General features: G+C 37.3%; 5 protein-coding genes and 1 non-coding gene across 8 annotated transcripts in view; 3 read left to right on the forward strand and 3 right to left on the reverse strand.

Annotated features, from left to right (window-relative positions):
- Positions 1–791: 791 nt before the first annotated feature.
- LOC139978801 (uncharacterized) lies at positions 792–6168 on the reverse strand. The gene is made up of 4 exons (XM_071989302.1): positions 5770–6168; positions 4799–4970; positions 3646–4272; positions 792–2762 (listed from the first exon to the last, which is right to left on the reverse strand). The coding sequence occupies exons 1-4, from the start codon at positions 5883–5885 to the stop codon at positions 2181–2183; spliced, it is 1497 nt and encodes a 498-aa protein (XP_071845403.1). The 5' UTR covers positions 5886–6168; the 3' UTR covers positions 792–2180.
- Positions 6169–7923: 1755 nt separating this feature from the next.
- Positions 7924–16424, forward strand: LOC139978808 (protein FAM151A-like). The gene is made up of 4 exons (XM_071989317.1): positions 7924–8164; positions 12565–12687; positions 13196–14093; positions 14666–16424. The coding sequence occupies exons 1-4, from the start codon at positions 8119–8121 to the stop codon at positions 15192–15194; spliced, it is 1596 nt and encodes a 531-aa protein (XP_071845418.1). The 5' UTR covers positions 7924–8118; the 3' UTR covers positions 15195–16424.
- Positions 16425–18528: 2104 nt separating this feature from the next.
- On the reverse strand, positions 18529–36229 carry LOC139979156 (DNA polymerase kappa-like). 3 transcript variants are annotated; one of them, XM_071989864.1, is made up of 14 exons: positions 35967–35982; positions 35906–35924; positions 34840–34919; positions 33342–33507; positions 32365–32476; positions 31409–31561; positions 30391–30985; positions 29410–29534; positions 28597–28763; positions 27028–27157; positions 25255–25426; positions 24221–24628; positions 23659–23707; positions 18529–22519 (listed from the first exon to the last, which is right to left on the reverse strand). In XM_071989864.1, exons 3-14 carry the CDS (start codon positions 34913–34915, stop codon positions 22423–22425), a joined length of 2250 nt encoding a protein of 749 aa, XP_071845965.1. In that variant the 5' UTR covers positions 34916–34919; positions 35906–35924; positions 35967–35982; the 3' UTR covers positions 18529–22422. The 3 variants fall into 3 exon arrangements, with proteins under 3 accessions (XP_071845965.1, XP_071845966.1, XP_071845964.1); XM_071989865.1 differs by lacking the exons at positions 35906–35924; positions 35967–35982 and adding an exon at positions 36072–36229 and having other exon boundaries at positions 34840–34921; XM_071989863.1 differs by lacking the exons at positions 35906–35924; positions 35967–35982 and adding an exon at positions 36065–36229.
- A 203-nt stretch (positions 36230–36432) lies between these two features.
- On the forward strand, positions 36433–85864 carry LOC139979155 (regulator of nonsense transcripts 1-like). Its single transcript, XM_071989862.1, has 22 exons — positions 36433–36779; positions 39647–39789; positions 42634–42723; positions 43862–44071; positions 45273–45485; positions 47557–47726; positions 48308–48409; positions 49130–49238; positions 50432–50639; positions 51369–51439; positions 52841–52988; positions 53955–54086; positions 55730–55873; positions 56448–56661; positions 60074–60191; positions 63743–64042; positions 66101–66275; positions 67450–67543; positions 75092–75334; positions 75813–75874; positions 77488–77634; positions 78825–85864. Exons 1-22 carry the CDS (start codon positions 36588–36590, stop codon positions 78927–78929), a joined length of 3390 nt encoding a protein of 1129 aa, XP_071845963.1. The 5' UTR covers positions 36433–36587; the 3' UTR covers positions 78930–85864.
- A 4016-nt stretch (positions 85865–89880) lies between these two features.
- On the reverse strand, positions 89881–89952 carry Trnay-aua (transfer RNA tyrosine (anticodon AUA)). The gene has a single exon. It is a non-coding gene; the product is annotated as a tRNA-Tyr (tRNA).
- Positions 89953–115912: 25960 nt separating this feature from the next.
- The window catches only part of LOC139978656 (gonadotropin-releasing hormone receptor-like), a 50715-nt gene continuing 45273 nt past the window's right edge, over positions 115913–121354 (forward strand). Inside the window, exon 1 of the mRNA XM_071989035.1 lies at positions 115913–116084. The gene's annotated coding sequence lies outside the window, so the exon portion shown is untranslated. The remainder of the gene's footprint in view (positions 116085–121354) is intronic.

Consider the following 121354-nt stretch of genomic DNA (forward strand, 5'->3'; position numbering starts at 1 on the left):
ATATTCACTGTTTACTACTTATTGTTGACATAGCCTAGGTATTATATGGTAGACAACTGCCAAAGATATGTATGACATGTATGAATCCGTATCAGTGGCGTAAGAAGGTACTTTTGGGTGGGGGGGGGGGGGCTGAAGACTGATGGCCAGCCTGGGGGAGGGATTAAGGGGAGGGGGTGTCCCCCTCCCCCTTTGGAATTTTTTGCATTTCCAGGTGGCCTCAAATGCAATTTGGTGCAATATAGCACACTTCAACACCCACTCCATTTTGTAAACTTAATTTTGTATTTTCACCTGGCCTTAGATGCAATTTGGTGCTCCAAATGAGATTTTTTTCTCATTTGGAAATGAAAAAGGGGTTTTCTGACTTGCGAACCGGGGGGCGGAATGATACTTCCGCCCCTCCACATTTTTCACTGGGGGGGCTGGCGCCCCCCCCCCAGCCCCCGGTTCCTACGCCCTTGATCCGTATAACAAAGTAACAACCATATAAACAACGTCTTGCTCAATCATCGGTTGAAATCATTGTGTTTCGGTCTCTATCTATATTATATATGTTTTAGTTTCAATCGGATACAACTTTTTTTCAGACCTATATACGTAGAGGGTAATTCTATAATTAATGAGGAGTCAAAATTATGATCCAGTTTTGTGGGGTTCCTTGTATAATGTGTTATGTACTGTAGTTTGCTACATGTAGAGTGCTAATGGAGGCTTACTGTATTGTATGACCTACCATACGACCGTGATGGAACATACATATTGCAATAATGAAATAAATAGTCAGTGTGTTTTCAAATTTGTAGCAAAATTTATTTCTGACTGAGGGTACAATACTCGTGTCCTGTAACTTGTCAGTGAAGGTTTATGTACACATAATGGCGCTACTATACAAATGAAAATGGGGCCAGTGGGTACAGTTGTCTGCACTGCAGGGGAGGTGCTGGTCTGGCTACGGCCTTGTCTATAACTTGGGTCCACCCTGAGAAACTTGTGTTGTGAGTTGAATTATAGGTGAATCTACTGTAGCCTACCATACAGAGTACGTAACTTTTAGACCAATTCAAGTCTACTTAGCATCATACATAAAACTTTGCTGTTTATTAACTCTTTGCAATTAGAATATCAAATACGTAGAAAACTTAGTAATGGGGAATAAATTGAATTTATATGGTAAATGTATACAAACACACGCTTCACTGAACAAGCCACATGCATGTGGCACAATTATACAACATATATAATCCAAAATAAATAAGCAAAACTCTTTTTCAAGTTTATAAATAAGTATAGTAATAAAGAGGGCAATGCAACTTAGAACATGGGAATTTAACGGTACCTGTTTATAATGAGCGATGCAGGGCCAGATGAACCTACATAGGCTGATATATAAGGCTATATAGCTTTGACATATTACTTTGTTTTAAAGCCCTACATTTTTTCCCTCTTCAATTTTGAAGTGCAAAATATAGTATCAAACTGATATTTTTTAACAACTAACTGAAACATCGCGAGCCAGAAATTTTGCAAATGTTGAAAATAAATGATTAAAATCTGCCATAAGAGACCTTAAGACTAATTTTAACTTCGCTTTTGTACCCAAATCTTCGATTGAATTCAACGTCTGAGCGAAAGTTTAAGCTTTTCATCGCCTTTAGATTTAGATCATCTGTTCGCTTAATCCGGGCCTGGCGATAAATGTCGGATTATCCGATCGTAATCTCACGGATAAATATCGGACTCCATCCCCTTATCCGTACATCAAAGTCGCATCCACACACCGCATTTATGTTGGTATTGGTGGACATGTTCACATTACATTGATATATGCCTCTTATTACGTATTATTTCTCATATGCACAAACTAATCAATTCACGTATTCAGCCGTCGTCGCAACACCCAGACTTATCTTAATTCGGACGGAACCAAAAAAAAAACTTGAATCTTGAACACTTCATATAGTTCAAAGTCATCAGCATTGCTTCAAAAAGTTACGTTGATAACTTGTACAATTATGCTTAATATTTTTTTATTTTCAAAGCAGTTTCCTTAAAAGGGACAACGTTCCTTCACAAATTGAGTGAGTGAGCATTATTCGAATTTTTGTACGGTTGTACATTTGTTAACAATAATGAGTCCAAAGGGCTTCCTGCAATAAGTGTCAGAATATAGCAATAAGCTAGTATTGATCAATCTCTATAGTAACACCATCTTCATCGATTTCTCCTTCGTACTTCTCCTCTACAGCCATATCCTCTATATCTAAATCATCAATAACTTGTTTACTTCTTGCGTCCATTTTCTTTAGTTTTATTCCTCTCTTCCTTCCACCACACGACGGATCAGAAGTCCTGCTATCAGTTTTTATAGGTTTAAAATGCCCTTCAATAGGGATATTCAGTGTTGCCGCAGACTCTGATGACATTTGTAACCTGACGGCGTTCCATGGAGCGCCTTTGATTACCAGAACCTTCTCATCTGCTGGATTGACCATCGCTCTAACCTTTCTTGGGTTAATGCCACCAGGCAAAGGAATCTTCCTCTCAAATTCCTTTTCAAAACAATTCTCTTCACAATTACATCTATGAAGCCCTTTCACATGAATGTTATTATTCTGAAGTGTAATTTCAATATCTGTAGGATGATAGCCTCCGATTTCGATTCTCTTTATTTCTATAGGAGATGGAGTGTGCGGCGTACGTGGCCCGGTATCTGCATGTCCAGGATGATAATTACCGTTGTAGTAATTCCCATCGGGTTCCTGTAAAGACATCAATTTTATCAGTGGAAATTCAAACGTTACTGACTTGGATGATTCGGTCAGGGAACTTAAACTCTGATGCAATCAAATTCAAATAAAATGGGTGGCGTATTTTAATTTTTTAGTGTTGTTGGGGAAAAGGTGGGAGAAGGGAGGAGGCGGCTTACGTTTTACGAAAAAGATGCACACAGTGATTAACATCAACACAAATTAAAGGGTGCGAAGACTCGCGCAAAAAGGAACGCCTAATGCCGATAATCTGACCCAGTTTCGAATGAGGTGTAACAGAAGTTTTAGACACCACCATCTATCCCAGAAAATACACACACAGCTTGCTACCGTCGGTAATTAGACACTAGTGTACAATCAGTACATACAGCTGCGGTCAATACCCACAGCACAGTGTATAAACGATACAGCGATGGATATCTCAGGTCCAGCTAAAGATAACAAGGTATCACGTTTCATTACTGTCTGCATTTTGTAGCGACACGAACAAAAGGTCACTTGCAAGCAACAGAAAGTTAACTTTTCCAGATGGCCGCACACGGTTTGGGGCGAGTCTTCAATGCCTTTAATGGGAATACAGCACGCGGGACTGAAGTTATGATTTCTGTCTGGTGTAACCGGAAATGACGTAATGTTCAGGCAGTGTATATATTTGATAACTTTTCATTTCCGAGTGGTCGGAATGTTCGCTACAAACATTTGAACATTAAGAACGCATTTCATTGGCACAGCTGGTAATAAAATAAAACAGTTATATATTATATATACGGTCAGACCTAGAAAGTTGAATACCGCCGCCCTATTTAATTTTTCTCTTTTTCTTTCTGATAAATTCTCTGTCAGGATGTTATGTGGACGTTTTGCAGTTACCTACCTTGTTTTGCCCTGGGTCCCGTTGACGCCTAGACGGCCCTCTCTGACGATCGCTCTGTTGATTTGGTGCTGTGTCCCTAACGTGTCCCTGTTCATGGCCATTATTCTGTTGCTTTGAGGTTGTACCCCTAGCAGGCTCCCTGTGATGGTTGTTTTGTCGATTTGAGGTTGTTCCCCTAGCAGGCTCCCTGTTATGATTGTTTTGTTGACTTGAGGTTGTGCCGCTTACATGCTCCATCTGAGGGTTGTTGTAACGTTGATCTGACGCTGTATCCCGTGCAGGTTCCCTTTGACGGTTGATCCGTTGATTAGGGGTTGTGTCTTGACTAACATGCTCCCTCTGAAAACGGTTGCCCGTATTAGTCTCCCTCTGACGGTTTATCGGTTGATTCGATGCTGTGTCCCTAACCGGCTCCATCTGACGTGTGTTGTGATATTGCTTTGAGGCAGTTCCTCTGCCCATACCATTACCGATAGTGTAAGTATTTTTAGAGGTTTCAGTTGGTCCGTTCGATCGATGATGTATGCTAGTCTGCTGACTGGATTGACCGAATTGAGGATTTCTAATGTCTTTGTTCGTTGACATCGCACCATCCCTCTTCTCACACCGTATGGTATCGTCCAAACTCTAGAACGAGAAGAGTTAGAATTATTTGAAAACTCGTCATATGCTGTGAAAGGTCCGCGTCAGCTAGGCCGATGCGATTTTAGGCATAGTAAAACCACGTACATTTATTTTGAAACCTGTTTAAACGTTTAATCTACACGTACAATCGTCAAGAAGTATGGAATGATCAAAATCAAAGCATTATTGGTAGGCCTAATTCTGGATTCGATCACTCCACCCCGGTTGGTGAATGAGAGGGGGGTCATTATTTTGGTGCCATCACTTTCGTGGCGGCAACCAATGGTTGCACTAAATATACTATGGGCGAACGGTTTAGTATTAGCCTTTTCTTTGACAGACTGCATAATTAAGGAAAAGGTGAGAATAGAGGGGGTGAGGCAAGTGGAAAGGAAAGGCTCTAATACCTGCCAAGACGACCTGAGAGGGTGGTGAGGTCCCAGGAAAAATTGTAACCTTATATACCTTGCTATCAGTTTTACACTGTTCTTTCTATATATATAGGCTTGTTATATTCAGTTCAACACACCTCGTGTCCACCTCGACCCAGTAATAACCTTTGCTGAAGTGGTTTCCATAGTCTATTGCGTGGAACAAATCCGTACCCAGAAGTCATTGACAACGACGGTCTTTGTATCATTGTTTGGAACGGAGAAGCATCGAGAAGCAGAGAATGATAGGAAAATGGACTCCATAATTGTCTGTAATGTAAATAAACAAAAACAGTGCAACCGATGACTAACGGATACGAATCGATTAATTAATTAATTAATTAATCGATTAATTAATAAAGTCATGTGTGTATTCGTATTCATATATATATATATATATATATATATATATATATATATTTATATATATATATATATTTATATATATATATATATATATATATATATATATATAAACATTTTAAAGATCTGCTTATTGGATCCAATAATAGCACGCTATACCTAGGAAAGTTTTGTGACTACATAATCGACCTGCATGCCACAGTCGTAAATCGACCTCAGGCTGTCCAATTAGCCTGCGTAGCTTCTTAACATCATTATAGGCTCTTTGTGTAAACACTGTGTGGAAATATTTTCATGCCTACAGTGTAGTTTATCATACAGCGTTCACACAGACCCTCATACAAGAAGAAAAATATGTGGCAGGCGTTCAGACTAATTGGAAAAAAGAGGTCATTTTACGACCTAGGCAGGTCGATTACGTAATCTCAATATGATAGCTTGCTATAGTTGGGGTCTTTACAGCAGACCTTTAAACAAAGTGGGAAATGGTGTATCTTTCTTTAAGCATTTTAATGCAAGCATCCCATCCACCCCACCACATCCCACATACAGGTATGGTTATATATTCGATAAGTTTGGTCAGATAGAAAATCTTGTTTTCAGTTCGAATGAGTTTCTTGTAAGATATGTTTACTACAGATCATGTTAGTCAATGGTAAATCAATTTATACACTTTTCACTAAGTGAAACAAACAAAAACACTCACCGATGAAATCCTCTCCCAGTTGGGAGAGACTGCAATAACTGTCCATGTGCTCCGGGTGACGTCAATATGACACAGAGGATGAACGATATCATTATTTTGGAGTAACTGAATTCCATAGTGTCGAGGTTAAAAAGATGAAATGTTCAGTCCAATAAGACCAGCAAAAGTAAACTGTTTCCCCTTAAATGTATTAAATATACAAGCTCCAAGTGGTGCAGTTATTATTGGTTAACAACAAAAATGTAAACGAATATCGTATCCACGCTGTAGGTAGTATTATGAAGGTACGCTTGAGGCTATTCGAAAGGACGTCTGATATTGAAGTTAATTGTAAATAAAAACTAAACTTAAAAACCTGTTCGTTTTATAGATTTCTGTGGCTCCAATTACCTATGCAACAGTTACACGTGTCCATATTTTATTATAAAACGTCAGCTTAACAATTGTAAATCTGCAGAGACTTTCGTCATCTTTCATAAAGCAGACGACCTGTGTATTTATACACTCTTCTCGATGATTCAAGTAGTCCCGCGAAGATTCCACTGACAACACACAATGACGTCACGATCTAAACAACAGACAATGACGTCACGATGTGACGCAACAAGTCAGCTAAATTACAGTATTTAGTGTGCAATACAACGTGTACACACGGAGTGTAGGGATCATGTAGTTAGCTTGGTGTTATTGACAACACACAATATATGGGCGGCCATTTGGGCAAAAAATACAACGATGAAACAGACAAACAGACAACAACAAAAAAAGATAAAAAGGAACAAGTATAAGAATGTAGCGCATTACAGATAGACTGAAGGGATATAGAGATGAAACATTCTAAACAAGAAAAGATCAAATAAACAGACCAAAATGAAGAAAATTGACAAGATCATACAGCTAGACTGAATTTTTGGAATTTCAACAAGACTAAAAGAGAAGAACAAATATAAAGATGGAAAAAACGAATAGATAAGAATCTAAAGAGAACATCGATTTGCTAACACAATCTCCACACAGTGATAGACCGAATATAAAGCTCGATAAACCATTGACAAGCCGTTTTACTTTTTATTCGATATTTGATGATATCAATAATTATTTGGTGATATCAGCAATTATTTAATGATATCAACAATTAATTAATGATATCATAAAATCATTTGATGATATCAACAACAACAAAAGAAAAAAAAAGATCATCGTCATCGTCATCTTCATCACGTCATCATCATCATCATCATCATCATCATCATCATCATCATCATCATCATCATCATCATCATCATCATCATCATCATCATCATCATCATCATCATCATCATCATCATCATCATCATCATCATCATCATCATCATCATCATCATCATCATCATCATCTTCACATTCACGTTCACATACACATACCCGTACACACACATGTTCACATACACGTTCACGTGCACGTGCACATTCACATGTTCATGTTCATATTCATCATCATATCCATGTTCACATTCATGTTCATATTCATATATTGATATATATATATATATTCATATATGAATTCGCATTCGCATTCGTATTCGTATTCATATTCATATTCAGAACCAGAATCAGAATCAGCCCCACTGCTCTGGGAATGCATCATTCATCTTTTTATATCTTGGTTTCTCTATCATACAACGAATTCACCGAACACAAAGACATTTCGTTATCACGTACAGTCCTGAAATGCATACTCTGCATTGCTAGATTATTCATTATTTCGTATACTTGGAAAGGCGCGGATCCAGGGAGCGGGAATGGGGAGGGTATCTGGGTGGGGGGGGGGGGTGACACACCCCTTTTCAACTTCAACATAAAATAAATTCGCATTCGTATTCGTATTCATATTCATATTCATATTCAGAACCAGAATCAGAATCAGAATCAGTCCCACTGCTCTGGGAATGCTATCGCAAGACTTTCCAGTAACCTAATTTTCTGAATATAGCCTATACGTGTATGGTACCAGTTGAAAATCCTTCAGTCTTTACTGAATTATCTCGTAATACCAAGTGATGCTCCTTGTTTTGCTTGATTTGATATTGATAAAAGTTACAGAAGCCTAAATCTAAACTGGGACATCCATAGCATGGACATTGGACTTGCAGCATTTACACGAACAGGCCTATCTCAGCTGTATTATTTGTATAAGGACACAACAGATTTCATGCATGCAAATCCTGTTGTGTATATCAATCGCAGTTTCTGCTGGCATTCCTCATCTGAAGAATTGCCATTGCTCAATTTCAACGTACAACTTCAGTGAACGAGGGACATGAACTGGACGCTCTTTCTTTAATCTACTTCATGGCATGATCCAACAATATGTTTTCAGTGGTACTTTTAACTTTATTCCTGTCAAGTTTTGCAGGTAAAGTTGACATTTCATCATTCATCTTTTTATATCTTGGTTTCTCTATCATACAACGAATTCACCGAACACAGAGACATTTCGTTATCACGTTTAGTGCTCAAATGCGTACTCTACATTGCTAGATTATTCCTTATTTCGTATGTTTGGAAAGGCGAGGATCCAGGGGGCGGGAATGGGGAGGGTATCTGGGAGGAGTGGGGGCCCCTTTTCAACTTCAACATAAAATTAAAAAAGTAGTTATATAGATACAACTGGACCTCATTATAGACCAAATGTATATAAATATATAAATATGCACCATTTCAAGTCTGACATTTTCAATTTTATGGCGAAGGACCTGCTGTTTGCATATATATATATTCGTTTAATACATATTTTGGAAAAAACATAAATTTGTAAACATAAATATTTTTGGTTAAAAATATATATTAAAACAAAATATACATTTGTAAAAATATTCATATTTAAATTATATCAAAATTTGAAAAAGACCTAGAAAGTACCTTTCGCTGGATTGCAACGGATGTACATGAACTGTCTGAGGCTGATGTCTGTCCATTGGCAGGATCGCCAATCTTTACTTGTTTCTATTGGTTTTGTTTGCTTGTTTGTACTTGATTTAATATCTTGATGAATGTTGTTCGAATCTACCTTCATACATAGTTTAGAAATATAAAAAAATATAAAATTGTAACCATATATAGTTTGATTAAAATATATGTTTAAAACAAAATATATATTCGTAATAATATACATAAAAATATACAATTTCACAAAGATCTATGCTTTGACAAAAATATATTTGTTACTAAAATATATATTTTTACGATATATTAAACAAACTAAATATTTGTAAAAATATACATATTTACAAAAATATACAATTTTAGAAAACCTATACTTAGGTAAGATAAAGATATATTTTACTGAAAAATTTAATGTTACGAATAAATATATTTAACAAACTCGTATCAATATATCAATATATATATATATCAATATAAATATAAATATCAATATATATATATATATGTATATATATATATATATATATATATATATATATCATACAATATATATCATATATATATATATATATATATATATATATATATATATAATATGAACCATATACATATCATATATAAATAAACTCAAAAACCGTAACTGTTAGTTTAATATACAGGCAAAGATTTAAATCAGGGCTAGCGGACCGTGTATACCCACAGAATTAATATACGAACGTTCGCATATATACTGTTATGAATTAGAATACGTAACCAGCCATTTAGATATATGAAAGTCTACTTAATTTATCATATAGGCAATGTCATAAATGTTCCTTTTGAATCTTGCGAAAATTCATATTAGAAATGTGTCTTCCGTGAATTGCTTTCCCACATAGTAGTAATGCTTGTAAGAAAGTATCTTTCGCTGGATAGCAACGGATGTACATGAACTGCCTGAGGCTGATGTCTGACCATTGGCAGGATCGCCAATCTTTACTTGTTTCTATTGGTTTTGTTTGTACGTGTTTTAATGTATTGATGAATGTTGTTGTTAGAATCGACCCTGCTTATACTGTCTGTTCGTGCTAACATATGTGACTTTAAACATGCTAACATATGGGATTTAGTACAGGCTAAAATATATATGGGAGCTGTTTGTATAACTAACTGTGGCTAACACTAACAGTTTGGAATAGTACAGCCAGGGAGTATCTATAACAACTCCCTTGTACAGCTAACATACGGAACAGTACTGCTAACACGTGTAAAGTATCAGAGATTGAAAGGTTTCAGTCTGGGTCCCTATAGCATGTCAATCCAGTTTTGAGAATCCAGATGTAAGGCTTGTGATTTTACACTTGAGGGTCGACTTTGTAACCTCCTTGCAGATTTGAGACCGTTAATCCAAGATGTGAAGTTTCTGATAATTCGAGAACATTCTTCTGAACATAGTAGTTGTGCAGAGCATTATTATTTGTCGTTGTGTTAGTGTTAGTATAAGTTAAGTAGTAGTGAAACTGCAGAATTTCTTGACGTTATCATGTCCCTTGGGGGTGATCCTCTTAGTGTAACATCATCTTCATATAGAGCTGGTGGGAGCAGCTCGATATTCATAAGGTCCGTTACTCATAAAGTTCATTGGTCGTAAGGTTCGTTAGTCATAAGGTTCATTGTTCATAAGGTTCGTTATCCATAATTATAGAAAAAACGGTTCCTTAGTCATGAGGTTCGTTATTCATAATTGGAAAAAAAGGTTCGTTATTCATAATTGAAAAAAAAGGTTCGTTTTTCATAATGGGAAAAAGGTTGGTTATTAATAATTGAAAAAAAGGTTCGTTATTCATAATTGAAAAGAAAGTTCGTTTTTCATAATTGGCAAAAAAGGTTCGTTATTCATAATCTTCTAAAAATAAGGTTCACTATTCATAATCGCGGGGTCGTCACGCCCCAGTGCCCCTGCATCCCATTGCCCAAAAGTTGAGGTACCCACTGGCAGTTTCGAGGTGCGCGTGGCCAGGGGAAAAGGGGGTCACTTGCGGCCCAGACGTGGGCTTAAGGTTAACGACGGGTTAAAGTACGGCTATCGCATGAATAATTTGCCGACTAGTCACAGCTGCAGCATGAACCATTTGCCCACAGGAGAAATGGGTAAAATATTACCTTTTTTGAAGGGGGGGGAAGGGGAGGGAGGAGGGGGAGGGTCGCTCCGCCCTGCTTTTTGTTGTTGCTATTATTACTGTATGAATACTGGATCTTTTTCCGATTATGAAAACGGACCTTTTTTGCTATTATGAATATCGAACCTTTTTTCCGATTATGAATAACGGACTTTTTTTGCTATTATGAATATCGAACCTTTTTTCTGATTATGAGTAACGGAACTTTTTTGCTATTATGAATATCGAAGCTTTTTTCCGATTACGAATAACGGACCTTATGAACAATGATCCCTTTTTATTATGAATAACGAACCATTTTTCCGATTATGGATAACGAACCTTTTTTTCGAAATAATGCACGTTATGAATAACCAACCTTATAAAAAATGACCCTTATGACTAATGGTCCTTATGAATATCGGGCTGACCCCGAGCTGGTAATGCTTTCTGTGTCACCCAGCTCACAAAGTATGGAACGCCAGTCGAAGAAACGTCATTGACGGTATCAATGTTCTTCTTGCAACAAGCAGTTGCCGTTAGCTACTCGTACAGGAAGTTCGAAACCGTAACCACCGATTGTGTTATTTCATCACATAGCGGTTTAATCACATAGTGGTTTAATGACATACGGTAGCGGTTTAATCACGTAGCGGTTTTTACAACTAGGCCTAAGAATTAAAAAAAATTATTACGCATTATTCATGTGTTACTGAAACTTTGACTGGTTGCAACACATTGTGTATTATATAGTTATAGAAAAATGACTAATTTCCCACTAAAAAACTATTATTTTTTCGATACAAATTGTTTATCAATAAAATGTGTTCATTTGATTGTTCAGGCTTAATAGAAATGAATATTCCGTCTTTAGCTCAGCTGGGTTTCCAAGGCAACGAAGCGCATCCCATTGGAATTGCTTTTATCTATCTTTCCGTGTGTTCACTTTATACAGTTGAATGAGTATTACACACATAGCACTTGATCAATATTCATCAATTTAGTTGTACAAGTTATAGTCCTTTGATTAGGGATCCATTAGAGTTCACATAACAAAAATAAGTCCAATGTCATATGTCAAGGGCGCCTTTAAAACATGGCATCTATATATATTAAAAAAAAAAACTCTTTTCCCTTATCCAACTAATCTGATCCGGATGAAAGATTATGTCAATGGTCATTGATGAGTAGAACAAAAGTGATACACGGGTAAGGACATCAAAGGACATTGAAGTTTATAACGTGTCTTAATGTGAACATATTAGTTAGTTGATATTAGTTGATATTAGCATTTCTTCATTGCTCACCGCAGTCATCAGATGGTAGAGGGGGGAAAAAGAAAGTATTTAGAAATATGAGGTCAAAGGTCACATGAATTAATTGCGACCTGCATTTTTTCTATACATATAGAGACTCGCGCTGAGCAATGGCAAGGGACGAAATAACTGGGTTCGCATAGCAATTTGCTACCCAAGAATTGCCAGTTGCTAATCAATATTACTTTTGATTAGCAAAAGATGCAGTACCTGCTAATGCTAATTGCTATTTCCAAGAATTGTCGAGCAGTTATTGCTAATCAATTCTCTAAAAGTATTTCGTCCCTTGAATGGGAGCAAATGCGGAAATACTACAGAAGGATAGTTCAGAGGTCATCTTGGGCACGTAATATATGAAAACTTGAAATAGTTTCGACAACGTACGACTGATGAGGTGTATATCATTATCTTTCCAGGAGCGGCTACCAATACTTTGGACAACTTGCTTGACTTCTTCCCGTCATCCCAAGGCGATGGATTGAACATAATCTGGGCACATGGCGTCAACAGCCATGAAGAGTTGGATAAAAGTTTGAGTGGTAAGAAATTCAGACCGACGGAGACAATATCCAGTCTCTGTATCTCAGTTTCTTTCCATATTTTCAAGTTGTAATTAAACGTTTACCCTTGCTATAGTATAAACTATACCGGTATTAAGTATAATTTTACTTCATTCATTAGCCACGACATTTGCAAATGTTTCCTCTGTGTTGTAAAATCAAGGCAAAAAAAGTATATCACAAAGTATAGAACAAAGCATGGTACAAAATATATCCCAAAGTATATTTGGTATTTGCGGAAGCCACGTGTTTCTGTTTATGTTATTTGGTATCACCGATCGATGTAACATTTGTCAGTGAAACTATAAGCAACAAAAGAAAGTCGATGGAGGATGGAGACGGGCGCTTGAATGCTCTCAAAGAAAGAGTGACCAAGAAGGTAGCATAAAAAACTGATTACGGTTGTGAGATCCTGATTGTAGGCATGATCTGGTATTGACTTTATCATGAGGAAGTTGTAATAACACTCTATTCTTTTCGTCTATAGATGATACCATGATGTTGGAAACAGACATCATTTTACGGGGCATCGGGACGGAAAACCCAACGGATATACCGGTCAACGCTCACCCTCCAGCAACTGACAGTGACCTACTGGTGCTGGACTTTGTTAATGAAACAACATTGACGTCTGGAAAAGGAATGAAGTTGGACTTTAAATATCTAGAGGCAGTCGGACCGACAATGGAAATAGTTCTGAATCTGACCGATCAGATCAAATGTCCCCTCTGGATCAATGCAGACATCGTTAAAGGTCCCAACTCACCGAAGGACCCGATATCCCCGGTTGAATTCATAGAGACTGCTAATAGCTACTTTGACCAGACTGTCATGTCTCTTGGTTTTACCACCGGCTGGGGTCCTCTGCAGACCGAGGACCTCTATACTTGGACCATGATCTTTGATATTCTTCAGTATACATATCCCTTAGATCCGCAACCAGTCACGTATCCCATTCGTGCCATATGGTGTGTTCGCTCCTGGTCAAAGTTCACTTGGTTGTTAGGGTTACGGGATTCGTTCTCCATTACAGTTTGGTCCGGGTCGTCTGATCCAGTCAATGTGCAGGGATTGGTCAGCTTGCGTAGCCATGGTGATATTAGCAGGATCTACTATGACTTGCCCGATACACTACGAGACAGATTCTTGGAAGCGATAGAGGACGGTACACCGGAACCGGATGTAAAACCACCCTCAGATTGGCAGAGTGATCTATGGCAAAGCTTTAATGCTGACCAGAATAATTTTGTCTTCCTTAGCACTGAAAGTGCGGGAATATCTGGCGGCGGAGACCGTTCAGGGTATATACAGTCAAAGGAAGAATTCACGGCTGAACGTGGCGTAACAAACGTAAATGTTCACGGTACCGTACAGTTTGTAGACAGGTAGGCCCCGCAATATTAGATAAACCCTTAATGTTGCCACTCGGGGAGGGGGGGGGGTAGGTTGTCAATTTTGCTCTTCTATGTGCAGCTCTGATCCCCCCCACCCACTCCCGCAGCCCTCAACATAACTGCCGGTAAGAAATTATAACATTGCCCTTTTGCCCCATAAAATGCGTCTATCGCACTTTAATTCCAACCATCGAGATTTAGGATTTTTGATCAGACAGATTGAAATCCTCCATCATCGTTTGATATGCTGGCTACTCTTTTCGACCCCCCCCCTCCCCCAATACCCTAATAATAAACGGGACATGGCATAAGAACCAATATGTAACTGTAGTATTTATACTACTACATTTAATTCCATCGCGCCTATAGCAGTGCACTATTACTGTTTATTCTCATTCAGAGCTACTCAGAGTGTATAGGCATTGCATGACTTGAGGTATGAAGTTAAACGGTTGATAAACAAACTCAGAAAGAGAACAAGAACGGGCAGTTAAAAAAAGTATTCAATATTATATATAAATAAAAACTGTTTTTCTCTTCTTTTTTTTTCTCGTCTGATTCAGGTACGATGAAGCATCGAACGATGCACGATTTGATGTTTATATACGCTCCGATGAAATAAATCCCGATGATTCTGACATCTATGAAGAATGGTACTCAATTAATGGCGTTAGACTTCAAGTCGGCCGGGACGGAGAAGTATTCCTTGGAGGTGATCAAGATGCGGGGGGCATAAAGATTTTGACATGTAAGCTACCCTCAGCAGAGTGCTATTCTTTCGAAATAGTCGATAAAGGAGAAAATGGACCAATCGAATCGACCGTTACTGTCGTTAGTTGTAGCGATGCTTTGGAACCCGACGAAAATGACGGAAGGAATTGCAGTCTATCTCTTACTACTGACGAGCTGTTAAACTTGTCAGACCAGTCGTTTGTTATAGTTTCCAAAGTTGACGGATCAGGAGATGTAATAATCGAAAACTTAGCTATATTTAATTCTGAAGCCGAAGATCCAGGTCGAGGGCAAGGTATTATGTACACAATTTCAGTATTGTTGTTGTCCATATTAGGCTCCATTTTTGGTACACAATGAGTGCATCATGCCATGGAACATTTTCGACGTACATACACTATAATATGTGCTAATTATACGTGCTAATTATACAACGGGTGTCGTACTCATTGACATTCACACTAAATTCGTCACATCCCAAGGCCGCTAAAGCATAGACAAAGCATAGACAAAAGTTGTGATAATAGATAGCTAATTCAATTGAATTGTTTCGGCTAATATGTCACATTCAAATATAGCCTATCCACCATGACCTTTAATATGTTAAGGTAGCAAAGGTCGAAATTAAGCACAGCAATCAGTCATTCCCATCCACAACCCTGGTTTACCCAGGAATTTTCTGAACGCCTTAAATTGCGTTCAGTAATCCAATTTTTTTGACTATCAGTATAGTTTATTTTATCCTCTTCAACGTCCGGCGAGCATAAAAAAGAATGATGACTGAACACAAGCCTAAGAAAGTCACCTCAATAGGTCCATTTAGGACTATTTTTCGACATTTGTTAACTTTTCAGGCGGATGTACACTACTCTAATTGTGGTATTGTACATACATATATTATACTTAATGTGTTGGATATCATATCCAGATGACAATTTCCCCCCCCCCCCAAAAAACCTGATTAATTATATAGTACTAGGATACACGCTATATTATGAAACTGAAAGATCAGCATGAATTTCTTTTTAAGACCGGAAGACATTATGACTGTCGACTAATGAAAAAAATACACCTTTGTTTTAGGGTGTTATTATATCTTAATATTTGACAATAATGTCAACATTTGTCTGTTTGTAGTTTTGAAGCCAAATACTCATGATGAGCAAAGTATATTGTACACATTGTCTATAGGCCTGACGAGATAGGGGAAGGGATCAATGTAGGAGACGTGATAGGGTCCGGGCCTAGCTGGGATCAAATGCAGGTGCCCTGGAAGACAAGAAGGGGCCGGGGAAATTGGGGATACACGAAGTATGCCAAAAGGGGGCCCTGTGATGTTATTGTCCCCGGGTTCCGACCAGGCTGTCTAAGCTTCTGCTTATCAGTAATATTGCTGTCCATTCACTTTTTGGAAACATTACCACCGTACCTGGTTTAATACCGTACATGGTTTAATACCGGTATGTAGGCCCAAATATTTCAACAATTGTAAAGAGAGAATTTGTTGGTACATGCAAATCAGTATCTATGCAAAATAAAAGTAAGTATAGGCTAAAGTTTTGCACTTGATGAAATAAATTGATTAACTAAAATTATTAGTAGTTGTGTCGTTATTATATCTGTGTATAGTGTTTTGATCACGTGTGGCAGAAGAGGATTCAATCTGGAGGGGCACAAACATCGAGTGTTAGATGGTCCAGGTGATTTCGATTCGAGGGCACATAACCATGAAGTTATTCAAAATAAACTCTCCAACAAAATGGATTCTGCGCACTCCGTATCACAATGATTCCATAGTTGAAGGTTTACCAGCCACGAAGGGCACATTTAATTATTCTTATTATTTTTTTTTTGCAACAAAAGGGCTGCAGCCTTTTTATTTATATAACGAAAGGACACATTTTACCAATACGAAATTTGTTATAGAGTACTTTTAATTAGCCCCCAAAAAAGCAAAGCATTTGTCATTTATCAAAAGGAGCATTTTGAAGTTTTACTATAATGATGGTGTTTTCGTGCTTGTGTAGCCCGTGGATATAGACAGAATTATATTTTTAAGAGATATGACTCAATGCGTGATGTGGTAAAATATTCTGTGATAGGCCAGATATTACATGATATTGTCATAATTAGCACCAAAGACACACAACGGCATACCAGCAATAATTGTTTCCTCTCTAGAACATATATAGTTGACAAGTAAACTGATTTACCGTTTAGATTACATATATAACTAGAGACAAACATACCGTACAAGTAACGTAAACACCTCCCCTGAACAGTATATACATATCCCACATAGAATTGATGTTCGGTTACGGTATTGGATATCATAACCAGCTTTCATAGTATGAAGGAGGAGCATTTTTTTTTATGAAATAATGAAAATGAAACTTCCATTCAGCAAGATAGCGTATAAACAGTAAAGGTATAGGTCGAAATATAAATGGAGGTAAACTCTACAGCTCCAAAGCATGTCAGGTTTAAACTTCGCATGCTTTGAAAACCAGAATGCAAAAATGCATTGTGGTTTCGATGATGTAGCATGAGCAGTTTTCTACATAAATCTGACGTAATGTGTAGTAAGGGGTGTACATGTTTATAATGCTTTTACGATTTAACCTGTTGTCCCAATATGACCTTTTACTTCCACCAAAATCAATAGGCTTCTTTGTTACTCAATATTTCACACCTTCATACCAAGGACGAGATCTGCCCAAGCTTCCAATATTGGGGTGTCATATTTACAAGGTTTTCACAATTTGACCCCTGGTAACCCCAAATTACCTTTGACCTAAACAAGCTTTTTTTTACACAATGTTGTCCTCCTATGAGGTCAGCCCAAGCTTCTGGTATTGAGATATCGTGTTTACAAGGTTTTCACAATTTGAACCCTGGTGACCCCAAATGACCTTTGACCTCCACTAGGAACAATAAGATTCTTGTACTTAATGTGGTACTTCTACACATCAAATATGAAATTGGTCTGACATTCCCTTTTTGAGATATCGTGTTTACTAGTTGGGCGTCACAAACGCACTCACACACACATACGCAATCATGACTGCATAGGTTTACGATATTGATGGGAACCAAAAACTTATACTTTTCGAAATAAACAACGAGTTAATCCCATGAATTTCTCATCTGTGTGTGAATAAGCCTTGCACAGAGGTCCTTTCTTCCGCACAGTAGGAGCGTTTTTGGTAGTAATGGAATTTTCAAGCTATTTTAGATACCAAAATAAACCCTACGAATTTCAGAGAAAATCTTTATAAGGGAGGAGGGGGGATAGGCAGAATTGTGATGCATATTTATCTAACTTCTCTTACTCACAAGAAAACTAGTTTCTGTATTGCATTTGTGTTCAGATGTGGGGTAGAGATGGGTGCATGGTTGGGGGACAATAAATTTGACTTGATTGGGTTGGGGGAGGGTTGGGGGAGATGAGAGGGGTAACCCAGATGACTTACATTTTTACATCTGTTTGAGTTAATGACAAACATCTGCACAACCATTTAAACAACAATAAACAATTTAAACAATAAACTAAAAAAAAGAATAACAACAACAACAAGAAAAAACAACAATAAACTGAAAATACCATTGTTCTCTTCTTGCATTTTATTCAAAATTCTGAGTAGATCAGCTTTTGCTCTTTTGTTTTCTTTTTTTTTTGTAATATTTTTTATCGTTTTGCTGTGTAGGTTAACTTTTCTGGATAACATACGGCTCTGTCTCAGATATGACATTGCAGAATAGAAAGAAGACACTAATAATACACAGGGATATTTCAGTTCTAAGAAAATAAAAAAAGTACAACATATGTGTTCTAACTTATGAATTGAGACAGATCATACTATATAGAATACCGCCATCAATTTGAGGTAACGTTTTTGAGAGGTCATTATCAGTTTTCAATCTTCCAGCGAGAATATCGAATACTTAGCTAGTCTTATCAAGTTTAATTGTTCTTTGCTCTCTATTTGTGTCACACAAAAGAATCAGCATGTCAAATTCCTTCTAAAAAATCTGGCAAAATATCACCATCAATGTGTAAAATATATAAGCAATTATTGCTCTTTAACATTCAGAAAGTAATATTTATGAGGGAAAGTCCAATGATTTTGAACATTGCCATATCCGCAGTAACTATTGTAATACTGTTTCTGTTTATAAATGTTACATCTTTTTACATAATGAACCTTTCCATCACCAGTTATGTAATTATTAATGCCCTCTTGATACTTAAACACCTAGTTGGAACAATTCTTTTCTATACTGTACTGTCATGTCCCGCTTCAGAGCACTTGTATTGTCAGTATGAGTAGGTATGAATATCATGTTTCTATCAGATAAAAGGTCAGGAACTGTTTGTACTGTCAATATGAGTGCTTTGAAGCATGATATGGGAGGACAGTTTGGAGAGGTATTAGCATTACAAAACTGTCCCAACTGGCTGCACTTTAACACTTCCAACATGAATATTCACACATTTGCATTTTACAAACAAAATAATTTCTCGCATAGTCATAAACATTTTTTTAAAAAGAAAACCCTTTAAAATTGTTAGCAATGGATTGAAAAGCTGAATAACAAGTCTGGGGTTGATGTCAGTCTTTGGAGGCTTGTAGAGTCCAGTAAACTCAAAAGACTTACTTTCAAAATTAATAATACAGAACATACAAGTCAAAAACATAGCCACATGCATTAGGAAAATAAGTCGGCAAACTGTCTGTTGGCATTTCAGATAGAAGATGGTAATTTGTTGGTCACATGTATATGTTGCTGTACTAGTAATCATACTGCTGTACTCATAAACATCTTGCAGTTCTGGTAATCATACTGCTGTAATCATGTTGCTGTACTAGTAATCATACTACTGTACTCATAACCATGTTGCAGTACTCGTAATCATACTGCTGTGCACATAAACATGTTGCAGTACTAGTAATCATACTGCTGAACTCATAATAATGTTGCAGTACTCGTAATCATACTGCTGTGCACATAAACATGTTGCAGTACTAGTAATCATACTGCTGTGCACATAAACATGTTGCAGTACTTGTAATCATACTGCTGTACTCATAAACATGTTGCAGTACTTGTAATCATACTGCTGTACTCATAAACATCTTGCAGTTCTGGTAATCATACTGCTGTAATCATGTTGCTGTACTAGTAATCATACTACTGTACTCATAACCATGTTGCAGTACTCATAATCATACTGCTGTGCACATAAACATGTTGCAGTACTAGTAATCATACTGCTGAACTCATAATAATGTTGCAGTACTCGTAATCATACTGCTGTGCACATAAACATGTTGCAGTACTCGTAATCATACTGCTGTACTCATGATCATGTTGCAGTACTCGTAATCATACTGCTGTACTCATAAACATGTTGCAGTACTCGTAATCATAATGCTGTACTCATAAACATGTTGCAGTACTTGTAATCATACTGCTGTACTCATAAACATGTTGCAGTACTCGTAATCATACTGCTGTACTCATAAACATGTTGCAGTACTCGTAATCATAATGCTGTGCACATAAACATGTTGCAGTACTAGTAATCATACTACTGTACTCATAAACATGTTGCAGTACTTGTAATCATAATGCTGTTATCATGATCATGTTGCAGTACTCGTAATCATACTGCTGTACTCATAAACATGTTGCAGTACTCGTAATCATAATGCTGTAATCATAATAATATTGCTTTTCTCCTAATCATACTGCTGTAATTATAATCATGTTCTTGTACTAGTAATCATAATGCTGTACTTATAAGTATTTCTTGTTCTTGTAAACATACCATTGGAATCATTCTTCAAGATCGGTTACCCGTATAATGCAGATATCAAAACTTAAGAATCCATCAAAAGTTGTCTAGAATGATTTCAAGTATCTTGATAAACACTTCTATTCCCTCTTATCATGTTTCAGGGAGAAGTTTATTATTTGAATTTTTGTATAGCAATTTTGACATTTAGGAATATATTTGTTCATTATTAATTATTGAAAATATTGTCACAATCTTAAAAAAAATCCATATAACTATTTGAATTTGTATATCAATAAAACCATGTTGAATAAGTTTGGTATGTGATAAGTTTGGTATGTGATACTCCAAGAAATATCTTTCCAACCATATTTCCTTTTATTTCTCTACTTTTCGATTGTCATCCATTGTCCAACAAATTATGTTGAAGCTATTTGAAATTTTTAGTTGGAGATCTGTAACACTGGTGATTAATTACTATCATCAAACGGACGAAGCAAGTTTTATGATTTATAAACTTGGCATGAAATATGGTATATGCTGTCAAAAATTCAAAATACAAGAAATATTATTGCCAAATGCAAAATGGTGGGAAACCCACTATCATTGAGAAAATTGCAATGATATCATCAAATAAGAATTGAACAATTGAAAAATTGTACCCATGCTCTGGCTGCCTGGATAAAGGTGGTGGCATTTTCAAGAAATGACGCTTATTCAATCGGGAGGTTCCGGTTTTCGATACCCGGATGGGTAGTAGTTAGGTGTTTTTTTTATCAAAGAGCAATCTATGGTTTTCCCATCTGAAATGACTTTCTAACTGAAAAAGATTCCAAATTTGAGTTATAGTGCTGAATTGGAAGCCACCCGATGTGTAAGTTGTAATCCATAAACCCATGCAGGTTTCTCCCACATTTGTGGTCGCTTAAGCTTCGTAAAAATGACTGCTGATTATTATTTTTATTAATATTATTAACATAGTTCAGACTGATTTTGAAAAGGATTGACAAACCACCTAAAATTCTAAATTAATTTTTTGTGGAAAGATGATTAACAACTGAAATTGTTTTAACACCAAATCAGAAAATCTGATCTTGAAGGAAAATGGAAATGTTTTGTTCGTTCATGTCTCTCTGATCGATGGCTTATGTGATTGCATAATTGTTATCATACCCGTTATATCTGTTAACATCCAAACATACTGACTAACATACAGATATTTACGTCCATTGATTAAACTGCTTAAAGAAACTAACCCAGATATTAAATTCCAGTTACATATTTTGCCAGCTCCTGTCTGGTGTGATGGCTGAATTGAGGATGTAGAAGATATGAACAGTAATAAACAAAATATTATCATGACTGATGTTTTGTTTGAAAAATGCTACAAATAAACTTGATAAAGCACACATATTTAATTCTTATCATGCCCAGTGCCGAATAAATGGTTTCAAACTATTACCCTTAATTAAAGCAATTACTAAACTTGGTTAAGGCATTTTTCTTCTTGTACGAATGTCGCACAGCTAGGAAAAAATTTGTCCCCAAATCTTGACGATTGACACAGACTGCCAGTGACTTCACTGGATCAGTTTAAAAAGAAAATTCAGCTGTCAATAAAATCAAATGAAAGTAAACTTTAAAGACTATTTACATTTTATAAAAGACAAGGTTCTTTTTATCCTTCCGGAAATGAAAGCCATTGCAATAACATGATATTTACATTGTCCAAATATTCCATAAAAAAAGAAGAAGAAGAAGAATATGCAAGGAATGGTGAAGATCCCATTAAGAATGCTTTGTAAAGAACTTATCCAATGTTGGGAACTTTCCTGAGCCTTTGGTCTTCAGTTTCTTTCTTTTTGATGAGGAACTATTTGATGCCCTGTGGGTATAAATGAGCACAGAGAGAGAGATGCTATTAATATCCAAATACAATCATAACAAGAAAAACCAACAGCAATTATAAATGCTAATAAGAAAAGAATTTATCATGCGCACCTATCCTCTTTGCAGAGCGCTGTTGGTGCAAAGAAAAATAAAGATAAAAATAAAGATAAAGAGAAAAAACCAATACATAGGTAACAAAATAGAACCATCACGAATGGTCGTTATAAAGTATAACAGCTTTGAATTTCTTCTCAGCCTGCTTAAGAGAGGTAATTTATTCCAATTACAAGATGTGTGCAACATCAGAAACAGATCCCCCACCCCCTGAAGAAATCCTGATTTGGTCTCTTAGGAGTGACAGATTACAACAAGATTTAGTGAAAGAGTTTTAAAGAATTGATTAAATACTTGAGCTCAATGAAACGTCACTGACGATCGAATAACATTACTATATCATAAGCAAGTGACAAACGCAAGACCCAATGAGTGCAGCAGTATGATATTGTCAACGAAATATGAAAGAAGAAATAAATTGTAAATGCTATATCTGCATCCGTATGACTAACATACACTCCCTAGTGACTATCTACTTCCTATTAGTTGTTGTTTTTCTGTAAAGGCAACAATCCACAATCACTTCTGTACCATGTGACCAAGGATCACAGACATCAAAGGTTCGTCGAAATTGCCAGTATTGTGGTGCTGTTAATGGTAAAGCATTGGACTTGTATTACCCAAGGGACTGCTTTATATCTGATTCTAGCCTCCCACCCCCCCCCCTCTCCAAATTGTTTGCTTTTTCGATAAAAACTAGAAACTCATTGGTCAAAAATTAAAAGTAAGAAAACATAAGAAAAAGAAAGCTGCAAATTGGATCACATTAATTTAGTGAAAAGGAATTATTCAGAAATCATAAACTGAGATCAAAGAGGGAGAGATATTTTCGCAGTTTCTTCATCGAAAAAGGCTCTGGATACTAAAAATCACTCAAGAAAGAAAGACAAAGTGAAGAAGAAAAACAAAAGAGGACAAACGACTTAAATTTGAACAAAGAACAGAACATTATCAACCATCCTATCTTCTGTTTGTTTTAAAGCTTTCATCAAAGCTAAAATTATGGAGATTTTAACTGACCTTTTCAATGGCGTCAAACTTTCCGAAGATGATGTTGTTGGTTCCTGACCTGGTAACAAAATATCACAATAATTGTAACATCATCACATCTAAACAGGTAAACATATCCCAACTAATGCATCATGATTCTCTAAGTCACAGACATCACAGATAGTGAAAAGGTGTTTACACTCTTTGATGAAAAAAGGAGGTTAGTGAGTATGAACTTATTGAAACATTGCGACATACTAAATGGAAAAAGTTTGTAAATAGTGTACAGCATTGTTCCATACCAATCATCGGGGGGGGGGGGGGGGGGGGGGATATTTTTCTTTCGCAAAGTAGTACAGTCAATATCTGCATTGGGCATGGCACATTTACGCTGTGGTGGGAGGTGGAGGGGGGGAGTGGGGGTTGCACAGGGCACCCTTACACATAGGGGGGCAAATGAGATACTGTAATCCATTGATCATGGGAACCTATTACGGTTATCTCAGTGTCCAAAAGCAACATAAGTCAGAACAACTGCAGGAAGTCCATATTTGGGAGTAAATAAAACTGGATGATTTGATAAGTGACTCACTCGCAGCCTGAGTTTTGAGCAGCGATGATATGGCTCCTTTGTTCAAGCAGATGTCCACGTGCTGGTTGAATTCTTCCAAATTCTTGTAAACGTTCTCCCTGCTGCAGATGGGGCATGTATACTTGTGGCTTGCTGCAGACGCAATGCTCTCCATAAGATCTGTTCCTCTGGTCTCCTGATCGATAGATTCCCTAGAGTCTTCGTCTACGATGATTTCATCCTCCTGGTCATCGACAGTCGGGGGCTCCTCTTCCTGCTCCTTCGCAGGTTCTCTTGGTACTGCGGGTGTGCTCTCCTGACGCAGCTTCCGTTTGGAAGGAGAGGACTTCTTCATGAACGACATCAGCGATTTCTGTCTTTGATCGCCTTGAACTTCCTCCTCTGACAAGAAAGCTGATAGCCTGACACCTAACGAAAAAACAAAAAAGTATTCAATGGACAATGGTGTCTTTAAATAGGCAGCTTGGGCAATGTTCATAGAAGAAAAACCTGTAAGTACAGTTGAGCGAAAACTGTTAATTTGTTGCATAGGTGTCATAATGGATCATGGCTGGAATCCTTCACAGATTCTATCATCATTTGAGCTGAACCAAACCACTTAGCCAAACCTTAGCCTACCACAACACATGTATGAAAGCCTAGCCTAATTTGCATATATATATAGCATGAGTGAGGATACTCTTTGAAACTTTTTTTTTTACCTTAAGAGTCCTGCTATAAGGCAGCATTTTAATGTTGTATTTATTTGATCTGGTGGTAACATACAAGACCAATTTAAGGAATGATAAAGTACTTAACTTGATAATTTCTTTACTAAATTCCACCAAAGTTGCATCAGTAATGGTGCAATAGAGGAAAAATGTTTGCAAATTTAACAAAACAAAACATAACATTAAACCTGTGAGACAGAAAATTTGTTTCCCTTCATCAGATTACCCTTAAAGTTGGACTTTAATATAGTTTACGTACTTGGTTTATTTGGAAAGCGCACTTTTGTAAGATTCTATACATGTAAAACTGCAAGAAAATAATACCCATGAGCCTGAGGGACAGAGGTCGCGGTGAACAAGCCCTGATTTCTGTCTGCAGAAGTTCTCTGGCCACAGCAAATATCTCTTGGCTGGTACTTATACCACTCATCAGGCTCTGAGATCTGTTCTTCACTTCAAAATCCACTGTTTTGACTTTCACTGTGATGTGTTTGCCCTAAAAGAAAATGTCAATAGACTCAATAATTAACATAAACAGAAGGAAAACCATCTTAATTTCTTAAAGTGGGTCTAGGTGTTCACATATACTTTAACTGTGATGTGTTTGCCCTAAGACAAAATTGCAATAGACTCATAAAAAATATATATATATATATATATATATATATATATATATATATATATATATGTATATATATATATATATATATATATATATATATATATATATATATATATATATATATATATATATGTATATATATATATATATATATATATATATATATATATATATATATATATATATGTATATATATATATATATGTATATATATATATATATATATATGTATATATATATATATATATATATATATATATATATATATATATGCATACAATCAGCGTCCATGGCCTAGTTGGTTACGGTGTATGTAGATATATATATATAAAGAAGGAAAATCTTCTTAATACGTGAGAGTAGGTGTTCACATATACTTTGTACAGATTCTGTACCTTTCGGGTTGATTTATTATAGCTGTTTTATACACTTCCATACTTACAATGCAGTTCTTTAGCTTGACTAATTGAGTTTCATGTCAAACTAATGAAGAAAAATGCCCCAAAATTTTGCCCAATAATTACCCATTTACTTTGTATGTGTGTGATATGAAAAACTACCTGAGTGAAGGAAATCATTAAAATCAATGAGAAATGATAAATATACACACAAACTTATCTACCAGCAAGAGTCTGCAGGAAGCATAGCGCAAAAATATTGACCAATTGGTAGATTGGAATGAAATAGGTGAAATGAGACATGAAGTAAAACAATATCTGAAAAGACTCTCTAATTTGAAAAGATTCCAAATTTGAGTTAAAATGTTGAATTGGAAGCCACCTGACGTGTAAGTTGTAATCCATAAGCCCTTGCGGGTTTCTCCCACATCTGTGGTCGCTTAAGCGTCGTTAAAAATAACTGCTGATTATTATTATTATTATATATATTTTTATTTCTAGCCGAAAATTTTGGGTTTCCAAAATAAGGTTTATTATGTCTGAAAGTGACAAGAACAATTAGATACAAGTAAATCTAATGAACATGCACTTAACCATCTTATGAGGTCACATAGAGTTTGAACTTGTATCTTGAATGTTATAACTAATGTTTACAGTCTGCACTGCAGACAAGTTTATTTCCAATGTGTAAAGGATTTTCCAAGTATTTTCCATGCAGCTAGCCTCGCAGCCAGGAATTCTGAGTCGTAGGGGCACCAACGATTTGAGAAGGAGCACTAGCAATTTATAAAGAGGTCCACAATTAATACTGAATCCTGTAACTTGTGACATTCTTTATGCCTCAGCGTGGTACAGATGTAGGGAAGGGGGAGGGGGGAGGGGGAACAGTCGTCCTAGTTGCATGTCCTTTAACTGATTTATGAAACCATGCTCAGCAACTACCTCAAAATGCACAACATTAAAAACTAAATGAATCAAAAAATAGTAGAATAATATGAGACAACAAATGTAAACTCCTCTCCTTTATCCATATTTTTATAAGCAAATATCTTAATATGAATAACGGCCGATCCATACCTTGAGACCTTTCTTTTCCACCTGTTTAGCAAGTGAATCACAAAGATCCTGACATATCCTGAACAAATCCTCCGGCTTACTCTTATCGCGAAACGTTCGCTCTGTGCTCATACTCTTACGTTCATCGCCCCTGTAAAACGTCAAACCAAAAGTGATCATAAGCCACATCTTTAGCAGTTTGATGCCTGAATAAAGCTTAATTTTACATAATATGAGCATAAAATTTGCGCACGATTCTGTTGTGCATAAAAGGTAAAAGATTTTTGGATAATTTATGGAATGTTGAACTTTGCAACGTCATCTTTTTCTGTGTTTCAGTTTGCAAATATAAGTTTGAACTGCAGTACCAGTGCAGGAAAACTCTTAGAGTAGAATTTTCAATCGAGTGGGGCTTAAAAGAAAGTTATATTGTACCACAGTGTCAAGGGTTAAATTGTTCTCTCTATGATTCTCACTGTATCAAATCTGAATTATGATTTCAAATTACTATGAATAATTTGAAAGACTATGCTGTGCGTAGTTAATTAGTTGAATTGCAGTAACAGCACTGAGGAATAACAACATCCAATTCCATGCTTGACCTTCATAAAATAGGCATACTGATTCATTTGTACATGGTAAAATAAGAATCCTATTGGGTTTTCTCTTGATAAAATGTCACTGGAGGTCAACAGAGGTCAAAGTCTGAAAACGCAAATGACCAGGAATAGCTGGGTGCTTTTTGGAATTCACAAGAGAGAATTTGAAAGAAATAGAAAAAGTGCATAAACCATTAAGCAGTATTAAAATGCATCCAGTTATGACACATTCACCAAAATGAAAAAAGCTTAAATAAATATGTAAAATTTTGTTCATTAGATAGGAAGTAGAAGAAAATTGGTGGGTTTGGGCATCCAGTGCATTATGTATGCCCAAGGCTCAATAAATGTGGGAGGGTACAATGTGGTCTGTGCATAATGCATGCCTAAGGCTCAATAATTGTGGGAGGGTACAATGTGGTCTGTGTATAATGCATGCCCAATTAAGGCTCAATAATTGTGGGAGGGTACAATGTGGTCTGCCAGTACAGGGCAGGTTTATTACATCATATAAATCTTATTTCTCTCATCTTATTTTTGCAATTCAATATACCTTAAGAATTATTGTCTGTATCATTTACACTGCAGTTCTGTTTTATATATCAAACTCTCTTGCAAATGTAATTTCAAATACTACTTTTTGAAACATAGAGTTGAAAAAAAGATCTAAACAGACTTGTAATTAACGTCAAGGAACTTTATCAGTTTTATTCGCTTTACTTAGGTGCAAAGAATAACACCATCGTTATAATGCACAACTGCAGCTCTCTCCATTTCCTGTGTGAAAAATTCAAACCCTCTTTTATCAAGAATTGGTTGCATGGGAAACCATGCGTGCAGTATTAAGTACTTTTGTAAATGCGTATATTTTATACACATCTTCCAAAACTACTGGGACAACTTGTTCTCACTTTTCGGGATGCCATATACTTTTTATAATATTACTAAAATGTTATCAGATGTGTTCTTCTTTCATTAATTTTGTTTTTACCTGCCAACATCTGTTGATCCAAGTCCAAGTGATATCTTGATGAAGTGGTTGAACGAGATAGAGGGAAATATCTTGTAGAGCAAAGCTCTGTTCTCGTAGAGATCTGAACAGGTATTCACCCCAACAGCGCTTAAAACCCTCTCCATTACCTTACCGATCCCAGAGATCTAGGAAAGAGGGTCAAAACAGACTGCTAAAATAAATAGATATATATATATATATATATATATATATATATATATATATATGTCATACATACATTTATATATATATATATATATATAGATATATATATCGATATAATAATAAAATAATAATAATAATAATAGACAGTTCTTATATAGCGCAACTTACAATAAAGTCTCGCCGCGTTGTATATATATATATATATATATCTATATATATATATCTATATATATATATAGATATATATATATATATATATATATATATATATATATATATATATAAATATATATACATACATATATATATATACATATATATATACATACATACATATATATATATATATATATATATATATATATATAAATGCCTTGGTAAGTACAGCTGTTACTCGGAGTTTCACGCCCTTAGGGTGGCGATCGTCAGACATCATCAGACAACAATATATATATATATATATGTAATATATATATATGTGAAAAAGAATGAATGAATGAAAAACAGACTGGGAATTAGTGACATACTATGGAATTCAAGTCATGAAACAGATACCAACTAAGCTATCCAGTCTCCTTCCATCTCAGTAAACACTTGTATAAAACAAACTATTAACCCTCAGCATACCTTTCTAACTGGTAATTTGGAGATAAAATCCAAAACTTCTTCTTTGGTTGGCTGTATCCTAAACTGTCCATTGGGCTTGTTCATATCAGAGGCAATCTTAGCAAGCATACAATTAGGGGCAATTCCTGGCAACAAAAACAAAAAAACAATTATCAAGTGATTGCATGGCAAGGTTCTAGCACAAACATGGAATTACATTTTAATTATGAGTATCACACAAGAGAATATTCCGATGCAAGAAGTTATCGGATTAATATGGCTTTTCATCTTTAACTCATACAGACTTTGACATCCACAGAAATGTTGCTGGACACAGAAATTAGATCCCAATAAACAGTTATTATCTTATATTTTGACTTACCTTCCTTCAGGCCTCAGAATTCAGGTTTTTTTACTGGCTAAATGCCAGTGGAATTCACCGATTGCCGGTAGACAAAATGGCACTTTCATTAATCTACCAGTAGACATTATGAACATAAACAGTAAGGTAACAATCACCAGTCAATAAACTTACATGACCTGAGTATGTATCATAAAGCCCTGCGATACTGAAAATATTATTGAGCTGCTAGCTCCCATAAGTCTGTACAGTATATTAAAACTGATGTATGCTGTAAATCAGGAAAATGCTACTAAAAACTTAACAGACAGTTGATTTTTAAAGCACCTGCAAATTTGACTGTGACCAAAATTGTGAAATTATAGGCCTGATCTTGTTTTACCCCCCCCCCCCAAAGAAAAAACATGGGTCCTTATAAAAACCATGCAACCAACATGAAGTTAAAACATTACATACTTTTTCAATTACTCCATTTTAATACCAGCCAAGGCATCACAGGGCGTGCTTAGCATAAAACACATAGATTCCCTATGACTAATGAATAAACAAATGAATACAAGGGTGGTGGAGTGAAGGGGGGTATGGGGAAGGGTATGCTATAGTTAGAGAAAGCTGAAACATTGTGTCATATGCTAACTTACCTGCACTAGCAGTAAGCTTAGTTCTCTGATGAATTCTGAACCTCATTTCATTAACTGCCTCCTCGACACTCGTGCCGAAAACGACTAGTTCACCATTCTGTGGTGCCGACACCCCTTCCTTGTCTTCTGGTCCTTCAGAAGGTTCCTCTGGACCACTGAGTGTGCTCCCTAGCTGTGCCCCTACTGTAGACTGCTTATTGGATAATAGTTCTCCCTCTGTCTCATATCTGTTCTGACATTTTTCCTCACTTTCTGAATCAATCTCTTTAGAGTCTTTGTCCTTCTCCAACTGGTGGTTTTCCCCGTCAGCGTCACTCGGTGTGAGATGAACATGTCTCATGAAGGTCCTCTCTTTATCAGTTGTAGCCCTCCTCCAGACGAGATGATCGGTGAAGTCCAAGAAGGCCTCGTCTAGACTCATCGCGGAAAAGTTTGGGTCGTACTCCGCTAAGATCTCTTTGACCTGAGAACTGTACTCACGGTATTTGGCAAAGTTGGTCGGAACCAGCACGAGATCGGGACAGAGCTTCAAGCCGATGAAACCAGGCATACCAGCTCTCACTCCATAGCGACGGGCTACATAGTTTGAAGTTGACTGGGCAAATTTTGGGAGAAATTAAAAAAAAAAAGAATGAGTAAGTGTTTTTCATGCGGTCAAATAAATACTGTCCAGATGGTTGGCAAATTAAATGATTTGTTTTACAATCGGTAAGCTAAACTACCACACCTGCTGTGTTAGTACTCTTAATACGATTGTAACTAACAAACAGGCACACCATTTTAGAATTTAAACATGTGAATGTTAGTAAGTGAATAACTAGAGAGTGCTAATAAATAAGATATAAAAAACAGCAGAGTTCATCACAAATAACACAAGAGACCTTCTTAAATTTGCACATGATCATGTTCAACTTTTGTCCTGTAGTTAAACTTTGGCCAAGATCACATCGGTTCACACATGTTTTATACTCATCTACTACTCCACCACCTCTTGATAGAACATTGATGTCTTCCTCACCAGCATATGCTTCCCTCCAACTGCCATTGGTTTTGTTCTTAGTTCTGGTTTCTCTAACATTTCCACAGCAGCGTAAAACATGTCCATATCAATGTGAACGATGGTTCTCGAAAGATCTCTGTTTCGTTCCAGCCCCTTAACAAGTTCATTAACCTAGGAAGGAAAAAAAAATATACATTTTTTGTTCTTCATATTTTCCAGCTGTTTAAAAATTTAATGAAAAGGTTCAATTATGGAGTACTGTATTACATGACTCAAGGGCACATAACTTTTTTACTGCTCATATATGTATGTATGAGAGGGTTGTGGTCAAGTGGTTAAGGCAGTGGACTTGTGATCTAAGGTTTGCAGGTTCGAGTCCTGGCCAGATCATTACGTTGTGTCTTTGTGCAAGGCACTTAATCTCCATTGCCTCTTTTTCACCCAGTTGTGTGTTTTCACCCAGACCTGTGAGATAAACCATCAATTGGGCACTGTTTAACTGCTGCCATGTTAAGTTTGACAGGTTATCATTGACCAGGATAATATTGTTATGCGCCTTGAGCACCGTTATCGGTGGATAGGTCTGCGCTTTATAATTCTTCAATATTATTATTATTATTATGTATATGGATAGCTCTGTATCACTGTGACCAAGCCACAATATATATATATATATATATATATATATATATATATATATATATATATATATATATATAAGGATAAACATTCAATCAACCAAAGAGATTTACTATTATTTGCCGGAGCTTAATTAGCCTGATACAAACTCCGTTGTGTCCCACACAATTTAATCAATCCTGGTTCGACTTTGATGGGCTATGCCAATCAGATCACCTTTTAACCAGGTGCCAAATTAACATATCTCTGCTCTAAAACCACTTTGTATGGCATCCACAGAATATGGCAAAGTCATCCGAGAAATAAATCTATTTTAATCAAAATTAAATACCCACCTTGACTTTTGCTGCACTCAGTTCACTGGCCGTTACTTTCGATCTCAGATTGAGGAGTTTCTCAATTTTCTGATTAACCTGTTTTTCCTTCTTCTGTTCATTTTCATAATACCTGTGTTTTAAAAATCATAGGTGGGTTAACTTGAGCATTTGTTTGATCTGAGTTTTTTTTATTTTCTATCATCTTTCAACAATAAGGAGTTTTGTGATTGACAAAAAGTTATTACAGACAAAATCACTTATGCACCATTGTATACATTCAAACAGCAGCCGGCTACCAGTGCCGATGTTTCGATTAGAAGTGTTATATGAAAAACTTATTTTATATCTATTTCGATACGGGCAAAGTGATTATGCAGAATCTTCAAAACAAGTTGCACATCTGTGTTGTGGATACTCTGTCTGTCTATCAGTTTGTCTGTCTATCTACATAACTTAGTGAGACTAGACTAAAGGAAAAAAAGGGATTAGGCAAAATAGAAACAAGATTATGAACTGAAGTAAAAGATATTTTTCAGTTGAGACTTAAAACAATCAAAAGTGGAGTTAAAAGACAAGGTGGCAGAAGCTGGGTATGCCAAAGGCATGGAATGTGGAACTCTTCATCAGTGGGTTATTACCTTAAAGTACATACAAAAATTTTCATAATCAACTTTGATACAAATATGAAAGGAACATATTTGGTATCATAAGAAAATGTCAAGCATTCTCTATGCACACATCTTTTGGACAAGTTATTTTTGGTGAAAACTAAATTGTTTAAAGCAGACATCAAGTGGTACACAAATATTGCCTCAAATATTAATAATTATTAATTAATTAATAATTGTGTCCACTCAAAGTGATCAATTGTACTCTAAATAAAAATGAATACTCTACTTGGTAAGAAATAAATGCATAACGACTTAATGCAAAAGCAGAAAAAAAAAAAGCAATCCAAAAAAACACTGCTTTATAGAACTGAGACCAAAACCAACCTTGATCCAACAGACATATCCATTATAATCTTGTTAATCCTCTCTTTGTCCAGTCCTTCCATTCCCGCTTTATTGGTATTCAGTTCCATTCTACTCACATGGCTCTCGGATGTCTCTTGTTTCTGCAGCTTTGGGTCGACTCCAGTGGCCTGATTCGACGAGGGATCTGCAAAAATAATGCGCGAAAAAACATGAAATTTGAAATTTAATGGCTTTACACAGGCCTGCAAGTATATAGAAATTCAGAACTTACATTTTTTCGTTATATTCATCTGAAATTGTCTGCATTGCCATGCATGGGTTTATCAAACTGGTTTAAATGCTTTGCCTGTGTTTCCATGGCAACAACATATATAACTCAATAAGTGGAATATTCAAGTTTCTTTATACTGAGCAAATACAACTGAGCACAAATCATAAGAGTTTGTTTATAGCATAAATGTGACAAAAGTTTGCAAATCTTATCAAAAAAAATATTACTTTTAATATAACATTAACACATTTAAACACATCTTTCTAGCCAGCAGGCATACTTTCACAGCAGACGGACGGATCTATGCCTAGCCTACAGTAAGTAACTGTACTTTGTGTACTTAATATGTGACAGTTGTAACTATCTTCTAAGGCAGGGAATAAGCTATATTCATTATTACATCCCAAAAAGCTATACAATTACAGTCAAGTTGCTACACAAGTTTAACAGAGTTTAACAAGAGAAAAGTTTAACGAGAGACAAAATTCAGAGCCTTCTAAATGATTTCTTGCAAGGTCATCAATATCCCCCTCAAGTATTCCAGAAACTCGTTTTTATGGTCACTCAAGATAAAACTTCCAGGAGGCACTTTACCTGCAGCCACAAAACACTTTCTAACACTGAAACAATTAATTGTCTAATTAATTGAACATTACTCTAAGTCTGTAAATAATGTGGAGTACTACAAACTTTTGAAAACTTTTAGCCTGCTTTGCAGTTTTTGGTCAATATTGCTGACTTTTCAATTCCAGATTCGGAGAGAAGAGAAAGTGGCAGGTCACCTGGATGTAATGTCAAAGGTGTTCAAGTGCTAAACCTAAATGTTTACAAATGTTTGGAATTAAGGCAGATATAAAAATACATATATAGTAATTGGGGACCAGTATCAAAGAGAGGATAGTTCAAAGTAACTTCAGCTCATTACATTTTTCTTAGGTTAAAAGAAATACTTGCTAGGGTTTCTTGCAAATTTATTGAGTAACAAACATCGAATACGTTGGTGAAAGTTTGAGATGATATGCTACCATGTGACTGCTTAAAGCATTTTCAATTTTGCACAAAGCTGTAGTTCTTGAGGCACTCTACCTGTACATTGCCATAATAAATGAGGAAAGAAGGCCCCCATCCCCTCCCAATAATGCCCTCCCCCCTAAAGATACTGTTACCATTTCTCATATAAAGTTAAACTAATTTTTGAATCAAACTCTTATTTAAGAGCAGATGCATGATGGGAAGATTATCTACCGTTATATTCTAATGTTGTCATCCATTGCTCGCTCTCCTCTGCCTGAGTTTCTCCTCCAGAATCATCTTCCATCATAGATCTGAAATAAGAGAATATTAAGCAAACACTTATCATACATAGCAAATCCAAATCTTGCCAAAACTTTCTCATTCTTTGTCAATGTGATAAAAAATGCTGCACCAATTTATAACAAATCATGAAGATTATGAGCATCTATGGTTCACAGAGCCTGGGCCTAAAAAACAAACTACTTTACTGATCCACTCTCAGCCCCAGTGTCCTTACATTGAGACTGTAACTGTATAGTCAGGACAATGTTTCATCTAATGTGTATCACGAGTCCCTTGGAAAGGGAACAGATACTATACATGATGTTAGCCATGAGATTGAGAAGCAGTGATAGGTATGGTAAATACATAGTTTATCGCACAATACCAGTTGATTGTTCTGATAGAAATTTGGACTGTTTTGGAGCAAGACATATGTATAGTAACATCATGAAATTGCTAAAAGTGTCCACAATTTAAAGGAAAAAAGAAAGAAGAAAACTCCAAATAAGCACTACATAACTTTTAAACAATTGAAAGATGGAACAATTTCAGGGGGTTTGATCAATCACTTTTATCCATTTTCATGCACTGAAGTTAAAGTTCTACAACAATGAAAAACATATGTAAAAAATTGGTCCAGAAACAGCACTTTCAGGAAAAAAGTTGAAACCCAACCCACTTTTTACTTGTTGATATAACAACGTCTCCTAACATGCGCCATAAGCAACCAAAATTTGGGAGAGTAGCACTTTTTCTGAATTTAACCACAGATTCTATTGACCTCAATCAAGCAACCATAACTAGTAAGACTTGAGACACCTTATCTTTTAGCCCCTATAGACTGCACACTTTCACCATGTCATTCTCAAAATGCTTCGCCGAAAGATATGTGAATGATAGGGTAGCAGTTTAACACTGATATCACCCCCCCCCCCCCCCAAACCATCCAAGAAAAAATAGCCTCTCGATTCTTGATGGCAATAAGTCAAGCTAGTTGGCATATAACTTAGCTTACCAGAGTACCATCAACACGTTTAACCGAATACTTCACGTTTGTTAACACGTACTAGTAGGAGTTATCCTAGGCCTTGGCATACAAATTTAGAATGTTAGTTGAAGGTTGTATTTGTAAGGCCTACTGTGTACCACCAGACGAGAATCAGATGCTACTAACCTTAGGCTATATGTTTAGCAGATCGCACGCTGGTGAGTGTAGAAAGAGATTGAATTGACAAGTGAGACGTCCTGTAACTGTGTCAGACTCTCCCGCGATATTACCGTAACTGTGTTCTGTAATTTGTACCTAATTTTGTTCATTATTGCGCAACTTGTCATTTGTTATGGCAAACTTATAAACCGTGAGGGAACCATGTCGGTCAGCCATGCGACGTTATCAGCAACCTTTGACCCTGGTTGTCGATTACGTAGATATGCGTTCAAGGAGCGCTGGGCTTGCTGTGTTCGTGTTGTTCCATGTGTTAGGATAAAGTATATTGTATCTGTGCTAGTTACACCATGTTCGTGAACGTGTGCGACTGATGTTACAGCCTATACAATACCGGGTACATTTGACACAACCGTGTTAGAATTCTGCTGCAGGAAAGTCTGTTCAATATTGTCTTTTTTCCTGACCACATTTCTACTTCATTCGTCATTTTCTGTTCCAATCAAACATCGTAGCAACCCGAATATTCAAGATGAGTGTCGATGCGTACGGTCCGAGCACCCAGAGTCTTACTTTTTATGATACAGATCAAGACCTTATCGCCGGTATTGGGGCAGATACCCAAGGGAGTGAATATGACTTTAATTTTACCATGCCATCTCAAACTCAGGCTTCTCAGAGCCAGGCCTCTCAGTTAGATATCGCATCACAAAGTCAACCAGAGGTAAGAAAATGTGAAGGAAAAAACTTCAACCTATTCATAACTCTTCAAATCATGGAAATGAAAAGACCTCCCCTAGCCTTAAGTACTAGGTTCAGTTTGGCTAGGCCTAAGTTAGGCAAGGCTAAGTTAGGCTTGCTTAGACCAAATGTAATATTATATTCATAGGCGAAACTAACCTTCCACAAAAGTTCCAGATCGAAGAAGATGGCCTCTGGGGAAAGGAAGGCGGAGTTTTACCAAGGTAGGGCTAGGCTAGATCTATGTCATTCCAGATGTAGGCTACAGTGTCAGTATTAACAAAATGTCACCAAAAAAAAAATTACTTTGAAGTATGACGATGACTCAATGAGGATGTGGGTTTTTGCCTAAAGAGAACATTTTCCGACGTTTCTGATAATAAACATACAACCTTTTTAATCCCTTTCTGGCACCCAACCCCCAAATAAAATGCACTTGGCAGTTTCACCCAGTGTTTTTCATTTCAAGCTTTGTTGTTTGGAAGGTCATCATTACAGTCATGCTGTAAATGAGCTGTGTATATTTGGAATGGCACACCACATTTACAGTACGTAGTAAAATGGCATGGTTCGGGTGGTTGGCAAAGTTGTCCAGCCCTGTTTGCAACAACAGATTGGATGATGTCATCATAGCAACTTAGACACTTAAATGATTTTGTTTTCCTTTATAATATTTAACTCACTTAATTCACGGAGGCAAGTTATATTTCTACAACATTTTTTGCCATTTGACGAAATCGGAAATACAGAGAACCTTCACAGCTTAACAAGGATAAATCAATAAGAAGATTATATTGGAAAAGTAATACTTTCTAAGATCATTTGTCATGATGACATTGCAGAGCACCTGCTGTGACCAATTCCAGGGAAGATTCAAGGGACTTACTTCACCCCTCTCTTACCCGTCTCCAGTCTAGTTATATGCACTTTCCTCATATAATTAACTACCAATGGTAACATTTCAGCACTGTCCCCTCAGTACCCCCCGCACACAAGGAAATGTCTCATGACGGTAATTTGACCTAGTTTCGAATGAGGTGTAACAGAAGTGTTAGACACCACCATCGATCCTAGAAAATACACACATAGCTTGCTACCGTCGGTAATTAGACACTAGTGTACAGTCAATACATACATCTACGGTCAATACCCACAACACCGTGTACATAGCAGCGTGGACATCTCAGGTCTAGATAAAAGAACGTCATTTGCAAGCAACAGAAAGTTAACTTTTTCAGATGGCGGCACACGGTTTGGGGCGAGTCTTCAATGCCTTTAACCATATCTTGAGATGAATTTTCAACTAGCAGCATGGAATGTATTTCTTCTCCTTATATAACTTAGTGTTACTTTGTCTGCCAAGTCTGCAATATCCCTTTGAATCTTGATGATTTGCATTAAAAAACCCTACTGTACATGCATTGTCTGTCTGTTCTGCAATACCTTGAGAAGGTAGCTGAAGTGGGGAAATATGCATTATTACTCTTGCCTACCTGTATCTCGTTAAACTGCACAGTTTACAGTATGATGATAGGTATCTCACATAGGGATAAGACAGACAAGTCTAGTCTACTACTAGAATTTTGTGGTATTGACAATATATTCATATCTTTTATGTCTGTACACCCACCACGTTGCAGTATAAAATAACAAAATCACAGAAACACAACATAACTTCTCATGTGTACAGTATCAGAAATTAATATCAAATTACTGTTCAAACCTAAAATGGTGTTCAATACAGTATGTTGTTCCTTCTTAATTACTGTAATTTAAGGCATTTCCTTTTGGGCCATGAAGGATATACAGTTTGCCAAAGGTTATGTAACATTCCAAGTATAGTTAGTTATGATCGCAGACATATAGACACAGACATAGAAAATGTTAAAGAACACACACATAGATGGCATATGACATGTTTATTTATACATAGTAAACACAGTACAAAATAGTATCTACTGTACATGACACCTGTAAATACAGTATGATGTTGATTAAAAGCATGTACATGGCACTCAGTTACAGTGTTATAAGTAGCTATTATTTATTATTTGCTGTTGTTGGTCACCATGAATGTACCATGATGGAGTGGGCGTACACTCTTGTGTTTGCTGCTATAGTACGCAATGTTACATCATCTCATGTTCTAGTGTTCATAATGTTGTCACATGACAGAACCTCAAGTAAGATATGTACTGTAAACTTTATCTGTGTCTACAGGTCTATGCCAAGTGGTGAGAAACGGTAATTAAGGAATAAAAATAACAATAAAACAAAAACAATAAAAGTGACGTACAGTATCTCTGACAGAGACTGTGAATTGTCATTAACTTCACATTGTCATATTATGAACTAATCTCGGATATTAGGTACAAAAAAAATAAAAAATATAATTAGGTCAGGTTTTAGCTCCCCTAGTACACTTGAAAGATTCAACAGTAGTAGTTGAGTCATGTTACATGGCAAGACTTTGCACCATTAAATCAGCTTGTTGAAGTTGGTCGGAATTGTGCACAAAGATATGCATATTACTTAAAAAGTAAGATTGCAATTGACCAAAATAAGCCTTCTATATTTTTTTTGGAACACAAAATGAATGAAATTAAGTGAGTACATAATTCTAGAATTTTGATTCAATCCTCAACTTTCTCAGTAGGTCACTTATTCATAGAGTCTAAAACACATCAAACTAAGCTTAAGATGAAATTAGACAAAACACAATCTAACAGAACAAACGAATGAGTTACTCTGTCCTGGTATTTTACTATGCACTAGCATTGAAATATCGATCAGATTTCAACTCGAGAAGCTGCTTTAACTAATCTTTTGATTTATTTTCATCATCTTTAGCCGGATGACTCTAAGCCAGAGGAGAATGGTATCGGAGAGGTAGGCGTGGATGGGCAGAAAGATGGACAAAAGGAACTTACCTTTGAGGAAGACGATGAGGAAGAAGCCTTCTACTCTAAGGATCTCCCCGAGTATGCTTGCAGGTAAATAACGTTCTTCAGAATAAAAACAATAAAATAAAACCTCAAAGGATTCAGATGTCATGTTAAGTGTTTTATTTGCCTATAAAACTTGTTAGACAATCTAAGAAAATAACCAAATCAATAAAAAGACTTAACGATGAACATTGGTAGTTATCAACTTGGTCAATATGTATTCCATACACAAACAACAAGAAGGTAGCCTCTTAACATTCTAACGAGGAAGAAGCCTTCTACTCTAAGGATCTACCGGAGTATGCTTGCAGGTAAATAACCTTCTTCAGAATAAAGAAAAATAAAACCTCAAAGGATTCAGATGTCACGTTAAGTTCTTTATTTGCCTATAAAACTTGTTAGACAATCCAAGAAAATAATTAATAAATAAATAAATAGACATTATGATGTTGGTAGTCATCAACTTTGTCAATATGTATTGAGTACACAAAAAAACAAGAAATTAGCAAAGGTTTGTCCTTTGCAGAATGTATCATCTCCTGGGTGAAAGTGAATGAGAATTGCAATTATAAACATTTGACCATTAAAGGGTATTTCTGTCCATGGCATACATTTTAAGGATCAAATATTTCTTACAAGTGAGGAATCATGTCCTTTTGTAGTTGTTCTATACTGTAGTTGAGGCCTTCTGCTAGTAACTTAAACTGCTTTAGCTGGTTGCAATATTATTCATTTTCATGTACAGTACAGTAGTACTGCCTTCAGAATACATTGCCAGAGCACAATCTGTGTTGTTTAGTCATAGTCTGACATTGTACTAATTTTTTTGTCAGCTTAACATTTTCAAGGCCACTTTGTAAGGAATTTTTACTGGTTGTGGCCTTACATTTTGTTGTATGAACAGCAAACTTGGTTGCCCTCCCTCCCCAAAAAAAAAAAAAAAAAAAATATGTAGTAGAATAGCAATGACCAATTTGTACACTATAGGAAAGATATATGTAGGTTGAACAATAGAACAGCAATGTTGGAGTGATGCCAATTATCATTTTGCCCAATTGGTGGGCTTTAAGTTACAATGCAAATTTCTGAATGTAATGTCAACAACTGGTCGTCCACCAGACAACCTCCACAGCTGATTTTGGGTACTCTGAACAAAAGAGTATATCAGTTCGGGATGACCGTTAAAAATTTGCCCTGATCTTTAAAGGATTACTTTAGTCAGTCTTAGTCATGATAAATTCATAGTCCAGCCAAAAAATAAATAAGTCAATTAAAATTAGTGCAGATAATGTTTCTATAGCTGTTTGATGTTTTCCCATTGAGTTTTGTGTTGCATCTGAGGAACCGATCTACAGTAGTGTGTTAGACAATAACAACTGTTTCATAAATTCTTAAAAATTAAAATTGTTATATAAATTTATACAACCTGGACTGATAGTGCTCATTACTGTTTAGGGGTTTACAATATATATCAGCATATCGTTTGTTGCTTAAGTCATCCTTCAGTTGAACAATCACTTACTTATTAAAGCCACAACCCAATCCTGCTCATATTAAAATGTAACATCAAAGGTGTGGGGGGGGGGGGGTGGACAGCTTAAGAAACTGCTGAAGTCTGTAGATCTGCTACAACTAGCCTGACATGCAGTACAGTAAATAGTAAATACTGTGTCCAGTAGGATCTTCTGCAAAGGTACATTGAGTTTCCCTTTAAAGGAGATCTTCTTTAACATGATTCATTGAAACATCAGGCCCTCTTACTTTTACATACATGTACATTAAACATACATAGCATGTTGTACATTTTACATGTACATAATAATTTGAACATGGCTGGCTTTCGTCGTTAAATATTAAGGCCGATTCAAACGGGGACACTGTTTGGACAAGATGGAATTTATTTGTGTACACTGAACATTGTGTTGTGGGCTATAAACTTGAAAAGAATATGGTGGTAAGCTCGTACTGTAAGCACAGTTAACTACGTACCGTCAAGAACTGACACACAACCAGCTGCCTAAGTATGGTAATATTACAATAATTACATAGCTTCCTCCGAGAATTAATTAATCCAAAGTACATACAGTACAGTAGGTGGTTCAGTAAGTTCTGTGTAGTATTAGTTAGTACAGTAGCTCAGTGGATTATTGTATTTAAAAATGTGTAGACTTGGAGGCGTCATTTGAAATTCGGCAAAAAAAAGAGAGGAATAAACAGGGTGTTAATCTAATCTTTGTACAGAATGATCAATAATAACAACATGTGGTTCATCTCATTACTTAACAACGCAACAGGAACTTTAGATAAGTTGCTATGTACAGTACCTTAAATGCTATGGTATATATGTTGTTGGATTTATGTACTGTAGCACTAGCCATGCTACAGTAGCAGTTATGTACAGTACCCCTGTATTTAAGTAAGTTCAGACTACGGGAATACAGACCAGTAAGTTTTTTATTTCTGTTCCCACAATAAGGAAGGTTTGTTAGTTAGTGTTACATTCACTGAAATAATTAGTGCAGAGTTGCATTGATAAGATGAAATTGAGATACCAAGATAGAAGGATAGTTCTTTGTAAGCCATCTATTAAATTCTTTTTTATACGACAGCTTAGAACTGTACTAGCTTACATGATAATCTATACGTAGATCAGGACACTGTGTGTGCTACCTTCTCATATTGACATTTAACACTACCATGCATTTTTTGCATTTATGACTTCTTACAAGACATCGAAGCTTGTCTCAAATTACAATGTGCATAGATCTACACAGTTTGCAACATCATGTATACAGTACTTGTCACATGAAGAACAAAAAAGAAGATGCAGTGTTCAGTTTTCATCAATGCTAAAAGTCTTTATTTTGTCTGTATATTTGGCTCTCTTCTCAGATACTGTGGCATCCATGATCCCGCTGCTGTGGTACTTTGTAACAGCACCAAAAAGTGGTTCTGCAATGGTAGAGGCAATACTTCTGGCAGGTAAGAGGTCGTTTACGTGTGTCACCGGTAAAACTCATACTGAACATTAATGCGGCACAACCAGGCTGTATCTACTGGGCATTTAAAATAGATCCCACTTAGATGGTTGTTGGGTCGAAAATCAACCCTTGACCATCTCCGAGCATTAGAAGGAGTAGATGTACAGTAGATCTCCCTTGCTTGCATTCGAACCCATCTGATTCATTTTTTCCCGAGATTTTTCACTGTATTAACATATTTTTGCATTTCCTATCTGCGGAGTACAGAATATGTCCCTGTTTAATAGTTACTGTCAGTGTTATTTACATGCAGGCAGTGTTTCCCTTGTTTCCTACTTTTGCTTACAGTTTTTGGTCCTCATTGTCTATCTTTCATATTTTTGCATGATCAGCATACCTGTTTCCTACATTGCGGTTTTCCTTTGTTAATCGTGGTTTTGAATGTACAGAATGCAGCAAACTGCTGTGAAACAGTGCGTATTGTCCATTATCAAGGTTTACAATAAATGGGAAAATTCTTTTTTGCTGTATCTCTTGTACTACCCACGAGGGGGCCACATTAAAGAAATAAGCGCTCAAATTCCTGTTTGGTTTTCAAACCCTTCATTTATCCAGTGTTTAATAGTATGGATAAGTTTGTTGTAATAGCTGTGCCAGTACTAATTTCTTCATTAAAACATTTGTGTTGGTTAGTCCATAGTAAATCTTAGCTCAGTAAAATTACACCCTGAAATGATCTTCAGTCTTCTTCTGTTTCAGGGGATGACATTGGCATTATGTCTCTCACAACATGATTTTGATAGTCACGTTCATGAATGACCCACATACCCATGTCTACATTATTTCAACACAAAAAAAAAAATAGATTCATAATTGTGATAATATGTTGGCGAGACTCCCAGCTCTATTTGTACAGTATTGTGAGTCAATTCTTGTTAAGGCATTGCCAATTGTTAAACAAACAAAAAAGAGAGAAGAAAACAGAGAGCAGAGAAAGAAAAAAGAAAAAGAGAAGGATAAAAAGGAAATGAGTTTGCTTGGAAAAGGTTGTCTCGCGGTGCAATTAAACTAAGTGAGCACTGTGAAATGTTCTTTTGTGCCTATCGAGGTATCGACATTGTTGTTTTTGCATTTTCCAGCCACATAATCAACCACCTGGTCAGGGCCAAATGCAAAGAGGTGACACTTCATAAGGACAGTCCTTTGGGAGAAACAGTCCTGGAGTGTTACAACTGTGGGAACAGGAACGTTTTTCTTCTTGGCTTCATCCCAGCCAAGGCGGACTCCGTGGTGGTCCTTCTCTGTCGCCAACCGTGCGCTACTCAGAGTAATCTCAAAGACATGAACTGGTAGGTCAAAAGGGCGTCTCACTAACGGAAGCTGTCACTCCGCGATGCCAAATGTTCTTTTAAAGGGCAACAGTAACTATGGCAATCTCTCTGAGTTTGCTCTGTGCTGTTGCTTTGTCCTTCAACTATGTCATTTCAAGAATGCTTCAATGGTTCGATTCTCCCAAAATGAGAATTTATACAAGTTGTAAAGGTCTCGAGAGAATGAATTTTTGTTTCTGACATTGTGCATGTATTACATTTTAACCTTGTAGTAGTAACCTTAAAACCTTTGAATGATGTGTCATGTCAATGGCATAGATTTCTTGTTGTTTTGTTTGATTGGTGGTGATATTTGGCAATGTTTGGTTGCTAGCATTTTTGATGCAATCAAACATAGTAATTGTTTCCATGTTCCTCATCATTTTTGTAATCTTGTAAGTTTAACACCATCGCTTACTTTCATGGTTATTAATGCCACTTATCACAGGTCTACATGTGTATGTGGTTTGTTTGGCAATATAAACAATTGCATGGGCAGAACACAAGTTTTATTTCAAGGTTACAGTAGCTGATAGCTGTGTGTTTGTTTAGTCAAGATTGTTGGCTTAGGGCAAATGGGTTGAATGAGTTTAGAAGGTTTTTGACAAAGTGGAAAGTTCAGACTCAATATATCATAGGTTTGTGATTTCTGCAAGTCATGATCATATAACAATGGTTTTGGTGGTTTATTTAAATTGATGAAAAAAGAGCTGGTTGCATTTGTCAACATGATTTCTCTAGTATATCTTACATCACTAACCTCAGTACCGAATGTGCTGTAAGCTTCTGACTTTTGTGTCAGTGTCACAAGAGCATGTCACATGTCAGACAGATATATTGACACTTAGCAAATACGGTCAGTACTCATCTGGTAACAAGTCTGGGGTAGGCCTAGCTGACTATACATAGCATCAGGGCGGAATTTAGTTTGTTGTGACCTGCTAGGTGCCACCACAGTTGAGCACAGCTTTTCTTGATTGAGTGGAAATCCTTACAATGGTTAGGGTAGAACATTGCAATAGGCACTTGCAGTGAATTTGGTGTTTAATTGCAAGAGTGGTTAATGTGCCCTTAGATAGAAATGAACTGATGCACCTTGTTTAGCTGATAACTTAACCTTTTGTTCTGATGGAATCACTCCAGATATCTCGACAATTTTTGTTTGCTCTGCTCTCTTCAGGGATCCAACCCAATGGCAGCCCTTGATCCAAGACAGGACGTTCTTACGCTGGCTGGTGAAGATACCGTCGGACGAAGAACAGCTCCGCGGGCGCCAGATCTCTGCCGTGCAGATCAGCCGGCTGGAAGAACTATGGAAGGAAAACCCAGAGGCAACTCTGGAAGACTTGGAGAAACCTGGCATGGATGAGGAACCAGCCTCGGTCATGTTACGGTAGGTATTAGATGGTAGAGCATTCTGTGAGATAGGACGGAGATGTTCTATTGTTTGGTTTGGTTTTGCCATTTTGTCAAGAAGTGATAAGCACTGACTAAGATGTTTTGCTCACAATTACGATTGGGCTTTAGACTTTGGTTATTAGGGGCAAAAGATGATTGTTTACTGTCATTGGTTGTTTTTGGAAAGCTGAATGTATACTTTCTGTAGTATGCTAATTGCATAACTTACTAACATTGGAGGAGGAGGGTTGGGGGGGGGGAGGAGCAAGTGGGTGCCAAAAAGGAAAACAGCTGCTGTTTTCATTTTGTGAATAAATAAGTGCAAAAATCTTGACTATACTTCTTTAAAAAGTTGCAAAATATACTACCATTTGCAACTAAGCACCCCTTCATCACAGAGAAATTTATTAAAGCAGAGGGTTACACCTTCCCCCATAGACAGCTTCCTAGTTCAGAACATCAGCCACGGGAGTCCTCGAGTCAATGAGAATTGAACTCTGCTTGATTGATGTATTAGTCTATGGTACACATAGACTTTATACCACCTGCCCCAGCTGAAGTTGAGAACTTGGTCACACCTTACGTATGTACTTGTAAACCAACATCTACGACCATATGCTATAACAATATATAACCTACTCGAGTTGTGTCTCGGTACATTGAACAGTAGCAAATACACCCAATCGAGGAGTAATATTATCCGGAATCGCGCATTGTAAAATGGGTAAATGGTTAGACGAGTGCAAAGATGTTTATATAGCAGGTTTTGCACACAGGAACCATAGCATTTTATAAGCTCTAGACAAAGTTCAGAGCTATCGAAACTGCTAAGCCCAAAGTTAGACACTAATAAATTGCCAATACACACACAGTTCACTTGAAACTGTTCAAGTTCACCGAAGAGAGTTATTTGCATTTAACTCAGAGCTACTCTCCTGACAAATTATTGATAAATGAATTGATCATGCTTATTTTCTTTTTTTAATTTGGTTTTTGCTCACAAAATGGAACATTATTAGTAAAACAGTACTTAATCATTTTAATTTATTTTGAAATGTCATTTGTTGTTGTGTTTTGCTCACAAAATGACTATTACTAAGGGAAGAATCATTTCAATTTATTCTGAAATGTCGTCGTGCTTGATTCTGTGTTGCATTTACTTTACATCGGAAATGGTAATTCATAGTAGAAACTGACTGGAACATTTTCAACATTTTTTTGTATTTAAATGTTTTTAAAAATTGATCAAAGTCTTTGTAAAGCTTCTGCTTTTTAAGGTTTTTATTGTTTCTCACTATTCAGAAGTTATTCAATCCCAAAATGGAAAAAAAGAAAAATTTGACATTGGTTTTTGTGTGACGTATAAACGTTTAAATTGGGATTCACATCATGTGTGTACATCTTCGTTACAACAGTGTACCCTCTCAGTCTGTTGTGGTGGGCAATATGGCATAAAATAAACTGTAAACAATGAACATTGAGTAGCACTGACTACCAATTGGTATGGAAAAGCATGAAATCATGGTTAAGACACTGCTTGAAGAATCCTGTTAAGAAGGGTACACACTAAAGACAGTATCAAACACAAAAAATTATGCAGTCTGTATATTTACCTGACAGGAAAGTTTGAAAACTTAAATCCAAGCACTCAGTGAAGCATTTACATTATATTACTATGCTGTGAAACTTGTGTTTATTTCCTAGTTTTCAGTAAGAAGTGAAATGGATGATATGATATTTTCAATTGATTCTGGCTGGCTGGCAAGCAAATCATCAAATGACATGATATTTAAATGAACATATGTTTTCACTCTTTGTAGGTCTCATCAAATGGGCTTCTCACAAATTTCATAACTGATGAAAGGCCATATCTGTTATCTGCCACCTTGAATGGAATAAAGCTTATTTGCTGCCTTAGTGTTCATGGGATTGCAGTTTTATGCTTAGGCTTTGTCACTTCAACAGGATCATTTAGGGTTAAAACTTAACATTTTCCTTCTTTTTTTGACAAGAGGAGGAAATCTCAGTCATCTGACCCTTCGTATTTTTTTTTTTCAATCTGACAGGTACGAAGATGCCTACATGTACCAGAACATCTTTGGCCCCTTGGTGAAAATGGAAGCAGACTATGATAGAAAACTCAAGGAGACCCAGACGACTTCAAAGATCTCGGTACGATGGGATGTCGGCCTCAACCGCAAGACCAGAGCGTATTTTGACTTTCCGAAGAAGGAGGGTATGTGACTGATAGCAATATTGTCCTTGACTAAAACAGTTGTAATTTTACAGCAGAACAATCGACAATAGTTGAAATGAAGCCTAGCTCTTGTGTGTTCGTGCACACGGGTCAATTTTTCTCACGATAGTCCATAACTTGCTATACCTTTAAGTGCACAAAGGGAAAACTGCCTGGGTATCCTTGGTCATATACTTTGCATGAAAAGACAAAATATTCTCTTGAAATCCCTCCCTGTTGTTTGCTGGCTTTGTATTGAATGAAACTGTATGCATGGTTACTGGTTACATGGTCTGTGGGGTACTGTGGTTTCTGACTAACCCCTCCCCCCCCCGCACCCCTTCATAGATATGGCTTTATAGGGATCGCCACCATCTAAGACCTGGGTAGCTCAGTTTGTACCAGAGTGCAGGGCTTGTAAACCCTATCAGATCACTGATTTCAAATCCCATTCTCTCCTCAACATTTTTATGCGCTTTCCATACTTATAAGGCGAGTGATTTTACCAAAGAGTAAAAGAAGAATAAGCGTTGACCAATAAGTAGAATTTAACTCTGTTTTTCTCTCTCTCTATCCCTCAGATCTGAAACTGATGCATGGTGATGAGCTTCGGATTCGATACCAGTTTCCAGACTCTCGTGAACCCTGGAGTGGGGTTGGTCATGTGATCAAGATACCAGACAGTATCCTTGTTACATATTTTTATAAACATGTCTTAGTTTAGAATCGTTCTATTGCAAAAATTAAAATGAAGCATCCCATCTTGTTTTCATTTGTTTCTGATTAACTTTTTTTGTCCATCGAAATATATCCTGATTCTTACTATGAACACATTACAGTTTATGAATTTGAAAATTTAAGTCTTTAAAAAATTTCAGACACGGGATGCTGTTATTTTTTGAAAAAGTCAACACAGATTCACATGACTACAGTAATATTTTGCCATTGAATGCAAGATAACTTGGAAATGACTACATTCCCAGCTCTTTTTTAAGTGACGAAACCAAAGTAGTTCACATGTGATGTTTACTACTTTAGTTATTATCTGATTTCAATGCCTCTACCCTCTATCCTCTATCATCTGCCTATATCCTCCTACCAGTCTCTTTCAGTCACCTAGTCATCCCCAATAAGACTGTAAAGTTTTTGAATTCTCTATTGTTAGTTTGTAGTTTGAACATTACCTTTGTCTTACCATGTACTGTTGGGCAAAAGGTGTTGGAATATTATTTAGCCAGCTAGTGCCATGGTATTTTAAAAGCTTAGGATTGAATAAAAGGTCACAGTGCTCAATGTTATGATCCTTCTTGTGATCGGCAGACTTGAGGTAGAAAAGCCATTTTTTTTTTATAAACATCATTTGCTCTGGAAAGATAATTATTTCCTTAACAGACTGTGACTAGACTACAGCGATGAGTTGTGTATCGAACTGAAGAGTAACGCTGGAGTGCCCAGTCAACACACGCAGGACTTTGTCGTTGAATTTGTGTGGAAGTCCACATCTTTTGACAGGTACGTATGGACCATCGGAACGTGTCTTTTAGTCTGGGAAGCAGATTTTTCGCAATTCATTACAACAGACTTTTAATGCGAGTACAAAACAATGGTTGCTACTGTGAGGCCCTGGCTATGAGTACAAAAGATTTTTAAAATAGAGGAGCTCAATGCACTCACGATTACACGAAATTTGCTCTCCCTTGCTACGAGTACGAGTACAAGGTGCTAAGTATGAGTACAAGTACTAAAAATATATAGTTGAGTAAATAAAAATAACTAATAATAATAACTAAGATTTATAATGCGCTAATTATAAACAAAATAGTTGTCAAAAGCGCCATACATAAAAATATGAATAGAAAGAAAAGCAAAAATAATAATGCAACAACGAAATATAATTACAAATCAAATTGAAAAATGTTTAGCATAGAGGTAGGTTTTTAGTTTAGATTTAGATTAAATTTATTGTAAATTTTTAGTAAATTACACTACTCTCCTATACAGTAAGATAAGTGATAAGGTGATGTTGTTGTGCAAATAGCACCGTTGCAGCAACAGTGGAGTGCAAAATAAGATATAATGAATGGTTGATAAAGGTGTGGATGGAGAAGTTTAGGGAGAAGTTGGATTAGGTTGAATTGGACAGTTAACTTGCAGAGACGTTAACTAGACATTGCTTAGCCTGTGGACTTACTTCATTCCTCTCTTACCTGTTTCTCCTATACAGTAGGCACTCCAATCTACCTAGCCTACAAACTGGTAACATTCTTGCACTGTGCCCCCCCCCCCCCCCAATGACCATCCAAGAGGTCACTACCTCTCCCTTTCCAAATTGTACCAAAGCTGTTGTCATCCCATCCTGTCAAATATATTAGGTGCTGTAACTACCCATCAAAATTATCTTGGGAAAATTGGGGAATTTCTTAAAATGTCCTTATCATGAACCAGTTGAGTAAGTATAGTAGTGAAACATTAAGATAGCTTGTGCTCTGGAGCTGTTAAAAGGTGAGAAATTTATTTATCCCACTGGTGCTCCCTCCCCCCCCCCCAAACTCCCTTCCCTCACATAGAATGATAAAAATGAGTTTCAGGTTGAAAACATGTTAGTCTGTGGAGAACCATTCATATTTTGTGCAGTTACAGCCCGTCACACACATTTTTTCCCACCGATTCACATCGATTCCTATACTCTTCTTCATCAATTGCAGAATGCAGAGCGCTCTGAAGACACTGGCAGTGGACGAGACGGCTGTCTCTACCTACCTCTACCACCGTATGCTCGGACACGAACTAGAGAACATGGTCCTCAAGTGTAACCTGCCAAAGCGCAACTCCGCACCTGGATTACCCGAACTGAATCACTCTCAAGTATCCGCTGTGAGAAACGTCCTCGCTCGACCTCTGAGCCTCATCCAGGTAAGATAGAGACCTGGTTCTGTCGTTTAGAACCATCCCTGACAGTCCTCGTTTGAGGTGCATTGTCCTTGTTTTGGAATAGCGACCTCTATCGCCCGTCTGTGCAAAATCTGCAGACATCTCGTAAAACCGTTTATCGGTATGGTTGAGAAAACCTAGTCATCACCTCAGGTGCACTTGGATGGACTGTTGATTGCATTTTGATAAAACTGTTAATCAACAATAGGGCAAACAAGGACAACCAGAAAGTGATTATATCTCATGTAAATTTTGTTTTCAGTACTCTCTTGTTGGATCTGACATGCCTACAGATCCCCTTCCCCTTCCCATCCCCCCCCTCTCCCGCTTGCATCATTTTAGTAGAAACTGATCGCTCGACCTAACTTATTTTACATAGTTAATCTATAGGGTTTGTTGTTATGTTATTGTTATCAAGTAAGCAACATAACCAGCTACTGACATTGCAAGTCAGAAACAGAACAACCTACCAGTCATATGAGTGCATAACTGTTGAGAGGGCCTTTGACCTCGATACAAGACTGTGTGAACCTTCAACTTGTAAAACACTCACAGAGTAGTAAATTGGTGTAAAGAGTGTACAGTTGTATAAGATTAGTACATGAAAGGCAGCCAGCTCTAAGCTTTTAAGTTAAATGTATTAATGGATGGTAAATTCTCCAAATATGTGAACTGTTTCCATGTTTACAATTATTTTCTTTTGATTCACAGGGACCTCCTGGAACAGGCAAGACTGTTACCTCTGCCTCCATTGTTTACCACTTGGCCAAGCAGGGTCTGGGGTAAGTGAACACACCTCAGAGCTAGACAAAATGGACAGACATGTTGTAGATTATTTGCGCAAGATCACAGTGTTTGGCAACGCAACTTTAAGATGCCTGTGAAGTATATAGAAAGTAAGAGGGCCTGACGTAAGGCCCTCTTACTTTTACACATTCTCTTAGTTAGTTAGTGGATAAGCAGTTTGCTAACAGTTTTGTTTTATTTGAAGTATATAGATAATTAGAAAAGGATATGAAAAGTCTGGCTGGAACACTTAAACTTGATTCCATTATTTCACAGGATTGTTTTGTAGTTCAGCTTGTGCAGAATAGCATACCCTGAATTGACAGGGTTCAAACTCATTCTTGTGTAAGACACGGTGTATTTTCAGGGATTGAAGAATGGCCACACTAATTTGACCTATCATTGTCTACACCCTATTTCCTATTGTCTTATTGGGCATATATTGTTTACCTGACATGGGTGTTTTCTTTATACACTTCAACTTAAAAAACTAGAGAGAGTGAAGAACTATTGATTCACTCCTCAGAAATGTCTTGGAACCATTTTAGTCCTTGCATGGTGTGGGAAAAGGAGGTTCAAGCGATGGATTTTACGTACATCAAAATTTACAGTAGATCCTTCCCTTTCAGAATTTGCTGTGAACTTTAGCTGGAATGTGTAGTAAACCCTGTCATTATATGTGAAGACTGCACCAGACCATCCTGTGTGCAAAGAGAAAAAATTACGACTGTCGTTGTTTCTCAGTCGTGCTATAAAGGCACCATGCGTAGTATGTGTTTGGTTGCCTTGAAGCCTAAAATGGTGCTTGCAAACATTGCCAGCCTTGCAGGCTGTCTAATCCCGGTTGTAGAATGGAAGATATATCCCTGTTTTGATATCATGAAAAAACAATATAAAAATCCCCAAGCTTTGTTCCTCGAGTATCTGAAGCGTAATGAATTTGCTTTAGCCGTCTCAACCTATGCTGTACCTACTGTGGTATGAATACTCCGTTCGTGATGACTGATTGAGTACAGCTCCCTGGTACAACTGCCATAGACAATCTACACAAATCAAGCATGGTGTTGAATTACGTATTGGCCAATGACGATCGTAGCTTTTAAATATTCATATTATGGGCGAGGTTTATTTGGATCCCAACGGAAAATATCTTCGAGAAAATCAAAGTTGAAAGTTGTAAATTTTTTCGACTTTCATACCACCATTTGAAGTAAGATTTGAATAGATAAGCTAGTTATGTATGTCGTTATGGCATCGTGGAGTCCGTGAGGTTGAGAAAAACCATATATTGGGACGCAAAATGCTGCTTCAATGTCTTTGTAGAGTAATTGACAACATTTGATGTGAAACATTTCTACAATAACCTCTTTATTGTGATATCTCATTAACCTACACAGGCAAGTACTGGTGTGCGCCCCTAGCAACATTGCTGTCGATCAGCTGACAGAGAAGATCCATCGAACCGGTCTTAAGGTTGTTCGAATCTGTGCTAAGAGTAGGGAGGCCATCGATTCACCTGTTGGGTTCCTGGCCCTGCACAACCAGGTACAGATTTGGTTATCATTGTACGACTAAAAATAAATCAGAGTAGATGAGTAGTAATTGAAAAATGGTCTCCCAATTAAATATTTGACTTTGCTGTCTTAGTCCCAGGGTTTGCCAGTTTGTGGGCTGGTGTGTCACATTTAACCTTCAAATGGCTGTTTATTTTTGATGTACCAGGCTTCTCTTACATGTGTTATGGATTTCATATTTTCCACTGAATCTCATTTTAGATAAGATTTCAGTGAATTTGAATGTCTGGTTGTTATTCAATTCTACATCACTGAGTCAAGTACAATGGTTGTCATTATTTCAAGTTGTCATACAGTTACCTTCAAAAGGCGACACAAACCTAGCTGTCATCTTTGACCTATATGACAGAGATGAGATGATTTGTGAAGAAGAATAACTCCCCCAAATTTCTCCTTCTAGTGGGCAGTGGTCCTTTAAACTAAGTTTCTGTTTGTTGGGATGGACTTGAAGGTAATTAAGGAATTTTGTCTTGCCAATGTTGTCCCTGAGTGGTTTTTTGAAGTATTTGTTATAGCAGCCTTTGTCACTTATATGTCTTGCACATGCATGAAAATGTCAGTAAAACGACCATGCCTTAGTACATAACTTCCATCCACCATACCATCACAATACCTGGTCTAACTGATACACCGAGCACCGAAGTAAAAACTCATCAGTAGTATCGACATACTGCGGCATCGTTGATCTTGTTGAGAGAACTGTCACGGAAGAAGGATAGCATTTCGACCTTCTGACCTTGGCAAGTGGGAGACCCCTCACAGCGTGAAGTAATCTCGGGTTAATGTTCGATAAGTTAGATGTCTTCAGATAGAGTGGAATTGCATGAATAATGTTGACAACATTGGTTGCAATCTCGGCTACAGTATTAATAAAGATGGCTGGTAAATGTTTTGCGGGTTTTCATGAGATAACATCGTCTCCTCTTCCTGTGACTAGATCCGTAACATGGACGGGGCGGAAGAACTCAAGAAGCTGCAGGCTCTCAAAGATGAGATCGGCGAGCTCTCCAGTAGCGACGAGAAGAGGTACAGGTCCCTGAAGAGGAACTGCGAACGTGAGCTTCTGCAGGTGAGAGAGGTCAAGAGAAAAACGGTGTCGCTCTGATTTTACCGATCGTTTTTCAAACTAGGCAACAAACTTGTCAAAAATGGTTTCATGTGTGATAAGGGATCAATCTGGATCTGTGCTAATGCTTCTGTGTGTATCCTGCAGGTGCATGATGCAGTAGGTGTGAAATTGAAAAGATTAATATTGATAGGACAACCTGCTGTTATAAACTATAGCAACCTCAATGTTGTTCTGTTCTAATTTTGAATAGTAGGTACCTTCCAGTTGAGTCGGTAATGGGATAATTGTGAAATATGGGTGGTGATGGGGAGTGGGTGGTGAGTGTCGCAGTCATGCGCACGACCTCTACCACAATGATAAATGATCTGTTCAAATGATTTCTGTAAGTAATTTTACATAATCTGTTGATTCCAAGTTAATCCTGCCCACTGCATTTTGCTGTTGAGAAGCTTTTTTTGAAAAGACAATATGAGTATGAGCATTTTGATAATCAATGTTGGATGTTGGTAGGGGGTTGGGGAGGAGGATGGTGAATGGCAGCTATGTGTCACTACTACGGCAATTTACCATTGCTACATGTTAGTTCAGTCTCGGTGTAAGTATAGAACTGGGGTTCCCTAACTGGGGCGCATGAACCCCCAGGGGGTGCGTGAGTCCATCCCAGGGGGTTCGTGAGACGTTTCTATAAGTCAAAACCAGAGTACTTTTTGTTGAACTAAAATCTGATATATCATATTATTTAGTAATGTACAAAAGTCGTGTCTCGAAAAGTTGGGGGTTCTTAGACAACTCTGACATCCACACGGGGTTTGTGGGGGAATAAAGTTAGGGAAACCCTGGTAAAGAGTAATCACTTCATGTGATGGGACAAATTGTAATGGGATATGTGGTAATGGATCACTGTCAGAGATAGAACACAAGAGTTTCAAATTTGTTTGTTTGGTCGTAAACTGACTAAAACACATTGATGCCTTTATGGCTACCTCACAGGTCTTCATTTGTGGGAAAATTGAGAAAGTAAAATCCTCCCTTTTGATTTCTAATAGAAATACTGCAAAATCTGGCATTTATGCTCATTTCAAATTCCTTTTTTGTATTAATATTGTTTTGGGAGATTCTTATAATTGGAACACAGAATCATTGTATGTATCTTTAAGTTTAATTCTTTAAACTCAGTGATAATTCAATCTGCCCCTTTAATGTTACAGAGAATTTTGATGCAATATAAAAATAATTCCCTTAAACGTCTGCCCTTTTTTGTTTCATCAAGAATCAAACCATTACATAAGCTAGGATGAAGGCAGAACATATTTTGTATTCCAATTTATAGAAAAACATATGAAAAATAAAGGAAACGTTCATATTTGTATAAAAAGTAGTTTAATGCTTGTATTGCTTCAGACGAAAAGGTATTTATTTTCCCAATTTTGTTTATGCTCAGCAACTACTACTTAGGGTAAAAGAAACCCCAAAAAACAATGAATTTGGTTTGTGCCGATCGATCTTATGAGTAATGCAGAAACACTGCCATGTCAGTGAAAAGTGACGTCGAATTATTCTCAAAATCCTGTTTGACCCAGAATTATACGAAAGGAAACAACTTTATTGCTGAAATACATCAAATTTGTTTAATTGGCTAACAGAATGCTGATGTCATCTGCTGTACCTGCGTGGGTGCCGGTGACCCACGGCTGGCGCGGTTCAGATTCAGGGCTGTCCTGATTGATGAGAGCACCCAAGCTACCGAACCAGAGTGCCTGATACCGGTAGTCCTAGGCTGCAAACAGGTCAGTCAGATCCAATGTAATGATAAAGTAGTCTCTGTAGTCCTAGGCAGATCAGGGAGGGATCAAGGAGACTCGGTAGTCCTAGAAAGCAAATAGGTCAGTCAGATCAGAGAGGGATCAAGGAAACTGGGTAGTCCTAGATAGCAAATAAGTCTGTCAGATCGCATGGGGATCAAGAAAACTTGGTAGTCGCTTGCAGACATGTCAGTCATCAGATCAGAGAGTTATCAAGGTAACTTGTGTCAATCTAAGAAAGAGCAATTGTTGTTTAGTTTGAAGATACAGGTAATGTAATGCATAGTAACAATAATTATATTCCTTTAGTCACTAGGTTTCAATCCTATTCTTTAAAATTAGTTTGATAATATAAAATATTTCTATTTCTAGCTTAGTGTCTAAATTACATAGTCATTATTTATAATGATCAGGCTAGGTACGGTGAACTTGCTATCAGATTCACTCATTTTTGAAAAGGTGAAATTATTCAGCAGCATAGTGGAAGTCATTAAATTATGAAATTATGGAAGAAGGCCAGTCTTGTAAAACATCTCGTCATCTTGCTTATAATTTTCAGCTGATCTTGGTGGGAGACCACTGTCAGCTGGGACCTGTGGTGATGTGCAAGAAAGCCGCAAATGCCGGGCTCTCGCAGTCCCTCTTTGAGAGGCTGGTGGTCTTGGGCATCCGACCAATCAGGCTTCAAGTACAGTATCGTATGCACCCGTCGCTCAGTGCATTCCCGTCGAACATCTTCTACGAGGGATCACTCCAAAATGGAGTCACCGCTGGTAAGTGAAATTAGATCTTCAGATCATGAAAATTGTGACAATACCAGCAGTGGTTTTACCTATGCATTGCACAACTCTGTGAAAGGCTTCTCTGATTCATCTGATTACTACCCAAAGGAGAAAACATGAAGGGAAAAAAAGAAAAAGGGAGAGGTAAAAAGAAAGGAAAAGAGGGAGAAGACATAAATTAAGAGTCTTTATGATCAAACATCAATCTCTGCCTGCCATGTTCAAGCTATGTCTCTTGATTGATGAACTGACTTTTGATAAAACTTTAGGTCTTATCAATCAATTGATCAATAAGGGCACACTTCTTAGTTCTCATGAATTGATATCTTTGCTCTATTACAAGGGTACTTATGTATAAATAGGTCCTGGTTGGGATGTAGGGTGGTTGGGGGGTGGGGGTGTTGCCCCTTCCCCTTTTGAACTAGTCAGTAAGACAACCTTGTGGGTAGACATAAATTTGTAACCTAAATATGCTCCAGCATATACCATTCTACATCTGAAATGTTTCTTTGGTGGAGGGGGGGGGTAGGGAAGAGGGTAAAGGGAGTGGAAAGGACCCCTTTTATGGGAGTAAGCTTCAACAACATCAGGGTCACACACCGTCCTTTTTGATATCCAGGATTGAACCTTGGCAAATTATATGACTATGTACAATACAGTATGTTTTACTAAAAAAAAAAGAAGTTAAACAGTCAAATGGATATTACGGTGTCTGTTGTTGGTCGCTTAACAAAGTTGCTGGAATTTTTGATAGCATTTTGTATCAATTATGATTTATGAAATTTTCAAATTTGGTGATACTTTGTTAATAATGCATCTGACAACAGCAGGGGAAAAGCTGAGCCAAGTGATATACCACTGTTACCCACTAACAGGATATGCATGCGGTCAGGTGTTGCAAGGCTACCATATTTATGAGTTTGAACATAATTGATTCATGTAAGATATGTCCAATGTACTCTCTCATGTTCTGAAATCAGTATTTCGTTTCGTTTATTTTATTTGTATTTTTCCCAACATATATACAACAAATGTAGCAAATACAGAGAGTTATGGAATGTGAAAGGAAGTGCATCAAGAAAGCCTTGTGGGCTTATCTAGTGATACAATCCCTGTACATAGAGTACACAAAGAACTTACAAAAAAGAATTAAGAAAAGAACTAAGAAAAAGAGAAGAAAAGGAAGAAGAAGAAAAAGATTTACACATACAGACAATTCTCTGAAGTATTTATATATGTCTAAATGGCAGGTTGATGGAAAGTAGTTATACTGAACTGCTTACAGAACTGTACAGAAGGGTGGTTGACTCATTCAAAGTTCCACTTGTGCCGTTTGACTGAACGACCGTTTAACAAAACCACGTCAAAAACTGCTGTATGCAAGGTTTATGGGTCGGGTTGATATTCAGATTTCGTTTTCTCGCAGGAGACAAATCAGTTTCGCTTGTGGGTATTCTTCAAATGATAAATATGAAAGCTCTCTCACTTGAGCAGTCTCTAAAGGAGGCCACTGAGGTGGATTCCTAGTATGATAACAGTTTTCTTTGCTTTATTTATGAATAAGAAAGAACCTGATACCATCTTAATAACTGTTTCTTGCACTCACTTCAACCCTGCTACGTTCTAATAATGTTCTAAAAAGTAACTTAGTGGTCCGCCTTCAATACAAGTCGCCATAGCAACGGACTCGTCATGCAGTCGTCGAAAGTCGTAAGGAAGTTTGATGCATTTAACAGATTATTATTTGTTTTAAAAGGATTTGTGTCCCTCCCAGATAATCCCTCAAAGGAGGCATAAAAAGGAAAAAAATTATCCTTAAGGTATATAGATGGTATTTGCAACACAAATACTGTGATAACTCTAGTCAGAAGAAATTTCCATTTTCCCCGATGGCTTGTTCCGGTTGCAATTCGTAATGAGCTCTGGAATAAGGTATGAAGCGCAAAATGAAAACAGGGGCAGTCTTAGCCTCATTACTGGTAACATGACCTAATTTATTTAATGTTATCCAAACAGAAAGAAAATTAACCCATGAGATTGTAGTCATTCTAAAACAGACATTTTTTTTTTTTCGTTTTTTTTTTTCATCACGTGACTAAATTGCGAATAAAATCATGAGAGAAAAGTCCATTGCTTCATTAAAGAAGAAAAACGGTAGAAAGATAACAGGAGCAAAAAAAATGTCGATCTTCACTTCTTTCCCAAGCTTAAAAATCTCTTTAAAATTCTTTACCCTTTAACTTGTGATTCAAAATTGTGATTACAAACAGTGAACACTTGGTTTTACATTGTGTCAGTCTGTAGAGTAGTCTCGTCGGTTGAGGTCGATTGGTAATGTCTCGATGCTATCCCTTCCTGGAGATATATATTTTTTAGTTTTTCCATAATTTAGAAATTCTGGGGAACATTTTCTACTCCACTGGATGTATGCACAGTGCCAAGAGCAATAATCGGTCTATGCATGTAGATGCTATGATGTGACTTCACAGGCATCCACGTAGCAGAACGTATCATATTTTGGAACAGATACGAAATGATAATTTTTCCTTTCATGCGAAAAACGTTTGTAGCATGAAAAGTAAAGGAAATGCAATAAATTACTTCAATAAATTAAATGCAAGAATTGCCACAACATTTGCCCTCAAAGGATGTGTTTCTCTGGTGAATTAATACTCGAATGTGATAACAATAAAATTGGCTTTTTGATTCCTTGCCCAAAGGCTCAAGGAATCTATGCGATAGTGATTGCGTGTGTGTGTGTATGGCAAGTTGGATTGAAGTCATACTTGGTACATAGATGCGCGATAGTGAGTAGAAGAGCCCTATTGAGTTTGGTGCTCATCTCAAGAATATTGATGAGGTCACAGGGTCAAATGTAAACATTTTCAGAATTGAATTATAATTTGTGTGAAGGTGTTGGTAGAAAGTGGGTACATGATAGTGTATGTTCAATGTGATATTATGCACATTTATTAGGAGGCAGGGCTTGAGTTGATTTTTGCTAAAAATAGCTTGTAAACATGGTAAATTAACATATTTAGTAGGTAGGTCCACAGTCAGTGAAAGAACCTTGCTGATCAATTTAATCAACAATGATGAAAGCTTGGGATTATAATCTCAATTGGCAAGGAATCACAATAAGCCCACTGGCTTTCTGGTTTTATCTCGTCCCACTGTTTTCTGTCGCGGTCTTTGCGATACGGCTACCGCTTGCCGGGTAGGTACTGTATGACCGTTGGCTTCACCATGGTTCTCCTCTCCATGAGCTGCTGAAATTACTCACTCAAATGTTACTCAAACTACTGCCTCATATTGTATATGGCTATCCATGTATAGAGCGAGCAATGAGAAAATTTGATCCAACTCATATCGTATTTTTCTCTCTTTCCTTGGAACGTATCAGCGGAGCGTACAAACCTGGCACTGGATTTCCCGTTTCCTCAAGCGGACAAACCGATGTTTTTCTACGCTACGACCGGCCAGGAAGAAATATCCAGCTCTGGCACATCTTACTTGAATCGGTGAGGACGATCTTAAAAACGGGTTTGAAGAGGGGTGGGGGGGGGGGGTCGAGAGGGAGTTATCAGTGGGAGAATATTGGATGCAATAAAGTGGCTCTGTTATATGTTTTCATTTTTAGATGAGCATTAAGTTGGCGAGGGGAAGAGGGGGGGAGGAGGTGTTGGCAGACAAGACCTTGCATTTGTGAGATGGTGTTTAGGAATAACTCCAGGCATTAAATTTAACTTTTAAGATATGTTTGTAGACTATTGAACAAGCAATGCTATAATAATGTATAACTTGACTACTTTTCATTTTGAAGAGTGAGCCTCTAAACAACTGAGGCTCATCAAGTTTTAGTGGCTGGACTTAAACGTTAAGAAAAGCTTTTTACGAAGTAGAATTGAATATACATGTTTACAATGTATTGCAAGGACATTTAAACCAGGGAATAAAGTAGTTTTGAAAGTTCTTACTTTTTGGGGGGGGCTTATAAAATACTATGGTTCCTATGTACAAAGACATCTATACATCCTTGCACTTTTATAGCAATTTGTCCGTGCTAGATGGCGTTTTGAGATTTGAGATTCTGGATGAATCTATTCCCCACATGTGCAAACGTGTGGAATGGTTGTACAAGTGCTAAGATTTGTAGCAGTTTTTGTACACAGCCTGAATGATGTTATAGATAAAGTTCAGAGCGTGTTACACAAAAGTTGAACACTTAATTTATTCCCTTGTTTAATGTGTTTATGCAATACTGGATTACCTATTCCCTAAGGTGTGCATATTAAGTGGGGTTTGTGAGACTGACGCACAATGACAATTACCTAGGGTGTTTTAATCCTTGCCGGAGGCAAAGGAATCTATGTGACAGTGATGTCGTCTGTGGGTGTGTGTGGGTGTGTGTGTATGGAACACTTGCTTGTAAACACCGTTCACTCAGAAAGTTCTTGGTGGATTATACGTGGTATGTGGATCCGTCTTATTGAGTACAAGAAGCCTATTGTTTTCTGTGATGTTCAATGGTCATTTGAGGTCAACAGAGGTCAAAATCTAAAAACTTTGAACATGATAACCCATACATGGTATGCAGATTCAACTTGTTGAGTACAAGAACCTCATTGAAATTGGTGGAGGTCAAAGGTCATTTGCGGTCAACAATTAAGTGAAAGTCTGAAAATTTTGTAAACAGGATAACACAGCAAGTACATCTTTCTTGAACTTCCTACTTTGTATGTAGATCCAGCTTGGTGACTGCAAGAATGCTATTGATATTGGTATAGGTCAAAGGTCACATGAGGTCAACAGGCATCAAATTCTGAAATCCTTTTAAACATGATAACTCCAAAATTAAAGCTGCAATTATTCTGTGAATTCTCCAATGCTATGATTTTCTTTTGGTGAACAAAGTTTGGTCAAGTTCGGTTTTGTTCTGTGAAGGGGCTCTATATGTCTTCAGTGAAACATACCTGGCATCCAGGTAATGAAATCTGCTTCAGAGTTTTATTCTTTTGCTTTAAATGTGCACTTAATCTCCTATCAGAGTCACCTCCTGAGCTTCAAGGGGTCAACAGGTTATCTCAAATGCACACAAACTGTCTCAAGGGGGAGTCGAAAGTTTATCTCAAATGGTGGAATAATTGGCCATTTTCTCCAAAAAATTTCACAGTGTATAAATAATGTCATGTACATCTCAACAATTATTGAAAGTGATTTTTGTTAGCTAAAAATTGCTAAATTGTGTCTACAGTTCACACGGGAAGACTGTTCTCTCTGGATATTTTGGTTAAAAAATTTTATAAGTCTGTAAAATCCTTATGAGTGCATGACATTTATGATGCCCACAAGGGATTGCTAAAAATCTTATCTGTTTCTCACTTTAATCTGGGACATATTTAACTTTTGCTGCTCTACATTAATAAGATAGTTAGAATTTTGAGCAAATTGTATGACAAGGAATCACAAAGCTCACTGGCTTTCTGGATTTTTGGGTTATACCATCAATTATAGCTCTAATTACCATAAAGGTTATCAGGTCTTTGAGATGGCTCTTTTGTAAATGCTGCTGCAACATGCAAGAGGTATTATTTTCCAAATAAATCAAATTTAAAATTTATTTAGGTTAAGTGGAATGACTTGAGCTACATAGGACTAATAAAACAAGAAAACAAAACTAAGCTAAAGATAGTCTTGTGTCTGCATATTAATGGCGAATGGGTACAGAGTGTTTATCTAGATTCAGCAATACATCTCTAGAAATTGAGAAGGTGAAAAGAACATGAAGATTAGAGCGATGTATTTTATTTCTCTACGTGGGGTTGTTTGTTTGAATAATTTTCTGATGTTTTTGTTTTGTCGTCTACTGAGTTACAGTAGTCGGTACTTGCCATTATGATCGTTGCATAACTCTTCCAAGGGTGCTTTGTCCAAAACCTGACAAGCATCTACTAACATTCCTCAGTTATATAACTTTCCATATAGATTAAATGAACATTTCACATTTGAGAAGAAAGAGAAAAATGAACTTCACCCATAAAGTGACTGAAATTGATTCCTCTTGTTCAATGTGCAGTGGTGTGTGATGGGGATGACGCATCAAATTTCTGTTGTTTTTTTCAATTTTTTATATCTTTTTCTTTAACTTTCTTTAACTTTCCTAGTTTTCTTAGGGACTTCTTTATACTTGCTCACATTTTGTCTGCATTTAACCAGTGGCGTACCTAGAATAATTGGCACCCTGGGCGGATCCTTCCTTTGTCTCCTTGTGCAGGAGATGCCGTACTGGGGGAAGGGGTCTAATGGGAGGGGATGTGATCTTTGGGGAAGCTTTGAAAAGATTATGAGTTATGGAATTCTCATTCTTCAGTGAATGTTTCTTACCCTAGTCCTATTGTTCGTTCAAAATATTAATTTTTGGGGGGCTGTGGCATGGCACCCCCCTGACTGGTACCCGGGGGGGACCGTCCCAACCCCCCCCCCCCTTAGTACCCCACTGCATTCAGGTGTTATAAGTTATGAGCAAACAGCAATATAACCTACTGACATAGCTCTCCAAGAGTTCGTAGATAATTTGGGTTCTAGAGGGAAACAGAAAAGTTGAAATTGAAAGTTACAGTATGTCATGGCAACGTTACTCTTTGCAGTCATTAATGCAATTGAATTTTGTTAACAGAACTGTGTGTCAGTTGATATAGATTGCTGGCATTGAGAGTGTGGTGGAGGGGTCACGACCCTTTGTTGAAGGGTCGTCAACAAACAAAGAAGAGCAAAAAAAACATGAACATAACTTCCAAAGTTGCAATATAATAACACCATTTTCCAAATTATAACCCTTAATCATATGAAAATCTCTCCAGGGGTTCTGTACCTCCTCCCTGTTCACACCTTCCCCAGAGTGCAACATCCATCTTTACAGGGTCGCCAAGGTCATGAAGGTCAAAAGTGGGGTCACCAAGCAAAAGACGTTTGAATACCAGTGATGTATATCAACAGATCTGTTTGACTTTGTAATTGAAAGTTTGACTTGACGTTCATCTGAAATGTGTACTTTAAATGCCCACCCCAACAGAACGGAGGCATCTAACGTCGAGAAGCTGACCACATCGTTCCTCCGTGGCGGGATCAAGCCGGAGCAGATCGGCATCATCACTCCGTACGAAGGTCAGAGGGCGTTCATCGTGACCTACATGCAGTACAGCGGGCCGCTCAACGTGAAGCTCTACCAGGAGGTGGAGATCGCCAGCGTGGATGCATTCCAGGGTCGTGAGAAGGACTACATCATCTTGTCCTGCGTCAGAGCTAACGACCACCAAGGAATCGGTTTCCTCAACGATCCCCGCCGTCTGAACGTGGCTCTGACTCGTTGCAGGTGAGTTTTGTGAGCAGTGAGCAGGTCCGACCTGGGTTAGGTCTTGTATTTGATGGATATTTTTAAGAAACTTTTGACCTATCGATCCTTGTTCGGGTGGGTATCGGTTTCAGCGGTTTGAATTATTGGTTGTTGCAGGAAACTATGTTGCCATTCACAACAGAGCTCATACAGTTCATGTGGTATGCGAGATGAATTATAAGTGAGCAGTCTTAGCATGTTTGCTATGAAATGCAACCCCCAAAGAAACTGTTTCCACATTGTGATTGTTTTCACGCAGTAATCCAGATGAAATGAAGGAATTTTACAGCCTTTTTTAACAAGAAAATAATAATTTCTAGTCAGCAACCTTATTAATCATAAGATGTTTATCTGCAATTAACATTTAATAGTCTCATGTGAAATTTGGCAAGGAATCACTAAGCTGGTAGGCTTTGAGGTTATATTTCTCAGCAATAAATGCATTTCAGCCAGCATTGTCTGGAACGCGGTGATTTAGCCAGGGAGGCAAAATCTTCAAATTGCTTGTTTCCGGCGGTAGCAAAAGTTTTCATTTGAGAAACAAACCCCAAGTACACACACTCACAACTAGGCCTATGAAAAATATAACAAAATACATTAAAAAAAAAAAACACAACTTCTGAACAGAACTAAAATTTCTTCCAATCCTACCGATGGTTGAATTTGTTTAAAAACAAATAAATCATAACGATCAACAGCAAGGTACAAGGTTAACTCCATTACAGTGATTTACATGCTAAAAATAGTCAATGATGCTTTTCCAAATTACCAGTGATTTTATTGGCTAATATTACCTTACTAGCTGTCTGCAGACATTCTTGCATCTGTAAACAGGGAAGCTAGGGCACAGGGCCATCTGCCCTGTATATTGTGTAGAATAATTCACACTGTATATGCACCGATTCGATCACATGGTGTTCAATCTATTTTGAAGGACTTGCATCCCTGGGACGGAAACTTTTTTTCTCTAGTAACATTACTGCACCGGAATATAAATTTTCACCACAGGTGCCAAGATTTGAGATTATGCAGCATGGCTGCTCTAATCGTTGTATTAATAAAATAATTGATCTATGCTGTAATTCTGAGAGAGCCTGTGGGGTTTTCCCAACTGTCCTAACCAGGTACCAGGGACGGGATAACAATCTCTACAACTAGATGCGATCAAAGACAGTAGGAGGGAAAAGGAACTAGGGCAATGACAGATTGTCGGATAATATTTGAAGAATGGGTGTTTTTAAGTTAGATGTAAAGTGGGAAGAAAAGCTTTGCCATCAGTATCAATAACCTACTTAACAGAGATGCTTTCGATGAATAAATTTAAAAAAGGCAGCTCAACAGCTGAACAAGAATTCTTATTTTATTTGGAAGATATCACGGATTGTTTGATACAACCTGGAGACTTGGGCAAGTCTTAATTATATGACATAATGTTAAGCCACTTGTGTCTTTAAATGTTTCTCGTACATTATAATGCACGGTTAGTGTCTTACTCTGATAGGTAAGGGTTTTGCCGAGTCGCTGATTCTAAGAGATTTACCATTTTGATGCTACCTCGTATTGGCATTTAATATTTTTTCATTTAATGGACACATTTTTTGCTCATCTTGAATAGGTCATTTTACCAACTAGTGGTACTATGACACCACTCATTGCAAATAATTTCAGCCTACGGATTGGATTTTGATTTTTCCATACCGTGACATTGCTCGAATTAAGCAAAACTTTCCTTAGCCGTGTCCCAGCTGAGCATCTCTGTCAGGTATTAAGGTATAGATGTCCCATGAGTTTGCATGTCTTTTGAAGGGTGGCTGGCCATTTAGCACATGATTTACTGATGAGTTTGAGTGTCTTTTGAAGGGTGGCCTTTTAGAACATGATTTAATAAGAGTTTGCATGTCTTTTGAAGGGTGGCCTTTTAGCACATGATTTAATGTCAGTTTGCATGTATTTTGACGGGTGGCCTTTTAGCACATGATTTAAGTTTGATATGTTGTATACTGAACAATGATGTTCAATTTACAAACTCTTTTTCAGGTTTGGTGTGATCATCGTGGGCAATCCTAAGGTCCTCTCTCGACACCCTCTGTGGAACCACCTGCTGACCTACTACAAGGAGCAGCAAGTCTTGGTAGAAGGCCCCCTAAACAACCTCAAGGAGAGCCTCATCCAGTTTAGCAAGCCCAGGAAGCTGGTGAACCCCTCAAACCCGGTGAGCTTTCTACTGTAATACTTGATATGATTGACAAGTTTCTCAGAATGCTTTCATTAATGTTTTGTCTTGCTCTCACAGAATCTATCGGCAGAATCTCTCCTTGTTTTAATGATAGAGATAACTACAAAGGAATGTAGCTTGCTCCTTTTTCATATTCTTGCTCTCCTTTGGAAGTTGCAGCAACATTGACGAATTTAAACAACAAGCTGCTTAGAAGCCAGACTTAGTCACACCGCCAAATGTCGTGTATGTGTCGTCTCCCCAAAAGAACTTTTCCACGTGGAACGTATTGCTCTGCACAGTTCTTCGATGATTCTTACAAATTCTCTCAGCATCGCCTTATCGTTTAATATTTTGCATAATATTTGTTTCTCTTTGACTTTGCCTATGTGCTTATCAGGATCAACAGGACAGCTACAGCAGTAGAAATCTTTATAATATACATAATATTTTCAGGTTCTATCCTCGAGATCTTCTCTGCATGACTGGAAGCTTTTTTCATTTCTCGTATAAAGTCTAGGATTGCACGTAGTGCATTGAACGTTTTGTGCTGTAAAGCTTTTTAACTTTCTCACAGTGTTGTGAAGCCTTATTTCTCTCCTCCTTTGCCTGGAGGGAAGCAGAGGCTGCCCGGTGGGATCGTGTCTCTATCTAACTGCTGGGGGGGTGCCTCTCAGTGATTAATGTCATCGCTGTGGCAAGAGTGTCATGATATCTTATCCTGATAAACAATGCATAAGTAATGAATTTGTTGTATCGATGCATTAATTTATACTGTATCCCTCTACATGAGGTATTTGTAACGAAGAAGCTATACGGACACAGGCAAGAGGGAGTTGGACACTTACTACTAAGACTGCTGTCTGTTGTTTAATTCAACTCGCCAATAATATGCATACATAAATACAATCTGTAAACGTATGAAACTTTGTCCTTCTAGTAAATGCCAATGTTGTCAGTCCAGTAAGCAAGAAAATGCAAAAAAAACCTTTGATGTTCACTTTCAAAGCAAATGTTCTGCATGACATCATCAATGTAGAAAGACTTACAACTCATGGTTGGGGAAGTTTAATTGCATTTTATACTGCTACAAAAAAATAAATGGGTAGTTGATCAAGCAGAAGTAGGGGACACCATGTCATTATCTTGTGTTTCCTCTTCTGGTACGCAGGGTGGACGTTTCATGACCACTGCCATGTTCAGCGCCCGTGAAGCCATGATACCCGGCGGCATGTACGACAGATCCCGAGGAATGGTGAACGGAGGTGAGTACATGCCGCTGCCTTATTTATCGATGTATCTCAGCATCTGCCTCTTCTTCATGCTTGTAGTTCAAGAGGAAGAGTTTCTCTCTCTCTCTCTCGTTTCTTGACTGAGATTAAGTTTCAATTTGGGGGGTTCATTCCTTGGAATATTTTTTTTCGTGAAAGTTGAAAGGGCTAAAGAAGGGATATTTAGCTCTGCTCTGTTCTTGACCATGAATAATCTCCCCGTTTTCTTGCGAATACAAATCGGAACAGATATAACAAGAGAAGGTAGTAGTACAGTCCACAGGGAGCCGGGAAGTAAATCAAAGCTAATCATCTTTCAAGACTAGTGAAAAGACTAGTCTGGTCTGGGAATGTGGTGTCTATCGAACCGCACCCAAAGTTCCAAGTGAAATACAGTCCAAAGGATCAATTTGAATTTCTTCGTCATGAAAACTATTCTTTGATAGTATCTAATTGGTCCTGTCTTGAAATTAAACATTCCCCACTTATTATGGAATCTCACCACACTGCAGTGACTGTTCAATGAGTTTGCCTCATACGCTATATCCCAGTTGCACGTTTGCACCGGTAAAGTCTTTTTGAGATGCGGTGGGGGATGTGTGAGTCTCTGTGCAAGCTGTGTATTTATGCCATTGGTGGATAATGGCAAATGGTACCAACGTTTTTAGAGTAATTCTTACTCAGAAAAAAAAGTGAAAATAAATGAACAAGTAAAGACCTAAAAGTTGTTAAGATTTAGGGTTTATTTTACAGGATGAGTTTATTGGTAGTAAATTATTACCTCACCTTAACTTATTGGAAGAATATCATTTTTGTTGATATTTTGTCATAATTTTGTTTACAATTACACCAGTATGCCTGAAAGTTTCGTATCGCTGGAACTGGTTGAGCAATCCACATCCGTATATTTACTATGTACTACAGGGATAATACTGTGCCTTATGATCTTCATCAATGTGTCGTACCAAAGTTTAAGTGTTAAACAAAATAAAAGTTGCTACTGATATTTTTGCACCAACAGAATGTAACATTGTGGGTAATTAATCAGGTTTTGCTTATATTTCTGTCAATGTTTTGTCACCCAAAATTTGAAGGGAAAAAAAGTTGCTCTAATCTGGCATATGTTAATGAGAAAGCCAGTTATAAAGATAAATTCATAAATCATTTTTTTTTGATATTTTATGAAAGCAGCATGCAATAAATTCACCTTTCAAGTGTTGTCTTCATTTCCTGCTCAGCTTTTTGGGGATAAACTTCAAAAGCAGTGTGGGTTTGACGTAATGGTTGATTTCTCTTAATCTGATCAAATAAAGTCATTCGTTTTATTAATCAGTTTTGTAGCAATCATTGGTCACATTTGCAACTAGATGGGCTTAAAAGAAGTGATCTCTAAATCTGTAGGTTAAAGAAGTAGATAAAATGCATGCTGTGAAACTTAAAACTGTAAAGTGGATTTGACTTATTTTGTGCGAAGTAGATTGGGAATGAAACTATTAACCTCAGGAATACTGATTCCAATTTTGTTTTAAATCTGGGGAACGGTTCATATTCACGATATTAACGTAATGACCGGCGATGTTGGATTAGGCCGCGGCACATTATTCCTGCCTATTAAAAACTTGAGTATTATATAGCTTCCTGTTTACAATAGCATCACAATGACTATCTATCGATCATTTTTTTATGAAGTTTTTATTTGACTGATATTTTTGGGGTTGTGCTTGCAACAAAGCATCTCTCTGCACGCAAGTATGTGAGTGCAAAGTATTTTTTTTTTTAAATAAGGTTGTATTGAGGTGACAGCAGTGGTGCTGTACGTGCCTTGAGAAAGATTAATTCCAAACAGAAAATCATCGCTAAGCGGGGAGAACTCTCCTGGCCAAGGATGTATAAATCGCTGGGTGGAAGATCTAGGTTAAGTTGTTATCACACAAGGAGGTTACTTTACCATGATGACCTAAATCAGTGGTTCTCAAAGTGGTCTCTGCCGCCCCCTGGGGGCATTGGGAAGTCTCAGGGGGGTGCTCTAGGATACACGGGGAGTAGGGGCAGGCGTTGGCACTGACTTCTGGGTCCCTGACGATTGCAACAAAACACTGCAGCGATTTAGGGCACAATAAGGCATCCAGGGGGTCTGGAAACAAAAAATATAACTATTGTAGAGAGAAAATTCATCATCTTGTGAGGAATGTAGGCTATTTTTTAATTCCTATATGCATATCTACGGACAGTCTGATTGCTCACTTAAGCGGCCGACTATGAACGGTAGGTCGAGGGGGGGTAGGGGGAGGGGAGCATTGGGACAGTTCGAGATGGTCGAAGGGGGCAGTTGCCTAAAAGAGTTTGAGAACCACTGGCGTAAATGAATAAAAGGGATACTCAGGTGGCTGAAGTTGCTGGAAATTTTCTGCATGTTTATGTCAAAACCACTTCCTCATAGCATCCCTCTCTTCATGTTACAAAAAAAAATGGATGTTTCGTATTTGGTGATACTTTGTGAATGCATTGATCTGGCAAGCAGCCGATTTTATCGAGTTAATTTTTTTTATGATTTTTTTTCTTCAAAAATATTTTAATCATTTATCCGCAGAGGAATATAATATTTCGATGTGCAGAAATGTTACATATAATGATAAAGTTCTAAACGCAGAGAACATTGATACAGCTCGGCAAACATACCACATTGTGTCATATTATCAATTTTCTACAGTATATGATAAATCAACAAGAAGTTTCTAATGGGAATGTAAACCTAGTAAAATGTACTGTGACTTCTAAGCTGGATTTACTGGACGATCTTTCATCTATACTTTGAAAGATTTGTAAGATTTATCATTTTGCCACTCCACTTTATAGCTGCATTCAGAGTGGAATGGCTACAATCCGGTATTGACTGCTAAAGGAAGGATGCATTTCCTGACCTTAAAGATTAAAAAACTTTTCTGTTCCCTTCGCGCGCCAAACAGTATGTGACGAATGATGAAAATGAGGGCAAATACTATCAATTGTAAAAGAAAAGGGATACCTTACAATTTAGGGACAAAAAGTGTCGGTAATTCATTTGATGAAGGGGTGGTGTACACATGAATGAGTATTTCGTTGCCCAGACAACGTTGCGGCTTATCGGGTACCGTCATGGTTGCACATGGTAGGAAGTCTTGAATTTTGAGCTGTGAGTGAGTTCAGTGTCCGTCGCAACCTTATTATATTTGCGCATTAATCGCAAGAAGGACTAGAAGCTGTGAGCCCTTTCATCCGCGTACCGCATCATTACAGTTACGACTAACAGCAACGGTACATCCGATAGAAAATGCATTTCTGTTCAACTAACGTCCTTTTGCACGTTTCCTTCACAAACAACATCATTTGTTGATGGATTGTGTATGCGAGCGAGGGATTTGAATAATCAGGTGAATGTTCCATTCTTCTCATGCATTATTCATTGAGCTAACTGTGAGAGCTCCTGAATGCAGCTTTAAGTGAGTGTATAGATCCTTCTCATGCATAATTCATGATGCTTCACGGTAGGAAAATTCCAGAGTGCAGCTTTTGAGCGTCTCCTCGCTCGTAATTTCGTGCAGCGTACGGAAGGAAAGCAGTCATGCCACTTTAAAATGTCCAGTTAATTCAAACCAAAACCAAAATATTGCAAGTTTTATGACTAACCGAGCCGTTTTCAATGATTTAATTCCACCGTCACTGTCTGGTAGAATCGGTAATCCTTTAAGATGTATTCCATTTGCCACAGCTCTTAAATTGACCTATTCTTCACTTTAATTGACAATTTCTTCTTCTTTGTTTTCGACAAGAGACCGCTAGATATTTGACAATCACACCAGATATATATTATATTTTGTAGAATTGCCTTGCTTCTAAATTTGTAAAATATCTCATTTGAGTTCTTGGTCTTTAATCAAAGCCTTGTCAGTAGTATCATTGTTAAGGCCGGTATGGCAAATACTCATATTAATATCATGTCAACAACCCTTGAACCCTCTCAATTGTCTTCTCGTTACGAGTTAGCATTTTGTACATGGTAACATGCATAATATTATTACTTCATCCAAAAAGTGTGTTTGATATGTCATACCAGATCTCTGTAAATATGATCCTCATGTTATTTAAAACCTTTATACAAAAAAAGTTTCTAATATCCTTTGACTAAGGAAACAAAATATACATTTCAAGTCCACAGATCTGTACAAAATGGTAACGTCAAGTTGTGTACCATCCACATCACATCTTTCAACAGGAACATTTGAAATCAATCTTCTTCTTTCCCCCCCCCCCCCCTAAATTAATAAATTTTCCACAATTTTCCTCATAAGTCAGCCATTAAGTCACACGACCATTTCAAACCACCCAATTATAATGCACTTCAATGGTCAGCGAAAGTAATTAGATAATCTAGGATATATATATATATGGATTATGTCTTTGGTAGAAGGCAAGCAACCAGTTAAATGAATCCAAACTAATCCCCTCCCTCCTGTTTGAAATCGCCGAAAGCAGTCATTAGTCTAAAGTGGAGAAGAAATTTTTCAATAAAATTGGTATATTTACAAATGCAAAGAACTGACACTAAGGCTGGTCTTTTTGGCATACGTGTCAGAGCATTGAAAATGAGTGAAGTGTTATATGAAAGATTGAAATATTTGAACTGTATAGCGTGATATTAGGATGCCTTGCCCTTAGTTATTAGTGCCCTTAGGATGCCCTTAGTAGTTATTAGTGCCCTTAGGATGCCCTTAGTAGTTATTAGTGCCCTTAGGATGCCCTTAGTAGTTATTAGTGCCCTTAGGATGCCCTTAGTAGTTATTAGTGCCCTTAGGATGCCCTTAGGATACCCTTAGTGTGCCCTTAGTAGTTATTAGTACCCTTAGGATGCCCTTAGTTATTAGTGCGCTGTGGTAGTACTTTATAAAACTGAGGTGACAAGCTTGCAGTGTCCCTAAAGCAAATACAACAATGACACTTTGACAGGTGTTCTGAGGTACTTTACGTCTTAATAGTCAGTAATAGCGGTGAACTTTCGTAAGACGCCGGTATCAGTCAAAGAGACACTCGTGGCACAGTGACGCAACAGTGAGAAAGGGAAAAGCATATAAAAGACAAAGAATAAGATAACAATAGGTAAAAGCCAATTAGCAGTCCTTGAGTTTTAGAATTCTACTCATTGATTTCTTATCTACATCGTGTGGTACTGACTTATTGTGGTGTCCTGCAGTATGCACACTTGGTGATGACATGCAATGACAAGTTCTCTAAGGTAGTTCCATACATTACCATCTAGTTGCAAGTTTCAAGTGTGAGCAATGTCTGACCATAGGGACTATTTATACTAAGTATAATTCAGTTCATCAGAATTGGCCCAAATATTAGCCAAGTAAAATATTGCTGGTATTTTCAAAATGTGATTTCCTTAAGTTATTGATTCGTCAATTTATTTCTGTACATTTTGAGAATTGTTTAAATAGACATGTCTGAATGTGGGTGACTTGTTTTTAGAGTGGCAGTGAATTGCTTTTTGAAATTTGAGCAGGTATCTAACTTCCTAGCATTGCTTTTTTCTTGTGGGGGGGGGGGTGGGATGGAAAGGGGTATGAGGTTGGGGGAAGTGTTGACAATCATTAAATTCCCAACTGATATTATAACAGTTTTGAGACCTAACATGAAAATTGCTAACCAGGGACAGATGAAAATAGTAATGTTCTTTACCCTGTAGTGTTCAACTACTGAGCTAAGTTCAACTACTAAGTTCAGCTACTGCTAGCTAAGTTTATTTTGCTTGTACACATTATTGATTATTCCCAGTTCTAATGGTCACAGCACTGTTGAACAATGCACAGTGTATTACACACTGTAACCGACTAGCAGTCGGTCCTTCAGTTGGTATCGTAGTAATGATACCTTTAATAAGAAACGGTGTAGCATTGTTGAACTACCCTGTAGAGCCTCCCATTAACTTTTTTTAAGCTGTGTTTTTTTGCACACACTAGGTTTATTGTAATATTCAAATTATGTATCAGTACTGTTTGTAGAGTTTTATTGTGTACCTTCATCACTGAAATTACTGCCCCTCTTGGGTATGAAGCAATTGAGATCCTTGAACATTAAAGTTGCCATGTAAGTTAATACGCCTGTCCCTTTGATGGGCCTCGACCAATCACAAGTTTTATTTTTTTTGCTTTCTTCTCATTTTTTTTGTGAAAATGAAAGACCTTTGATATTTTTCTCTCTGTAGTAACATGTGTGCCTGCTTGTTAAACACGACTTGAATTAAATTACAGAGACCCAGGCAAATTATTAAGGTTTTGCTCTGGTCGTCCCAGGGACAACCAGGCCTTACATTTTGGTTGTCTGAAAAAGGCAAATTTGGTTGTCCGAGAAAAAGTAACAACATGAAAATGACCAGTATGTACACATAAGGAGAAATGTGTAGGTTGGTGAACAGAACATCAGCTTTGTGATAGGCAATTTATTATTTTACTATTTTGGGGTGGAGGTCCTATCTTGTTATAAAGCAGTTTGAATTTGATGTAAAGCAATGAGTCATCCCCTTGACAACAACCTCCATGGCAGATTTTGATTGTCCGAACAGAAATTTGGACATATCTGACTACCGGACTACCAATGAAAAATATTGCACTAAACACTGGGAATACACTTTATATTGAATTGACAGAAATGCATGTACAGTAAAGGTATAGCACAAAGTAAAATCCTGTAGTTCTCCTCAAATAACCTTTAACTACTGTACGCTGGTTGTTCTTACTAAAAATTACTATAAATTGCGAATATGGCAGTCTTGGGTCTGTATACGCTGGTAATCTGTACACAGATGTTGGTATGATAAGTAGTTATATGGACTCTGCTGCTGAGTTTATAATGGGTAACAGGTCAAAGGTCATCACTGAGAGTGACCATTCACAGAATCCAAACAGCCACTCAATTATCCGGACATAAAGAAATTGAAATCCTTTCTATTGTCGGTGAACCCAGCTCCGCCAGCTTTCAATATTACACATTGATACTCATTAAATACAACTAGTCTTCTACGTATAGCTTTAATATACATATTTGTAATAAGTTCCTTGATCTCAAGTTATTTATCGCAGTATTTCATGATTTAAGAGCGCCTGTTCGTAACCTACAGTGTGTGGCATTTAGAACCCAAAAGTGGGATCTTCAAAAATGTTGGTGGCTCGTGGAAGGATTGTTCCAGACTTTGGAAAAGTTTGCGACAGTTTTTTGGAACTAGAGGAAGGAGATGGATTTAAGACAGTTATTGGCATTTAATATCAGGTCCTTAGTCTAAGCTAGCTTCTATGTATTTTGAGTATTCCTTCTAAGGGTATGAGGATGAAGGTAGGGGGGGTGGGGGTGGCTGGTGTAATGGCTCAGTCCCCATGGAAGATCCTGTGTTGTGGGCCTGAACGCTTTGTGTCCAGCTGCTTTATTAGAGGAGATATATATCTGGTGACAAATCGATTGGCGAGTGTCCTTTGATTCAAGAAACGGTTTTTCTTTATCGTTACGCAGGTGGACCATCACCGTACCTCTCTGGACCAGGACGCATCCATGACCAGCTGAGCTACATTCAGCCTGACCAGCCTCATTTCACTGGAGTGAATCTGCCAATGCCTGTTAACATGTTTATGCCTCCACCACCACCACCACACCAACCTCAGATGGGCCTGGGGTACTTCAACAGTAACCCGGTGCAATCTGTGCCGGGCAACCTGAATCGTGGTAGGGGTGCTGGCCCCAAGAGAAGGGGGAGGGGTACGTGACTTTTGAAATTTTGTTTCTATATCTCTTTGATGTAGTTTATTTCAGTTGATTTTAACTTGTTACTGGTTCATACATGGCATTTGCCAAAAAAACAGTTTAAGTTTGAAAATAATTTTTCACTTTTTTTGTTTTTCATTTAATGACTTTTGTCTTTTTTCCTCATTCATAGAATAAGGTTATGATAATGAGCTATACTGGATGAAGTGGATGTCCATGGTCTGTTGTCATGTGACTGTCTAATGTCTGAATACAAACTATACATGTTATTATTGAACTCAGTGCAGTGTCTAGTGCCGTACATTCGGTAGTCACATATCTCAAAATGGAATAGATAAGCAAGCGCAGAAACATCAGAGAAAGTACATAGATGTTGTTGTTCAGTTTTCATAGAATATTTTCACTGTTTGCAATCTCTCTTTACAGCAAATTCTTACTAATTACATGATTTTATTTTATCATCTTCTTATAGGTGGCAGCAGACCTCACCAAGCCTCTCAGTACAACCTTTCACTGCAGAGCCAGCCTAGCCAGGTATGTTACTGCCTTCCTTTTTAAGTCATCCTCCCTCCGAACCTCCTACCTTTCCCTCTTTTCTTGAATTGAAATGAAGGGATTTATCCAAATTAGCAAAGTTTGCGGTTATCTTTACAAGAGTTTTGTGTTGTAATAAAAAAAATGCTTGGTTGTCCATTTGAGGTTGTTTGACAAGCTCTTTAAAAGTTGCATTTTGGCTCTTTGTGGTAACTGTGCATCACTCTAATTTGCATATATTCAAATGGCATTTATTTTGTGGTCGTTACCCACAGTATTTTTATGCAATGACAAAAACCTTGGCGTCCATTGGGCTGTTGGACAAGCTGTGTTAAAGGTTCATTTTGCATTTAACTTAAACCTTTGCATCGCTCCGACTAGGGTTGGGTAATATTCGATACCAGAAAGTTGTATCACTTATATATGATATCATTTACATATTGAAAAACAAAACTGTCAGAAAAGAAAAAAATTGTCAGAATCACAGAAATATGTAATTCTAGTGGTTGAAATAAGGCAAGTTGCTTTCTCTGTGTCTGTCACTCTTCTTCTGCATAGCATTCACTTTGTTTTTGTCTGACGGTTCTCTGACCTACTTTTTTCCCCACGAAACAGCTGAGACCCCTCCCCTGGCCAACTTTAAATCTTAACACCATCCCTCCCTCCTCCCCTCCCCCAATCAAAGAAAAGTTGGTTGCCGCCCTGGATTGTCGTTGCAGTTTCATAACATTACCCATTTACAAGTCGGACATGATATGGACTGGACTAATCCATGGTCTCCCATATCCTCTTCTCGTTACACGTCTTTAATACTAGATCTCCAACCTGCAGCATAGTCACTTTTCCCTTCTCCTCCACTAAAACAGCTGCGAATCTAATGGCACTCCATCCCTGCAGTCGTTCAGGCATTAGTAATTTGATATGTCCGAGGCAATCTGCCTCACGCCATTCTCTCGAGTCCTCGCATCAAGCGGATATATACCCTGTCAGAATCTTTGACAAATTGACATATAATATTTTGGCTGATATGTTTGTCATCTAATGTACTTCTCCGAATCACCCTCTTTGGTCATTAGCGTGCCTGTCGTTCGTGATTATTCATTTCCAATTATCGTGCCAAAATTTGTTATTAAATGCCAAAGCGAAGATGATGTAGATTTGCATATTTTTGAAGTGGGTCGTATAAAATAGTAAGGGTGATGCTCTCGTGACAAAACCGGACAAATTTTGTGAAAAGCATTGTAGTAATTTTCTCCCGCCGCCGAGAACTTTGCTTCACTGAGCTCTGAGTTTTTTTGGTTTACTGCTGGAACATTTTTTTCATTTCTCCAATAGCAGTTGGATAATTACAGATATTTTTGGCGGGCCAAATGTACCAAAGGCATTGTTTCACCCTTGATGCTCAAAACCCTTTTTTTACTAAGCTATTGTAGTTTAGTTAAAGTTCAGAGAAGGATAAACGAAGAAACCAAAAGTCTTTGTTAATTAAGGATCTTCAAATTTATTGGTTGTTGTGGGGGAAAAAAACAAAGGCAAAAATACTGAAATATTAAATAGAAGAAAATTCATGAACCATGTTTTTTTTTCTTTTTTTCTGTATCTTTTCCATGTAGGATGCATCTCAGTCTCTGTCCCAGGGTGTCCTGACCCAGGGCAACATGTCGATGAGCCAGCCCATGAGCCAGCCAGGGTTATCACAACCTAGCCTGTCACAGATGGGCCTGTCCCAACCGGGCCTCTCTCAACCAGAGCTCTCTCAGGTAGGGAACATTTTAAAAGCATCATGCACCGATGTTGGAGTGCTATTGAGCCCATTGTTGGCTTTCGTGTGCATTGAGACCCTTGTTGGCTTTTGTGTGCGTCAGTGGGCATAGGAGAGGTGTGTGCAACCGCTAGACCGTAGAAATCATGCCGTAGGACAGTTTTGTACACCCGAGTCAATTTCCATTCGGCCAGAACTCGAGTGATTGCCGGACCGGTTCGATGCAACACCACCGAACCGACCTTCTTCATAGATGACACACATAAATGACACTGTTTGCTTCAGAGCACTTGGAGAATAATTCAAAATTTGGTTCCTGCAGTTTGAAATTTTGGCTGATGACTGCTGGTTGTGTCTCTTCCTCTATTGATACATATCATGGTTTTGGTTATAATAGACACACAGCATGCCTGGTCCTTTAGGAGCGACTACCACAAGGTTTTGCTCTGCCATTCAGGGTATTCGAGGCTTCAAAAGTGCCTGCTCAAAGGTGCAATCTCTCTGAGTTCATTCACGGATGTTGAGGTTCAACAAACAATTAAAGACAACCAGATATTGCCAACTGGGAAAATGTCTGATAGGTGGGCTGGAACAATGCTGTCTGAAGTATGAACACAGGTGGCCATTAGTTGATGTTCTGGCATATATGGGTGCAACACTGATGGTCTATAGAGTTGCAGAAATGTACAGGATGTTGATGGGTTGACTGTACAATAAGGTGCGGTGGATCAAGACAGGATTTGTACGATGGTCACGGTTAAAATATGTAGATGTTACGAGATATATCAATATCAGTTTTTGCTCCTTGTATCATTTGCCAAAATTAACCTAAACCTATATCACAATATTTTAATTGATAAACACAAAAATTCACAAAAAAACAAAAACAAGTTACCTTTATATTGAATCACACCATGAACCACAGATTCTGCTGCCAACAATATGAAAATGAGTAATTTTTTATGAAGTATGATGAGTTGTGAAAAAAGGCATAGCTAGTTTGTGGGGGAGAACAAAGGATATGATATATCAATTTGTAAAAAGTAGGGAGCACCCGAAAAGCATTTGAATGTGGTTTCTGAAAGAATCCCATTCTTGTCAACTCTCGGTATTCAATTTGTCTTTTCGATTCCTAGGTTCATTGCATCGGGAGTTTTGATCTTTTTTTCTTCTTCTTGCAATATACAGGACAGTTATATGGGAGACGAGTTCAAATCCCAGCTGGATGCGGCCCTCTCCCAGGATTCTACCTACCAAGGGGATCGAAACTTTCAAGCGGGAATCGGTTACTAGTTTGGACCAGAGGCACGTGCAGCCCGGCGGCCTAAATGTGACGGTTTCTTTCTACGCGAGAGGTAGAGAACCGGAGAGCACAGCTGAGATGCCTGGCGGCTGCTCGCCAAACAAGACGAAAAAATTAATCAAGATGCGGTTGAGGAGGAGGAGGAGGAGGAGAAGACACGGAAAGTGTGGTATTGCCGATGCAATGGATAGTAGAGAAGGAAAGGTGAGCGTCCTCACTAGAAGGCAGTAGGAGTGGAGGAGTTTTGGTGGAAGTGTTGGAGGATCCCTAAAGGGTACCCTGTCATATAAGGGGGTTTTTGGGCCATCAGAGGCAGCGGTTAAATGTAGGAAACTTTTCTTTGGAAGAAAAAGGTAAAAAGCAAATCTAACTGACCATTTTACAAAAGAGAAGGGATCACGATAGGTTTGGGGTCGACCCTTAACATATTAATATCCGTGCAAGATGACCGTGATGTCTACTTGCGTACTTTGTCTTCGAACGTTAACAAAGATGGCGTAGATAAAAAATATGGCCTAGTTCGGGTCCCAGAATGTCGATGGAGGGTCGTATCTAATCTGGCAACTCTGGATAAGGTCGAATTAGAATTTAGTTGGTTTCCTGTGCTTTCCTTCCTCAAAGAGATCTAAGCCTTACACTAGCTGATCGTAATTCCTCTGTTGCCAAAAAAGGGTCTTTTTTTTTTTGAAGAGTTGTTCTTTGGATTATCAGAATTACATTTTAAAGAAGAGATTTAGAGTAGACACTTAATTAAACAAATTGAGGGATAGGTCGACAGTCGTTTACCGGTGGCACACCCGACCGCTCGCAGTCACTGAATATATATGACTCGCCTGATTAATGACAATTATGCATCGCCCAAAACCTAGCCTAGAAATGTTGTGAGTTTTTTTATGCATGTGGTTGGTTTCTTTGAGAGACAAGGTGATGAAACGATTTGCCATTGACAGAATCAAAATCCGAAATGTTCGAATTTTTTAGGTGGTCTGCCTGACAGTTATTACCTCGGAACAGAAACGGCGAGCCCTCATTAATTGAATCTCGCACGTCTTCCAGGAGGACAAAAATGTCTGTCACAAGTCAAATCTTAGAACTTTTTTTGCCACTGAATATTAAGAAAGGAGAGAGAAAAATTAAAAAGGAAGGTAAAAGAAAGAAAAAGAAGTAGATACAGGTTAAGAAGGGATTTGTGGAAGAATGCCAGAGAAACTGCCTGAGGAATTAATGCTGTGGAAGGTATGATGGAGTTAATAATCTTATAAGGTATAATTTAAGTCTTTGTCAGCTGTTCTAGTATAGTATGCAATTAGTTGCATTTGAAAGCTAATTTTTGTCTTTTGTGACACAGAAAACAGCCGGTTCAATTGGCTTGTGATGGGTCTGTTTTGTTTTGTTTTATCTTCTTTTCTTCGGGGGGGAAGGGCGAGCGATTTCTCGTCGTTCTATAATTCCTTGCGACAATTTGCGTAAGATACGGGATGAGAGATGCTCCGTAGAGAGTATTTGGGATTTTTCGAAGGTTTAGTTTTCTTGGGGTTTTTCTTGGAAGAAACCTATCTGTTGTAACATATTGGTGAGAAAACGAAAGAAAGGAGTTTAAGAAGTTTCCTTAATTGCTCTACTTTTGAAAATAACTCCAGACTTGATACAAAAAACGAAAAAACATAACTTACATATTAACGATACCAAAAAGCTTGAATTTGTGAGCAGAGGTGTTGTACCCATGTGGTGGTCTAGATTTTTTAGGTCTGATAGCAACTTTGTATGTTGATATCTCAATGTGAAGTGATATTATAGTCTGTGGGGGGGGTGGGGGGAGGGGTGGGGGACTGGAGGGTCTTTAACACTGTACTGCTTGGTATTAAAGGTGTACTATAGATAGGGCAAGGGCTTGGGTAAGATACACTCTAACTTTACTGATGAAGAGAAAAGTTCACTCCTCGCGATTATAGCTTGGACAATATTTGAAGAAAATGAGAACGAAACTGTTTCGACCTCAAGTTAAGTTCAAGTGAAATAAGATGTTGTGTGTTTGACTACATTAGTTTCGTTTTCCTTTGAAAACTAAAATTGTAAGGTAACATAAGGGAATGTCGTCCGTGACAGAAACGAGAACGGTTTAATAGTGTTATGTATGTATGGCATCATACCACATGCTCTTTGTATATGTTTAGTTTTGAACACTTTACTCTTGTGAAATATTTTACGTCAACTGATTTTTAACTTTACATGAATAATAGCAGCCATCTCTCTCCTCGTCGAATATTTGCCCGGGGGGTATGTTGCCAGACAGGTAAAAGGAAGTTGAATTTGCATAGATCATATCACTACCGAATAGGTCACACGTTTTCGTCTACTTTTCCCCATTATTTTTCTGTCGTGAATCTCTGTTTAATCTACAGAGTTGCTTTCACCTCTATGATGAATCTAGTCTCTTATGGAAACATTTACAAGACACTGAAATTCCAACTCCTAAATATTTTTGCTACCCTCACTGCTTAAATTTGTTTCTGGTAATCTTGGGATTGTCACGCCGATGTTGAGGGAGGTATTATGAATTTGACAGTGCAGACCCATCAAAATGTTTTTCCCCAGAGTTTTTTTTATCTTGTGCATGTCGCAAGCATTTTTCAGCCAATTAGCCCTGAAGCAAAAGTGGATTATGGTTTGGAGGACGTTCTATCATCAAGGTTTGGTTAATTTCTTCTTAAGAAATGAAACAGATTTTCATCCTTGTGTGTCTGACTTGACAAAACTGTTTGAGCTCCGGGGGTGGTATTATTACTTGGGAGTCATTACAGGATTACCTACTGATCGATCACTAGATCACCAGAATATTTATTTCACGCATAAATTAGTTTGCATTTCAGATTTGATTTCATCTAGGGCAACTGAAAAGGTCTATGGATTATTTGCATAGTCAAGTGAAGAATTCCAACCTTTTCTTTATATGTACAAGTTGTGTATTTTTATCGCCCTTTGCCATGCTTGTTTATTTTTATTTTAGTTTGCTAGTTGGAGTATTTATAATGTTCTTTTTGGGTGTTATTCATTGACACAGTGCTCATTGTGACTTCCAAATCGTTGTGTTCTCAAAAATTGTCATTAAGGTCAAATCTTTTCCTATCTTAATGATAAGGGGTAAGAATGTACAAAATGATTGTCTTCTATAATATGGAAGTCTTCTATTTCTATGGAAGTCTTCTGTAACCTAAAAGTATTTTAAAATGGTAAGGGATGGTTTCTCTATTTCACAGTCCATATCCTTCATATGGCGTCATTCAATTACTAAATTCTAAAGGAATCTATCGTTTCATTTACCTGAACTTGTCTTGAAACTCCTCTTAGTTTTGCTGTATCTTTGCAGATGTAGGCTAGACTAAGTGTGTTTGACCTTTGACCCTACCAGTATCTCCCCCTTGATTACATTGCAGATATCCTAGTTATGTCATATGATAGGTCGATTCATGACAGGAAGTAGATATGGTACTTTGTTGATCCACGAATGTGACTTCACTGTCAGTTTGTACGTTCGTGCCAAAGACAAATGACCTGTGACCTCTGGTCTTGACTTTGTGTATATGCTCGGACATATGCTTCCTCCACTGCGCAGCTGTCCAAGGGAAAAGTTAAAGATTTTAAAGTTGAAGGATTTCAGTCTTGTGTCACGGCCAAGGCCTTAATTCTGACACAACTGTACAATCGTTGTTAAACCCTGGTCACTGGTGACTTGCCACACCCACACACCCAAGTGTGCACAATTTAAACAGTCACTCCATGGACACTACAATGGGCCTACATCTACGTATTCTCATGGGGACCTCTGATAGGGTGCATCCAAACTCCCCCCCCCCCCTCTTAAAAAAAATATTTACTGAATAAGTTTAAATACCTCACAACTAGTATCTTTGACACGTTCAATTTCATTTGTGTGCATATTTTGCCAGCTTGATTTTCATTGTTAGTTTTTTGGAGATTTCCAATCATACCCTATGATAATGTGTAAGCAGTAGGAAGTCTTATTACCATCTGTATGAAAGGAATAATTAAAATATGAATGATTGGATCTTAACGATACAGCTGTTATAGTTACGAGATAGGATAGACCTACCTGAAGGAATTGTATACTCGGTTGTCATTAACTTTAAGCACATTAGAAGTGGTTATGTTCTCATCAAGTAATAATGTCTGGTCTCTTTACATCAGGTATTTGTGTTTTGTCCAATGCTATTTTATAGGAGCATCGATATTAGTAATTTGTTTACTCGAAGATATGATTTCATGTAGACTGATGTTTTCTTTGTTTAAGTACCAATACTTCTTGAACTTTCCGAAGTTAAAAAAAAAAAGAAAAAAACATTCAGTTCTAATAGGATTTTTAGCGTGTTCCACAGGTTATCTTCATAGACGTCTTCAATGGTAATGAGGCTTGAAATTACTGTGCTTCAAGCGTAATACATGTGATAGCTGTGTATAACGTAAATGCCGTGGCTTCATATATAATGTCGATTCATTTAAGCTGCAAACAGTCCTGTCTTCATTACGGTTTTTAATAGTGAATTTTAATAGTGAAGAAACCACATTAAAGGTTCGGGGGAAATGTTACATCATATGTTCACTTGTTATGTTTTTAGGTCATCAAATATCTTTCTATTATTCTCTCACCAAAAAAAAAAAGGATATCTGAAATATAATGACAAAATGACTACACCTTCAGATGTCATTGCCATGTTCATCATTAACTGTGATTTGCTGCTTTTTAACAACAACTGTTTTTTTGCATGTATGCCTCCCAATTTGAAATGTTTGAATTTACAATTTATTGAAATTGAGATAGTGAAAAACGTTTTGCTGGGAATGTCATGGTTGGGAACAGAAATGCTTTTGGCTAAAAAGAAAAGAAAGCCCCTAGAGACCAAATTTACTCTGAAAATAAAAGTGTCGCCTCAAGGTTAAAACTTTTTTCCCAATTTTTAAAATGCCAGGTGTCTTTATTTCCACTTCTTACTTATGTTTCTTATGATTTAACATCGCAAGCAAAACTGAAAGTGTTATTAGTTGAACAAGGTTAGACAGTTGGGTCATATTTTGTCCTCCCTTGATAGGCCCTTCAAGAATATCCTAATAAAAGAGGGTAAGGTCTTGTCTTTTGAGTCGGTTTGACATTTTAAAACTAATTTTATGAGACTGTTATATCGGTAAAATACAACGTGTGCACCAGGACGTTTGAGACTCAGAGTCAATTCTCTGTTCACCTCTAGGTGTAAGATGTGACGCAGAATGAAACAGTGAACTCTGTTGCTTCAAGTTGAACTTATTATTGGAGACACAGATGCCAGCTCTTACATTCAGCTTATGTGATAGAAATCTTTGTGGTGAAATAATTTCCCCAAACAGGGGGGGGGGTAGGGGGGGAGAACAGGGTAAGATCCTAGTTTAAAAGTCATATTTGGGTGCTGCCATTTTGCACACAGGTGATGTCATAGTGCCACCAGGATCAGAAAACCTCTTTTATCTTTTAGATTTTTTTCTTTTCATATTTCAAGATGGAATACTGACAGTTTTTTGACAATATGCCATACTTTTTGTCATTTAAATAAAAAAATACAATTTCTTCGATTCAGCATTTGCAAATTAAATTTGCCGAAAATTTCACATTTTAATACTGAAAGCAAACCATCGAAAGATTATTTGAGCCCCATCTGACTCGACCATGTCATATTTAGACTTGCTCAAGTTATATTTAGACTTGTTCAAGTCTTGTAGGTGTGAGAGAACGTCATATGTTCAAAGACTTCTCGTACTAATTTGACAAAATTTGTCACTATCTCTAACAAATATATCAGTGAGCAGCTGACGTCATCAACAATTATAGCCGTTAAGCAGCAATCCAGAGATTTAGCATATTTAAGAAAATGTAAAAACCAGCATATCTGTAGAAACATTTCAAACGTTTTCCTGGATTATGACACATATCAAGATTAAAATATTGCCTCAAGTTATCCTTGAAGTTTAGTAGTAGAAATCATTGCTTCACGTACGAAATCCCTAAACTTGATACCAAATGAGACTGAATTATAAATGGAAGCAAAAAGTGTTCATTTTTTATTTAAATAGGAATTTTTCCATTATTCCTCTGTTTGAAATCATTGTCATTGGTAACACGACAACACGTTCTACACCTGACACCGGTGACGCGCATGCCACTTTGACTGTTTAGGTGATGTTTAAAAACTCAAAATGAACCTTTGAAGATTGACATGGTTTTGATTAAGTCTCCACAGTTTTTTTTATATGGATCTATATGTGTCTGGTTACATTCAAACAGCTACATAGTCCCATGTTCATGCCGTTGTGAGATTCAGCAGTTCAGCAGTCCTTTTCTTTCAGTCGATGATAACTATAAGAAGCAATCGAAAAGGAAAACAAACAAAAACGATTATTCTCTCTCATATGTGATAGATAATTCTTGATCAGATATTGAGCTCACTTTTTACCGTTTATTCCTTTAGACAAATTGTTTGTTCTGAAGAACGCGGTAGTATGTCACATAAGTATCTCTCACGCAAATATTCCTCGTCTCATTTGAGAAGTTCAATAAAGCTTACGTTTCCATTTAATGGCCCGGGCATAAAAATGAAAACATTAAAATGATCCGAATTTCAAGTTGTTTATTTTCTTCTTCTTGTATTTTTTCTTTATAACTAATTGAAGATTAGTAATGAAAATGTCACATGAGAACCTCGAAAAAATGTTATTTTAGTATCTGTCGTATACTCAAAGATTTGTCCTGGTTTTTTTTGTGTGTCAAGGTCATATTTCTTAAGGTTTCTGTTTGTGTTTTGAACCGATATTCTAATTTGTTTGAATCATCTGTTCATTCTAGACACACATGTAAAATCAATACACTTCGGGCTCAATAGTAGCATGGTTTCTGTTTTGTCTTTGGTCGTTGATGTATCTTTCTCTCCCTCGACTTGCTCCCGCTTCACACAAGAATAAGGAGAATGTTAGGTGAGAATGCTTAATACAGTATGAATTTACACAATAAGAAGGGGAAGTTTAGGTGAGAATGCTGTGTATGCCGGTGCTGTGGCCGAGTGGATAAAGGCGGTGGCATGCATTTGAAGCAATGGGGTTTAGCAATCGGGAGATTCCGCGGGTTCGGTACCCGGCCGGGTCGCGAATATTTTATTCCCAAACTGAATTGACGCTGAAATTATTTCCTCGATTCTGATTGGCTCTCAGCGAGCACGTGATATACTTTAGTATTCAACATGGATCCTTCCATACTCTGTCGATATCAGTATGATCAACACGAACAAATTCAAGATATTCACATTAGCAACTTTCCAGAACTTTTGGTAGGTATATATGAACGAAGTATATAGTGTTCTTAACACAATGAAGCAACTATTCCCAACTACTGCGCCCATTATCAATCCTCGATCGTTTGTTTACTCGCTTAACTCCGCTCTACACAACATATGTAATGTAGCCTATTGTACTGTGTATAGTATACAACACATAAAAACACAGTGCATTTGTAATTGTATACATGTAGCCGATATGTACGAGGTGTTTGTGTACATTCGGAGTTGCGATACTGTTAGTTTTATAATCATAAATTCAAAATGTATTCAGTCAATGAATCATGTATGATAGGCCTAGTCGAATACGCAGTGGCCATGCATGAAGACGGCGAGCGAGTGTGTGTCAGCCAGTGAGTGTACACAAAAAAGGCATTTGACGATATGTCTGTGTCTTTTGACTTGTTAACTAGTTGTATATAGCCTTATAACCTATACGTACGGAAACCTATAAGGAAACCTATTGGCTCGCTGAGAGCCAATCAGAATCGAGGAAATAATTTCGGTGTCAGTTCAGTTTGGTAAAAAAAATATTCACGGCCGGGTCATAGTAAGGTGGGTTTTTCATCCAAGAGCAATCTACGGTTTTACCCCATCTGAAATGACATTCTAAATTGTAAAGATTCTAAATTTGATTTAAAAATGTTGAATTGGAAGCCGCCCGACGTGTAAGTTGTAATCCATAAGCGCTTGCTGGTTTCTCCCACATTTGTGGTCGCTTAAGCGTCGTTAAATTAACTTCTGATTATTGTTATATATTATTAGTATGAATTCACACAAAAAGAAGGAGTTTAGGTGAGAATGCTTATTACAATATTTATTTATCAGAGAAATGCGTAGCTATAGAATTTAAATCCATCAGCCTTGCTATGACAAAAGATACGCAAATATAATACAAGTAAATAACGAAAAGCTGAATATGGAAAAGAGCCAAGAAGGTTACGGATTCGAACCAGTGAATTCTTGGCTTGTAACATTTTGCTGACATTCGTCTTGGGGGGGGGGGGGGGGAGTGGAACTTTTACACCACCCCCTGGCTTCATCACTTGATGTATGGAAGCATGAGGCCGTCATAAGTATAGTTAAACGTGTCGAAATTAAAGAATGATATGTTGTCATTATTTTTACGACACGAAGCAAGCATATACCGCGTGACATTAATATAACGTTTAAGTGAAAAGTCTCATAATTTTAATACAGTTGATTAAGTCTATATATTCAGGACCGTGCGGAGGTATAGCTTTTATCTTACGTGCTGTGAAATTAACCACATGTGATTATCTACCGATCTAAACACAGCACCGCATTATGCTTTGTTTATTTCAGCAACATGCCTCCATGTGGATAAATATTTGAATTAATCAAACCCTTCCAACACTGCGCTGTATTTTTGCTTTTCGGATGGACATGATTCCCATCATCAGTCCAGGATTTTTTTTTTTTTGGTTTTTGGTTTCTTTGCAGGGGAAGAAATTCATGTTTTTAAAATCAAATTAAAGAAACAGACAGTTGTCGTTTAATTTATTACTCCGGGACGCGTTTTTTAATGAAATAGTTGTTGAAATTATACCACGTGACGTGAGATGACAATTCAATGGCGTGGGCTATTACAACACATTCAACATTTGCCACTATTAACGTTTAGATTTTGAGCTAGAAGAGCTTAAAGTTTGTCATTGTGCCCCCCAACCCATCTGCCAGCTGTCGCTGCGGAATCTTCTTGTTTCACCTAAGATTTTGTAAAATACCTTAAATCACCTTCAATCCTCCAGGTTTTTAGTCCATCAGTGATTTATTTCATCCTCTTCAACGACCAAGCATAAAAAAGAATGGCGATGACTCGACTCAGAAAATGCCAAAAAAATCAACACAGTAGGGCACTTTAGGGCTATTTTCCTCCCCCGAAGAATAAGTTACAGGTCGCAATGTGAATTATTCCTTTTTCAACATCCGTTCCACTATCCAAACCGGGATGTACTGCCAACACTGAAAATGATAACGTCATGATTACGCGGTATTTTAAGAAGAAAAAAAAATACAATTCAGCATTAGGAATGTTCCTTTTTAGCTATTCAAGTTTTTAAAACTACAAGAAGCTTGAAAATATAAACCGGAAATTAAGTGTTATCATCTAGTACCCAGGAGTTAAGAACATTGAATAGGCTAGCAAATGAAGTAATATAACTTGACAATAAAATGACCGAATAACAAGTCGCAACCAATTTACTTTACCCGTAAAGATCATTTAGTCTAATATGTAGGGTTGCATTCAATTATATATAAAATTGAAGATTACCTTGGTTTTGAGGCGGGGGTGGGGGGGGGGGGAGATAAAGGTTAGAACACTCCAACACAAATATGCAGCTGCTTAAAATGTTATCGTAACGCGATGTTTGCAGTGACGGTATAAGTTTGTTCCTTTCCTTAACTTGACAAAATAAAACATATGTGATCTGTGTACAGTCAATGAAGAAGATATCTCCGTACTAAACAACCGCACACATAATACTATAGTCCATGAACTGCTTGCGAACATTTCAAATCATATCAGTTGATTGTAACTGTTTGCAGTTAATTCGTAAGTGATAACTCTTGAAACAATATTTAACACAAATTCAGGACAGGTAATAAGATTCTATTGGAAGTGACCATTAACCTCTGTTCAATAAACCCGTCAGGCTCCCCCTGGCCCTCTTCCATCAGTCCCGCCCACCCCCTCACATTAAAACTGGGACAATGTTATACAGCATGCTCTATCCCAGGAACCACCCACCCTCCTCCACCATGAGCTACCCACTCGTGTATTCTTTTGTCTTTTCATCTTGACAACATTCTGTAACAAACCATAGTTGGTTAAGATTATGTCTAATTGTTTATTTCATTGAATATTCATATGGATATATCCGATAGAACAAATATTTTTCGAAACAGAAGAATATGTTTCCTTCCATACCTTCTCATATATTTTTCACAAACAAGGAGCATATTACTATGGATATTAAGCCGCGAGTTTGTGGATAATTGAGTTTGATGCTGTAGTGACAGGGGTATATCTAGTGTATGGCTCTTATTGACTTCGGTTTGTTTATAATGACATTAAATGTGGTGGCTACTTGTCACGCTAAATTCATATTTATATAAACTCTAGAAATGATCACGTTTTCTTTTCATTGGAATCTAATAGGTATAGACACGTGACGACCTACGGGTTATCATTATACAACACACATTATTAGCTAACCTTTTGTCATTTTTGTGTCGATTATTTGTGAAGTGGATTAAAAGGGCAAACTTGAAAAGGGAGTTACTCTTAAATGCACGGCGATCTTTCGCACTCGGTGACTGTCACGGCCGCTAAGTGACAATTACAAGCGACAGGTTATGTTTTTTGAAATGCATAGAAGGCGAAGCATTGTTAATATATATATATATATATATATATATATATATATATATATATATATATATATATGTATATATATATATATATATATATATAAATTATATATAAATTATATATATAATTGAAATCGCAGTGAGTTGAAAAATCCAGAACAGTGAAAACACTTTCAGCCTCCACCGGGATTCGAACCCGGGCCTCCCGCTTTATATGCGGACACCCTAACCACTAGGCTATGGACGCTGTGATTGTATGTCCAGAGGTTCGAAGCCGGTAAGGAAGGTCGTAAATTCCACTGTAGGCGTTTGTCACCTGTATCGAACAATACTAGCTCTGTTTTGGTGACATATTTGCCTTACTCTAGAGATCAAACATGATGCTAACCAACTCGAACTAGTTTGTGATTCCTAAAGCCGGATCTCGAAAGAGATACTTTGAACAGACTTTGTTAATGGAATGGAGGTAAACGACAAAGGCAAATGAATATATATATAGAATTGAAATCGTAGTGAGTTGAAAAATCCAGAACAGTGAAAAAACTACCAGCCTCCACCGAGTTTCGAACCCGGGCCTCCCGCTTTATATGCGGACACCCTAACCAGCTTGAGCTTGAACAGAAAGACGGAGATTGTTTGTCCGTTTGTTTGTTTGTCCGTTTGTATGTTCGTCCGTTTGTCCGTATTTCCACACAGTGTTTATACAAAGAGCCCAATGGTGTTAGAAAGCTATGCAAGCTAATTGTGGAGCCTGAGGTCGATGTACATCCGTGGCAGGTTGATTTCGTAATCACAAAACTTTCCTAGCTATAGTGTGCTATAATTGGAGCCAATAAAGCAGATCTTGGACAAAACAGTAACATTTTATATCTTTCAAACGATGCAAAGATTGCCTGAACTAAATTCTCAACATTTTCTTGTAAATTCAACAGCAGCCAATATATTCGAAGTATTCAGAACTTAACACTATACAATTGCTTGCGTAACTGCTTGCGTATAATTTGTATCCGTGGGTAACTGCGTGAGATTGTCGAATTTAGGGCGAGTTAGTACAATTTTAGATGAAGATGTTACGGATGTGCGTAATTCGCCACGATGATAGCTTTGTGTGTTAAAAGCAACATTATATTATCCAGGGATCCTCCGTAATCCTCGGTAAACCGTTTACAAGGGTCATTGGTCGGAGCAAAGGCCCAAAGAGAACAAACAGCTGCTATACATAGATTGATTATTTAGCATTAAGTTAATTTATTAGGTATTGTCACATATAAAACAACAGGAAATATGAAAGACAACTAGATAGAAAAGACACCAAAGACAGAAGTCAGAGAATACAAACACAGTACCCTAACAGCCTTAAACAAAAAGCAAATTTCCGGCTGGGGCCCCTAACGAGTGGACGGAACAAGAAATAAATGCACAAAGAATATAAAGCTAATGTATTTAGATTGCACTGGGGGAAAGCAGGGGCCAGCCCAAGGCTATGTTATATACTGGTCGTGTTCCAATAACCGAGTTTTGTGAGCAAAGATATTTATTAACATATATTTGGACACTGGAAGTACTCTTAGATGTTCTTTTAAATCCGGCTTATTCTTAACATGTAATAGTCTTATTGTAACTATTTGTGTAAAGCTTTATGATCGTTGCTCTTCCAGAGTTGTATTTACCGATGATGTCATAAAAAACTCTTAAAAACCAAATTTAGTTTCAATTGTTGTTCCCTGTTATGAACCGATGAAAATTTTACTCGTGCCCAGTTCCTCCTTCCCCAATCTGGGTACGCGGACCCATACAGCGACGTAGCCAGGAATTTGAAAGGGGGGGGGGGGAGCACTTTTTGCGATTGATATGGATTTTCAAAGTTGTAGGCACGACTATCTGAGCGGAGCGCCACCATCGGTTGGCGCGGAGCGTACAAGAAATTTTTTGGTTTTACAAACCCCCCAGATGGCCGGAAACGGCCCTTCCCGAATGTTCATTCTGGTTCCCTGGCCTCTTGCTAACTTGAGACACCTCATTCAATATCACTTTTAAACCCAAAAAAACAAACGAGTTAAAATAGTACGTAATTCAATAATACATAATGTATTAAAATTAGCAAGGTACACAAGGGCGGCGGAAGCACTTTTAATCTGGGGGGGGGGGCACCGACGTCAAAGGGCACTTTGCAGAAATTCGATTGGACTGATGCAGCCTGATATTTAGTACCCTTTATAAATCTTATTGTATTATCTTATTTGCGTATACACATCACTCTATAGTCTTTTTCGGCGGGTAGAGTGTTGAATGAAACTATCGTGCTACATACTGGTTACGCCCTGATCATATGATATCATTATCAGCAGATTTTGTTTCCTGTTTAAATTCTTTTACATGTTCTTTTACATAATATATCAGAAAGACAAACATAGTGCTCTTTTACAAGTTTTCCAGTAGGATGATTCTTGTTTATTGTCCAATGTCTGGACTTTAATACATTTGACGAACTTAACTGATGGACAATATAAACTTTCATATTTTGTAATACAGCCAGATATGCAGTGGCCTAAAAACAAATATCGTTATCGCAGTGTATTAGCAGTGTAATAATTATTTATAGGAAGTGCGTATCACGTACGATTGCTAGCTTAGCTTCATAACATGCTGTTCGTGCAACAACTTAGGACGACTCATTGAACGAACGTTGTCGTGCATACAGTTCGTGACATTCCATAGAGTGCGGTTAGGTAGGCAATATGTATTTTATTACGCAGTGGCCAACTGAGGCTTATGATTGGCTATAAGCTAAATTTAGCTAATTGCATCTGCCAAACTAAGTAAGTAGTTGAATCAGTAGGCGTGAATGTTACTACGATTACAATCGAGTTAACGGAGCTGACGAGTATTCAATATCAAAAGAGCACTGACAAAATACCATGCTAAAAAAACGACAGTTTAAAAAAAAAAAAATCGACACTGAAAGGGGGGGAGCGGTCGCTCCCCCTCCTCCCCCCCTGGCTACGTCCCTGGACCCATATCTCAAATAAAACTTACAATCTTACATTGCATAATCTGGAGCTTCTTTTTTAGTGCGGGGTACCACGAGGAGTAAGGAAAATCAAAATAACACTGATATATAAGAACTGCACATAATATATCTTGCGAGTGGATCTATTCATCGAGTTGGATTGTCTATGTAAATATTGTAATCTGGCACCTGCTTTCTTTAGGATATCACAGGCTAAGGAGTCGCCTGAAAGAGTCTCATCCAGGACAATTCCCAAGTACTTTACGGATTTAGTTGCTCAATGGGATCTCCATTACGGGAGACTGGAGGGGGGGGGATGGATTTCTTTAGCATGGTTTTAGATCCAAAGAGGATATATTCAGTCTTTCCGAGATGAAGCGAGACTTTGTTGTCATTCAACCACTCTCTGCAAGACTCTTAACTCTTTACTCTTTTTTGTTGCCGATATACGTTGCATATTTTATCGGATACAGTCAGTGCACTGTCGTCAGCATAAAGAAGTTTACAATTCACACTTATTGGCATGTCGTTAACATAGCACGACTGACAGATTTGTGATCATTATTGCAAAATAATGTGGCCAGGAATTGAGGAACATGAATCAGTCACCCGAATGCCGGGTGGGGTGTATTGATAAGTTGTTTGTAAGCAAACATGTGTAATATACACTCTAAGTTAGAACATAGAGGACCAGTGTGTCTAAGAAGATCAATATGGAAATCCTCAAGTATAATTAGTTCACATTCAGATATAATATGGAAAAAAGTAACTTCAAAAATATCGAGAAAATTGTTATCGTCAGGTGGGCGATAGCATGTATACCGACAGTGATGGGATTACTTTTGGGAAGGAGAAGGTCTACCCAGATTGCCTCAGATGTTATTCTTAATGTAAAGACAAACACCTCCACCCCTTCCTGTTCCTGCCACATCGTAATATACTGTAACCTGCGATACAAATGCTATCATGAACACTGTGCGGGATGGCGTTAAAAATGTTTTAGTTTAGTCAAATTTAGTAGAAAAATAGGATCAGGAGGGACAAAAAGTACTCATCAGTTACCCAATGAAAACAAATTGAACAATGAACATATAATCCAATGTTCGGTATGCAGGGGATCAGTTGATTTGCCCCCCTCCCCCCCCCCGTTTATTGTTATTCTAACCAAACTCAAAAACCAAAAAAAAAAACGCATGGTCATCATATCCGCGATATAGTGCATGTTAGTAAGTGGAGAGCGCTTAAAATAACATTGTGTTATTTTTGAACGCCATTCCTACAATACTTGCCTATAATATTGAGGTTTCACACTACTAACTTATGAAGTCAGAAGAAATTTCGCTAAAAGTAACTGAAATAGCGCATATATATATATATATATATATATATATATATATATATATATATATATATATATATATATATATATATATATATATAAATATATATATATATATATATATATATATATATATATATATAGATATAGATATAGATATATATATATATATATATATATATATATATAATATATAATCATTCAGATGAGAATTATTTGAGACTAGTGGAACACTAGTAGTTGTTACTCAGAGTGTCACACGTTGAGCGATCATCAACTGTTGTCTATACCTCGCTCTGTCCACCGGACATAGGGCACTCTGCGCCAAGATGAACGCCACCCAACCAAACGTATATATATATATATATATATATATATATATATATATATTTATAATCCTAGTTCCTTCTTTCTTCCTGTTTTTCATTCTTTCTTTATTCTTCCTTGGTTTTTCCGAGTACGTGCTTGTTCTCATCAAAAACCAATCGCATTCTCGTAAGACGAAGCTCGTTTCTAGGTCGTTTGTGCTTAATGACTTAAGGTTTAATTAATTAGCCCAAATATTGTCTACCCTTACTAGAAAATATGAGCTAGAAATAACAACATAACATACCCCATACAATATACGTCTTAATTTGTTTTTTATCATAGGTTGCCATGGTGCTGCCACGAGTTTCTTTCTTTGCTTTCATGAATGTATTATTTTCCCAAGACTTATTTTCGTGGGAGTTCTCGTTATCAGGAATGCGACAAAAGAATAAGAGTAACAAATGCGTCAAAATTATAGCAGTGTATATTGTTTTGTTGCTTCGTATATGTTACAGTGTGAGGGGATTTGGAAGTCTAAAAACAAGAATTGAGATCATTCGAAAGCAGATGAAAGGTACATCTAAAATAAGCGCAGAGGTTAAAGCACTTCCGTCGGGGGGGGGGGGTGGGGGACAACAACAGAGGTTTCGTTTAATTTCTATAATGATAGACCGGCTGCTTTGTCGGATTTTCTATGTTTTCTGGGTAACTTGAATACAGTTTTGATATCTATGGGAGTCGTTTTTATCTTACACTCTCTCATTCTAAAGAGTAAAGAATCACTTTTCGAGAGTGTCCTGTGTCCATGTTATATCATGCGTGATATCTATGACTTAAAATAGTCCAGCCACTTCCATTGAGGACCCTCAGTGGTGTCAAAGGTCATTTCTCAAAAACTAAACTTCAAGTTGGCATAGAAATACAAGCTTTGACTGCTTGAAGGGGGGTTTTTTTGACAGGAGATTTACATATTCAATTTAACTGTGTGCTAAATTGGTAAGGGTGGTTTGTATGTGTGTGCGTGTTTGTGTTTGTTTTGTTTTGTGACTGAGGACTTGAACAAAAGAATTCCACGTCCTCGGATGTGATTTCTAAAGAATCCGCACCAAGTCCTCGCAAGAATTCTATTGTTACGGGGTATTATTAGGGTTAGGGTACATGGATTTGAACAATGGAAAATACAATGGGTTCATCAATCTGAATGTAAAAAACACAGCCGTGTGTGGGTGTGGGTGTGCGCGTGTGTGTGCGTTTGTTTTGCTATCTGACCGAGGACTTGAACAAAAGAATTTCAGGTCCTCGGTTGTGATTTCTAAAGAATCACCACGTCCTCGGAAGAATTCTATTGTGTGGGGTATTGTTAAGGTTAGGGTACGTGGATTTGAACAATGGAAAATACAATGGGGTCCTCGGTCTGAATGTAATACAAACATGTGTGTGCGTCTGTGTGTGAGCAGGGGGAGAGAGTTGGAGTTTTACGAGATAGTCTTATTTATGTTTTCTAGATATTAAAGGTGGGCATAAAATTAATCTCGCTGGGAACAAATGTGAATTCTTTCCACGGACCTCATTACTTATGGATAGGATATTCTTACTCCCTTGAAGAAAAACTGAAGATAAAACAAAACGTCATCATTGAAACATGTTTTTTAAATATCGGTTGAATTCTTAAGCTAAAGAAGATAAAATATATCCCAACACAATGGAAATATAACATTATGTGAAATACAAATTCTTTAGGCTAATGCAAATTGTTCATGTGTTAGATTCAATATCCTATCACAGGTATAGGCCCGTCATCCACTGAATTACCCGATGGTAAACGACTTCAGTTTTATAAGTAGCCTATCACAGGTCAGTGGGTCAGAGGTGGAGGTATAAATATTACAACATCTTTACATCGAGTAGGGGTTTTGGCGTTAGAACAGAACTAAATTCTTTAAAATTCAGCTAGGGTATACAGTATAAACTTTGAACGTTTATAAAGTTTCTTTAAAGTTAGAATAAGGTGGTTCTGAATCGACAGATGAGTTGCAGATTTAATATAGGCCTAACCTGTCGGACAGCACGTCAAAAATACGATTCTGGTCGAGTTGTCAAGTTGCGCGGGGAAACGCAGTAAACTCGACAATTGTGATAAATGCCGCCAAGATATGATAATATTATCGTAACTTTTCAACCCGACAAATAACATATACTTTGACATCTTGCCCCAAAGTTAAGTGCAACTCAGCAACTCGACATTTTGGCAATTTTCGCCAAGATGTAACACCCTCGCCCGTCCCCCTTCAAAACCACCGTTGTTAAGACAATTAATATCATGAGCCGATGAAAAAGAATGCTTGGCACAATTTATCGTGAGATACCATGCTATGGATATTAGTGGGCCTCGCGATACTTCACTGTTCCCCCCCCCCCCTCACCCCTGGCTGACCAGTCTGTCCCTGTAAGCAAACATACAATGTTACGCCGACTTTTAATGAGTTGTAAGGGAAATTTACTTTATATTGACTTGTGTTAAAACCCCGTGATCTATGAATATATATACCAAACCGATGCTACTATGATGTATATACGAACTTCATCAATCAATCAAAGACCGACCAATGATCAGTGAATCGACTTTATTAACTCAATTTGGAGGGTTTTTGTTACGTGTACGATTTACCATCAGATTTACGTCATATAAATATATTTATAGATTTTCATAAAGAGACGAATTTCATATCAGGTATATTTGTAATCATATAATGATAATAAGAATGAATTGACGTAACAAGAAATCTCGCAAAAAGGAGATCAAGATAATTTTGCATCGTCTTTTCTTATGGTTGTTTTTCTATAAGAAAAGTGCAGTCGAACCGATCAGTCAAATAATTGGTTTTGCTTCCACTGCGACTTCGGATCTGAACGAATAATGAAATACTTCCACCTCGATTTTGTCTAGTAGATGCATGACAGATAGCAAACATTAAGTGGGACGACTCCCAAAAGTTGAATGGGTATAAGGCTTTCCGCGGATTTTTATTTACCCTTTAGTCTTGTGAAAACATTAATGAAAGATCCCCCCCCCCCCCTTATATATCTCTCTCTCTCGAAACGTTTGCTCTAGGACAGGTTTGCTGATCCGAAGAGATGGAACGGTATTTAAGTTTAAAAAGTAAATAGTATATATATAGATAGTATAAGTATAAAGTTTGCATGTTAATGAATACTGTAGGCTTAATTCTTATATAGCTTTAGGTTTATTGCGATAATTGAAACAGTCCATTCCTTTAAATTATTTACTATCACTTTACTGTCTGATACTCAGTTCGGACATTGACACACGCGGAAAGTGCGTGACAAAGTTCGAGTCGTTACCCGAGTCAATTTCATGTTGCAGCGGTTGAAGTGCATGCGTGCTAACTGGCTCACTCGAACGGCAAACGCGTTCGACCGATAAGTTCTAGATGCTCGGACCAGTCTGAGAAGCGTTCGAATGGTCTCAACGCCATCTAAATGTAACTACTCGAGTCGGCCACACGTGACCAGCTCTCGATGGCATCTCAGAAGAAGAGATCTACGTAACACCCCCCACCCCACCCACCCCTGAAAAAGGAGAAGCAGAAGGGAAAAAGGGCAACTAATTGGTGTGTCTGAATGGTTACAAGGGAACAGAGTGGTGAACACTTCTAAAGGTTATAGTAGAAAGCTCCATGAATGCAGGTGAAAGTATAAACACAGGAACATTCCGGTGATTTACTTCGAACCAGACTTGTATAACGTACGAGTACAACAGCATGAGCGAGAGTACAAGTATACCATTCTTCTTGGTGTGAGTACCAGCACGAGTACAAGACTGTATGTGCTGGTATGAGTCCTTAAATCTTACATTAGTATAGTAAACTGTACAAGTTCCAAAATGGCCGGAGTATGAGTAGAAATCCACAAGTATACACGGGTACATGTGGTCAGCATATGTTACAATATTAGAACGAGTATAAACTAACTGCCATTCTGCATTGAACACAAGATTATATAGTGTCACAGATATGACGAATTACTCGACTACATCTTTATTTGCGTTGAGAATTGTGGAGTTTGAAGATTTCTACCTATTTGGTTCTTCTGTTCCAAACGTATACTATTTTGTTACTAGATGCGCACCGCCGGTAGTTGATGGTAGCCCTACGCACATGCGTGGTGACGAGCTCACTCGAACGGAAAAGTCCAGTAATGCCTAATACTTGCTACTAGGTGGGTGCTCACTTAGTTGATCAACAGAAGATCTCCTTGTATATAATCATTTACTTTCCTGCACAGTGTACTGTTACCAGTCATATATAGGGACTGTAAACTATATTTGCCACTTTTTTACCAGACAGCAAGTTTGTAGTATGAGTTGCTATTTTCCTTTGTGACGTAGAACGTGTCATGCTTAGCCGGATCGAGTTGTTACATTTTTGATGATGTTTAGACAAGTCGAACGCTTCTCAGCCTACTGAATCTAGCGTATCGAGCTTGCCAATCAAACGGACCTATACTCTAAACCTGGGGTGGGCAACCTACAGCCCGCGGGCAACATGTGGCCCGCCAGTGATTTTTTTGCGGCCCGTGAGATGTGTCAAGAAAAAGAAAAAAAATCAATCTATTTTACATCATCACAAAAAACGAGCTAGCCGCTTAGAATTGATCGGTTCCAATGATGCTGTCCGAGTTAGGCCTATTATCCCCATTAATTATCAACTGTACTGTATTGACATTATGTTTTTGTGAATACAGATTAAGTACACACACCTATCTTGTAAGTCTTCGGAATCAAAAGTTTGAAATCAACAGCAGGTCGTTCGGTTAGGTGCGGCCCAGTCAATTTTTCACTCCTTATATCTGGCCCATTCATTCAAAAAGGTTGCCCAACCCTGCTCTAAACCAACAAGCTAACACAACTATAATTTCTGGAATTGGTTTGGATAGTTATTACTGATTAATTCTCAGGGATTAAATTGAGCACGCCGTATCGAATTCTATGCCTCACAAAGGAATGATCTATTTAACCTATGCTATTTAACAATGATTTGAATATTAAATAATACACTATTAACTGTTTAGCAACGGCCTTCAATCTTGTCCTTACATTAAGTGCATTAGAGATGCATGTTACATTAAGTTATTTTCGTATCACAGTAATCCCTATGATGTATTATACTATAGAAATGAACCGGTCTCCGCAGGATAAATTTATTTCGAATTAATAACACTATTATTCTGGAGATTACCACGGCTACTTTGAAACGAGGTATTTTATATCTGTTTGTCCATTTTGTCTATATAATCCAATGGTCTTAACTGTATAGCCTATACTCTACTTAATCCCACATATAAATATTTGCATATAGGATCCTCGTCGGGCTCGTCGGGATATTCATGGAGCATAACGTGAAGCTACCAGTTGTCTGATGATCGCTATAACGCGTGAAACTCCGAGTTACAACTACTATAGTGTTCCACTAGTCTCAACTAGTATCAACATATATTCCGCTCTGTCCACTGGACATAGAGCACTCTGCGCCAAGATAGACGTCAACCAACCAAACAACTATATATATATATATATATATATGTATATATATATATATATATATATATATATATATATATATATATTCAACTCTGATATAAGTTGACATTTGTACTGTTGTTGCTGACTGTTATAAAATAACATGCATTTATTTACTGAATTATTGCGATAACAGAAGAGTCATTACCTAACTCCTTATGGCGTTATATATCTTGGTATCAGTGTTAACACATAATGACAGCTCCCTCAAGAGGGATGGAAGTCATGTGACCGATTTAGAAGAGTCGTGTTTTTCAAGCATTTTTTGTTGTTGTTAGAAATTGATGGTTGTTCGCACTTGAGCGACGTTTTTGGAGATTGTGTATTTATTATATTAATGAGAAATTTTCAAATTGAAAATTACCTGAAGAGTACCGGTACGACATGTCATAAATATTCACGTTATTCGACGCGAACAGTGTCAAAGTATTTTGAATACAAATCATACAGTATATTTTGAGTCAGGTTCAGTGTGAAAGGTGTGCGTTGTTCCGGCTTTCTACGAAAAAGATTATGAAATCTGTAAGTCATATTCTTCGTGTGGCGTCAAATGCCACAGAAAACTGGAAAATTATTCGTATTTTTAAATGTCAAAATGTGACATATGGGTGGCACAACTTGGACATGAAACTTGGATAGAAAGCAGATTATCTAATTATAATGTGTTAAGAGATGTACGCTTGACAAACCAAAATGTAGATGCGGTAATGTTTGCAGATTTAGAAGCATAGTTTTCTTCTTATATGGTATCACGTTCAGTCGATACTAATGACCTTAAAATGGCTGTAGTCTTGTTACAGTATTATATATATATATATATATAGCTTATATATATATATATATATATATATATATATATATATAGCTTATATATATATATATATATATATATAGCTTATATATATATATATAGCTTATATATATATATATATATATATATAAGCTATATATATAAGCTATATATATAAGCTATATGTATATATATAAGCTCAATGGAACGTTTCTACAAGAATTTCGTCACTTACGAACACGTGATGTTACCATAACCTCTGTAATACAGTCTGTATACCAAGAATGCGTAAAGACTATTATCAAGGCTTTTAATGCTTGGATGGCTAAAACACTTTACCTCCTGTTTATCAGCATACTAAACTTACAAGTTTTTAGATAAGCCTGACCTTTGTGTAGGTTCCCATTTTCCAGGTTTTTCCGAATAAAGGCACTGACTAAGGAATATTAAGTCACACAATTAAATCTCTCTGGGTGTAAAAATATATTTTGAAGATAGGATTCTCTTCAAAGTTTAAAGCTTAAAGCGGCCATTTATTAGTGGCGGATCCAAGGTTTCCCAAAAAGGGAAGGTACGAGAGGCGACCTCGTTTTTTCCTTCTGTTAGACAATACTGTTAGACGATGGGATCTGTATTATACCAATCAACTTGAAGTATTTTCTGACATATATCGAAATATCGAAATATCAAAGCCAGACTGTTTGACCATAATAATATAGTGTGATTGAATAAAGCGCAGCGGATGCATTTTCTTCTCGGGACCATATTTTCATGTATTTTAGGAACGCGAAGTATGTGGTGAATGAAAAAAATGTATCTATCGCTTTGTAGGGGCACATTTAAAGAAAAGCAGGAAAAAAATGGAACTGAATGATACGAAAATCGGATAAAAACAAAATGTGTCAGAGTAATTTTCTATGATATCTTTCTTTCGTCAAATTATTTACTTGATCAAAGCAACGGCAAATAACAATCTTTATTTTCTGCGTTATTAGTAATAAATTGATTTTTGGATTAAATTACTTATATAAGGCACTTTTCAAAAGTTTTTCGCTTGACACTTTCTTTGCGGTGGGGTGGGGTGGGTGGGGTGGGGTGGGGTGGGGTGGGGTGGGGTGGGGTGGGGAGGGGTGGTAGATTAGATAAAGTATGTGGCCGTAGAAGCAATAACATAACATTAAATTTGCTATTAGATATATATATATATATATACATGTATATATATATATATATATACATATATATACATACATACATACATATACATATATATAATTATATATATATATATATATATATATATATATATATATATATATATACGGTACTACAGTTAAATAGTGGTAATACATCTAATAGCAAATTTAATGTTATGTTATTGCTCCTACGGCCACATACTTTATCTTATCTACCACCCCACCCCATCGCAAACCATTTTAAGAGTGTAACAGACAAACTATTACCTAATACCATTTCTTTCGATTTGAAAAAAGTAATCTTTAATGAGAGACAAAAGCACTTAGCAATATACTTCGTAATTTAATAAACATTTAATTATTGCAATGAAAGTGCATAATTGTTTCGATTGCCTTTTTCTGTTTCCATTCTGTATTGGAATGTAATCATTTACGTTTTATTGTTACATATTTCGTCCTTTTTTTTTTCTTTAAGAAATACAAAGAATAAAAATTATTTTAAAATAAGTAGGACTACAGAGATGTATCAAAAGCCGTCCATTTAGATGTTCTTCTAGCCCTCTCATGTAAGAATAGATGGTTATTTTTTGAGCAGTTCTTACTGTTTGCACGTTATGAATAACTTTCCTTTCAAGAGGGTCTCCCTGTGCTATACTACTCAAGTACCGTACTCGTCAAAATCCAAAGACATCAGAACGCATAGGAAACTTGAAGAGTTGATGAGGGCGAATTGAAATTTCATTTTCTGATTCTTAATGCTTGATGTGAAGCTATAATAATTATGGCATCGACATCCAGTTGGTAAAATTTTGTCTTTTCTATAGGATACTGTAATGTCCCGCCTCGCCTCAGAGCACTTGTGTTGTCAGTATGAGCAGTATGAATATCATGTTTCTGTCATATAAAGGTTAGGAACTGTTTGTACTGCCCATACGGGTGTTTTGAAGCATGATATGGTAGGACAGTTAAGAGGGGTACTATTAGCATTATAAAACTGTCCCAACTGGCTTCATCGATCCTGCTATAAATACATCATGCGTTCATTATAGCTCTACACCTCTAACCGTGTCTTTGACAAGGAAAGTTTGCCGGATCTGATGTCAAATGTGATACACCAATCTAACACATTAGCTTAATCTAATACAATGTAAATTTATCTATTGGCAATCAACGTTCAGACACAGAAGGGATAAAATCGCATCTATCCTTCAAAATAGGCTTATGTTAAGGGTCCCCACCCCCCACTTTCAGCAAGGGTATGGTAGAGTAGATAAAGTCTGTGGCCGTAGAAGCAATGACATAACAGTAAATTTGCTATTAGATGTAATAATGTAAGTGTTGTACGTTTATATATATATATATATATATATTTATATACATATGCCGTTATTACATCACACACAACCTAATGTGATCAACTTTCTAGAGTAAGGGAGGACTTGGCCTGTCGAGATAAGTGTGATTGAATCAACCATGTCTCGAATAAGAGAAAGTTTCGTGCGTAAGATTTCAAAGATGTGGGGCGACCCCTACTCCCCCCCACCCTCCCCGACTGACTTAGGTAGAACGCATGGAGGATTGTGGGATGAACACACATAGCAGTGGTCTTATTCTTTCCCGGGTGGATTTAAAATATATCCCGACCGACATGACATGGCCTCCTATACCACCGCTGTGCGAACGAGACTGGTTAGAGGCAAGATATTGAGATCTCAGTCGATTTCAACTCACACTCATGCCGCAGTGTGGAATATTATCTTTTAGAGCTAAGTGGTAGCATGTTTACCACGTCAATGTCCCTGACATCTCACTTTTCTGCCTCAGCTATAATGATTCACTTGTGATAATTTTCTTTCTCTGATATTCCCAGAATTTTTTTATAGATTACATGTGACATGATGTAAGCCGATGACGCGCTATCTAGGAAAAACAAGTCTGACGTTTTTTTTTATATATATTTTTTTGTAGGATCATTCTAGAGAAAGCTATACTTGATATAATATCTAGTTGAAGATAATCTGTGCCTCAGAACGTCTGATGATGCTTTCCGCCCTCCTAAATGTGTTGGAGAAAACTTGGAGATATTGAAAGTGATTGCGAGATGTTATTTACAAATAAATCATTTTTGTCACACATTTTCAGCAGGATGTAAAGCTTAAAAGTCTGATATCATTTTCGATCTTCGTATTTCATGACACATACTGTATACAGCGGAACGATTTGCGTCATCTAGTATAGTCTCATGCTATGAAGATACTTCCGTATGCATGGTACGGGGGAGGGGTGGTGCTTATATGATATGTAGTTCAGGGGAGTGGTACTAATGGGGAAATGGTATCCCCTGGACCCCTTTCACTTTTGAGATATTTTGAAATATTCAAATGTTTATTTTATCATGTCAGCGATTTCTTGTAGAATGTAGAAGCTCTCAATTATTTGTGACAAAGAAATTGTATAATATGTCAAATTGATTACGTTCTGAAATCAGGCAACTTGTCACTTGTCACTTACTCTGCAACTCAACAATGTTTCCTCAAAATTTAGTTTAACTCGTTAACTCGTTTGTTTTACAGCAAATTAATCAATTGATGATGCTATTGTTAGATGAAATCAATTATTTTGGGGGTAAAATGCAAAATTCCGCGCGTGGTCGTAATTCATTAATTTAACTTTTTTGTTGTGCAAATGTTCGAAGTGATAAAGATTCAACAAGTTTCTGACACTATTTTATCGAAATGTGTTAAAATGCTCGCTGAATGCAAAACTAATAAAAACTTATTATTTTGCTATTATTGTTGAAGTTTTCTTAATAGCAAAATTAGAAAACTTTAGGGAATTTCAAATTTTCTGATTGACTATTATAATAATATAATAATTAAAAAAGATGGAATAGAACTTTTACTCAAGACTCGTTAAAAAAATCTCACATGGTTACAAAACAAAACAAAAAAGCCTGGCACAAAATCCGGGAACGGGGGGGGGGGGGGTGGGTAGGGGAGTTTGTTCGGTAAATCTCTTGTGAACTTGTTGGGGCATTAAACTTAAGCTGCAAATATAATTTCGCTCCAAACATTGGTAAACTATACATGAACCTATATACATAGATTACGTTTGATTGTTTACTTACTTGTTCTGTATTTCCTGCAGTATATACGTTGTTTTGATTTACAGCGAGGAGAATTCGACTATTACACCACAAATCATCAATACACAGAAAAAGAGAGGGACATTATAGTTTCAGATGACAGATTTCTAAATCCCTTCTCATAGTCACAAAATATAAATATAACTGCGTGACATCACTTAGAAGATATCGCTCGATAGATTAGCTAAGTGGTTGTGACATCTGTTTCGCGTGGAAGATTTTTGAGTTATTAACTTCTAACCAACAATGACGTTGAAAGGGCTCGCTGGTTTAGAATCAATTGATGTGACTGGTAAAATTAATTCACTTTTGATGGGATGCAAAATTCAAAGTAAAAAAAAAAATGGTCAATACTTTGAGCCTCGGGAACATTTTCTTTTTCTTTCTTCTTGTATTCTTCTTCTTCGAAGGAGCGAGGTATTATATATGCTTGCTACTTAATGGAGATCATTCTACAAATTTAACCAACAAACTCTAGTTCCGTTTGTTATTAAACAAATTAGAATAATGAAGTTTCCTTGAAAACGCAATTGAGCGTGTAATGTTCTCCGCCGAACCGAAGATTGTCTTTATTATATGTAAATGATGGATTTCTTTCTATTTTCCCATCGACATCAGAAATTAGCACGTAGCTACAACCGCTGGCATAAACTGTATTGTAATACTCCCGGTTGCCTACGTTACTATCACAAATAAATGTTGCGTATATTTATTTCAAGGAAGTCTGCTACACTTGAAAAATAAATATATCACCATTTCCAACGCGGATGTATACATCTGGATATATATATATATAAATATAAATATATATATATATATATAAATATAAATATAAATATATTTATATATATATATATATTTATATATATATATATATATATATATATATCGATCCAACCAGCTGCTATATAATCACTGCATGTCTGATGTCATTTTGCACCACTGCAGGAACTAAATCTTTTACTTTCGCCTTGTTTTTTTCTATTTTTATAGCAATAGAGGATGATTCAAATGTAAATTAATCTTATGCCATGGATTTCCTGAATATTCACGAATCAGTTTTTGAAGGGGAACTATCTATCAAAGAATGTAAATAGGCTCCAGTATAAGTACACAGAGATTTAAATGGCAAGATTCAATCATTTGTGGTCGGATGATGTTCCGGTAACAAGTTACGAAACACTTTAATAGAGTAATAGTTCCCGCTTTTATAACGCAAGACATGACTGATTGAGTGTTTAACCTATTTTGACTGGCTAGAGGCTATATTCTTTCCTGGAATGGATCGCAGCATAGGTGGTCTCTGATGTCTTAATGGCCAATGTTCTTCAAAAACGTTATTTTTCTATTATAATCTTCTTGTCGATTTATCCTCGAGATCTGATACATTTGAAATGTTTGCTTAGCTTTCAATGTTCTTGGTATTTAGAATGTTATCATTTCTTATGAAATATGTTGAAATATTATTTTCCCCTATAAATAGTGAGTAAATATCAATAAAGAAAAGCAGAAACTATATTTATAGCTGATTTATCGTGATGACAATATTTACTCTACTGTTGCCCAATACATTCACAAACTATTATAAAACTTGAAAATTACCAGCAATTTGTTTATTAAGCCTTAAACTTCAATCGCCGGATCATCCCTTTAGAATCCTAATACCCCCCCCCCCCCCTTTTGTCTCAGCTGTTTGTGGGAGTTGTTAATTATTGTATTGAGCATGGGCGCAACAGTATTGGCATTACTGGCCAAGTGTACGATACCTACATGACTGGACACTGAAACTTAAAGTTTCATATAGTCTCTATCAGGCGCGTAGCGAGGAATTTGCCAAGCGAGGGGCGAAGCCTGTAAGTAAACTATCTAGGCGTAGCGCCACCATGAGTTGGGGCGAAGCGTACAAGAAGATTTTGGCCGAAAATGCCTCCCAGGTGGCTGGAAATGGCACTTCCCAGGCTATGTAGGTTGCATCTAAGCATTTTCTATTTTGAAATTACTAGCGATATCATAAAAAAATATGCTCAAGGCGGAGGGGGGGGGGGGGGTAATGAGGAGCGGTCGCCCCTTCGGCCCCACGCCTGGTCTCTGTACATTTGCAGTTTCAGAGGCTAGCTGCGTAGCCAACTCATTTTGAGCCTGTCACGGCGCTCAGAAGCGCCCTCACTTTGTTGTCCGCCAAAATATAACACCATGAACAACCGAAAAGTTCAACTTCCTAATACTGCGAGCACTGCACGCGCACTACAATTTTACTGCGTATTTTGCAGGCAAATTCAGTTCTAGTTACAAACATCTTTACTTATACACAGACATATGTCTGCAGTTGGGTTTGTTATTCCTTTAAGTAAGTAACTGATGCGTTCATGTACGTGAATTGCTATTCACTTGTAACATGTTTTTTATTGTCTGCTTTTGATGGAAATCATTCTAGTATCGAAACGTCAGGGCTTCCATCATCTTTAAATGTGAACAATTGCAACAAAAATATGAACAAAAATATAACAATAATAAGAGCTGTTTGTCTACCGCACAGGAAAACCTGTTTACATCATGAAGAAAATTTGGAATTTCCTTGGAATTTAGCTTCAAGCTGTACCTAACATGAATGATACGAAAGCACTTCATCTTGTGCATGAATATTTAAAGCTCGACTCTATCTATCTTTGATTATAAATGTTTTCAGTCTTTACAAGAAGGAGCCAAAATTGATTGTCGATTTTCAACACTTGAAAGCATTACCACTCTGCCACTATACAGTTTCTGTTTCTCTTATTCTATGTGGACTGTATATACTGGCGCCATGCGCTTTACTCGTAGTATTTATGTAAGTTCGCTGAAACGATTTTCGCCACTATTTTTGGCCGGCCGAGAAACATACTCGTACGCGCATGCAGTATTATCGAACCAGATCACTGACGTGGTTTCATTAACCGAAGCTCTCGCAGGTTTAATAACAAAGTTCATGTATATTTTATACAACTATTTGAAGAGAAAAAAAAGAACAGTTCCTTTATTTTTTTCTTTCCTATGCTTTCCATTTTTAAGTTGACATGGTACACCGATTGGAATGAATAATATATAGGCCTAACTATATGTCTTATAGAATTTTTAAGGTATTTTTATGCTAAAGAGATCCATTGTTGACCCAGAGAACTAACGATCAATTGCAAATATAGGCGTTTGAAAAACAGGCATCCAGGAGCTTTTATCATTTAATCACTCTTGCTGTTGACGGAAGGCCAAGTATGGACATGGTCATCAGCGATCTTTGCAGGAACTCAGTAACAAGAAAATGATATCTTATATAGCACGGTCTGATCGAAACTTGATAACAATATGCTTCTTCGGGCGTCATACCCAGTGTCAATATATATATATATATATATATATATATATATATATATATATATATATATATATATATATATATATATATAATATTATACAGAAAATCCATGTATACTCAAAAAGAAAATATTATAAGAGACAAGCAGAGAAATAAGATATGAATCATAATTGACAAATTAGGAGACTATTGTTTTAGAAAATATATTGGAATTCGTCAGCAATACTTGGCAGTCGAATGAAAAATACAAAATGTAACTCAATGAATGTATGACGCTACATAAGTGCAAGTGGCCTTGATGGAATTAAAACCAAATAAACCATGACTATACAGGAAGCAGATTAAGGAGCAAAGAATTACATATGTTTGTAGAACTGATAGTTGTTAAGGGGTCCCAAGTCTTTGTTGAGGCCGGTGATGTGAGACTTGATACGAAAGATCCAATCGATTTCTTTAATTCAGTAGCGGTTTAAAAGTTCGAGGCAATTTAAATACATTTCCGATTTGAGAGAATGACTATGAAGATTGAAATGTTCGGAACAGGGGAATCCTGCAAAGTTATCTCGAATAGATTTTTTTTTTTGTGATTATCAGAACGAAAGCGGAACCGAGAAACCCGTCTCACCTACATAATTGCCCTCTTTTTAAATTACACAGTAGAATATGTAAATATAAGAGAGGGAAAAGGGTCCCAAAGTCACCATTGGGAATTTTGACCTCGGTGCCTGGGGTAATATGGAGGCATATTTGGCATCGAGCTTGACCGCAACGGAAATTACCTGCGGAGGTGGAAACTGAGTAAGGGAGTCTGGAGGAAGTGAGTAGAAATCTAAAGTTGGGGGGGGGGGGGGGGTTGACGGTTCAATTTCTCGGCATTGGAAATACCCTGTCTAACTGAGTGAAGGGTCACCTATATTATTATTATTTTTTTAAAGTTCTAACCACAATTATATACATGTCAGGGATGACGGGCCCATAGGCAGGAGCCAGAAGGAAAGGGGCCATCGTATTAAGGTAGGGCACAATATTTGTGTCCTTCAACTTTGCTGCGAACTGCATTTATATAGGATATGAATCATAACGTATAATATAGAATATAATATGGCTTTGAATAAGTTTGTAATACGGACAGTATACATTTAGCACGGTGACTGTACCATCGCTGCAATTACTATTAGGAAGCACGATTTTATTGGCAGTTTTTGACAAAAGTAGGGTGTGAGGGTCACGTTATAGTCTGCATACAGGGGGGGGGGCGGTCCCCGTGTACCAGTCTGGACATATGAGCCTGAGTGTATAGGCCGTCTGCAGAGTTTGATGATTTGTTTCTTAAGCTGCCTTCCTAGAAAATTACCAACGGCTGTTTCGTCGACTGTGTTACACCCTTGATGCTTGGTGAATCAACACAGATCTGTTGGCATTATATTACAGAGGGAAATCCGGTTACATGGGTCTAAAAGTATAAAGCCTGGCGATTGGCCGAAATGGCCAGACTACAGCTAAGGTAATTGGTTTGTAAATTTATTCATTTCGTGGTAACGTCAAACCGTAAGATAACGACGAGGGGCGTCTGTCGATTTGTTTGATTAAATGTTGACTTTAGCCACAAACAAGTATATTGTAGTTGTTGAGGGACATCTAGTGGTGCTCTGTTGTTTCTGTTAAGATAAAAGAACATGTTTTGTATGAATTATTAGGCGGGAAAATGGATTAACATAGAGATGAAGACTTTGCTACCGTCGGGGAGCTGACGTCACCATCAATTTAGCGCTAAAGGAAATTTCTGAAGAAATTCAGTACGTCTTAAAGGTGGATATCTTTAATACCGGATTAGCTACAGTTGATCCTTGTAGCGAATCCTCCTCCCTTCTTTATTGTATATTCCTTATAATTTACCTTCGCTTGAACGCGCATATGGAACACAGTGTCATAATGAGGTATTCAAAGACACGTGCTAGATGAGCTCACGTTACGTCCAATGAAGAATAATGTGAGAAGTTGAGAACACATTCATCCTTCGCCTTGGATCATTTAAAGTTAATTACATTCTTTTTTATGTCAAATCACGTTTTCGTCTTTACATTAAAATATTCAATCGGTGGGGTGCACCCTAGTGGCACCCCATGCATGCAATGTTCCCCCTGTTATCCATCATAGTATACGTATACACGTGAATTGAATTAAAATTACATATGCTATTTCTTCAGATCATTTTTAGGTCCCTTTCGTGAACCCAAACGGCAATTTCACAGAAGAAAGAGCAGCTGTTAAACCGTTTTGGACGGGCGCAATTTCCCCTTTTCACGATGTAATGGAAACAAACGTTTTACCTTGTAGATAATAATCCCATAATTGAGTACATTGCTTGTATTGCAGTATAGGATCGCATCCAAAATGAATGACATATAGGTAGGACAGGGCAAACGTCTCAATGGTTTGCAGGAATATGTTGGAATAATTTGATGTTCAATTCGAAGGTCAAAGGAGGGCTTTGAATATTCTTAAATCTTGTATACAAGGGAGGCGAAGCCAAGGGTGAGGGAGCGGGGGGGGGGGTTTGTATGTTCAGGAGAAATGCGCCCCAGATTTCCCCAAAAGAAAACCTTCAAAAGTACCCGGTTTTGTAAATGTAAACACCATTTTACCGCATTTGTAATGGAAAATTTGTTTTGCGAAATCAAATAAATTGCAATTGCGAAAATGTAGCAACCCAAATACTGACTATTGTGCACAGAAAATACAGAAGGTCAATTCGTTTGAACATTTTGAGGTGTTTTTGAAGTTAGCCCCCTCAGATCAAAGTCACATATCTTTCGCAAATTTGTGCCCCATCCGATCCCCATGCACATTGACCCCCCCCCAGTGGCGGAGCGTCCATACAGTCAGGGGGCGGATGCCCCCCCCCCCCCTGACGGACTCAAATGTACAGCTGGCGCCCTTTTCAGCTTTTTACCACTTTTTCATTATTCGCGATTATTGACTTTTTTATTGCGGTCTCATCTACCTATTGACATTTGTCACATTATCTGCAAATTAACAAGGCCCGGAAAGGGTCATTTCCGGCGATCTAGGGAGTATCTTTACTCAAAAAATTTCTGTACGCTCCGCGCCAACCAGTGGTGGCGCTCCGCTTAGATAGTGTCGAAAGCGCCCCTACAGACCATTCTCGCCCCCTTGACCAATACCCCTAGCTCCGCCACTGCCCCCCACCCCTCTCTCTCTTTCACTTCCCATGAGTGTAGAAGCCGACTTCCTCATCCAGCTTCTCTAGTTCGAAGAATCCTGATAACTTTGGGAATTAGGAATAAAAAGGTTCTCCGAAAAGGTGAATGGTAACTGGTGATTCTGCTGTGGAATATTCAATGACTTTTTTCGGCTTTGATGGTTTCCGTTGCATTTGTTTGCTGTTGTTTTATGTATTTTAAGGGGTGGGGGGGTGGAGGATTGATGAATCGTATGAAGCAAGCAAAACTTTACCGAACTGCGCATGAGACAAAAATTTGTGTTTTTTCGGGTAAATACAAAAGTCAAATACTTGCTAAAGCAAACCCTGAAAAAGGGGAAACGAAATAATAACTCGTTTTTTTACGGAAAAAAGTTTCAGGCGCGTATCCACGGGGGGGGCGTTGGGGGCGCGCGCCCCCCGGGTAAGGAAAAGAGGAGAGAAAAAAAGAGAAGAAAAAAGGGAAAAGAGGGGGGGAAAGGAGGAGGAGAGGAAGGAAGGGAAAAGAAAAGAAGAAAGAGAGAAAAAGGAGAAAAGGAGGGAGTAAAAGAAAAACGCCAAGACACCGGGAAGAGAAAGAGGAACAGTGACATCATTACAGCGCTGATCCCTATTATATACACAGGGAAGCCAGTGACGGATCGAGGATTTCGGAAGGGGCGTGCGCCTCACCCTACCCCTTACACCGACAACTCCAATTTCGACGTTTCCATTTTTCCTCTCTCACTAATGTATCTATATATATATATATATATATATATATATATATATATATATATATATATATACTATATAAGGTCTATCATAACGCGTGTGTGTGTATGGACGCCTTTAACAACTGTACAATTGTGCTATGAAACCAACTGTGGCTGGTCTCGAACTCGACCGAGTCTTCGGGTAACATGACGCATTTCGGGAAGGGGCGACCGCACCCTCCCCCCCCCCGAGCGTATTTTTTTTATGATATCGCTAGTAATTTCAAAATAGAAAATGCTTACATGCAACTAACAAGGCCTGGGAAGTGTCATTTCCAGCGATCTGGGAGGCATTTTCGGCCAAAATTTTCTTGTACGCTTCGCGCCAACTCATGGTGGCGCTCCGCTTAGATAGTATGCCTACATGCTTCTCCCCTCCCTTGGCAAATTCCCCACTACGCACCTGTTCGAATTTGTTAAGCAAACAGCAGATATTACACCATATCGGTGGGCATCAAAATGGCGTTCCAGGATGAACAGCCTCAAAACTGTATACGTGTGTAGTCAAAGGCGAAGGAGCCCAATTTGATTTGGGGAGCTGTAACGACTTGCCTGAAAAATATATCCAACATTTTCGCGCGCTCCGCGCGCGTTCATCGAGTCAATGTTAATGTCAATATCATATAAGCAAGCATCGGTTATTACATCGTATGCCATCATGTACAGTACGGTCAGTGAAAGTTGCGCAGTAATACCGCGGGATGCTCATGTAAACAACGAATTGTCCTATGTAGATGGAGAAAAAGCATGGAGGTCCAATTATGTCAAAACTCTCTTTTACATTAGAAAAGGCGAATCAGTCGGCCAAGCTTAGAAATTTATTTTAATTACCAAGGAGATAATATTAAAACTATTCATTTCCTTTAGCTACATCCTTGCAATTTATTTTTCTTTCAGTAGGTGACCGAAAAATTCTCAGCATGTTGCCCGAATTTTCAGAAAGAAATATTTCGTTAGCCCCCCCCCCCCGCTTCCTTCACCTAGGTGTGCAGTGTTCGGTTTCGGAAATATCTGGTATTTTTTTCATTCCTTCAACGAAGTGTTATAATATAGCCGTTATTAGAGGTTTCAATATTTGTACACCAATAAATTAACTGTGTCTGAATTTTCGAAAATTTCCTGATCAACATTCTTCATCATACTCCCCTCTACTCGTGAAATTTTGACCAGTCTGGTAGGGGTTCAAGGAGGTTTTTCTATATTGGTTGTCCATTAGATGAAATTTTTTGCCACATTATGGGTATGTTTTCAAGTGAGTTTATTCACGAGAAATGTGAATTTACAAATTTTGAACATAAAATGGGCTTAAAACCTTCAAAAGTTGGGCTGTCGGGTATTGTGGGCCGCGACACAGAATCACCTACAAAAAGCAATGATCCACAGGAGATTCGATGAGGTCGAACATGATGTGTGAATGGTGACAATCTTCAAAAAGGTTATGGATGGGAAAAAAAACTATTGGGATATACCTGGTTCTCAGGCAAAAGTGTACATCTGGTTGGTCATTTTCAAGCCCGAGATGTGTCATTTTCGGTGATCTGGGGGGTATCAAAACCAGAAATTTTCTTGTACGCTGCGCGCCAACCGATGGTGGCGCTCCGCATAGATATAATTCGCGCCCCCCGGGTTGGAAAATCCTGGATACGCGCCTGAGTTTAGCCAGATAATGGTAACTATATGTGTCAATGGGGGGTGGGGGGGGGGGGTGATTGAACGATGGCCACGGCCTTCACCTCCATAGCCAGTCGGGCTTAAAACTACTCCGGGCCCGGGACGCTCTTCCATCTTCCATAAAGGTACATACCTTAATCCTATAGTGCACGTCACTGATCCGGTACATAATGACAACTTGATTTAAGTTTGACCCTTTGACCTTTTGGAAATAAAATGACGCATATTCATTTCCGATGTCAATTAGCTACTGAACCAAGGAACCAAATATTTGGTCAGCTGAAATGGTAATTAGACAAATGATCAAGTAATTCTTTTTTTGCTTTGGTTTTAAAATGCTTGGCGCCGACTAGTAGTACGTCTTCAAGTTCGGACTCAAACGAAACGGAATCGACAATATGAAGGTTCATAATATATCTTTTTGGTCTCAGAATTCGTTCTTTCGGTGCATCAATCTTTCTTATAGTTTATGGTAACTGACGCTTTGTGTGGGAAAAAGTGATAAACTATTTGCCATGTTTTTTTGGGGAGTAAATGAAGTCTGTTTTGCGTCAGAAACTGCTGACCATCCATCTAAATTTCTTATGTTGTTATGTTGATTTGTTGGTAAGGTTGCCACAACTTAATGCACAGCTGCTAATATGCATATACATGGTACAAAAAACAAACCAAAACCCCAAAACGTAGCGAGAATACATTGTGTAAATTACTTAACCAGTCTTGCATTTATATATGACTATGGCCTATTTCAGTAAAACAAATAGTTTGACAACACGATAACAACTCTGCAATTTTCTTTTGTAAAGTTCAGTGTTAACCTAAATGGAGCGTTGGATGAATCTATTTCATAATGCCTATGAAAAACATACCTTTGTAAGCATTTCCGATTCGATTGGCCACTTACGTTGCATGTGGACTGGAAGGAAATTGAAGTGAAATTTCATTTTGATCACGTTTGTAAATCGTTACAAGTATCCAATACAGATGTTACACGTCTTATGAGGAACTACTAATTGGTTCATTATGTTCATACATTGCCTGCGGGGACTTGCATGAATATGTTTGTACATTGCCTTCAGGGGACCTGTATGTATTCTGACGTCAGAGACATGAAGGTACCAATCAGTTTAAGCTTTTTTTCCTTCTAAATTTGAGAGTAAAATGTCCACTCAATATGACACACAGCGTGTGTCATGAAACGGAGAAGACCAATATTCAATCATCTCCGTACAAACCACATGTCTTGGAAAACATACCGGTCATTTGACTACGTATAACACACGATACATTATAGCGACAATATCCGTTTCCAAAGAGGATATATATATATATATATATATATATATATATATATATATATATATATATATATATATATATATAAATATAAATATATATATATATATACATATATATATATATATATATATATATATATATATATAAAAGGGACCTCGGTTGTGGAATTCACTTCCGGTGGAACTGATGTATATTGGCTCCTTGACCCTGGATGCTTTCAAGATAAAGCTAAAAACGTATCTGTTTAAGCTTGCTAATTTTGACTGACCCGATAGTTGGCTTAGGTTACCTAACTTTTACTAACACTGCACCCACCAGATACGTCCACATAAATATTGCTGATGTATAAATGACAACGTATAGATCAGAGAAAGAGATAGAGAGGGAGAGAGACGTTGAGACAAACCGAGAGGTAAACATTGTTTCATACATAGCGCCTCCACCAGACTGTTGCGTCAGGAGTAAAAAGACAATTCTTCCATCTAAGTCTCCTCATTTCAATTGTCTCCTCTCTCAGTGGATGAATCATCAGGAGTAGATAGGAGTTTTCGATGAAGTCATAACTTTTCACAATTTTGTTTATTTCGAAGATATTTGTTTTGTTTTTGAATCTTTCTTGACTTTGGTGCATCAAAATACAATTTTCACCAGCCGAAAAAAATGGGATTTTAGCTGAAACAGTCAAGGTACACAGGTAAGTACCTAATATTTGTTTGTAGAAACGTTTATAAGAAATTAACAAAAAATAAATAAATAAATAAAAAATAAAAAAACAGAATTAAATTAAAGTTGACCTTCAAAGTCATGCAAGAGGCTCTAGGGGAGGAGAGGAATTGGGTAAAAGGTAAAAATAAAGTCTTGAGAGCTCATTAAGTTCGCTTTCCTAACGGATAAAGGGAATTATAGTCTAATGGAAGGGATTTTTTTCGCCTCAAAATAAAATTTATTTGCCTATACATTTATAAATATATCATAGAAAAAGTTGTATTTTTGCATGTTCACATCTATTGAAAGTTGGTTTTTGTCTTAAACTTGCCAAATAATCAAAAATAAAAGATTTGTTAGAACTGCAACATATATACATTCAATTTGTAAAAATATAAGAAAATAAAAATAATAATAAGTTGCAGAGTTATGCAGCTTTATGATATTTAATGAGTTAATAATAACGTGAGTTGAATTTGTTACTACGACCACTCTAGAATCTTCACGAGACAACGTCTTGGTTTTTTTACTGAATCATCCAACTCTCTTAATTTCAAAGAGCGATATTCAGTTTGTGAAAGTGTGTCCAGGAAGAAGTGCTATCACAGTGGTGTAAATTAACTAGTGAGCGTCTTGTTCTAATCTTTAAGACATAACATGTAATTCTTACTTAGGTAAACACTGTAATGACCCATGTATAGAGCAAGAAGTGTTAACACTTTCAGAAAATGAATTCTCATACAATGGAATTACATGTGTATAAAGTAATGTGTTTTAAATGATCTGTGAATAACATTGGAAAGTTTGATGTGCTAGTTCATATAGGCCACTTGAATGCTCTGTAGTTTATTATTATAATATTTTTTTTGAGTTGACATTTTGAGAAATTATTTTGACTTATCCAAGTTCGATGAGGTGTATTTTGATTGATATGTTGCTTACATTTTAAGGTATTTATAAGAAGCGTTTGGATCGATCTTTTAGAGTCGTTTCTACTGACCTATCAGGGGTATTTTGGCCCATCTCTAGTATTGGTAATTTTGACATATCTATTAAGGGTATATTTACGTTTTACCGATCGCGTTGCCTATTAGGGTTACCTTATTTTGGACGGATCTATTAGAGGCATCTATCAAGAGGTGTTTTCTTACGATTTATGGTTTTAGTTACTTTTTTCATCGATCTATCAATGGTAGTTTGACAGATGAATTGTGAGTATTCTGTTTAGATTACGTTACTTTTGACCGATATTTTGCTCAGAGATATTGTATCTAATCTCTTAGGGCTCTTGTGAAATATCTCCCATAGGCACTGCGATTGATCTCTACGGGGCATGGTGCACAATCTCTGGGTGGCAATGTGAATCATCTAGTTGGCAAATGATAATAGCTTTATCCACAAAAAAAAAATAATGTTCTTTCAAATGATAAATGACACTTTTGAACCATCGACATTGTACTGGACGTCATGGATGATATAATTCCTTTTTATCAAATACGTTATCTCATTCGACTTGAGAGACATCACACTTTTCTTTCACACACATGCAAGAGTGACGACTCGACACATGTGAAAATATGACGTCATCGAGTCACACATATCGCTCCCGATTTTTAAGGTTTTCCTTCTTTTCTTAAAAATGTTTATTTTCTGTAATAGAAATTGTTTTTGCAAATACTGAATCTGTAATATTGAAATTATTTCCTGACCTAATGATGACCTTGGTTTAAATACCAAACTTGGTTATCCCCCTAACGGGACGAGATTTTTCACATTTGTTTTGGCTGGGGAATGGGGTGGGAGGAGGGGGGGGGGGAGTTAAGCATCATCAAAATCTCTATCATTTCATAAAAAGATGATGGCTGAATTTGCTTCTCCTTTTACTTTATAGAGCCTAGGTAGCATCCATGAATAAAACCCAACACCATTTGTAACGCATTTCATCAAACAATTTTATTTAAGAACAATAATATTATTTTGATTTTAATGATGATTCTGAAGAGCTACCTTTAATTATGACCCGTGTACTAAACTAGGTAACCCAGCCACTCTTATCAATATACTCCTACATTGTACAAAAGATATTATATTCCCCAAAGGTAATTGTTACGGAAATGTCATAAAAACCTTCATTTTATTTTGTTTCTTAATTCCTTGGAACAAATCGTCATTGATTACCTCCAGGGCTTCAGTCACCAAAGAAAGTCAAACCAAAGTTAGTTGAGGTTTACTTGTCAAGCATAATCCGCCTGTCTTTTCTAAGTTAGGATTCAGCCAAAAGTCTACCATTCGCTATCGTTAGTAGGCCTCTAGATAGTGGCTATAACACACGCTACTGAAGACCTGCCTTAGACTTCGATAAAGTATAAAATAAAATATACGATATTTTCCTGGAAAACTTCAAGTCCAATCCCTATGTGTATTTTATGATGTAATTATACCTTCAGCCTTCAGGCTCGGATCAGGAAGGGGATGTCGGGTTACACCCCCTCCCCCTGCAACTTTCTTCCAACACACACTAATAATAAATCAAATAAAAGTAGTTATTAGCATAATATTGCATGTATTGATTTAGTTATTTGTCTGTTTTATAGCCTTAATACGCCTCAAAATGCATCATTGCTCGTCGGGGGGGGGGGGAGGGGTGGGTAGGGGAGGGGAGGGGCAGGAACCCCATTCTCCTATATGGGAGTCGGTTTTAATGATGCATGGCCACACACCCTCCTGTAAAAATTCCTAGATCCACTTGATCGAAAGAAAACAAGCCAAAAAAAAAAATACAAACCAAGACAATACAATACAAATACAATACAATACAATACGATACAAACAATACAAAACCAAACAATACAAAACAATACAAAACAAAACAATTCAAAACAATACATGCAAAACAAAACAATACAAAACCAAACAATACAAAACAATACAATACAAAACAATTCAAAACAATTCAAAACAAAACAATTCAAAACAATACATGCAAAACAAAACAATACAATACCAAACAATACAATACTATACAAAACAAGCAAACTATATAATGATGGTTAGGTTAACTGTATGGACGAATTGCAGTTTCATATGTTAGCTATCAGTTAAACCTTTGAGTAATAGAGGGCCGTACAAAGAAATTAAAAACCAATGCCTTGTATCACATTTGCTATTAAATAGATTATGGACTATAATAACCTCTTCTAGCTTCGACATGATATCAGGCAGCTTGCGGTTTGTAATGTATATATGAATACCAAGTCAGCATCCAATGTGTGTTTCAAGTGCAAATATATGCAGCGTTATTTGAGAGTATCATGACACTCTTTTATATATTTCCAGTTGAAAGTGATATTTTATCACAATATTGATCGTATCTGGTAATGGCCGTAGGAGTGGAAACCTTACCTAGTAATAGTAGATATATAGACATAATTTATAGAACGAAATGCCAGAGAAAATCTGGTAAAGAGCCATTCGTTATTATTTGGAAATTGGGTTTTTATTAAATTAGTTTTCCATAACTTGGGGATGGCAGCAATAATTTCAGTGGTGAATGCCAATCTATCAATTCCGTTTTTCACGAAAAATTTCTGATAAGACATAACATTGCCATCATCCGTAAAACAAAAAATCACATATTTAGAACGCATTGTTGCTTAATAAAAACACATGAAGAAGATAATCGGATTGTTGATTCTGATACAGCCATTATTTAGCACATACTGATTGACAAAATCCCCTTTCAGGAACTTAAATTATATTCAGCCCAAGCATCGAAAACCTGATTAACAAATGTATCAGACGATATGACGTCACCGTTGCCATAGTTACAGCTAAAAAGAAAATTACCCCCCATCCCATAGTTTCTTAGTGCATAATTAAATATTTCCATGGTCTGTTGTGTCCATTAAGACGAATTTTTATCAAAGTTGTCTTTAAACTGTTGGAGAAAAGTATGAATATCTATCAGGTTTAACCCCCCCCCCCACCACACTATACTTTTTGTTTTACACAGCACAGACCTTTTAATCTTATCCAGCTTACTATTCCCAAATGGAATTGTAAAACAGATTGTTCAGTTCTCGGACGAAATAATCAGGAGGGGTAGGGAGAACTGAATAAAAATTCAAGCTGTGAAATGGCAATATATCTTAATTATGAGTACTTTTCCAATGCGAGTAATGTCACGAGCAAATCAAAGATTAAGAAGATGTTTTTATACGAGCCAGCTTGTGGACATAATTCAAACGGAAAATGTCTTCCGCATTGTGCGAGAAAGAAATACCTAGATACTTTATAGAGCTTATAAAAGATTCTAAAATTAAACAAATGAATGTAATCAGGGTACTAAAGCTTAACAAAAGGACCAAGGAGAAACAAATTTGATTTATCGATATTAATAGTAAGCCCTGACAAGCTAGAAAACAAGTTGAATAGTTTATACGCCCCTGAGAGAGAGATAAGTACCTCCTGTTATGACGACCGTGTGATCCGAATACTGCAGGGAGATATGAAAGGAGACACCAGAAATATGTTAAGTTCCTTGATGACAGGATTAGTCATAATTAATGAGTGAAATATTTCAGTATAAGTGATAAACAGTTAAAGGCATTGAAGACTCGCCCCAAACCGCGTGCGGCCATCTGAAAAAAAAGTTAACTTTCTGTTGCTTACAAGTGACGTTTTGTTCGTGTCGCTACAAAATGCAGACAGTAATGAAACGTGATACCTTGTTATCTTTAGCTGGACCTGAGATGTCCATCGCTGAATCGTTTGTATACTGTGCTGTGGGTATTGACCGCAGCTGTATGTACTGACTGTACACTAGTGTCTAATTTCCGACGGTAGCAAGCTGTGTGTGTATTTTCTGGGATCGATGGTGGTTTTTAACACTTCTGTTACACCCCATTCGAAACTAGGTCAAATTACCGGCATTAGACGTTTCTCTTTGCGCGAGTCTCCACACCCTTTAAGGGTTGAGATGGAACCCTTGACGGACACCTCGCGAAACCCCGAAATACCTTGACAAGAAAAAATTATTCGAAACACAATTAGTGATGTTACTGTATAGGAGACCTTGACCCACTCTTTGAGTTGGGGGCCAAAGTTGAACAAGGGTATTCTGAATAAAGTCCCAATCTGAACGATCAAAGGCTTTCTCGAAGTCTAAAAGAGTAATGCACCTTGTATAGACTTTCATCACAATACCAGATAGGTAAGGTCTTGAATGAGCCTTATGTTTTCCCCAATAAATCTACCTTT

Source organism: Apostichopus japonicus, chromosome 13, assembly GCF_037975245.1.
Source record: "Apostichopus japonicus isolate 1M-3 chromosome 13, ASM3797524v1, whole genome shotgun sequence".
NCBI classification, from domain to species: domain Eukaryota; kingdom Metazoa; phylum Echinodermata; class Holothuroidea; order Aspidochirotida; family Stichopodidae; genus Apostichopus; species Apostichopus japonicus.

What these genes read in the sequence shown, in the direction of transcription:
- LOC139978801 (XM_071989302.1), bottom strand. Translation starts at nt 5,885, where the DNA reads ATGGAATTCAGTTACTCCAAAATAATGATATCGTTCATCCTCTGTGTC. An exon ending in ACTGGGAGAGGATTTCATCG is followed by an intron (nt 4,971 to 5,769) that starts GTGAGTGTTTTT and finishes TTTACATTACAG; the next exon opens with ACAATTATGGAGTCCATTTT. An exon ending in TGGGTCGAGGTGGACACGAG is followed by an intron (nt 4,273 to 4,798) that starts GTGTGTTGAACT and finishes TTCTCGTTCTAG; the next exon opens with AGTTTGGACGATACCATACG.
- LOC139979156 (XM_071989865.1), bottom strand. Translation starts at nt 34,915, where the DNA reads ATGATGGAAGATGATTCTGGAGGAGAAACTCAGGCAGAGGAGAGCGAG. An exon ending in GATATGTCTGTTGGATCAAG is followed by an intron (nt 32,477 to 33,341) that starts GTTGGTTTTGGT and finishes TTTAAAACACAG; the next exon opens with GTATTATGAAAATGAACAGA. An exon ending in TCTGTCCCTCAGGCTCATGG is followed by an intron (nt 24,629 to 25,254) that starts GTATTATTTTCT and finishes TTTTTTCGTTAG; the next exon opens with GTGTCAGGCTATCAGCTTTC.
- LOC139979155 (XM_071989862.1), top strand. Translation starts at nt 36,588, where the DNA reads ATGAGTGTCGATGCGTACGGTCCGAGCACCCAGAGTCTTACTTTTTAT. An exon ending in AGAGGCAATACTTCTGGCAG is followed by an intron (nt 42,724 to 43,861) that starts GTAAGAGGTCGT and finishes TGCATTTTCCAG; the next exon opens with CCACATAATCAACCACCTGG. An exon ending in TAGTCCTAGGCTGCAAACAG is followed by an intron (nt 55,874 to 56,447) that starts GTCAGTCAGATC and finishes TATAATTTTCAG; the next exon opens with CTGATCTTGGTGGGAGACCA.
- LOC139978808 (XM_071989317.1), top strand. Translation starts at nt 8,119, where the DNA reads ATGTTTTCAGTGGTACTTTTAACTTTATTCCTGTCAAGTTTTGCAG. An exon ending in ATTCCTGTCAAGTTTTGCAG is followed by an intron (nt 8,165 to 12,564) that starts GTAAAGTTGACA and finishes TTATCTTTCCAG; the next exon opens with GAGCGGCTACCAATACTTTG. An exon ending in GTTGGATAAAAGTTTGAGTG is followed by an intron (nt 12,688 to 13,195) that starts GTAAGAAATTCA and finishes TTTCGTCTATAG; the next exon opens with ATGATACCATGATGTTGGAA.